At 39.5% G+C, this 110,338-nt stretch overlaps 2 protein-coding genes and 1 long non-coding RNA gene across 9 annotated transcripts in view; 1 reads left to right on the top strand and 2 right to left on the bottom strand.

Annotated features, from left to right (window-relative positions):
* Positions 1-4,999: 4,999 nt before the first annotated feature.
* Positions 5,000-62,191, bottom strand: trim71 (tripartite motif containing 71, E3 ubiquitin protein ligase). 3 transcript variants are annotated; one of them, XM_004915373.4, is made up of 5 exons: positions 60,543-62,191; positions 46,594-46,641; positions 21,118-21,285; positions 14,253-14,387; positions 5,000-12,234 (listed from the first exon to the last, which is right to left on the bottom strand). In XM_004915373.4, exons 1-5 carry the CDS (start codon positions 61,281-61,283, stop codon positions 10,783-10,785), a joined length of 2,544 nt encoding a protein of 847 aa, XP_004915430.1. In that variant the 5' UTR covers positions 61,284-62,191; the 3' UTR covers positions 5,000-10,782. The 3 variants fall into 3 exon arrangements, with proteins under 3 accessions (XP_004915430.1, XP_004915429.1, XP_002937892.1); XM_004915372.4 differs by having other exon boundaries at positions 46,576-46,641; XM_002937846.5 differs by lacking the exon at positions 46,594-46,641 and having other exon boundaries at positions 60,543-62,188.
* LOC116411494 lies at positions 10,154-14,440 on the top strand. Its single transcript, XR_004223137.1, has 2 exons — positions 10,154-10,240; positions 14,233-14,440. It is a non-coding gene; the product is annotated as an uncharacterized LOC116411494 (long non-coding RNA).
* Positions 62,192-106,185: 43,994 nt separating the features above from the next.
* tcaim (T cell activation inhibitor, mitochondrial) overlaps positions 106,186-110,338 on the bottom strand; it is a 20,534-nt gene continuing 16,381 nt past the window's right edge. For 2 of the 5 annotated variants that reach the window (XM_012964746.3, XM_012964749.3), the window contains exons 10-12: positions 109,414-109,646; positions 107,646-107,777; positions 106,318-107,046 (exon numbers count right to left, since the gene is read on the bottom strand). In XM_012964746.3, coding sequence (XP_012820200.1) covers positions 106,818-107,046; positions 107,646-107,777; positions 109,414-109,646 — 594 coding nt within the window. In that variant the 3' untranslated portion in view covers positions 106,318-106,817. 5 annotated transcript variants of the gene reach the window in all.

Below are 110,338 nucleotides of genomic sequence, written 5' to 3' on the forward strand. Positions count from 1 at the left end.
GAAGATACTAAGAGTTACCAATGACAATAGATGGATCCAGAGCTTGACCTCTGAACCAAGCCACGATGGTTTATGTATATTTCATAGTTAGTAAATGCCTACTGCCCTGAGGAAATCAATAGTTAACAGCTAAATGGTTCCAGGTCCTTGAGCACAAGTGCAGTGGCTAACATACAGATGGAGCACTGGTCTCCAGCCCAGACATTTTCTAAACTGGATTTCTATTTGCAGATTTAATATTGTGGAGAAATCACAAAATCCTAAGCTATCCTAATCAAATGAAAAGGTTTCCTGGGACAATAATCTGCAATTTATGGTTTTCCACTTACAGGAAAGATGTAAATCTACATTTATACAGGTTATCGGAAGCAGCCATAGAGCTTTCTCTGACAACAGATACCAATGCTACAGCACCTGCAAATGTGACACATAGGCAGGGCTGCCATTCGAAATAACAGGGCCCCGTACAACATAATTATCAGGGGCCCCTGCAAGTGATAGGCCAACCAAATGGGGAGAGTGCTCCTGGTGCAGGTGGCCATGTTGCATAGTGTGTACGAGTCTCCTGGCTATGCACATGAACTCCTGTAGGAGCGGTACATGCGCCTCCACACTTATGTCACACACATGTATATAATGAGCAAGTGTTGTCACTCTCACATTAAATGCATGTGTGTGCCTTAATATGGCCACCCACACCAGAAGCTGCCCCCCAGTAGAGGTGGTTTAGCACTGGTGAGGGGCATATTTAGTGAGGGTTCTATCAGCCTACACCTCTGGTGGGAGACAGTCTTGTATTGATAGTTGCCCTTTAAGGGGGGCCCTGCAGTGCTGCAATTACTTGGATTAGCTGGGCCCCCTGCTGTCAGCGAGCAGCAGACTTGGGAAGGGAAGGTGGGATCTCGGGTACCTGCATTTTTTCCCTTACCCAGCTTTCTGTACTGCTAGTTTGTCACAGAAGTTTAAGTCCCGGTAGAGCTGTACAGGGAGCTGTATAGAGTGAAGTTTGAACTATCCCTCAGCCCATCCAATCCCCATGTGGCTTTACCAGGACTTAACCTTCACTGACAAAAGAGCTTACAGAAAGAAAGAAGAAAGAGGCTCCTGCTCTCCATTCCAGGTCTGCAGCTCCAAATAAGTGCCTGGCCCCCCTAAGATCCTAAAAACCCACCAGGTCCAGGACAACTGTTGCCCCTGATGGCAGCTAAGCATCTGTTGATGTCAACTAAGCATCTGTGGAGGCAAGCCACAAGGTACAGAGAGAGGAGGAGGAGGAGAGAGACTGAACCATAACTATTGCTTTTACTTGTATGGTACAAGCAAAAATAAAGCTGTCACACTGGATTATCCTTCATAGATACATTCTTATCACTGCCAGAACTTATCCTATCCTCAATGGCTATTAACAAAAATGAACAGTCACACCAATGTAAAACCCACAGGAATCCCAACAAAGTTACACACTACAAAGTACACGACAGAGACATTATACATGGTTAGAGAGCCGCTCCCTGCATGCCTCCAGCTGCACATTACAATGCACATGGCCTAAACCAACACAGCGGGGGCTACACATATGGGAGTAGACACACAAACAAGGAGATTTCTACCTGAGTTTGCAGCAAGGAAAATGCAATCAATAATGGTCTATGACCATACAGATGCGCGCACACACTCACACTCACCTTTTTAGAACCATTAGCGGTTACCCCCCTCCTGCAGATTGATACAAACTCTAAAGGAATTTGCCAATCCATTATTTTAACCCGTAAATCTAATTACATCCCATCTGTAACTCTAACGTTATCAAATGGGATTTTTTTTTTTTTTTTATAACTTTGTTTCACCTTGACCACTAAAGCATTGATTACATGTCTATAAGGGGGGGCGGTAATGTTTTAAATCCTAATCCACTGCAAGGAGATATTAATACAAATTGCCCAAAGTACAACTGCTTTTTGTATATGTAAATCATTTACATCAGTGTATATGCTTAAAGGAACAGTAACACCAAAATATGAAAGTGCATCAAAGTAATTCAAATATAATACTGTATTGGTAAAAGCTGTGTGTTTGCTTCAGTAACCCTACTATAGTTTCATACACAAAGCTGCTGTGTAACCAAGGGGGTAGATATTGTAATTGTAATAGGGCTAAATGGCACCGATTACATGGCACATAACCGATAAATTCCATAAAACAGCATTGTATTCTGCAGAGTTTATCTGTTATCTGCTATGTAACCTGTGCATTTTCTCCCCTAGTCAGCATAAATGGCTGCCCCCATGGCTACCTAGAAGCTTTGATTTTATAAACTATAGAAGTCTTTCTGAAGCAAACACAAAACTTGTACCAGTACAGGGAAGAAGTACATTACATTTTAAATTACTTTAAAACACTCATTTTTTTTCTTTTTGCTGCTAAAGTCCTTTAATGTGGCCCAGGTATAAATTTATTTTAAAAAGTACATAAAAATATCAACTACAATCACAATGTCATTAACGTAATTACATTTATGTTGATCCCTTCACACGAGGCAAAGCCTTGTGGTTCTGTAACAAGATTATACCACTATTTGCCCCAACAGTTATTTTTAGAGCATGCAAGCTATATATAGAGTTTAGAAAAGAATTCTATTGCAGAGGAAAGAACTAGCGGCCTGCCAATGAAATCATCAGGTGCCAAACTCTAACAGCAGGTTTATAATACTGGATGCAGGTAAAAAAGAAATCCAAGCTGATTGATTACATAATAACAAACAGGCACAATGGCTCACAGTATAATCCTTATTAGTCTTATTTACAGAACATTCTTCATATGCATTCTTTAGCCAATTTTAATCACACTGTCAAACTACTAAAGCGTCTATGGGCACAAGCAGTGTGGCCTTTCTTCAGTGTATTGCTGAGCAACTGCTGATAAAATGCAGTAAGAGGCGCTGCAGTTCCCTCTCTTCCATCCAGATAACATAACCCCAAGTTGGCCCTTTCACAGGCACATTCAGAGGAACAGAAACAAGCATTACTCTTTATGAAACAGGCAATGCATGTGACCATATGAACCGAATAAATTGGGCTGACATATATTTAACCTTCTCTGTTTGGGATGAACAAACTGCTGTGGCTCTGAAGAGGTTTAAGGAAGAAGACTGAACATTGCTAAAGGTAAAGACACATGGAGCTACTAGTAGCAGCTACTCGTCATGGCTACAAAAATACAGTGCAAATAATCTACTGATAATTGTCTCTACATGTGTTTTAGTATGGCAGGGTATTTTCTGGCATTTAGTAGCCGTGACAAGTAGCTGCTACTAGGTAGCTTTGTGTCTTCCCCTAATAGAGGGTCTCATCTACCTGAAAGCACATTACAAACAGGGCAGTAATCTGCTGTAATGCTATTTTTACATTCTCTTACTAGAAGTGTTCCTGGTACTTTCCCTAGACTCCCTTTAGGCATTCAGTACCTATACTTACACTTACTGCGCCTGCATAATACCAAATCAAGAAACTGCTTTTCCTGACAGCTCATCAACTGCAATGCTATTTAAGAGATGTATTTAGGGTTATCATCTTATTTTTGGCACCTGTTTTAATGCCCTTTTTGGCAGAAAGGGAAAAAACCTTAAAGGAAAAGTAACACTAAAATTTTTTAAGTAAAAAATCTTTTCTACCCTGCTCCAATAATTGCCCTATCCTCACACTGTTTATTATTTTGAATGCTTTATTAGAAAATACCTTGTAAAACTTGGCTTCCAGTCATTTCAAAAACGGCGATATGGTGATCTTCCCTCTGCGCAGTTCACTATGTGACGATCCACATCTACTTCTAGCCCGACTCCAAAAATAGAAGTCAGTTGTTTGCCTGTACAGAAGGAAGGCTAGGAGGAGATGTGGATCATAACATAGTGGACTGCGCAGAGGGAAGATCACCATATCGCCGAATTTGAAATGACTGGAAGCCAAGTTTTAGCAGGTATTTTCTAATAAAGCATTCAAAATAATAAATGGTGTGCAGGATAGGGCAATTATTGGAGCAGGGTAGAATAGATTTTTTACTTAAAAAAATTTAGTGTTACTTTTTCTTTTAAGGACTTCAACCCCAAAAATATTTTTTTGCCTTATAAAAGAGAACATAATTCTAAGCAACTTTCCAAAATAAATTTATTAAAAATTATTAGTGCTTTAAAAGTTATTTGTAAACGTAACTGCTATAGAAAGCAGCATTTGATGAACTTCTGGTTGTTACTTTTTAAACAATGTTGCAAGTGCCAAGCTCCTCCAGCAAGGCAGGTCTGTCCGTCTGCTGCCTTGTGTTACATTGTTCAATCACCAGAGCCCCCAAGGGCAGGGAATAGAAAGGACAGGCAAACACTGCTTTTAAAAGCAGTTATATATACAAATAACTAATAAACCATTACAAACATGTGATGAATGTATATTGCCAAGTTGCTTAGGTTTAAATTTTCTTTTATTAGGCAATTATTTTTGGGGTTGACATGTTCTTTAAACAGAACCACTGGACCTGTGCAAATTACAGTTGTGCTGCACTGAGCCAAAGACTAAGCAAGTAGAGCCCAATGGTTTGCCCTAGTACAGATGTTTAACATAGAGAAAGAAACAACATTCCATTATTCTACAGAAGAGCTTGACATATTTTTACAGAGTAATGCCATGACATATATATAAATATATATATATAAATATATATATATATATATATATATATATATATATACATATATATATACATATATATATATATATATATATATATATTATATATATATATTATATATATATATATATATATTATATAGGCTTTTCTAAACCCCAGAGCAAGGAATAAGTGCCTGAAACATATTATCTGGAAATCGTGATCAGATGATAGGAGAGGATGCCCAGGTGTGAATATGAGCCCAACATAATCAGTTGCACCAGGGATAGGCACCCAAGTGCAGGCTGCCACAGCTGCTTTTTTTAAACTATTTTTCAGTTGTGCCCTTTAACATTTAGTATGGTGCAGACAATGGTATGCTATGAGAATTTGTAACTCATCTTCATTTATAACTTTTTCTTTGTTCTACAGCACTACATTTTGTAATGTTATTGCCTACATAGTTGCAGCAGTAACAGGTAGCAGTTTGGAAGTCAGAACCAAAGATGAAAGGGCATCAGGAAAAAAAATAAAAATTAACAGTAAAATTGAACAAAGTAACAATTGTTTGGTTGCAGTGTCAGTGGCTCAGACAACCAGACAGCATTTTGCAGTGCAAGCAGGAAAAAGGCAGAATATTTAAAAAACATAATCAGTTAAAACAATAGGGTCTGACCAAATGTTGAACCATATTGAAGGGTTTGAAGCCATTTACCTGAACAAGATTGATCTATAGAAATTCGTGCAGATAAACACATTTCTCTTCATGACAGCTTAAAGCCAGTAAGCCAATGTCATAGCAAACCCCAAATAGATCATGCAAGATTTAATCACACACGGATGGCCAAATTACACTAATTTGTTAATTTGGCCAGTGAGCGGAGTGAAAGAATTGCAAGCTAGCTGCAGGGTAATGCCAGCAATTTATCAATGTAAGAGAAAAAAAGCTCTTTTAAAGCTTTCGAGACAACTAAAAATGTTTTTGTTATTATTCTTTTAACACATATTCTGTAAAAGGCCCTTTCTATTTATCTTTTATTTTGACTTCCAAGCCACTGCCTGGCTGCAAATTAATTATATGGGAAAACACTCCATTTATGTCATTTTAAAGTTTACATTTCTTTTGTAGCAATAAATGCATAGAATTGCACTGGATATCAGTTGCATATGGAAGCACCCTTTGGGCAAGCATCCTTACCAACTGTCTTATCAATACCATACCTATATCCAAAATTGACTGTGGGACTTACAAGGAAACCAAAACTAATTATTAATATATTTGGGAACATATTTTAGGGTGAAGACACCCAGAGCTACTAGTAGCAGCTACTTGCCATTACTACTAAAATAGACAATGCTGATCATTTACTGATAACTGTCTCTATGTGTTTTAGCAGAGGCAATTCTCTAAGGCAGGGTATTTTCTGGAATTTAGTAGCCATGAAAAAGTACCTGCTACTAGTAGCTCTGTGTGTTTTTACCCTTAAAAGTCTTTCAGGCTCAGCACTTTGTAAAGAACTAAAAATACAGACTGAGTTCTCATGACTTCCAAGAACACATGGCATATGAGCATACACCCTGGAGTTGCCATGTCATTAGTAAGAATACACAGCACTGCAACATTATGTATACTTGCACTTGGGCCTAATTATTTCAAGGGAAAAAGCAAAGACTATACAAAATGGTACTTGGTGGCGCAGCCTACTGTAATGCGTCTCCCATCAATGTCAATAAAACTTCATGGGACGTCACCCACCACTTGTCTTAGGAAGTCAAACTGTCAAAATTACAGCGAAAACAGACCTGTCATAATTGCCCATCCAATGGGTAATCCACTTATTCTAATGTTAGATCTGTAAAAGTCACTGAGGACTAGGGCTAAAAGTTTAATATTCAAACATATTTAACCTGAAATTTATATTTTAAGCACAAGGATTACCTTGTAATCCTTGCCTTTGGCTTGTATAGGACTAAAATAAGACAAATCAAGGTACATAACATCAGCATTTAAAAGATTTTTAGTAATGGGGTCCCCCCCCCTTTCATCTATGAGAAATGTAGTATAGATGAGTTGTTTGTGCAATAGCGTTTCACTCTGCCCTGTTACAATGGCTGCCTACACTGTGAGGGATTTGAGGTGGAAGTAAGGCTTTTTAATTGGAAAATAAACTTTTTAAGCCTAAAGAAAATTAACTCTAAAGTCATCTTTGGTATCTCTATTTCTTGGGGAAAAACATACAAAATGTCCAATCTACAATTTTATGAATGGAAAAATATTCAATGAACTCATAAACAAGAACAAACATACATTCAATAACCTAGATGCAGTTTTCACTCACCTAGAAAGCTAAAATTAACCTGAAAAGCTGTAATCTGGTTAATAGTGAAATTACACCAAAGAATGCAGGGAAACCTGCAGCATGCCTATTTAGTGGCTTTATACAGTCACATCCAAATCTACTATTTACAAGTATCATTTGAATCTAAGAAAAGCTGTTGCATGATCTCCTGGCACTGGGAGGGTAAAGTAAATAGTACGGATTTGTCAGAAAGGAAGCTGTCATTGAGAAACTGCTGTGCCCAGTACAGGCTCTCGGCAACAAGTGAGCATTATCATTAATGTCAAGGTTCAGTCATTCTTCATGGACCACATGTGGGTGCGTACTTAGGTTGTGTGTCATTCATTGGATGAATTATTCTGACGCTGCTGAAGCCAAACAATAGGGGTATGCATACTAGTCAATGCCCCCCCTCACCCCCCAAACTAGCCTCAGGCTCATACCATGCATGCTTGCAGAATATCTTTACAGGAGCAGAAGTGGATCGATAAGTGAATAAATAATGCCAACAGATCAACCAGTGTTGTGGTATCATTATCCTGAAAACATGCACTGTGTGCTGAAAGAGAATGACAGGTATGGAAACCAATACAGCAAGCCCCAAGGAGGAAAACAAATCTGAAGCAGTCTGAAATAATGACAACATTTCAGTGATACCATCCCTTCTCCGCCAAAGATCTACCAGTTTGCAAGCTGTCAGCAAAGCATCACAGAACTGAACTAAACAGAAACAGTCTATGAATATTCCTTTTTTGCAAGCAGCTTGCTACTCAATGCACAGTTTTCTTAGACAAGTGTTTGACTTGCGTCAGACTACTATCTTCAAAGCACTGGTGAATAATATACACAGAATTCAAATTTGTTCATTGGTAAGAAATTTAGAAAAGGTGTATCATGCAAGGCCACAAGTTGAGCTATGAGAGTAAAATGAGAATGTACACAAGTGTGTATCTACATTATTATAATGCACACAAGACACACCAGACCATGCTTTTCTATGTCATTTGGTAATTAGCTCTGCTTTGGTCACTCCAGTTCAAAAGAAAACATTTGATGTAAAGCTGAGGCTGTACAATTATCACCATTTATGGAAAGCTGCATCATAGATTTCATTACTAAAAAAAAATTAAAGTATCTGGTATCAAAAAAAGGTGTATTGCCATTAGCAACGGCAAATCTTTTTTCAAGACATCATGAAACTGTACCTGGTAGTGACCGAGATAGCAAAGAGAAAGGAAAGCAAAGAAGTTGTTTAAAAGGAAAACAGACAAAATGTATAAATCAGGAGAGATATCACAACTCTTATTAGTCAGTTTCATTTTGAGCTATAAGGTGTCAGTGATATTCATTGCAGCATAGGAGTCTCATTCACTCTAGGAAGCACATATAAAACCCTCTCTAGATTTTAAGAAATAATTTTAAGAGATCTTTGAAAAGTTTATACAAACACTCCAGTCCATTTTCTTTTTTACCAGAAAAACTATAGTTCACTGCTGCACTGTTGGAGTATTGAATGGACTCTCCATTCTCTCCCTTGAATCTAACCTGCCCAGTATAGGAAGAACACCAGTCAATGTAAAATGTACACTTTTCTGCTCCTTAGCAAGAGGAGCTACAGCCCTGCTCAAGCAGTGTAAGTTAAGGACTATGGAGTAATACATCTCATTTTTGAGGGTTTTTTAAGAATTCAAGCAATTCATTAACACTGATTTATGCTCACTTAGCACCATGTACAATAGTACAAGGTAGAAGAATTATTTATTTAAACAGGGCACTGACACTAAAGGAAATTTCAGTGCTCTTGCTATGTGCCTTAAAGGAGAAGGGAAGATGCAATCAGTGGGGGATGCCAAATGTGAAGCACCCCCCAGTGATTGTAATGACTTGCCCGATATCCCGGGTCAGTACTTCTGTTAGAAGAAAACGGCACCAGCGAGCAATCCTCTTCCTGCTTCTGACTTTGCGTGGGAGCGCATGTGCAGCAGAGTGACAAGCTGAACTTTAACAAAAAAGACAGCTTTTTCACTCTACTGCACGTGCATCAGCCCTGGGATTTTGAGGAATGAAGAGAGAAGGAAAGTATGACTTGCTTGCATGTACCCCAGGTCGGTGCAGTTTTCTCCTAACAGGAGCACCAGCCCAGGGTATCAGGTACGGGATTATAATCACTGGGGGGTTTCTAACATTTGGTATCCCCCAGTAACATTTGGTACCAACCCTTTCTTCTCCTTTAAGTTTACAAATGGTGAGCTTTTTTTATAGTCAAAATCTAATTTTGATGATTATACATTTTTGACAATAGAAAAGATTTGTGTGTCTCCCACTTACTATAACGGGACAGAAATATATTAATGGAAATATAATTGAAATGGATTTAATGGAAACCATCACTTGTAAACAAGTGTTTTTTAAGATACGCATGCCATTGATTTGTGACATGAGACACCAGTGCAGAATGGCAAAAATAATGTCAAAGCTTGGGCATTAACTTCTGTATGAGTATCAACAAGTTAACTCAACTGCCCTTAATCAAAAAGGAAAAGAGAAAACAATTATTCCAGCAGCACTATTCATAAAGAACTGACTGAAATAGTGGCATAAATCCAGATGTGCAACCCCCTTCTTTTTGCAACTAGTGTTGCTTCAATTTCAGTGTTTTTAGATTGTAAAACCAAATACAAGTTGAGTGCTGGCTATGTTTTGGTTTCAACCATCCTTCTCATGCTGATGTGCTTGATAGGAATATAATGTCAGATGAGTGTCTCTGTAACAGTATGCCAACTAAATAATACATAAAAGGCAAAAAATATTTTTCAAGAAATCACTTCATAGTTCACTGCTCGTTACTGAGGTATAGATATAGCACTGACTCAAACAAATGCTACACAGAAGAATTGTGCTGTGGCTGGCCTTCTCCCTTTGGTCTGACTATTTTCATAAAATAACGACATCAGCTAGGTTACAATGTTGCAAGAGCCCCATTTACATTTCTCATATGTGAAGACTTGACTTGTACGCGCTGATTCTCACCTTTTCACACTCTTCACCCCCTAGAGGGTATTCCAGTGAAACAAGTAAAAACCATCCTGTGATGCTAACAAACATGTCCCGTACTGGATGGAATTTGTAAAATGAATGCAGACATGAGAGGAGAACAAGCAACTTTAACATCTGAAATTCGTCAAGCAACATGTTACTGTGCTTTAACAGCAAATAAACATAAAAGAATTACAGCTTCAACTACTGAGGTATGTGAAAATCTAGAAGGAAAACACTTTGTAAAGTATGCATGCCGAGGTATCTTTGTTTTGAAACAGACGGGGGTATTCGAAATACGCAAGGCGCCCTCTGTTGCAGCAGCACTGGTAAAGGAGAAATCCAACAATTTGGTTATAGAGGACACATTTGTTTTAAACAAACAATTCCCAGTACTTTTCTTTGTAGTTTATAGCCCTTTTGGCTTATTCACAAGAGATTTTTACGCAATCTCTGAGCAGGTGCAGTTCCATAACGTATCCTTTTTTTTCTTTGAATTTGAGGTATGAACTTAGTAATATGTTGTGCAGTTTCAGAGAAATAAAACAGGATAATTAACACCCCTCCTTCCAAGAGGTTTTGAGGTAGATATTTCCTGAATTTGTTTTACTCTTCACAGGCTGTATCTTTTTGTAGGTAACAGTATATGTGTTTGCTAGACAAAAATATGAGGTAGGTGCTCAGTAATGTGGTACAATTACAATATTTACTTCTTGAAATGGTTTCCCTGAGACAGTTTTGCGTTGAAAATAGATTAGAAGGCTAGAATGCGGTTATTTCCAAAATCCACCACAACAATTGTGCCATCGGGAGTTACAGCTATACCAGACGGGCGATCCATTTGACCAAAGCCACTTCCTTGAGTTCCAAACTTGCACAGGAAGCTGCCATTAGGCTCAAATATCTGGACTCTGTGATTTCTGGAGTCTGCCACAATGATGCGCCCTTCCTGGTCAACTGCTACACCCTGTGGACGCAAAAACTGCCCATTGCCTGTGCCCTCAGTGCCCAAGAAATGTGCCGACTGACAATCTGGCTTGATTATTAATAACCGATGATTATTGAAGTCAGTCACTACCAAATAGCCATCCTGGCTAAATGCTACACCTCGGGGAGAGTCAAAGTGCTTCCAGAGTGCACCCTCGAAGCCATACTTGTTAAGGAATGTCCCATCAGGACCAAACAGCTGGACACGGTGGTTTCGGGTGTCTGAAACTAGGATCTTTCCCTCAGAATTAACTGCCACATCCCAAGGGTAGTTGAATTGGCCATTCTTGGTCCCCTTTTCACCAAACTTTAGTAAGAATTGCCCTTCAAATGTAAATATCTGAACACGGTGGTTGTCTTTGTCTGCCACGACTATTCTGCGTGAATTGTCGCAAGCTACTCCAGCAGGTCGATCAAACTGTCCAGGTCTAGAGCCAAGGCTGCCAAATTTGTGATGGAAGGTTCCACATGGCTTAAAGATTTGCACACGGTTGTTGCTCCTATCAGCCACAATTATGTAACCTTCCCTGTCAACACAAACTCCCCAGGGGCGGCAAAGTTTTCCATCATGATCACCCTCCCCACCAAAAGAGAGGGTAGGAAGTCCAATACCCAGGTAGCAACGTCCAGATTTTACATTGACTTTAAAGGGACTGTTTTCTATGTGTTGGTTGCAAACCATAACTGAAATAAGATGCTCCCCTTCCAGTTGAGGCCGGTAGCTCACTAAGTAGGTACCATTTAGCTGATCACTGACCTCAGCAGCAAAGAGATTCCCATCTGGACCCATCACCAACACTGTTATGAGGTCCCCACCTGAGAGGCGGGCTTCTCCATCATGGTCATATCCTATAACAGTGAATGATGCAACTTTTCCCTGTAGGGCACGCTTTAGTCCTTCTCCAGTGGCTTTAGTCAAAGCTGCAAAAGCTCCACTGCTGACAAGACCCAAGGATTTGATGGCAAGGTATAAGGCTTGGTCAGGAGGAGTAAACATAATCCTGTCATCTTCTTGAAGTTGTAAAAGGCCTCTAGCATTCTTTACATCCTGCACCTGAGCCAAAACACGATCACGAGCTATTAGGATATCCATAGTACAACCTTCCTCCAAGACTTGCTGCACTGCATTTATTGTGCTGTCCAACTTATTAAGGGCCTGGTGGAGTTTTTCAACTTGGTGATAAAGTGATTTTGCTTTCACCTGACGTATCTTTTCAACCTGAGTAAAAAGTAGAAATCATTTAAACATGTTAATGTGTTCTTTAAAAGTAGAATATACTCTTGATATGCTATAATTTTTTCAAAATATGCTGTTTTTTGTGCCCTTTTAATATACATAGCCAAAGGCAGATTAAACCTGCAGTATACCACTTTTTCCACATTAGTTCAATAAATAGACCTTTTACTGAACATGCATTTCACCTGTTAAAGGACATGTCAACCCCCCAACCAAAAATTTTAGCAGTGAAAAGCCTCACAGCATTCTTTAAATACCTGCCACTCCGGTCCCTCAAAAGCAAACACTGAAGCTGCAGCGATTGCTTGATGTTTGTCTCACTGTAGAACTCAGTAACTCCCTCTCCCCCCTCCCTTCAGAATCCTTGTCTGCCTGGCGTGGTGCACATGCGTACTATCAATCCATTTTAATGAGCCTGCATGTTATGCAGGGCAACCGATCTGTTGTTTTTAATAAAGCTTGTTAAAAAAAAAAAATCCAGGCAGGAGGGGCTATACGCACATGCGCATTTGGAATATATACCGAGCTCTCGATGATGTCACCCGTCAAAATGGCCGCCGGGTGACAGGCAAAATGGCGAGAAAAAGAATGCAGCGGTACAGGCTGCAGGAAGAGCTTGAGGGAGTGAAAAGTTATGCGTTTGAGGTGGGGGTAAGGTGCCCTTGGCATTAGACCTGACATTAAAGTGAACGTTGACATCTCATTTTAATTAGGAAATATCTATGGTTATTGTTATTTATTGCACTAAATAAGACTAGACTAGAATAAGTCACATTCTACTTCCTGTCTGTACCAGCACAATCAAAACACTTCACTAGTCCACCCAAAAGCCCTCTATATAAACACACCCCTCCCTTCCCTTATCTACTGCCTCTGTCAGGTTGTTACATAAAGAGCAGCTCATTATACAGAGGACTTATCAGTGGATTGTCAATGTGATCTGATTGAAACAGAAAATAGAATGTGAGTAATTTTTAGATTTAGTTTAGTGCAAGGAATAATATACAGATATTTATTAATAGGCAAAGAGTATGTTCAGCACAAGCATTAAATTTGTTGAACTAATACCAAAAAAAAAAAAAAAAAAGAAGAAAAAGAAAGTAACTAAGCCACAGAGGAAGACAAATAGCCATCAGGAATATATGCTGTGTAAATAGCAAGAAGGCTGAAAAAAAAAAAGGATGTAATTTTTCTAAATCTGGTGTGCCATTATATAGTGAATAATGCACCCCCTAATGTAAAATATAAAATACAGGTATGGAACCTGTTATTCAGATTAACGGTTTTCTGGATAATGGATCCCATCCTGTAAAAGGATATCACCAATGTGTTCTATTATCATACATCGGTGTAGGAACGCCAAGGTGACTCAATACCCTCATAGTTTACAACAGGGTGTATATTATTTATTGTAATACACCAGCTTCATGTGACGGAAATTACATCACTGAGCACCAATGATAAAGGACAACATCATTAAGCGTTTATAAGGATTTAATGTACAGGATAGTAAAGGCCCTTGTTTATTATATTTCTATTCAGGATATATTTTTTGCGGGCGGTATTATTATTTCCACCAGCATCCATTTTTTTATGCTTTTACCAATGGCCCTTTTCAAAACATCTTGTAATACTCAGAATACATTTTTCAGTAACAGGATAGTTAACTTCCATTCTGGTCTGATTTTGCACGTTTCATATTTCTTTCCTAATTATTTGCTATTCTGTTTTGCCTTTCTTCAATCTGGAATTCAAACTCCCCTGGCTAAAAGGATCAGTAAACTAAGCAACCATCAAGTGAATTAATTAGGCTTCGTTTCTAATGTTATGCACTTCGGATCTGTCATTCTAACCACAGCTTGGATGCTAGGGTCACTAAATTTAAATACCAAACTGACGGTGCTTAATTTACATAAAAACTGAAACTGCTTATACTCTCTTAATTAGCACAATTATATTATTTCTTCTTCTTTTTTCAAGGTAATATCGCACCAACCAACCTTCCAGAGCAGCTCACACTCTCTCTCTTCCAATGCCTTCTTGTGTCTAGATGTGACTGCTTTGATCTCAGACTGCACCACTTTGGCTTTCATCTCAACTTGTTCTGCTAATGCTTGAGCTTGTTCTAGACTCAGCTGTAAAATGAAATGAGATACATTGATACAATTAAAAAGTGCATCCTACTGTATAATCATGGTAATTGTTTCAACTAAAGTCACAAAATATTTACAGTATATTATAGTTACAATAATATTTCAATCTAAAAAATAAAACAATAAGATTTGTTGAAACCAGTATGCTAGTTTAGTTATCATCAAGTAAAACTGACTTGTTTCCAGTTTCAGTCTTTCTAAGCTGCCACTGTCTCAGTCTGACTAGCTACCACCACGTATGTTACAATACCTGGTCTGGCATTGTACAAAGGTCTGGGTGCATGTCTCTATGCTTATTGAAAGCATTTTAAATGCACAAATTTGTGCAATACAAATTAACCTGAGTGTTTATGGAAAGGTCCAGGCCATAAACATTTCAGCCAATGGCGCAGCAGTTGTGATCTTTTTGTCACCTTCCTGCTCAACTGGAAATCAATCCAGATGCCTAATAAGTTGCTTTTATTAGCACAAACTATAATGATGCAGCAGGAAAAATAATGTCACATTTCTAATTAGCAGCATTCTCTCTCTGTATGTGCCATGTTCCATGTTCTGCTGCATAATGCCAGGATCTACGAATAAAGGTAAACTTTGGAGCAAGTGCTGCCCTTTCTATTTATTTTTTTTTTACAAAGATTTTGAGAGACACATTAGGGAGGACAAAAACACATCCACAAACCCTGCTGAAGCGGATGACATGTCAAGCTTCGACCCATCCCAGTAAGCTAACAAAGCCTGAAATGATGGAAACAATTCTGAGTGGGTGGTAGAAGATCTGGATTGAGACTGGAGAATTTACTGATCCAGTGATAGGAACTGCTTGAGCTAAAAGTAAGGGGATAATTAGGTTCTCCTCTGACAGAGCTACAATATTTGTCAAATATTTGGTTTTGGGTTTACAAATTCACTTCACATGGCTAAAGGGACACTATAACTTACATGCAAACAAATACTATATGAAAGATGTTTCAGAACTAGTGAAATTGGTTTTAAAAGACAATTTTTAAATCTTGTTGAAATACCAGGAAATGAATAAAATGCTTTGAAAGATATAATTTTTATTTTTGCACAAACACTCGTCTTTTTATCCTCCACTAATTTTAAGGGCAGTGGCACATGGGGCAATTAGTCCCCTGCGATAAATCTTTGCTATTGCGGGTGAGTAATCTCCCCAACAAGCCATCCCACCGGCAAGAATGTAAATCGCCGGTGGGATGACATACGCGTCGCTTCAGTTTCCTGAAGTTGCCTCACATTGATTCAGTGTAGTTTGCAGAGGAGATGAACTTACAATTAAATTATTAAATATATAAAAAACAAAAGCAATGCATTTGTGAAATAAAGTTATTAGGCATCCACTTCAGATTTCAAATAACCTTTCCTTCTGCAGAAAAGTAATATTGTCTTCTTTGATGAATCTTGTTGCCTTCTGTTTTCCCTCTCTGGCTTCATATCACATTTCCACTAAAGGCATGATTTTAAGCTCTCATGTTTCCTATACAACATATTCATACATTAAATTGCTATTATGCGTACAGTCTACATGGGTTTAAAAGGAAAACACAGCATATTACAAGCAACTAATACCTTATATTAAATTTCTCTTAAAGGGATAAAATAAATGTCAAAAACACCCTAGTGTCAGCTAGGTATATATGGTTCAACCCTGTGGCTGAACAGGCAGATCACTGATTAAGCCAAACTGGGTGACAAAGCACTGATATAAGTGCCTATTAGTCAAATGACAGGATTAAGCAGGTGGGCCCATTAATCCATTTAGTTTACAATTTCATAAGCATGATAACTTTATCATTAGACAACATCCTGCACACCATTTATTATTTTGAATGCTTTTTTAGAAAATACCTGCTAAACCTTGGCTTCAGGTCATTTGAATAGGGCGATACGGCGATGCAGGGCAGAATCCACTGTGCGATGATCGATCCTAGCTTTCCTTCTGTACAGGAAGGAGTCAGGTTAGGATTGATCAATCAATCGTCGCACAATGGATTCTTCCCTACATCGCCGTATCGCCCTATGACTGGAAGTCAAGTTTTAGCAGGTATTTTCTAATAAAGCATTCAAAATAATAAATAGTGTGCAGGATAGGGCAATTATTGCGGCAGGGTAGAATAGATTTTTTACTTAAAAATTTTTAGTGTTACTTTCCTCTCAACATTAAAGTTCAGATAGTGTTTATTTACCTCTGTTTTATAACCCCATCTGAATGAGCTCATGAAAAAGAGGGAGGCTATTTTTTTTCTCTTTAACATTAAAGGTGGCCATACACGCACTGATATTATCGTACGAAACCTCGTTTCGTACGATAATCGGTGCGTGTATGGCATGTCGGCGAGTCGACCGATATCGCAGGAAGCTGCTGATATCGGACGACTCGCCGATCGGACCAGTTTGAAAATTTTGATCGGGCGCCATAGAAGGCGCCTGACCAAAATTCTCCCTTCAGAGCTGAATCGGCAGAAGGAGGTAGAAATCCTATTGTTTCTACCTCCTTACCTGCCGATTCAGCCCTGAACGGTGTGTGGCGGATCTTACGATGTTTCGTGCGACCGATGGTCGTATGAAACATCGTCAGATCGCCACGTGTATGGCCACCTTTAGGCTCATGGCACACCAATTCTTTTCTCAAAAAAAATGCACGTGTCTGCCAGTGCTGCCGAGCACTAAACGGAATGGCAGGCAGATTTTCACTCCCCCAAAAATGCTGTGTGTACAATAACTTTTACTAATATCAACACCAAATTAGTTCAAACCCTAGTAAGGCACAAGGGATCCCTGGAAAAAAAGTGGAAGATGGCAGTTCAGCTTTTACATAGAAAGAACCACAGGCTTGTATTATGGAAAAAAAAATGCAACTGCTTTACTGGGCGAAGTCTAACAAATTAGCAGCCCCTAAGTATATTGGGTTTTTCTTGTCCTTTAGGTGCACAGATACAGCCATGAAGCAAAGTTATATACATCCAATTTGAATGCAATTACTTCAAAGATGTAGGACTTGGATACTAACAGAAAAGGAGGAGGTGGTCTTGATAAAACAAAGCATTGCTAAACGTATGAACTGTGCAGTGGAATATGTTGGGTATTCTACAATTGAAATGCAAAAATAACAGTGGGTGGTGGTTACAAATCAAGCAACAAAAGTAAACGGCAAATGTTACCACAATAAATTAAAAATTAGGTTAAAACAGTTGTCCATCCTATATGTTTGTTTTCTTTAACTATTGGAATGCAAGGCGATCCAAAGAACAACATCTCAAACCAGCAAAAGGAGGTTGATAAAAGGTTGCAGGATGGTTTAATTAAGAAACTGGCAGTCACTTGGGACATTTGGAGGCTTTAAAAAGGGGACCTACAGTAAATTTTTGCAAAAGAGTCCTGGGGCTTTAGTTACATTCCCACCAGCAGCTAAAGAGTCAAATGCTTTCTAAAATGTTGATGGCACTGTGGCTCTGGCTCTCCAGTTTGTATGCTTTCCCTGTGTCTGTAGGGGTTTCCTACCACAAAGATGTGAATGAAGAGCCATAAATGTAAAGCATTCTGTTAAACATGTTGGCTTTATATAAATTAATAATTATAATAAAGAGCTAACCCTGCCCTTGCCTCAAGAAACATCCTGCATCAGTTCTCTTCAGTGAAGCAGAGATTATAACAGCAAGGAATAGAATTAAAGAAAATGGAAGCAATTATTAGTCTACTTGTATTGAATTAATTCACTACCCTGTGTATGGCAGCCTTCTTATAAATTTCAAATCACTTGGACCGACACTAAGCAAACAACAACAAACAAAGACATTGATAAGTAGTGGTCATTATGGGCCCTAGGTATTGTAAGTCAATGAGATCAATATCTTTAAAGCATTTTTTCAATAATTTATAGAAAGGAGCCTGAAGAACAGATAATTGTATAACAGCCACAACTTAAAAAAATGTTAAGGATTACATAAAGTGGGGGGCCTTTTACAGGTCATTACCTATATGTAATCTGGATGTTTGATATGTACTCCCTCCTACTCTACAGACTTGCAGAATATGTTCCAGATTAAAGTAGAGGGTAATAAAAATAAAGATGATAAACGTAAATCATTTACCCAAAATTTAACCCAAAGCAGTCTTGTTATATTGAGGCCTTTGGTCCTGGGTGGCATTTTATTATAGCATCTCTGAAATGGCCACACAGCTTTGTCACCTCCCCCAATAGAGGCCTCTCAGAGTAGAATGAAAATGTTTCCAAATCTGTCCCCTTTCTGCTGCTTTTGTCTTGCATAACCCAAGAGCAGGACACAGCCCTCATTCCCTGCAGCTCATTCTCCCATTGCTTTGCAAACGTGACTGAGGTGAAGGCTCAATGAATTCATCAGCAGTGGAACAAAACATTTTTCCATGTGCCCTAATGACCCTTCTGTACAACTAACTCCCTGACCCTTTGATGTGGGGAGATAACAGAATTACTTCCTCTGTGTTCTGCTAATGAGCTGCCCCTTCAACAGCCTGCACTAAAACAGGATAAAAAAGCCACAAGCCCCTTTCCAGCAGGGGTGCCTTGGGGGTAGCGGACAGAAGGTGCCATATTACCTCATTTAATACTACCTTTTCAAATTCTTATTAAGTCTAAATGGATTTTCCTTGCCTTTAACTCTTCTACATATTCAATTACATTAAAGGTGGCCAGCAAAGTTCACACACTAGGCTCAACCTCTGTACACAAGGGATACATACTGGGATTACCAGGATGATGCTGAAGTGTAAGAAATCCTATTAATTTACACTCTGTACTTTCAGAACTTCCTTTCTTTTGTAGTGTAGCAAATGAGAAACAGCAACATAAAATAGACAACACTTGTCTAACGTGAGGTGTGTGACTGTATACACACACATATACAAACAACACTATAAGTAAGAATGGTATGAAAAAAATTCTATTTAGCTGCATAAACATATGGTGTGGGTCCAACACATACAGTGAAAGCAAACTTTGTTAAGAGGCAACATTTAGATCCCTCACACACAGGCATTCAATCTTTTGTTTCTATGCAGTGAATTGATAAATACCAAACCAAAAAATAAATCCCCCCCAAAAAAGCCAAAACTAATAAGTTAGTTAATGAATAATAAGGCAGCGCTAAAATATATTGAATCAAGTATAAAGGTTAGTCGTACCCAAGTGATCAAATGGCCCGGGTGTACAAACCCCGGGCCCGCCACCAATGAATACACAATCTCAATAAAGATAAGTACATCAATCAATTCTCACCAAAGCCGATGTATGGTCCGGGTGCTTAGGCCCCGAACCCGTAGCCCAAGGGAGCAATCCAATTCAAACGAAAACACAGCCTTCTAGTTAGCACGCCGGACAGCCACAGTCTCTAAAACTTTAGTCTTTATTCATTTCCTTAAAAGCATTTTGCCTCAAAATGCTTTTAAGGAAATGAATAAAGACTAAAGTTTTAGAGACTGTGGCTGTCCGGCGTGCTAACTAGAAGGCTGTGTTTTCGTTTGAAGTGAATTGATAAACACACATTTTTTTTTCTTTTATTATTCGTTCCACCACACAGGAATGCAATATCAATATTAAATACCCAGGTGTAAGAGCCCTTAAAGAATTATACCTAAAAACAGCATTTATTTCAACAGTTTTAAGGCACTTATGACATACCTTTTTTATTATTGCTACCAGATGGCAAATAGTTATAAATATTGACGATTGTAACCAGTTTAAATGAAAATTGATTTAAATTACGTATTTAGGGTTCAGTTAAGTATTTGGGTAAATCCTACGGTTCTATTAGCACGTTTCTTTTATATCTTGTTTGGGCCAAGGCTCCCATTGGGCAGTTTCTCTAATTACAATTTTGATCTCCCTGCTGGTCAATTTTTTTTTCTTTGCATTAATGAAAACTCATGAATTTTTACCAAAGACAAAAAAAAAAAAAATTACTTACTCATTGTTTTTTTTTCACCAAAAAGTATTCTTCAGTTTTAAGCTAATTAAATCTATTCTACCACCTAGGCCAAAACACGAATGTCTGCATAAAATTCTATGCGTTATTCTTTCAGTCCACCAAAGAGAAATGTTGACATGATACTATAGCAAGGCTGAAAACACCTCATTATTATACTCCTATGATACAATAAAAACATGTGGATTCAAACTAAAATCTCCATACAAAAAAAAAAAACTTTGTAATGTATTTGTACCTGGTTCTCTCAGCACAGCTTGGTAAAAAATACACATGCAACTGGAGAGCCAACAAGATGCTGAGCACTACCACACCACTGAGAATGAATCTTTTGACTGCTTAAAGCAGTTGAACATGTTCTGATGATTTGAAGTCATCGGCTTTGCTAAATATATTAATTCATTTTATTTTCCTGAAGTGTTAATAATAGTTAATAATATGCATTCTGGATTCTCCAATTTGATCTGTGCTATATCTGCCCCTATGTCTAGTACAGGCACTGCCATGCTGTGCAAAACTTAGCAAAATATATATTAGAATCTTGAAAGATTTTGGCAAAAATGAAAATATAACGAAATATAATGAAACGTCTACAATTTAATAGTGCAATGGATTTCACTAATCTAAGTATAAGAAACCCCAAATAGTAAGAGAGCCTCCTATATTTATTTTATAATTTACTCTTCTTAAAATAATCTTACACATTTTTAAATTGATTCAAAAGGCAAACAAACCTGAATTGCTTGACGGCCTTGTTGGGCATCTGCTAATAGCTGAATAGTTAGTGCCCTTGAGTCCTGAAGAGCTTCCTGGAGGTAGACAAAGCTGTGTCCAGCATGACGGCCCATAGTGCACTCACGACATATAGGAACAGAGCAGGAGTCACAGTAGAAATGCAGGACCTATAACAAAAAAAAAACACATTTTAAATATATATACTAACCACATATGCTACATGCAGGTCTTGAGGTTTCCAGTAGCTTGCAATCCATTCAACAGATGTGCATAAAATACCGCCCCTCCGTCTGACATCAAGCTTATTAGTTACCTTTTCCCACCTGACCAGTAACATTTGTTCCTAGTTAGTGAACAGGCTTCTTAAAACAAAAACCTCCACTTCTGAACAGCACTTAAGTTTTAATTACTGTTTCTCAAGAATTACATATGATCTTAACATTACTGCAGGAGATTCCTACTTAGTATGCATTAGTGATGGAGCAATATATGAATACATTCTTTGTATAAATATACAGTTATGATACAGTTGTAGAAAGCTTTATGTCTATCCTAGATATCATATTTGTAGTCTAATACATTTGGGTGATTAAAAAAAAAAAAAAAAAACCCAAAAGGGGGGTGGGGGTGGGCGTATATAAACTGTACTTACACAGCCTACCACTTATTTTCTGTATATGTTCACGGTTATTTAAAGGTGCTGTTGTATAGGGTTTTCTTATAGGCTAGGTAGTCAGATTGCACAGTAAAGCTGGCCATACACACACTTATATAATCGGACAAAACAAGAGATTTTCAGACTGTGCGTAGGCTCCAAATTATCATATTGATAATTTTTGTACCATGGTGATCAGTCATTAAGTCCATCAGACACGTTAGAAATTTTTGGTCGAATAACAATAAAATCTGCGCATGTGTATTGTGTATCTGGCGATATCCTTGGGGGACCTACAATGCATTTCCAAGAAGCCACCTTTGTACAATGGTGTCTGCCAACTATTTCATGATCAGAAAATCTTCATATTTGTTATTTTGAGGGCTTTAACCTACAATTTCAGTTTGAATGTTAGTTTCAGATCGCTGCATTTAAATGTACGATCGCTATTCAAACGTTTGTCGGAAGAACACTAAAATCTGAATGTGTATGGCCGCCATAATACCATGCCATGTCTTGAATAAATGTTGCTGTTTAGTAGACTAAATCAATGGCTTTTGGCAAATCCATCTAAACTTGATACAGAAAAAGCCTTCTCTCTCATATATATTATCTTTATGTTTGTGCATATTTTTTTTCCCAGAAATGCATCTATAATATACCACTAAATGATGCCTCTAAAATTTAACAAACAGGAAATGAAAGGTTTTATAGAATAAATGAAAAGACAAAGGAAATTCCTGGGTGGCATCAGCCTACTGCTACTCACTTGTCCATCTGCTCTCTCAGGAGGGGGGAGCTGATAGAAATGTCCCTTGAAACCTTGTGGCAATCAATCAACATGTGATGAATGGTCACTGAAGTTAAGCCCTGACCTGACGCTATGACCCTTCCTACATCACTGAAGTGTTTTAATCTACCCCTTCCTCTTCCAACATGAGGCAGATACTACCAGTCTAAAATAAACAGAGTAGAGGTGAAAGGTAAAATACTGACCACTGATATTACATGCAACACACAGCAAACATAGTGGGGCACCAGAAATCGTTTGGCATTTTTTTTAGATTTACATTTTTCTATTCCCAATATGAGTCAGATACTACATCTCTGGTATAAATGGAATATGCGGAAACCAACTGGCCACTCATGTTACATGTAAAAAAACAAAAATATATTGGGGCACAGATATAATTTGGCAAAACGTAATTGGTACTAGTCAAACACAGAACAAGTTATAAAAGGCAATCAAGAGTTGTTCAAGGGTTTCATTAATTGCATCAGTTACAATAGGTGCAGCCCAACAATTTAAAGAAGCATCCCTGATATTTCAAATTTTCTGATGACCTTAGTTCAATGCAGATGAAGATGAAGTCTGTGTTGACACTAAAATGTTACATATGATTTACAGTTCATCAATGGCAAATCTGAGGCAGAGTCTCCTGCTAACCCATTTAAGACAAAAAAAAATGACTGGAATTTACACACGGTATGCAATACGTTGTTTTTAATGTCATCTGGACTGAGGAACCGAATATAAGTCTTTGTACAATTTAAAAGAGTGAGGGCTGGAAATAATCACACGTTCACAGTGCACGTGTCAGAATCAGAACCTATGGCATACAATAAGCCCAGAATACAGGGACTGCAAAGTGCTTTATCTGCAGCTACCTCTCTGCAACAGTAAAATGTTTCTTGAAACCTTTATTTTAGAAACATAAAGGGATTTCCCCATCTGTCACCTGCAATTCTAGTTTTACAGGCAATGTATACAGGTCAGACTGCTGTGAACCTTGACCTCCCTACTCTTGTCAATCTCTATAAAATCATCAATGGCTCCAGCTGCTGCAGATGCATTAAAATAACCAGATCATGCAAGGATGAGGATTTGTTAATGCTTACTAATCTACACGATACCAGTAATGCAAGTATATATATATATATATATATATATATATTCCAGCACTAGTCCCTGTCCTACAGAGTATCTGGTGAGCCGAACCAATTTATTCTAATTATTTTACCCCCAGGACACAGCTAAATCACATGGGGGTATCTACATACCAGTAAAGAGAGGACCGCATACACAGCCTGGGGCAATATTTTTTAGCCTTCCCAACCGAATCACAATCAGAAGTCCGTGGGGGAGGTCATGTTTTCAGGACTATAATACTGGCCAAGAAGCTTGTGAAGAGGGCAGTTGGTGTTCAGTATTGGCCTATTTTGTGGTTGAAGCATAGTAAGATATGGAGGCTTGCACAAGGTTTAACTAGAAAGGGAAGTTTGAGAACAAACTTCATGTTGGGTTGAAAAACGTGAAGTCACTGAATGAAATCTGATCTGTTGTTGGCTCTGCCCACTTTTCTAACCTTGGACCACAGTTATATAGTAAAAACCACTGTGCAAAGTTTGGGGACCCTGGTTTTAATAGTGTCTGAATGGCAGCAATTTAAATTTCCCCACTGAAAGTCGACGAGTGACATCTGATTGGCGGTTGGTGGCTCCACCCCCTTTTTCTAACCTGGAACTGCAGTTACCCAGTAACTAACTCTGCAAAGTTTAGGGACCCTAGGATTAATAGTTAAAGAACGGCAGCAGTTTAAATTTAAACCAATAAAAGTCAATAGGTGAATTGTGATTGGTGGTTGGTGACCCCGCCCACTTTTTCTAACCTTGCGTCAAAGTCACTAGGTGACAAACAGTGGGCACCCTGGCATAAACAGTGTGAGAATGGCAGCATTTTAAATTTAAACCAATAAAATTCAATGGATGAAATCTGATTGGCCCAACCAACTTTTCCTATTTTTGAACTGCGGTCCCCCAGTGACCAACTTTGCAAATTTTGGGGACATAAAAATTGTGAGACTTACCGCATTTTACACTTCACCATTGAAAGTAAATAGGTGAAATGTAATTGGCTGTTGGTGGCCACGCCCACTTTTTTTCTAACTTTGAACGGCAAATACCCAGTGACTAACTTTGGAAAGTTTAACAATCCTGGAATTAATACTTAAATAATGGCATCAGTTTAAATATAAACCAATTAAATTTAATGGATGGAAATGGATTGGCTGTGCAAAGTTTGGGAACCCTGACATAAATAGTGTGAGAAAGGCAGCATTTTAAATTTTAACCAAACTAATTCAGTAGGTAAAGTCTGATAAGACTTTTAAAAACCTAAAAATGCAGTCCCCTAGTGACCTTGGTGTTAATACTGTGAGAATGGACACAGGTTGAATTTCCCCATAGAAAATCTGATTGGCTGTTGGTGGATCCACCCATTTTTTCTAACCAAAGTTTGGGGACCCTGACATTAAACTTGTGAGAATGGCAGCAGTTAAAATTTCCCCACTGAAAACAATGAAAGAAATGCGATTGGCTTTTGGCGGCCCTGCCAACTTTTCTAACCTTGAATACGTAGTCACCCAGTGACAGTGCAAAGTTTGGGAACCCTGGCGTCAAACCAATAAAATTCAATAGGTAAAATCTGATTGGCTGTTGGTGGCTCTGCAGTTACCTGGTGCCTAACTTAGCAAAGTTTCGGGACCCTGGTGTTATTACTGTGAGAAAGGTCACTACTCTTTTCATTTTTAACACAATACTAACGGGAGAGTCACATCAAAAACTGGATATACTTGATACTCATTTATAGATCATATCTGGCTCTCCAGAAACTGCAAATAAATACTTTATTGTCAGAAAACACTGCTTTTATGGGAAATTATTACATTCAATGCAAAAATAAAAACAGCGGAGAAACATCATAAAATCAATAAATAAGTACTTAGCATTGTGCAGAATTTGCATTTATGTTTGTGATTGAGGGGAGAGAGACGAATAAAATGGGTTGGGCTGGAAAAGGATGGTCGGGTGATTGAGATCAGGACCCTCGAACATGCTAGGGACCCAGTCTTTTACTTTAAAGAGATGTCAACTGAACATAACACTGGGATATATTAAACAAAAAAGCCTAAAATTGCCAGTGAAAATTCTCAAAAGACGAGTGATAATCTACTACATTTTAGGCTGTGAGTAATAAGGTTGTTAGTTAAGGTGCTTTGTGCCCTAACTACAGAGAAACAAAATGCTTAAAATTACTCTGTGCCAATAGCCTTAAATTCTTCTTACAGTGGATGTATGCTTTGGGTTGAGTGGGCAAATCTTGCAAGGTCAAAATGTGCCATGCTGATAGACTCATACCCAAAAAGACTGAGTGCTGTAATAAAATCAAAAGGTGCTTCAACAAAGTATTAGTTTAAGGGTGTGCACACTTATGCAACCACATTTCTTTTTTAGTTTTTTTGGTTTTCTTCCCTCCGCCTAAAATATTTCAGTTTGTTTTTCAATTGAGTGGTACAGTTTATAGGTCACATTAAAGGTGGAAAAAGTTCTGAAATGATTTATCTTTGTCTTATTTTTTGTACAGCAAAGGAACCTGACATTTTACCAGGGGTGTGTAGACTTTTTATATCCACTGTATCAATTGAGCTAAATCACTTTCACTTACATAATATATTTAAAGTATCAAAAATCACTCTTATTAGATCAAATACTGACTATTACATCTCTGTTAATTAGCCTTCCCTTAGGTACAGACCCCACTCACACACCAACTGCTCTTTCTCAGCCACAACTCAGTTCACAACCCTACCCAATACTATGGGGCACATTTACTAATCCACAAATGCTCTGAGCGTTCGATCAGCGTATTTTTGGCTACTTTTTCATACCTGCGTGACTTTTTCGTATTTTTCGCAACTTTTTCATACTTTGCGACAAAATTGTATTGTCGCGTCAAGTACAAAAGTTTCTGATTCATTCAAGCTTCGGTATCACGACTTTCCTTGGGCCAGGTTGGAGCTGCACAGTGCCATTGATTCTTAAGGGAGGCATCCAAAAACATGCACAGAAGGATCAAAGTCGGAAAGGTTTTCCTACATTTTACGATCATTCGGATACGAAAATTTCGTGACCTTCGGATTGCCAATACGATATTGTGACTAATATGATTTTTTCGTAAGCATATTCGTGATATTTGCGATCTTAAGAAATTATCATATTCAATTCGAATTTATTCCATTTGGGATTCAAACTCGCGTTTTCATGAATGTGCCCCTATATGTCTAAACTTATCTCCAAGTTCTCATCGAATCACTTATAACACTCTTCCAATGATCTACTCAACTCTTCAACACACACTCAAGTACACTGCACAAGCCCCCATGTTACTGTGCGATATGACTGTAGATCATACCCAAATGATGCCGATTTAGCCCAATGCAATGCACATTGTGCCCTGGAAAATGCATGTATGTTTCACTGGCTACATTTAAGGCCTGGTGGCCTTCATTGGTCTAGCAACATTAAGCATATAGGGAAGAGAGGACTAGGAAGCATACAGATTTGCAGAAATTGTAACTGACTACATAGGTTTGCCATTTATTTGTAAAGCAGCAATATGCATTCCTTTAAGGTGGCATTATATCCCGTTACTATTGATATTCAACAAACTGTTTAATGGTTTATTCTAATTGTCTTAGAAAATACCTTTCACATCTTATATGTAAAAACAATTCTTTGGTAAGGCCAAGTAAGCACATTACATATTTCAGTCTAACCTGTAAAAGGTATGGTTTTTTATTTCTCTCTCTTAGAGACGAGCAATAACAGTCAGGTTCAGATACAATGACCACACACAGCCACTTGCCCAATGTTCTTGATGGAGTCATTGCTGTTCTGTGACTCCGTGTGCTGATCTTCTTCAGAAATAAGTCAGCATTTAAGAAAAATTACAACTAGATGTTTTTCTCTTTAAAACCCTTATTATTTCTAAACATCAACAAGGTAATAATGCTCTCCAGAAACCACACCCAACGCATATGCTCCTGTTAGGCAAACAGTGTCAGGGAGCGATGGACCAGAAGCATCAAAACATAGAGGCACTGACCAGGCCAGCTCTGCTTTTTGATTTCAGGTACAGGGAAGCCAAGAACTTAGTAATATGTCAAAACCTGACAGTAGGCAGGTATAGATATGGGACCAGTTATCCAGAATGCTCAGGACCTGGGGTTTTCTGGATAAGGGATCTTTCCGTAATTTGGATCTCCATAACTTAAATCTGCTGAAAATCATTTAAATATTAAATAAACCCAATAGGATTGTTTTGCCTCCAATAAGGATTAATTATATATTAGTTGGGATCAAGTACAAGGTACTTTTTCATTATTACAGAGAAAAAGGATATAATTCTTAAAAATTAGAATTATTTGCTTATAATGGAGTCTATGGGTGATGGCCTTTCCGTAATTTGGAACTTTCTGGATACTGGGTTTCTAGATAAACAGAACATAAAAAAATTAAAAAAACAAACAAAAAACCCACAAAAGCGCATTAACTGCATAGGGAGCAGCTGTCTGTCTTATATTTACTGAGGTTTTCCCTAAGTAGAATGAGGTGATCAAGCTAGACATGTGCTATGAGCATTAAGGAAGCCATACAGCAACTATCCTCTATGGACTGACAAATGCTGCACTAGTAGACCTACACATCTGTGGCTCCCCTTCACTTCATCTTTTGACGCATCATGCACTCTTCCACATGGTGCATTAGCAGATGAAATTTTCAAACCGGTCAGATAATCTCCAATTTAAAGGACTGCAGGATGAACATAACAGCCCCCCAACCTGTCCTACTCAACCAGAAGATTGGGGTAAGATGGCTGAAATAAGGCAAACTGCACAACCAAATCTGGGCATTTATGGTCACCTAGAAGAAGGCTTGCTACACTTCCAGAATGTGTTCCTCAAGGCAGGAAACAGTCAACTTTCTGACTACATTTAAGCAAAAAAAAATTTTTTCTGTGAACTGGCTATTAAGATTAATGGTAGTAAAACTGTCACATGGCATGCAGCTGGAAGGCTTTTTCTAAGCAAGCCACTGTGGTGTAAAGAGAATCACTGTATTGTAATAAAGTGTAGAAGGCATTCTGTAAAAATGAATGTGATCCTAAAAATCCAAACAGGATAAGGAAATATTTTGCTGACACAAAATTCTTGGCATGAGGCATTAGAGTCATATCAAGAGCCTTGACATTTTATAGTTACACAAGCCAATTACTTAAGTAGTGATAAAATACACTTAATATTTAAATAATTCTCTGTATTTCTTCTTGTGTAATATGAAGTCTCTGGGGCAGATTTATCAAAACTCGAGTTCGAATCCCGAATGGGAAAAATTCGTATTGGAAACGAAAATTTCTGAAGATCACAAATATCACAAAAATGCTTAAGAAAAAATAATTTTAGTCACGATAATATCGTATTGGCGATCCGAAAGTCACAAAATTTTCATACCGAACGACTGTAGCAGCAGCAAAACCGTTCTGATTTTTTGCGCGCTAAAAATACGAAAAAGTCATGCAAGCATCAAAAAAGTCGCAAAAGCGCCGAAAAAGATGCGCAAGATACGAAAAAGGTCATGGAAAATACGATTGGACCGATCGAACGAACGCTCGGAGCGTTCGTGGATAAGTAAATGTGCCCCACTGTGTGGGTTAAACCTACATGCTATAGCTGCCTCTATTAGTGCTGTTCCCTAGCTGCTCAGTAATTAATGACTTATTGTGTGTAATGCTTAATCATTTAATTCAATGCATTTGTGGCACAGAAGTAAAAGAGACAGCTGCAAGAACTCATGTACTGTGTCTTTACCATTGAATATTATTAGTAGACAGTAGGAGGAGGTCTTTACAATTTTGGGTCCTTAAGACAGATTCGGCAGCTGATGTGCCCTTGTCTGGGCCCCTCTGACCGATACCTGGCCAAAAATTAGGCAGATGTTGATTGGACAAGTTTGATTTTTTTTAATTTTTTTTTTTTGCTGGATTGGGGACTGCATTGGCTTGTTGATGCAGTCCCTGCTCTGACTTTTCCTATGCCCTTAGTTGCAATGCGATCATTTGGCCCAAGGTGGGCATATTGGGGGAAAGATTTAAACAAGAAAATATTACCGTGTATGGCCACAACTCACAAGAGGTGCTTAAAAGGAGAAGGAAAAGCTTATAAAGAGTTAATCTCAAGCTACAGGCATACCATTTAGTTCTCTCAATAGTGCCCCTTAAGTCTCCCCATATATTCATCTGCTCAGATGATCAGAAGCCAAACAGGAAGAAAAAACACTGAGCTGTGTAAAGAAAGTTCCCATAATGTCTTGTTCCTGCACCGAGACCCAGACCAGTACATGCTCAGTTTGTAAGACTAGAGGAAGCTTCCTGCTGATTGGCTCAGATCCACGTTCCTAAGACCAGACCAGTGTAAATGCTCAGTTTATAAGACTAGAAGAAGCTTCCTGCTGATGGCTCAGATCCACATTCCTAAAGGGGGGAGTGAGTTCTTAGCATTCTTGAGGAAGGGGGAGCAGGAGAGGGGATAGAGCTGCTTGTGTCTGGCACAGGAAAACAGACACAACAAATCTTTTGACAGAGAACTCATGCAGCGTTTCTGTGAGTGCGTATGGCTGTATTTACATAGACCTTTCTGATAAAACTTACTTAGTTTTTACCTTTCTTTCTCCTTTAATTGACATAGATAGGATCTCCCAATATGGAGGTATTGTATCGGTTATAGGTTGTTTTGTATGTTTAATGTATAAACTCATTTATTGCAAATATTGCAGAATAGGTTGGCATCTTATAAATAAGTGTTAATAATAAAGATAATAAAAAGTCCTATGGCACATGGCTTTGGACCTGTTGGTGGAAATATTATGCAGTTGTATTTCCTATATGGGGAGATGTAGGCCCAAAAATACGAAATGAAGGCATGTTACAAGAAGATTAAAAGCGAAACCAAACAGGACATTTTGCAGATGTTCTAAAAGGCAACCAAGAAACAGGTTTTGGTTTTTTTTTGTGGGGGGGGGGGGGGGGGGGGGGGGGGGGGGCGGGGGGGGCTTCACCGAACAAGCAGTAACCCCCTTCAGTTATGACAAGGTTAAGCAATATTTTTCCCCTGGAAGCAAATTCCACAGTCAAGCTTACTCTTAGGGCAAAAGAATTTCTTGTTACCATTGGGAGCCCTCCTCTGACATCCTCTTGTCTGCATATTTAAGTCCTGGGCTAACAAACCTCCATTTGTTCCTGTATACGCTTCATTTATACTTGCACACCAGAATCCAGTCCCCTGCTCTCTACTGAAAACAATCATGGGTCCTTTGAAGAATACTTAGCTTCCATAACCAAAAAAACCTTTCCCCTTACTTCCTTGTACTTTATTTTGACCTTCTACATGCATTATTCACAGACACGGTGATTACGGTAGCTCAAATACGAAAAAAAATATGAAGTTGTTTTTAGTAGCCTCGTTATTCCAAAAACAGAATGTTATTAAAGGGGAGGTAAGTCCAATAAAACATTTTGCCTTATAAAATAATGTTATTCTAGGCAACATTGTTGTCCAGCCAAGGCTCCGTTTGCTCATGATGCCTTGCATGCATTTTTACAGGTCTGGCTTCTGCAACAAAATTTCGACAGTCAGAACCAGCAGAGCAGAATTTATATCTACATTACAGTGTGTAACATCACAGAGTGAAACATCTGGAATTAATGCAGACACTGAACAAGGGAACATTAAAAGAACCGTAACAAGTTACTATGCCTATCTAAGCCGCTCAGCAATAACTGCTTCTTTGTGTGATAGCCCCGACCCCACATCAGCCCCTGCTATTTTGTCCAATACCAATATAGCATCAAGTGAAGAAAGATGAGTGATCAGACTTGGGGACAGGGCAAAGTCCGGACTGGGGTAACTAAGTCAGATATCACTCACAACTGCTCTGCTTGAAGCAGCATTTGTGCTCAACACAGGTTAATAATGCGGTGTTCTAAAGGGGGGCGCCTTAAAAAAAAGCAATTAGCACTGAGCAGCTTTTTATGGATATAGTGCCAGTTACATTGGGCTAGATATTTAAAACACCTCAAATCCGGCAACTCAAAACAAAAATTTCAGTAGAGTAATAATCAATCAATAAATAAGGCTTCTAATTGGGCAGTACTGTGGCACAGTGGTCTGCATTGTTTACTTTCAGTGCTGGGATCCTGAGCTCAATTTCGATCTGGGAACCATCTGCATAGAGTTTGTAATTTGTGTTTTTTTTCTGGGTGGCCTCAGAAAGACAAATTAATTATAGCTTCTGAATAAATTGGTTTGGACCTTAAAAGCTTCACTTGTTTAGGGACTGATGTCACACTACCATCATCTTGGCACTATATTTTATTGGTTGCTATGGGTTTATGCCCATGTGTAAATTTGCCCAGTGTTTATAAATTAGCTCCAGTTGTTGTAAGCTCTACTTTCAGTTGAACTTCAAACTTCTGACAGATGGTCTCACATTATCCACAAGGAACCTCTGGTACAATAAAGAATTTATAGTTACATAGTTACATAGGGTTGAAAAAAGACCAGTGTCCATCAAGTTCAACCCATCCAAGTAAACCCAGCACACTTAACCCACACCTACCAATCTATACACTCACATATATACACTATATATACAACCACTAGTACTAACTGTAGATATTAGTATCACAATAGCCTTGGATATTCTGATTGATCAAGAACTCATCCAGGCCCCTCTTAAAGGCATTAACAGAATCTGCCATTACAACATCACTAGGAAGGGCATTCCATAACCTCACTGCCCTCACCGTGAAAAACCACCTACGCTGCTTCAAATGGAAGCTCCTTTCCTCTAATCTAAAGGGGTGACCTCTGGTGCGCTGATTGTTTTTATGGGAAAAAAGAACATCCCCCAACTGCCTATAATCCCCTCTAATGTACTTGTACAGAGTAATCATGTCCCCTCGCAAGCGCCTCTTTTCCAGAGAGAACAACCCCAACCTCGACAGTCTCACCTCATAGTTTAAATCTTCCATCCCCTTAACCAGTTTAGTTGCACGTCTCTGCACTTTCTCCAGCTCATTAATATCCTTCTTAAGGACTGGAGCCCAAAACTGCACTGCATACTCAAGGTGAGGCCTTACCAGGGACCTATAAAGGGGCAAAATTATGTTCTCATCCCTTATAGAAAAGTCTAAGGCAATAATGCAGCAAAGCATCACCATACTTTACAGCTGGTATCAGGCTTCTCTAGTGAAATGTTTTAAAGGACACTTAACACATAAATATTTGATTACCTTATTCACTACAAAATATCTCTAATATTAGGCCTACCCTTTTCCCCCTTGTCTTTTTTAAATGCTTCATTTAGAATTTTAGTCATAAACTGCTCCATAGCAGCACGGCAAAAAGGAGACAGGTGCTTAAATTCCTTTGTGCACTGACCCGGAAGTTGTATTCGCATTGGAGGACCTTCGGCACAAAAGCTTTTTATCAGCTTCTGCTGACATCCCAGTAGTGGAAACAGTCTATTTTTATTTGTATTTGAGCTAGGGATCCATGTAGGGGTGTACTTGGTTTTTCCATATGTAAAATTAGCTTGAATAATTAAATTATATCTGGTATATTATATAGCAAGATCTATTTTTTACATGGCCATAGTCATTGATAAAGTAGGCCTGCTTAATAGCCATCAGTTTAGCATTTGTGTTACTAATTTTTGGATGATTTTATGAACATTGTTTTAAGATGTCATACACTATAAGGTCCGCTTGTTTGGCAAGGTTGCTAAACAAGAGGATCTTTCCATCAATATGCTTACCCAAGGTGGGCGATATCGAATTACAACAACAGGTATAGGACCTGTTGGAGCGAGGACTGCATCAATGAGGTCTCCGATCTGACAGGGAAATCAAACCTGCCCAATCAACATCTGGACAATTTTAGGCCATGTCGGGGGTCCCCATACATGGGCAAACAACCTGTTGAATCGGTCTAAAGGACCCAAATTGGCAGCTTAAATCTGCCTGTGTATGACCACTTTTAGAGACATTCTTCACATATCATTTTGCCTTGCCATTTTCAGATCCATTTAACATTACACAGAGAGTTAAAACCACAATAATATGTCACCTATTATAAGTGAAAGTAAATAAAAAATGACTGCGAATGCCACCTTTTAAAGTCTTTAAAAAACTAGGGGTCATATTTAAAATGAAAAGCTCCAATAATGAGCACATATTTAGATTATATCTATATTAATGCTCTCTCACACAAAAAGGTATGAAAGTAGCAATTAAACCTAACCTTTCTGATTCATGTATCTGTTGTATAGGAGGTTTTAGGTTGCCGCACACACGTGACATTCAGGATATCTGACTCATTGGACAATATGAAGCATATTGTACAATATATACAGCCCACACAGTGATAGATCGAAACAGATCCATAGACAAGCAGGCCCATGCAGTTCTAGGTTAACTGATTATTCTCTACACATATACTGATGAAAGTCATAGGTCAGACTCTGCTTCCAGTTTGGCTGATCAACTGCAGAGCAACCACAACTGTTCACTTTAATTTGAGCAAATTAGTGATAAAAGATTTATAATTAACACAAGGCCTCACATATCCAAACTGCAAGGCTGCATCGAATAATGTTATATTGTATTATAATATATAAATTCATTTTTTTTTCTAAATGTCATATGCCAACTGTCACTGCTGATTTCCTTCCCTTATAGGGAACACATAGGTTATTGGCACACCAGGAGATTAGTTGCTCACAACAAATCTTTGCTACCATGGGCGACTAATTTCCTGCAAATGCTTTCCCACTGGCAATAAAGTGGGAAAAATTATGCGGCACTTCTTTTTTTCTGAGTCGTCCGAAGTTGCTGTTCGAGAAAACTTTGTTTATCCAAAGGCACCCAAAGTAACACATATGGTTTTCCACTTGCAATGAAATTATTGCCTATGGGAAAGATTAGCTGGCCATGGGGTAGCGACGATTTGTTGTGGGCAACTAATATTGCCATGTGCAAGTGTCCCAGCTTTTATTTCACAGAACAGCTATTCAGTACAAGATCTTGGTCTTGTTATTCCACTAATAGCTTTTAAAATCTGAGCAAATATGCAATTGTTTTTTTCTGCATAAACTCTGCATTGATCCTAAGGACATTATTGCATATGATAAGGGTGAACATTAAACGCAAATGTATCAACTCAAGGTTCAATAGCCAAAAAAAGTAGAGAAATTTTTAAAGATTTTCTAAATATTTTACAATTTGCACCACTTCAGCCTGCTCTGATAAACTGCAATGAACTGCATGCAAGTGCTAAATAAACACTGCAATGGATGCAATGGCGCCCTTGAAGTCACACCTGTACGTAGGTGGTACATCAAAGGTTCTCTTAGCATATTTTTCCTACATGTACAATTAACTTGCACCATAGATGCAAATTAATCACATGCTAATGCCAGAGAATCAGAGAGACCTTAGTTAAATATCTGCAGCCTTGGGAAGTTCTTTTCCTTTGCCTAAAAGTGGCCACACACATGTGGCGATTTACAATTGTCACACAAAAGATTGTTCCCACCCTCCACAGACGTTCAGGGCTGAATCGTCAGATACGGAGGTAGAAACAATAGAATTTCTACCTCCTTCTGCCAATTCGGCCCTGAAGGTAGATTTTGCTCAGGTGCCTTCAATGGTGCCCGATCAAAATCGTTTAACCTGCCCAATCGGCAAGTGGACCGATATCTGCAGTCTTCTGTGATATCGGTTGCCTCGCCGACTTGCCATACACGCACCAAATATCGATTTCATTGGTGGGTGTATGGCCAGCTTTAGGCATCAAACAGATTGTAACAGATGAGGCTAAACTGTGCACAACTTCTACATATCATCATCTGTTTTTTTTTTTTTTTTTTTTAAAGTTATCATTTTTACATTTTTCAATTTAACATAAAAATACAAACCTACAAAAAACAGGGGAAGTAGAGTGAAAGAGTAAGGAAGAGGGGCAGAGCATAGAGCTGGGGATATTGGAACCAGTTTGTCTTCATTGTTGTGGTATGCTGTCCGTGGAGTTTTCTGGGGTTTCATGGAAGGTCATCCAGGGGCCCCATATTGCATGAAATTTTTTAGGAAAACCCCGTGCAAGGTAGGTCAGGTTCTGGTTGGTAAGGGTGTTGTTGACTAGAGTTCTCAAGAATGGGAGGGATGGGGGGGCCAGGGATTTCCATTGTAAAAGAATGGCTTTTTTGGCATAGTAGAGAAGCTGGAGGTAGCAAAGTCTGGAGTGGTGTGTAAGACCCAAGTCCTTTGCCACTCCCAGTAAGCAAACAATTGGTGACAGGATCCAGGGGAAACTTAAGGCATCAGATTTAGTTAATTTTTCTCTCCAAAAGTCCTGCACAGCTGGACAGCTCCAGAACACATCCATATATGAGCCTGTAGCACAGTCACATTTTATACAGGTATGTGGGGTGTGGGGGAACATCTTGGAAAGCCGGTGTGGCGTAAGATACACCCGGTAAAGGAACTTCATTTGTATGTACCTGTCCGCTATTGATATTGTCAGGTCTGGAATTTGCTTTAAAGCATCAACACACATTTCTTCAGTTAAGCTAGGAATGTCACGCATGCATTTCTCATGTACCTTGGCCAGAGGGTCTGAGTTAGCCTGCCATAGGATGGTGTAGTACCAGGATAGGGGGCTTGATGAGGTTTTCCCTGTGTACGTATTTTTCTGGGGTGGTGTCTTTCATTTCCACCGGTCTGGTGGGAATTGGGAGTGAAAACATGTCTGAGTTGAAGGTAATTGAAGTGCATTGTTTGCGGGATTTGGTGGCTTTCTCTAAGTGCTTGGAATTGTTTAATGTCCCCATTCACTAGTATATCTTGCAGTTGTTTAACCCCATAGGAAGCCCATTGGGCAATGTTTGGTAGGGAGGTACAGTTGGGTAAGGACAGTTGCCTCATAATGGTGTCCAACGTGACCAAACTTGTTGTGGGCCTTGGACGCATTTGAGGGCCTTTTGAAAAGCAGTGATAACTGTGCGCATAGGGGTGGTGGTTGTGTAGTGTTGTGAGTTTCCTCTATATGGTAGGTTTGCTAGAGCTTCGAGTGAACCCAATATAATGGCTTCAAGTAGTGTGGATGTGTTGTCCTGATGTGGGGTTAACCACCAGTGGGCACAGATTAATTGGCTGGCCAGGTAATATAGTCTCATGTTGAGTAAGGCCAGGCCTCCCTAGGTAAAAAATTGTAAATAAAAAACGGAGCACAGGATAACTTCTTAATAAAAACATACATTTATTTCCATCTCTAAAAACAAGGCAAAGCCTCCTTACCCCACAGCTTAACGCGTTTCATGGTTATATGCCAGGCCTCCCTAGGTGACAGGGGCTTGCAGGGTTCTTAGGCTTATGCAAGGGTGTACAGAATGTACTACTTGTAATTGTCCTATCTGCTTTGAGGTGGGGGAAGTGGATCTATTGGAAAGATTAGTGATTGGTTCACTTGTAGTCCTGAGTAGATGCCAAATTCCTCTATCTGGGACAATGCATTAGATAGTGCTTCGTCCGGTTTGGCTACATATAGAAGCATATCATCCACGTATAGTGGTGCTTTTTCTATTAGTCTTCATCATCTGTTCTTAATAAGAAAAAAATCTTACAAGATTTCCACCCATCTTAACGTATGATTAAGTCATACCACAATTACCAGGCAGTAATTCCTTTGTTAGAGACAATACTTCCCTATGTTAGACCAGAAGAAACGGGTTAACAGACAAAGTTCCCATACCTACCAAATCTCTACAGCTATAGTAAAAAAATGTCAGTATGTAACTTCTCCCTGACATATGGTCATAATAGGAAAAGCATATGCATACAACTGCCCTCAATGCCAGGAACCTGATGCACCTTTAACCTTATAATATGGGAATATGGGAATGCCCCTAGCTACATTTATTAAAACAGTTGCATAGTAAGTTTCCTAAATAGCAGCCCTAGATGTCTTTGGCCTATGGTTCACAACACGTTTTCTCCTCTAGTGCCAGCGGGAAAAAAGTAATCCGCTGCCCTCCACCCATGTTTGAAAATGCACTGAGAGGCGTGCTACTGGCCTGTCAGTGCACACACCAGGCAAATTTTGATGTGAAAATATGAAATTATTTATTTAAGCTCCAAAATCTGCCAGGGGCAAAAAGCAGCAGATGCATTATCTACACCAATGGATGAAATGGCATACAAAATCCTGCTCACTTTATTCAACAATTAAGCCCTGTAACACAGGGCATTGATTAAAAACTACTCGCTATAACAGATAGAATCTACCTATGCCTAGTTAGCTTGGCTATTAAATTGAATTATGACAATATCTACTAATTTTCTCTCATCATTAATAAATTTTAAAGCACTGCTTATAGGCAAAATTACAATTGCTTTGTTTTCATGCATGGTCTACTTTGGAAAACAAGTATAGTTTCAGCAAGTTCTCCCCAAAAAGGGAAACATTCATAATCAAAAGGTTTCATGTGGGATTACGGGAAGCTTTCCCTAGACCTCCTCCCCCATGGCTTCCAGGAATCCAAGGCATGAGTCACTTTCCCGAGGGCTGAGGCACTAAAGCTGGGTGCTACTTATCTTCTCAACCTAGACACTAAACTAAGGTCCTTTTCAATGATTTCATTTTTTTTTATAAACCCAGTCTAGCTTCTTAGGAGCTGTAGGAACACTTGAGTCATCAGATGTCTATTTTATAAAATCTCACACATTCAATTTAAAGTGACATAAAAACAAAGAAATACATTTTAGAGAAAATTATACTATTGCATGGTGATTCAGAACTTAAAGGAGAAGGAAAGGCAAAGTCACTTGGGGGTGCCAAAATGTTAGGCATCCCCAAGTGACTTAAATCGCCTACCTTTTACCCCGGGCTGGTGCCCCTGTACGGAGAGAATAGCACCAGCCCGAGGTACCTGCAGTGCTTCCTCCTTGATGTTCGCTCGCGTGCGCATGCGCAGTAGAGTGAAAAGCCGAACTTTAACAGAGAAGTCAGCTTTTCACTCTACTGCGCATGCGCCTGTCGCGGGGTCCCGGCAAAATGAAGCAGGAAGGAGGAAGCGCTCGCTTGCAGGTACCCCGGGCTGGTGCTGTTTTCTCCTAACAGGGGCACCAGCCCGGGGTACAAGGTAAGAGATTAAAGTCACTTGGGGGTGCCTAACATTTTGGCACCCCCAAGTGACTTAGCCTTTCCTTGTCCTTTAAACTTCACCAGTCTTTATCTTTAACTTGATTTAGATTTAGTTTTATTGAAGAACTTCTAAAAATGTAATCAACATTTCAACAAAGAGGTATTTGGTTAGGAACAACCTTTGAGTGAATACTGAGATAAGTCAACAGGACTAAAATGAAGTGTTAAAGAGGTAGTTATATCCCCTTGTTCAACATGAGCTCAATAAATAGGGATTGTGCTTTTTGCCTATTTTTTTAATAACAGGTTTTTTTCTTGAACTTTGTTAATAGCAAGCATGAGTAGCTTCATTTTCTATGTTTGTCCAAAGTAGTAAATTGCCAAGCGTAAACCATGGCAATGGCTGGCCTCACCTGTGCTCAACATAAGTACAGGTATGGGATCCCTTATCCGGAAACCCATTATCCAGAAAGCTCCGAATTGCGGAAAGCCTGTCTCCCATAGACTCCATTTTAATCAAATAATTCAGAATTTTAAAACTGATTTCCTTTTTCTCTGTAGTAATAAAACAGTACCTTATAACTGATCCCAACTAAGATATAAATAATCTTTAATGGATGCAAAACAATCATATGGGGTTTAATTAATGTTTTATTGATTTTTTAGTAGACTTAAGGTATGGAGATCCAAATTACGGAAAGACCCCTTATCCGGAATACCCTTGGTCCCGAGCATTCTGGATAATGGGTCCTATACCTGTACAATAAATAGAACTGGCGCTGGAAATGTATTTTGCCTACGCCTTTAAAGCAAAAATAAATACATAAAAAGAACACAATTTACTAACTTATCTGCCATCATAAAGATCTATGTGATTTATTCCTGAACCCACTCCCTGAATAAATATGAGAATTTGTTTAAATTGAGCTCCAAAAAAACAACCCCTATTCCCTATGCTGCAGCCTTATTTATTTTTTGGGTATTTATAAACCACTAAGATTTTGCAGCACTACAAAACGATTACCCATCATTTTAGTAATGTAGCATTGTGCAGCCAGTACATGGGCATGAGCAGGATAAGGGCCACCATTCTGGCATACAAACAAGATTTTGGCATTAGGCAAAGCTTTCCTTACTAACAAAATGACAATTGCCTGCTTGCTGTCGTTGTGTAAATCCAAGACTGAAGGAAACAAGATTTAAATAATTTATATAGTGTAAGAAAAGTTTATTATGCTTGACAGGTCGCCCAGAAAAACAAGACACATTGAACAACAATGATGTCAATTACCATAGGTATAACTAAATGCAAACCAACACATAATATAATAATTGCAGCAGCTATGAACAGGTACTTAGCTTCTACACAGAACTACTTGCAAATAATGGGTTATCTACACCCCAACATGACTCCTACAGTTGCAGACAGGGTGGGAGGGTCAGTGCACAGCCACATTATCAAGCTACAGGTCTGTAATTAAATCAATATTTTAGTTCTAAGAAAGGGGTATATGTATACTCAATATTAAAGGGAAAATAGCTGCCATTTTTGCTTCTCTTTGAAGCCATGGTTTCTGTTATTTGTTAAAAAGGATGTACCTTTGTTGGAAAAAGAGCTTCCTCTGGAATACGGATTGCATGTATGTGAACAGAATGTTACTTTACAGCTTTATAGGGCTGCACTATATAAGTCATATCTAATGGCTTAATTCTGGGTGAGTAATTGTTTTCCAGAGTCCCACAACTGTACTGTAAATCCTGCTCAATGCATTTAGTAGGTTATGCTATATAGATCAAATGAAACCATATGTATTGGCAAAAAAATTCCCATTAACTTCTATTACAACAGCTGCTTCAGTCAGGATACAATAATCCCCTAAGAGAGATCTAGTTAGTTGCTATGTCCAAACCCATAATTCTGTCAGGTAATTCAAAATTATTACTAACTCATTGAAACCAGAGAAAGTACTTTTACTACTGATATTTCAATTTAAAAAAAAAATTATCCCCTCTTTGCCCAACCACATCTGACAGCTGTACCTGGTATCCTGCTGAAATCACTGGTCGTCAGCCATGCTCTCTTTTCTTTGCAGTGCGATCCAATTGGAAGAGATTACTGGTGGCTCTGATCTACGACATCACTCTCTGATGCCATTAGTACTGTTACCGCTTGGCTTGCACCACTGAGAAGAAACAGTGTGGCCAGTGACCTTTGATTTTATCAGGATGGCAGGATGGGCTGTAGGATGGGCTTAATCAACAGGGGATGATAACTCAAAGAGGTAAAATATAAAAGCATGTGCACTGGAAAGTTGTCAGAATCCACTTTATAGGTGGTCTTTACAATGCCTTAATAACAAGAGTTAAACATTATAAAGGTATAGTATAACCTATTTTAAAGTGAGGTTTACTTTTATTTTAATTTCCTATAAACTGCCAAAATATAATAAGGATGTATGAAGATCTCTTATTGTTTCCTCTGCAGAATCCAAATTAAACCTCATATGTCAACTTTAAAATCCTTCCACACAGCAGAGATATATAAAAGTCGTACTAGTGGTCCATTTGGCACACACAGACAGCAAAGGGCAGGCAGAGTATGGCACACACAGGCAGGGTAGGGCAGGCAGAGTATGGCACACACAGGCAGGGTAGGGCAGGCAGAGTATGGCACACACAGGCAGTAATCTGTTTGCCCTATACTGCCTGTGTGTGCCATACTCTGCCTGCCCTAAGATGCCTGTGGGAAGTGAACCTGGCAGGGGTTTGTTCTGGGAGTTTGTTAGCAGTTGAAAATAGCCATTAAATGGTCCCTAAGGTGTGTATTTATGTGCTGGTTGCTGTGCTATCCACAAGGGAGGAGGAAGCATATGGATTTAAGGGTGTCTAAATATGAATAATATGACATGATGGTTGATATCCCCGCAGTGAGGACCAAGCATTTGGGTTTTTGCTGTGCTACCACCATTGTGATAACATGGGTGTGATTTGAAGTGGGTGTGATTTAAAAAGGGGAGTGGCCAAACTGGCTTCCATTAGCGGCCCTCCACTATATATGCTAGAGAAATTCCAGCCCTCGGCATCACAGAAGTTGGACAGCACTGTTTTAGACCATTGTTAAGAGTTTGTATATCTACTCTGCTTGAAGGTCTACTCTTAAGGTGGCCATACACGAGCAGATCCGCTCGCTTGGCGATGTCGCCAAGCGAGCGGATCTTCCCCCGATATCCCCACCTACGAGTGGGCGATATCGGGGACCATTTAGGTAAAAAAAATAATAATCCGATCGTTTGGCCCTGGGGCCAGACGATCGGATTATGTGAGCGGCAATGGGGCAGTCGGATCGGGGACCGCATCAACGAGCCGATGCGGTCCCCGATCCGACCAGATTTTCTAACCTGGCCGATCGAGATCTGGCCAATTTCAGGCCAGATATCGGTCGGCCAGGCCGCTCTGCTCTCCCCATACACGGGCCGATTAGCTGCCGAATCGGTCCAAGGGACCGATATCGGCAGCTATAGTCGGCCCGTGTATGGCCACCTTTAAGCATATTATGAGATTAACTGATTGTTGCCAGACCTAGGCAGTTAAGGGGTCAAAATCTGCTATACTGTATATGTACATGTATGTGCTATAACAAGATCGGAGCCTTGGCATTCCCAGTAGTACTGATGTTCCTAACGTAATCCATTTAAACTTAATCGATTTAAACTCTGATATACTCGTCTCAAAATGCAAAATGAACTTAAATCTTAAAGCTTTCACAGGTATTTTGACATCAATTATGAGGCTACTAAAATAGGTCATAACATATATCCATAAATGCACTGTACAATAAATTATATTAATTTGGGGTGCGTCACAAGTTGAGATAACCATAAAATAAATGTATTATTAAATAAAAAGGTTTGAAATAAAAAGCTTATGTAAATTTAAATATTGCCCTGTTCAGTTTTTTTTTTTTTTTTTTTTTACTTTTCACGTATGCCGCATACCCCCATAATCAACATAAGTGTAATGAACAGTGTAATGAATAGGGCTTGTGCTGAACATTTTTTTTGCCATTTGCTAAATAAGAAAACATGTTTTTGTTATTTTTTCACTACTCAAATTGAACTTGAGTCAAATTCTACTTTGACCGATTTGACTCCGATAAATACACTGCTGCCTGCATTTAGCAGCACTGTATTCAAGAGGGGCAGGAAAAGAAAGACACGTAGATGTCCACCTCCCCCCCTTCTAAACCCTACCCCTCCCCTACTTAACTTCTGACTTGGGTGGCAAGTGGTAGAAGGCGCTGCCCTAATGATTAGAATTCGTACACTCTACTAGAAACAAAAGAATTTTACTACTAGCTTATAATTTAGCTCTAAACGTTAGCCAGTGAAGGCACCCAATTCAAATTTTCTGTCTGGACTGATTGATGAGAGGACCAATATCCAAGGCCTTTGCCAATAACGGTTTCTTGGTCTCCCACCATACACGTGTTGATTATGCTGCAGCATACACTTTGTTCAGCAATATATCAAGTCATAAGGGCTGCGTATGAAAAGTCAAACCATAAATCCATTTAAAGAATAAGTACGCACACAATTTTAAAACAAACTCAATATTTGGATCTTCATATTTTACTAAAAAAAATAATTTAAATATTACATCAACTCATTGGGATTATTTTTATAAGAATTAATTATATCTTGGTTAGGATCAAGTACATGGTACTGTTATTATAGAAAAAAGTAAATAATTTTCAAAAATGTGAATTGATTGAAATGGAGTCAATCATTTTACCACCAATATGAATCCATGCAGCTTAGTTACATCAGGGTACAAGGTACTGTTTTATTATTACAGATTAAAAGGAAACATAATATATTTATATTTTATATTTTAGTCTTTTTGGGCAGTGTGTCCATCAATGGGTATTTTTTTATTTAAAAATAATTTTAAAATATTATGTTAAAAATTGTTGTGCCACTTCCTCCTCTTCACACTTTCATTTTGTCTGTGTAACCAGCGGCATGCCTTCTATGTGATTAAATGTGGGAAGCCTTGAGGATGAGCTGGAGTGACACGGACACTACCCATAGACAGAGTACGGTAAGTATTACATGGTGCTAGCACAATATAACTAAAAATAGCTTTATACCATGCTTCTTATTACTAAGAAGGATGGGATAGCACAATATGTACATTTTGGAACTAAGGATCATTATATTCAAAGTTAGTAGGCAATTATTTTCTCATTTTCTTAATGTAATACTGTCATGGGAAAACATGTTTTTTTCAAAACGCATCAAACAGATATTTTTTAATATTTAAATATGACATGTGGCTAGATATGTTATTCACTTTCCAGGTTGCCACAGCCATGTGACTTGTGCTCTGATAAACTTCAGTCACATTTTACTCCTGTGCTGCAAGTTGGAGTGATATCACCCCCCTCCCAGCAGCCGATCAGCAGAACAATGGGAAGGTAGCAAGATAGCAGCTCCCAGTAGAGTGATATCACCCCCTCCCTTTATCCCCCAGCAGTCGATCAGTAGAAAAAAGGGAAGGTAACAAGATAGCAGTATCCCAGATATCAGAAAAGCACTCAATAGTAAGAAATCCAAGTCCAGCTTGGGACTCCTCCAGTTACATGGGAGTAGGAGAAACAATAGGTTACCTGAAAGCAGTTCTAATGTGTAGCGCTGGCTCCTGCTGAAAGCTCAGACTCAATGCACACAGGCACAATGCACTACAATGGCTGCCTACACACCAAGGGTGAAGACACACTGGGCTACTTGTAGCAGCTACTTTTTCAAAGCTACTAAACACCAGAAAATACCCTGCCATAGACAATACTAAGAATTGCCTCTGCTAAAACACACGTAGAGACAATTATCAGTAAATGATCAGCATTGTCTGCTTTAGTAGCTACAACAAGTAGCTGCTACTAGTAGCTCTCTGTGTCTTCGCCCTAATATTACAACTAAGAAAATACATTTGTTGGTTTAAGAACATATAAACACTGTAGTTTAGAAATAAAAAATGTACACCATAAAAATTATGACAGAATCCCTTTAAAAGAAAAAAAAAAGGCTAAAATATTACAGCAAAAAATACATGGGATTTATTTTTCTGTTTAAAATGTCCCATTCTGCGGAGATGATTTGCAGTATACAATACTTCCATGGCCTTGGGATTATTCATCAGTAAGTATACATTTATTCATTTTTGTAACATTCTACAGCAGAGGCCACACATACAGGCTGATTTGAAAATCAGCAGCCCTTTGCCTCTATACTGTAACTCCTTTGATCTCTATATTGCAGACATTAAATCCCTAAATGTTCTATTGGACCATCTCAGACGTCAACCTGACAAAGATAAGTATGATGACGACGCCAGCACTGGCTGCCCTGGAACCCTGGGATACATGGCCCCAGAGGTGAGATATGTAATTACAGCATATTTACAATAAAAGAAAGAAGTACAGGATGACAACAAGACAACAGAACAGAATAAAAATTCCACCTAATGACTTTCAGAGACATAGAGGATCCACTGTTAGACAGACGAGGAAAGATTAGTACAAGGTGGGGGTGGGGTAAGCCCCCCCAGTGTAATAAATTGCTAACTTTTTTCCCTGGACCAGTGCTACTGTTCAGAAAAAAAAATGCAGGAATCATTCTTTATAAGCGCCAGGCTGCCATGTTACCTATATTTCCCAAGTCTACCTGCTTTTTCAGACTCCCGGAGTTCATAAAGACAGGCCAATGACTGGATTATACATAGACTTATGTATAGGGCAATGGGTGCATAAAAATCATTATCCAGTGAATATTCAAACCTGTCTGATAGATACCTGGAAAATTTTTAGTCAGATATTGATTGGACAGGCCATCAAGGACCCCCAAAACATTGGCCTTCAATCTGTACCAGTAAGCAATATTGGCACTAATTGTTCATGTCACTGCTTGTTCAGCTACTGGAGGTGTTTGAAGTTGCAGTCTAACAGTTACACACAGAGATCACCTGCTTTTCTCTGCCAACGTTACCTACACAGGTTGAGAAAAACAGATCCACTCTCAATCACAGCACCATGTAGCTGCACTAAGAAGCACAGCATTGGCCAGAAAGAAGCTACATGGAGCTCAAAAACACGAAAAAGCAGGCATTTTCAAGCCAAACTCCACTCCATATAGCTGCACTCAGGCCAACACTTTGACTGTCAGTACAGCTACATGGAGTTGTAGCCAAGAGCAGTCCATCTTTTCTCAGTCTGCATAGGAAAATTAGGCTGAGAAAAGCAGATAATCCGCCATGTGCGACTTTGCCCAAACATTAGCTGGAATGGTATATGGTGATAAAAGATCTCATGATATGTAATCTTTAAAAGTATTTATCAAGTTTTATTTACTTTACTATATAAACCATGCTACTATCTACCAATCAAATTGGGCATATCAGCTTGATACTGGAATTGTATAAAATGTTCATGCAAAAAAACTTCCAGATACTAACTCTAGCATAAGTCAGATAATTATCAGTTGTATCTCTGAGAAATATATATATAAATATGAAGTAATTCTATATATAAAGTAATATAAAGTAATTCTGATTAACAGTAAAGCGCCCAAGTGTAAAGACTAATATTACACAAAAATTAAGAGAAACTAAACATTTTTTGTTCGTAAGAAAAAGACAGAGATTGAAATTACCCAATCCTTAATCCTCACCAGATCCGCCAGGGTATACACTCTCTTGCGTATTCCAAATTTGTAAATCTGTTAAAAAGGCACCCCACCAAAAAAAGAACACAGCGTCAGTTTTGCACATACACACACAAGCGTAATTCTTCTAACATGTAGCCTTTTATTGAATTCTTCTTAACTTATACTATAAACACTGTGTAAATCCAAGTAATTTCCCTAGAAACACCTATACTATAAGAACTTAAAAATGTTATCATCAGTGGTAAAAACTGGCTACTTAAACACTACAAAACACCGTAATTTATCAGATAATTGTATCTGTCATAAGTTAAAGCCTCAAATTATTGGATAATATTTGCAAATAAAAAAAAAAGCTCATACATGATTTCTTGCTAGGTGTGTGTGTGATATCATTTCTAAAAGGTTACCTCTTACATTAACCTGTACTGGACACCTAGCTAGAGCTCTTACTGCCTTCTTGCTCTCATAATGCATAACTCAATTATTTTTCAGTCTTTTTAGAAAACTCTAGACAAACAGACACAACAGAACAAGATCGTTAAGTTAAGAAGCACACCCAAAATTAAATTAATAATGTTATTTGTTTTTAGGAGTGGGCTCTTCATTAGAACCTAGTGTATACTAAGTACTGATAAAGGAGAAGGATTGGCTAGTGATCAATTGTTTTGGTAAAATTTAACCACGTCATACACCATGGCATACACATTTCCTGAAGTTGCCCAAAGTTTCCTTAAGAGGCAACGCAAGGCGTATGCCATCCCACTGGCAATTTACATTCTTGAGGTGGGATGGCATGTCAAGGAGATTAGCAGCCCGCAGTAACGTAGATTTATCACGGGCGACTTATCTCCAAGTGTGCCATGCCCTTACAGCCTGCCTTTCAGGTAAAGCACAAACGTTCATTTTTAGGTCTACTATTTTTGTTGGCTGGTGGTTTCCATTTATATAAATTAGGCAAAGGGAAGGGGGGTCAGTCATTTGTTCACTGACTGAAACACACCAGCAAAGTAATGTTACATGCCATAGCCATTTTTTTCTGTTACATTAAAGGTTAAGATCTCATTCATTTATATAATTTAAATGTACATTGCTTTACATTGCCGCTACTAAGCTTCCATTCACTCTTGCAGTTGCAATGGCAAACAAAGCAGTTTGTTGTGGGAAAAAAACACCTAAAATACCTTTGTCAATTGCTGCGGGTAAAACTGTCCTCTTACAGCGGAAAGCCAGAAGCATTACAAGTAGCATAATAAATGTTTCTGAGCTGTTCAGATAAATGGTTTTTGACTTGCTTTGTGCTGTGGGACAGTGACTCTGCTCCTTCAAGTATATTTTAAAATACCACAAAAGCAAAAGATCTGTTGCTTGCCAGAAAGGAAACAAATATCAGGATTACCAGAAATCCATTTTCTGGTACTCAAATGGCTAATTATAGTTATCAATATACTTATAATTGGGGCAATGAATAATCGACTGCCTGCTTGAAACAAACTGCAGAAATAAATGGATCAATTAAATGGATAAAGGCTTCTGCTGTCCACGAAAGCTACCAGCGTGCATAACCTGATGGTCCAGTGTCCTTGCTGTTTGGACATCAGATACCCAGGTCTGCACAATACTTAGCCAGTTTAGGCTTACTGACTTGAATGTTATGCAACATGCATCAACCAACATGGGCATGTGCATAGGGATACTGCATGCAAAACAAATAATTTTTTTTTATAATACACAAGAGCTGTTACTAACCTGCAAAATATATTCATATAAATTGTGCATAGTTAGCATTGGTTATGGTCAATGCTAAGTAATGTACTTGTGTCACATCACTTGTTAATTATTTTTAAATAAAAAAATGTAACCACCACCCCAATTTTTTAAAAATAAAATACAGAATATAAAAATACAAGGCACCTCAGAGTTCCTTAACCTGTATAAAAGCATTGTGTCTTTTTTATGCTCATAGAGTACATTTAGCTGTAATAAACTCATCATTAAAATAACTAGAAAAAAAAGCCATGAAAAATACATTTACAATGATAACATGTTATGCAACTAGCTCCATCATTTAATACAGATATCTTTAACCATGCAGCATGTAAAGTCATGAGAAAACCTGAATAGCGTAAACCCAAAGGCCAGCCCTGATTTCCAATTAACTCTACAAACAGGGAATGCTCTGTAAAGATAAGAGTTTAATTGGATTCTCCTCTACATTTCAAAGCTAACAGGCAGACAAAGCTTCCCACCCATGCAGACTGAAACAATCACGGTTAATTGAATTAAAACAGGGTAAACTAGCTGTTTATGACAAACATTTAAATGAACTAAAATTACAGTTTGTCACTACTCATCCCCCATACCACAACTCTCACAGCACTCTGCTTTGTAAGGTTTTATTGTAATCCTTTTGTTTCTTTTCAACTGCAAGATTTTGTTGTTCCTGCACAATGGCTCATTAACATACAAATATGCAATGCTAAATTATGGTACTGATGAGCTTCCATGTAGTGTAATTTGTTAAAATATTCCATAAAGTTAACTAAAGTTTTTTAAATCACAGTATTTTAAAATGAATTAAAAGAAACATGATTCTTCTTTATTTTTTAACAATATAACCTTGAAACTGTACACCCCCACCACCAAAATGCTATAACTTAGGGCGATTTCCTCCAAAAATGCCAAAATGTGTGTTTTTTATCCATAAGAGCTGAATCACCAGAACATATAAGGGGGAATGCCACACTGGGTGGATTCTTGGCCTGTGGATAACGGCAGGCTTTGAATCCACCCCTACACACTAAAAATCGTATGATCTGCCTGCACCCAGAGTCACTGGGTCAGCCTGGGTGCAGGCACATGGAGTGGATTTTAGTGCTAAGCTGCTTATGTATGCAGTTACCTGCTGAAATCGGCTTTGTGAACCTGCACCTGGGCTGACGCAATGGCTCTGTGTGCATGCACAACAGTAAGATTTTTAGAACATTGGGGCAGATTCTTGGCCTGTGTTCCCATAGAATTTGATGGTAAAACAACTTGAGTATTCTCTTGTGGAGCAACGGAGTTCCATTCAGATGTTATTGCGCCCATCGGCTTGAATGAATCTTAACAGCACGGAGTTCTAATATTTTCTTTGGCAAAAAAACACAGGTGAGAAGATGCAAGAAATATCTAAAATATTGATTAAGGATTTGTTTTCTGTCAAGATTAAAATTTTGATTGGTGGAAAAAATAAATGTTAAAGGGATGATTTGTCAGTTAAATTCAGAAAATAAAAAGTAGCTGTGCACTGTCACTTAAAGAACCTATTTATCGCGCACAATGTAACACAAAGTCATTTTTAGCACTTTACTCACTTGACGATACATTTTAAATAAAGCATTCATGAAAGAGGAAATGAAACAAACTGGCAATTACCAGTGAGATATCATAATGAGATTTGTACAAAAAAATCTAATACTGAAGATTACAGTCTAAACGTCTTTGAAGTTTGGTTCAAGCATCCCAAGAAAATAAATTCCTGTGAGGAATTTATTGACTATAGGACAATGGCATTTCAGCTCATTATTCTAAATGCAGAGAGGGTGCTTAGGGAATGTTTGGAAAACAGACACTCTGGTGCCTACTATCACAACAATGAAGGGCTATTACCAGCTATTTAGGGCCTTCCAATAGGTCCTGCAACACCAGAAAAAAATTAACCCTCTCCGGAAATGTTGAAAGAGCACAAAAGCATGCCACAAGCCATGTTGGTGTCTTTGCATCTTCAATAAGAGCAAAGAGGAAATAAAAGTACAGATTTCAGCATCAAAAGTAGCTTGTAATAAAAAGTAAATAAACAAAGGAAAAATACGATTTGTAAAGGGGATCTATGAATTAGTTGATAAATGCATTTAATTCAAACAACATTTTTAAAAATGCAATTTATTTATTATATGAAGAGAAAAAAATGGATAAAGAATTTTTCAGCTTAACTGAAAATGTGTATGCCATTCCTCTAGTTGCTGCCTTATACATATTTAAAACATTTCTAACCTGGACTGTTTTAAAGCAACTGTATAAACAAGCTGTTAATGATAAATATGCGGTAAATAAGTGGTATTTGTTTTCTTATATCCATATGACCCACACTTCATTACAAGGGTATACCTGGAATGGCACAGTGCTTAGAGGGTGAATCATGGTGGCCAATACACCCTTTCCCACCTGTAATTGCTTTACATCTAAAAGAATATGAAATCTCTACCTATGTCTGACTGACTGTGGCAAGCTAACACCACTTACCAACCTTTGCAACAATTATCACAACTGGATATAGTCTGTTACTGACAGCTTCAGGCATACACATATAATTTTCCATTTCTTTCAATGGTACGTGATGGCAAGTGTAAAAAGGCATTCTGACTTATAGTTCTCAGAGAAAATCACGGCAGGCAAAACCCCATAACAAAAGGGTTTAAACAAGAAAGTTCACTTTAACATTAACAATTACCAACATTTAGACAGATGCATTTTTTTGGTGTTTAGTTCTACAGTTATGTTTCATTTTGGGTGATCCTAAATATATCCTTGCTGTCTACCAACAAACAGCTCATGTAGTTTAATTAGAATTGGTAGTGCTATTATCACCAGACTGGACTAGCTCTGTAGCCATTAAAATGCAAAAGCAAGCCACATTTCCTTTAAATGAATATGTTTGAAGGTGAAAAGGTTTGTTTTTTTTGCATTTTAAAAAAACAACAAAAGGTGAAATCACTAGGGGTGCAAATTGGTTGGGCAACTCAAGCCTACTACCACAAGCCAGTGCACATCTTTTTGTTTTGCTCTGCATCCATATTTTTGCATTGCCTAGGAAGTTTTCCTGGACACATATGCAATATAGAAAATTCTACTACTACTATTGTTACTAAAGTCCCCTAGACACATCTTTTCTTACAAAGCGGCACACTGCGCTAGAATAAAAGGTTTGCAATTTGGCTCAATGGGTGGTGCCCAACAAATTGTCACTCTTCCAGTTATTTCTCCTTTTGCTGTTTTTTAAAGGTCTAACGTACGGTGCCTTTCAGCCTCTCAGAAAGGAAATGGCAGCACTAAAAAATCCCTCTATCATGGCTAGGGCTGCTTTAAGGTACCAGTGGGCCCAGGGCATAGGCCTCATTGTGGGTCTCCACAAATGCACCAATAAATTTCTAACACGACTACCTTCAAGCAGAGGAACACAATACAATAAGGCAGGAAGTACAGAAAAAAAAATCTGTGAATAGAAATGGTACATTCTGGTAAGTCTGGACAGCTGTACCTCATGTCTAACAGTGTTGGGAGTAGATAAAAAGCTGTCATTTGTGATCACAGTTTTTTTTAAAAACATAACCTTTAGAAACATGTGTTCTGCTATAAACAGTAAAAATGTTATATCAAGCTCTCCTAGCTGATTAAAATTAGTCTACCATTTCTGGGGTGGCTTCAGTCAAAGGTATAGCAAATGAAAGATCTGATGGTGGAACCCCAGTCCTGGTGGATCCTGGGCAATTGTGCATTTGCCCATTAATTAAAACAGCCCTACTCACAGCTCTCTATAGATATGTTTGAGGACCAATCTAGAGCATTTCTAAGGACAAGAGCACACAGGGCGTTATAAGATTCAAGTCATTATTACCCTAAAGCATGGTTGTTTGCCTTCCCCTTGCCTAGCATAATAACGAGCAAGAGAATTGGAAGAACTTCTTCTGCCCAGCTCACCTCCAGTTAACTGCTTGTAACATATATTGGTTAAAGTATATAATATAAATATATTTTTATGAATATACACAATTATGAAGACACATGATTTTATTAAAAACAAATACACATATGCAGAAATTGTTTTGTGCTAGAATTTTACATTTTAACAAGTGAAAAAATAAAACTATTGGCGAACCATGATTATGATCATCACCTCTTTAGACACATAGGGGCAGATTTATCAAAATGTCATATGAGAGTTCCCCACAGAAAACTGCACCCACTTTTATTCATTCCTATGGGATTTTTAGAAGCAGATTTACCAATGAGTGAAAAAGGTCACCATCTGATAAATACTCTTCTGAAAATCCCATATGAATAAATAGGAGGTGAGTCATTTTTTTCTGTGGTAGGCTCTAATCTCACCAAACGAGCAGATCTTTTCCCGATATGCCCACCTTGAAGGTGGGTGCTATCGTGTTAATTCAATCGTTAGGCCCTATGAAAAAACAATTAAATTACACTTGTGGGCATAGGCACTGTCGGACCGAGGACCGCATCAATGAGCCGATGCAGTCCATGATCCGAAAGAAAATCAAACCTGCCTGATCGAGATTTGGACAATTTGAGGCTAGATATCGGTTGTGTACGCCCGTCAGGAGTTCTCATATGGGTGTATAAGCAGGCAAATCGGTCTGAAGGACAAGAATCAGTAGCAGAAATCTGCCCATGTACGGCCACCTTAAGATTAGGGGCCCACAAAGAATACAAATGTCACAATATAAGGCTTATAAGCATAGGCTTATGAGCATGGTCATCTGTGGCAAAAAAACAAGCAGGAAGAGCAACAATACCCTAATGGCCCAAATGTAACATGAAAATAATATGTTTAAAATAAATGGAGCACAGGTATGGGACCCCTTATCCAGAATGCTTGGGACCTGGGGTTTTGCGGATAAGGGGTCTTTCCGTAATTTGGATCTCCTACCTTAAGTCTGCTAATAAAATTATTTAAACAGTAATTAAACCCAATAGGATTGTTTTGGCTCTAATAAGGATTAATTATATCTTAGTTGGGATCAAGTACAAGGTCCTGTTTTATTATTACAGAGAAAAAGGGAATCCTTTTTAAAAATGTGAATTATTTCATTAAAATGGAGTCTATGGGAGATGGGCTTTCCATAATTCGGAACTTTCTGGATAATGGGTTTTTATAAAACTCTTCTGTAATCCTATATGTAAACTGCCACAATTATAGTTGTATAAATTTTATTAAAAACCTAACCCCAAAAAATTATATTATTTTACCACACCGGATCTAACATAACCCACTGAACAAAAGGTCAGGCACAGAAGAATATCTGGCATGTGTAGTATATTTATAAGTATAAGCCATTATACCTTTATGAATAATATCCCAAATGTTATAAAGATAACATAACTCTAATATAACTCTCTGATTAATATAAGTATTTCTCTATACCCTGTACATTAAATAACCGTGCCACATTCAAAGTTTAGACATTCAGTTGTAAAGGCAATTACAGAGTGGTCGTTTTTGTTGCCCGTGCTAAAGTACTGGCAACAAAACATCCACAGTACCATGCTATTGTTGACAATTAAAAATTGCTGTAGGTACACATTGCAGAACCAAGCAAAAATGCTTGGTGATGTATTTTTGCATGATCACACAATTTGACTTTTTACCTGCAGCAATTTCAGCTGTTGACAATTACCCAAAAGGTACAGAGGTTAGCACTGCTGCATTACATCTCTTAAAGGAGAAGGAAAGGCAAAGTCACTTGGGGGTGCCAAAATCTTAGGCACCCCCAAGTGACTTTTAATCGCTTACCTCGTACCCCGGGCTGGTGCCCCTGTATGGAGAAAACAGCACCAGCCCGGGGTACCTGGAGCGCTTCCTCCTTCCGGCTTCCCTTTCCGAAAATGCCAGCGGTCGGCGCATGCGCAGTAGAGTGAAAAGCTGACTTCTCTGTTAAAGTTCGGCTTTTCCCCCTACTGCGCATGTGCGCACAGGGAACCAGGACGGAGGAAGCAATCACTGCTACCCCGGGCTGGTGCTGTTTTCTCCATACAGGGGCACCAGCCCGGGGTACAAGGTAAGCGATTAAAGTCACTTGGGGGTGCCTAACATTTTGGCACCCCCAAGTGAATTTGCCTTTCCTTCTCCTTTAAGTCTTTGGTTCTTTTCTAAACCATGGGTCTTTGTGAAGCCAGTATGTTTTCCCCATGATACCACAATTTTCTAGGTGACCCACTTTCCAAAACAACATACTGGCAGCTGAATCTCCTCTTTAAATAAATATGATGGTGCTATATAAGAAGAATTAACTAAACCCATACAGGATTGCAAGAAGATTAAAAAATAGAAATACAAGGAAAAAATGGTTTGTCTAACGTCATACTTTCTGACCCCAGTTGGATCAAGACCATTTACCTGCCCAACCATACACCACCTGTAAAAAACATTTTTGAGGGCTGTAATCTCCTACTGAAATGTCTGTTTTGTGTCCAGTTTCCCTTTAAACATATGCAATAGTAAGATAGTAGGTGTTGTGACTTGCTATTTTTCAGCATTACTAAAAATGCATTGCATTGTATGTAGCATGTTTTAGTACTACATAGTAACATAGTACATTAGGTTGAAAAAAGACCTACGTCAATCAAGTTCAACCATAGAAGTCGCCCCAAGTTTCTGTAATTCTATTTATGGTAGATTCTAGGTTTGTTACATAAGGGCAGTGACACACTGGGAGAGTAGTCGCCCGCTATTTCAGGCAACTAATCTTCCCAAAATGCCATGTAAATTGCTGGTGGGACACACATCATTTCAGTTACCTGAAGTTGCCTCTCAAGGAAACTTGTGGTGACTTCAGAAAACCGAAGCAACGTGTATGCCATCCCACTAGTGATTTACATTCTTGTCAGTGGGTTGGCATTTTGGGGAGACTAGTCACCTGCGGTAGTGAAGATTTATCGCGGGCGACTAATTTCCCTGTGTGCCACTGCCTAAAGTCATCAAAGCTCATAAACCCTGAGCAAGAGTGAAGACACACAAAGCTACTTAGTAGCAGCTACTTGTCACAGTTACTAAACACCAGAAAATACCCTGCCATAGACAATACTGAGAATAGCCTCTGCTAAAACACGCGTAGAGACAATTATCAGTAAATGATCAGCACTGTCTACTTCTGTACCCGTGACCGTGAAGTACCTGCTACTAGTAACCCCAAGTAGCTGCTACCAGTAGCAGCAAATGGCGGCGCCGCGTATGCCATCCCACTGGCGATTAACATTCTAGCCGGTGGGATGGCATTTCGGGGAGATTTTTCCCGTGTTTCACAGCCCTAAAAGTCACACATTAAGCTACTGTACTAACAAACTCCTTCCCTGTAAAGTAATTTAATTCTCTGTCCAACAAGTAATTACATAAAGCAAATAGGATAGACAGACTCAAATTCTGGTAATAAAGTGCATGCAAAGTTAAATAAAATGAACATTCCACCATTGTGTCCCATTCTGATGAACCTAGGTAGTATTAAATTACTCCTACCAACATTTTGGAAAAATATGACATTTTAAAATAGCAGATTCTGCCTTACCTGGAAGAATTAATAGGATTAGCATTACTCATGGTGTGATGTGTTGTGACAGTTACATTATGTGCATTTTATTTGTAGATCAGCATACTATCATTATCTTATCATTTTTTCATATAACAGCACGCAACAAATGAGTTTCCGATAATAAAGAGGGTTAACAGGACAAAAATAGGATTTCTATATTACATCTCTTCTCCACTATAAAAGTTCATAAAGTTAAAAGACAGATAGGATAGAGTCAAGAAAACTGTAGCTGAAGCTGCTCATTAAAAGACATGGAGGGAAAATTAAATTACTGTTACACTGTGTCAAGACAGAACCAGAAATACATTTTCTTGCCGCACCAGACATTTGGAAATAGAAGAAACAAAGGATTGAAGGCAGCATCAGTTTTGCTAAATTCAGTCATGAACTTTATAGTCATTCTTCCTGTGTGACTGCAATTCCTAACCTCTAGCCTGCCCAAATGGCTTGCAACTTCATTTTATGTTAGGTATATAGTTTTTCCAACAGTGGACAGTGTTTTTCAGAATCCAATATATCAGCGCTTTAAAAAGATCTTGACAATAAAGGAACAAAGGAGTGTTCAAAACAGAACACTGCTATATTAGAGCCACAAATTAAATATAACACAAACGACAAGCAATAAAACGTGACTTGGTAAGTGGGAAACTGCCCAGTCACTCGAAAATTAGTTACCATTACATTCTGAAGCAGAGCAACAACAGTGAGAAAAAACTGGCTAAAATGAATTGACAAAAAGCAGCTTACTAAAATTTAATTAACAAACAATGGCTTGATATATTAATTATAATTCAGTGTTTAAGCTAAAATAAATGCAACCTATACATTTAAAAGAGTACGGAATTCTTTAAACAGCCATATAAATGAACAGCTGGGATTTAATTATCAAAATGGGTTTAAAACAATTACATTATTGCAGGTTCATACATTGTCTACTCAAGCATGGTGTAGATATTCCCAAGACACTGCAAGTATGTTTATATAAATGCTCTCTTTGGAAATAAAAATTGTGACAAAAAGGAAAATTCTCATTGCATGTATTTGGTAAAGGGCCGAAGGGCCGAGTACCTGTTGTGTCTCACTGCCCTTCCCTTTTACTTATGACAAAGAATTTCTACAACATTCTCATTTGACTGTTATGCAGAAAGTAGCTACAAATATATCAACTGTGACAGAAACAGCCATACAGTAAATAGATGCTGTTATTAATGGGACAGCATAGCTCAGTATATAACATTATCTTTAAGGCTTTGTGTTTACAGTGTCAGTGTACAGCTTTCGGTTTTATCTTTGTTATTTATTCCTGCTCTATAGTAACATATATTTCTAGGGAAATACGCAAAGAAGTAACGGTTTAGTACATCTGCTATTTAAATACAGCAGCTTATGAGCAAAAATACATTTGCAGAAAAATAACAAATGTAAAGATTTCCTTTAAAAAACAAGAGCCAGTTTCTACATACATTTTTCTATATTGCCCACATATTTCATAACATGCAATTTGTTGAAAAACATACGAGCCTACTGCATGTTGTTTTATCCGTTCTGAATCAATGACCTTGGCATAGAAAAGATTGTTTCCCCACTCTGTGAAAAATAGCCAACGAAAAGTTAATTTATATTTTGTTTTCCAATGTTATATAAGCCTTTTTTTTGCACACAGTAAGCCCTTTCAGCTTTACAGTTTCTTTAAATGGATTTTCTATGCTATTATCCAGCAAACCATCACAAATGATGAGAAATGGGTGCACAAATTCAGTGGGTCCATCTGTACAATTATAGAACATGGAATGTTGAAGATATTGTGATTTAAATAATTGGTTAGTAAATATACGTTTATGCATCAAACAGATCCAGACATTTAATCCACATCCTTTATCACTCTATCCACTGCACGATACTGCATGCACATTACAGTTTCACCAACTGAAGCCTTGCATAACCTGATCCTGTATATAAATGTGCAAGCAATTCCCAAATAAAGGCTTTTTTCCCAGATAAATTTAAGAAAACACAAGGAGAATTCTAACCACAATGCAATGCAATACTGGAGAATACCAAAAAGTTGTGGAAATGTATAACTGGTATAAATATCGTGAAAATGTAGTGACATTGCCACTGCCGGTGCTATTTCTTCTAGACCAAACAAATGAGCTGTAAACCAAACATCATGCAATAGCAAATGACAAGAACACAAAGTAAGAAAGAAAAAAACAAAGAAACAAAAAAAAAAAAAAAATGGATGCAACTCAAAGCAGCTATATTAAGCAGTACAAAAATACATCTATCTATCCATATAAAGATTTTCCAGCAACAATAACACTGGCAAGCAATACAGTAATTGCACAAACACCACAGTGTGTACATTTGGATAATTATTGAATACGGGAAAAAAAAAATCAGAGCCTTCTCATTATGTTAAATTATGCATTGCTCCTACAACCAATTACTCTAGCAAAGCTACAGTACATTTGCATAAGGAGTGGGCTGAGTCAAACGAAAGCATTTTTTGGGAGGGATGTTTTGAAGATAAGCACGTGAGGCTGTTTCGGCAGTATGTTGTTTAAGTCTCGGCTAAACCCATTTCATTTGTGAGAAACATCCTGGGTTAATTGCTAATGCATCTTTCAACAGCTGTTTCCCGGTGCATAAACCTAAAAAAATGAAACTGGGATTTATGTGACAATAACGTCATTCTATTAGCGCCATATGCAATATATGTTGCAATAAATAAACAGCTTATTCCAGTTGTTGCTGGTGACAATTTATTGTGACCCTGGTTTTATATCCCTGGTCTCTTTTGCTCAGTAATTAGATTGTTAGCTGTATGTGCAATTCAATATGCTTGTGAACCTCCCCGTTCAGCCTAGCAATGACATTCTTTGCACTAAGTGAAAAGATGCATTAACCATGATTAAGAAAAGGGGGTGTGTGTTCATCTAACAATGTATGCCATTGTAAAGTGCTACAGAAGTTGATGGATCTCTATATGGAAAAAAGATAAAAAGAACCATTAATGCTTCTAAAGCAATATAAAATAATTGTTGCCGAAACAGCTCTTCCGATGTAAGCCAATACCAACATGTTTTCAGAGTGAGCTAAACTACAGTGCAATCTTTGCCCCTTTACCCTCTTACATTTGGGTTTATGTATGGCATGAAACAAGATACATGTTGATTTTTTTTCTACCTTTTAAAGGAACAGAAATAAAATAATAGTAAAGGCAGGTGTTACAGTGACTATTTTAAGAACTCAAAATAAAAGTAACAAAAGGATAACAAAGCAGGGACATTCAACCTGCAGCTCTTGAGCTTATACCAAACTACAGGTCTCAGTTAGAATCTGAAGCTTAACCAGAGCAAGAAGAAGTAAAAATTGTATGTTACCATGGAATAATTAATATTTACTATGAAAATAAGATAAGGAAGTAAGCATGCATAAATATACATTGCTTCATTAAATAGCCATACATGCACAGGTCAACATACTTTTAAAGTAGCAAGATATTCAGATAGCAGGGGGAAACCACATATCGGATAATCCACCAGCATAAACCCCAGATCTATTTACAATAAAGTAAAGCAATGGTTGGGTAGGTTTAAATGAAGCAGGAACGGGAAAGGCCAGCCATTCATATCAGGTTGCGCTACTAAATGGATTTGGCACTGTGGGAATATGACGCTGTTTCATATAATTGCTCTCATAACAGCAAGTAGTGTGCATTTCCCCAAACTTATTCAGCCAATAAAATAACATAAAACAAGATATATTTCAGCTTCTTATTAACAGCACTTCAGAGTCAATTAACACAAATAATTGCAATATAGGGGCGATCAGCTGCCAAAAACAACATACCAGTACTATTTATACATGCAAGCAACTACTATTTGTAGCCACTACTGTTGCTGGGTAACTAAAGGTAGCAAATTGTGAAAGCCCCCTTACAAATATGCATTCCTAATTAAATCGGTACATGAAGCCACACATCAATGCAGTCACTGCAATTTTAACCTGTGTCAGCAATGTAGTATGTTAAAACAATGGTAACATCAGTGTGGTTTATTTATAACCTATAATCTTGTATTTAAAGCGAATATTAATTACAAAAATTAAATGCATGTAACTATAGCTGCTATTGCAAGCAGTATCTGTCAGTCTATTTCTATTCTCTGCCCTGGTGGTTCTTTGCTCCTGAAACAATGAAGCAGAAGACAGTCTATTAAAAGACCTGTGAAGAAGCATGCAAGGCTGACCTGCTACATTGTTTCAAGAGTCAGAACCAGCAGTGCAGAAAAGGAAAGATAAACAGGGATTTGCAATTGCGATGACATTTACAAATAAAACAACTAAATTGATGATGAATTTTTATTGGAACCTTGCTTATACAAAACTTTATTGTTGGATCTAAAAATATACTATCCCAAAAAAAATGAGTTTCAAGCTCGGATCAGACCTGCTCTCAGTCTGTAATCAACTCCCATCCTCCTCAGCTGGCTAAAAGCGATGCTAGAAACCTGACAGGCAATGCTGGGGAACCTTACTAGGACACTAACAGCAGCCTGGGACCCCCTCGATATGGCGGAGACTCACCTCCTCATCGTGCTGCTGGCAGTAGAGCCTCTCCGGGTACACAGGCAGGAGGGAGAAGGCCGAGCTGGAAGAGGACGAGGTAGTGGCGGCACTGGAAGCCGCGGAGCTGCAGGGGGAGGCGGGGAAGCGCTCTATGAAGTGGTCCTTAGTAAGTCGGACCCGCTGGTGGGCCCTCAGGCAGTTGTCGCACAAGTTCTCCTGGCAGTCCAAGCAGTGCGAGCTGGCCCCGTTGCCATCGTCGCATGAGGAGCACCGCGGTTCGGACTGACTGGGGGGCGCCCTGCGGAGGAGGCCGGAGGAAGAACATGAAGCCGAACGCTGTCTGTTGGAAGCAGTCCGGCCACCGTTACTCTGTTGCTGCTCGTCGGCTGCGCCCACCACCGCGTCCAGCAGGTTGCTGAGGTGCAAGAAGGTAGAAGAGGGCAGCGCGTCCATGCCGGCCTCGGAGATGAGCACCTTGTGGTCACAGACCGGGCAGCGCAGCTGGAGAGAGTCCCCGGGGCTCCGGCGCCCCTCCAGGCACTGGCGACAGAAGGCGTGCAGGCACGGCAAGACGTGCAGCCTGCGGGGGGGAGCCGAGGCCAAGCCGGTGCCTCCTCCTGCACTGCCGGCGCTACTGCTGCTGGTGGACACCTGGGAGGAGGATGAGGAAGAGCTGGAGGAGGAGATGGGGGCAGAGGACACGCACATCTCCTTACACAGGGGGCACAGCTGGAAATCGGACTCCGGGAATGAAGCCATTTACATAGAGAGGCCGTGACAGAACAAGTTGGCTAGCTAATGGTGCGCCAAGGGGGAGCCCGCCGGCATGGGGTTCCTCTGTGGCAGCCGCGTAGGGTACATGAACACTACAAGCTCGGTGTGCCAGCAAGGCATGGGTACACACCCCCTTCCCCGTCCCGCTCCTGGCTGTAATGGCCTGACCAATGGCTATTTGGTCTCACCCTGTCCCGCTCTGTGGGTGCAGGGCTTAGAGTGACAGATACGGGGGGCTGGAAGGGCACGCTGGGGTAGTGCAGTTAAAGTGGGAGTCTGTAGCTGCCCTGCATGCCTACTACTAGTTCCCAGCTACCACCCTGCACTTCGCCGCTTGACTTGCACCATAGCGCTCCGAAGGGAAAGAGCAGCCCCTGTGCAGCCAGGTTCCCCTGTCACACCCCCCAGCATTAAAGCTCTGTGCCACTGAGCCCCCCTTACACTCTCATCCATAGGAGGCTGGCGCTCTCGCTTGCACGGGGAGTCCAAACCCCAGTCCAGGGGGTGCGCCTGTTCACATGAGGTAGTAGCTACTGCAAGCGGATCCCCTGGGGAGCTGTGAGTGCAGAGAGCAGCCCCCCATGCTCAGTGCGCTCCCTTGTTGCTCTTCCCAGCCCACGCTCCCTCACATGCTGTCAGTACAATGCATATCCTCAAGCGGCTGCTCTGGGCTCCTGCGAGCGGGCGGGGGTGTTTTCGCCCTATAGTAAGCCTGTCTCCGGACTCGTGTGCAATCACTGTTAGTCGCCCTCACAGGCTCTCTAGTGTGCAGAGCAGCAGCGCCCTCACTTCCGCCAGAGCCCTTAGGGGTGGGATAGTGGAGGAGAGGGAGGGGAGCCAACAGAAAAACAGGAAACACTAAATGAGCAGCAGCGATGCCATCTACGCCACATGACACTAGTTCAGGGAAAGTGCGTGATGGACACTGCGAGAAGAACATGCCTGGGGATCTCTCCTGCTGCACGGTGGAATGCTACTATTAACCCTAACAGTGCCACACCACCAAACACTTTAGTTGCATTTGAAATCATAGAGCTGTTCACTCAGCATTTGCACAAAAAATATCATGGGATCAACAGTCCTTCAGTAATGAGGATTTTATCTTATATGTCTGTAAGGAGTTATATCAGTGACGTTTGTGGGGCACTGAACCCCCTCAGTTTTACATAGTCTATCTGTTAAGAGCTACTTACCCCTGGTGCAAACTAACCCATTCATATTAACTATATTAAGCTGGCCATACACGCACCGATACTATCGTACGAAACCTCGTTTCGTACGATATTCGGTGCGTGTATGGCATGTCAGCGAGTCGACCGATATCGCAGGAAGCTGCTGAAATCGGTCGACTCGCCGATCGGCCAGGTTAGAAAATTTTGATTGGGCTCCATAGAAGGCGCCTGACCAAAATCTGCCGTCAGGGCTGAATCGGCAGGAGGTAGAAATCCTATTGTTTCTACCTCCTTATCTGCCGTTTCAGCCCTGACTGTGTGTGGCGGATCTGACGATGTTTTGTGCGACCGATGGTCGCACGAAACATCGTTAGATCGCCACGTGTATGGCCAGCTTTAGACTAATGGCAGCCTAGAAGGCACAGGTAGGTCTGCAAGTGTAGTGAACAAAATGCTATTTCCCATAATGCAGTGTTTTCCCATCTTTGTGGCATAAAGGGGTAGTGATTTTGCTGACCACAATTGCATCCCGTTAGCCAAAATTAAAGGAGAAAGAAAGGTAAAAACTAAGTAAGCTTTATCAGAAAGGGCTATGTAAATACAGCCATAAGCACTCACAGAAACACTGCACTGAGTTCTCTATCAAAAGAAACAGGATTTGTTGTCTATTTGTTTTCCTGTGAGACATGCAGCTCTACCCTCTCCTGCTCCCCACTCCCTCAAGAATGCTAAGAACTCCCTCCCCCCCCTTAGGAATGTGTGATCTGAGCCAATCAGCAGGAAGCTTCCTCATAGTCTTACTAACTGAGCATGTACACAGATCTTGGGCTTAGTGCAGGAGTGAGGCATTATGGGAACTTTCTTTACACAGCTCAGCGTTTTTTTTTCTATGAGGCTTCTGATCTTCTGAATGGGAGGAATATGGGGAGACTTAAGGGCACTACTGAGAGAACTGAAGGTATGCCTGCAGCTAGAGATTAACTATTAGCCTTTCCTTTTCCTTTAATTTAACTGTCTGCACTTCCTCGCAACTAGGGTACAGTTGTGCTGCAACTACGTTTGCAGGACATGAGCCCTTAGGATTTTTTGTGTGCAGGCTCAGTAAAGGTCAGTTTAGTTTGCAGTTGGTGTTTAAAGTAACCGTTCCATGGGTCAGAACTCACCCTCTTCATGAAGTTCACAAAAAGGTCAACAGGGTCAAGGAAGTCATATATGTGAAACAGCATCATCCAATCTATAAATTTAAAAAGCTTTTTGGTCAGCATGATAGGATATATTTTTGGATTCAAGTTAATGGGTTTCTGTTCGTTTTTTCAGAATGCTGAACTGCTGTACAAATAAAGGATCATCATTTTGACGTTAGCCCTTTTCCTGCCAGCAGTCTGGCCAGAAACAAGTTTTTTTCTGTAGTGATACGTTGAATATGCAAACATATGTACTATGTCAATAGTAGTATGTCAGTCCCCATGCCAACACCATCCTAGTACCTATGTCATTGTCAGGAAAAGGTTAAAGGCCATTTATCTTTAGGTACACATTGTCACTATAACTTAGTTTTTGCTTAAAATATAATAGCTCATTAATAAGTATGTCCAATAAAAATGGAATACAGGTATGGGACCTGTTATACAGAATGCTCGGGACCTGGGCATTTCCAGATAAGGGATCTTTCCTTAATTTGGATCTCCATAAGTTAGGTCTAGTAAAGATCATTTAAATATTGAATAAACCCAGTAGACATGTTTTGCCTCCAGTAAGGATTAATTATATCTTAGTTGAGATCAAGTACAAGGTTCTGTTTTATTATTACAGAGAAAAAGCAAATCATTTTTAAAGTTATAATTATTTGCTTATAATGCAGTCTATGGGAGATGGCCTTTCCGTAATTCGGAACTTAATAGATAACAGGTTTCCTGATAAGGGATCCCATATCTGTATATGATACTGTAGGTATGGCACTCTGTGCCCTCTTTTAGGCTAATGTCCCACAGATTAGCTTCTTCAGCTTTCTGAAGTCATACAAAATCACCTGCAGGAGGAAACATGGTGGGTTACTAATCTCCCCATGTGCGAGAGCCCTTAAGCTGCCCATACACATGGCGATCTGACTATGTTTCGTGTGACCATCGGTCGCACGAAACATCGTCAGATCCGCCACACACCATTCAGGGCTGAATCGGCAGGTAAGGAGGTAGAAACAATAGGATTTCTACCTCCTTCTGCCGATTCAGCGCTGAAGGGAGATTTTGGTCAGGCACCTTCTATGGCGCCCGATCAAAATTTTCAAACTGGTCCGATCGGCGAGTCGGCCGATATCAGCAGCTTCCTGCGATATTGGTCGACTCGCCGACATACCATACACGCACCGAATATCGTACGAAACGAGGTTTCGTACAATATTATCGGTGAGTGTATGGCCACCTTAAGTGTACTTCTTATCTGACACAAATGCACAAAGGACATTATATTAATGTCTGTGGTCAGAAAATCTCCTACTTTAGTACCGGTTGCAAGACAATAGCAACCTTGTTTTGTTTACAAAAGCCTTGCCAGACATCAGATTCCACCACTGTCGAGATTTAAAATACAACCAATTTGAAATCATCATTTCATCTTATCAGCGTAGTTATACCAAGATGCTCTAGTGATCAGTAAGAAGTGAATATTCTGTGTTCTGGCATGTGGATTATCATGGGTTTTCTACTTTAACTAGAAATTCTAGATGTCCTCTGACCCCACAAATGGCTTAAAAATGCATAGGAAACAGGGATTTGGGAAAGTCACTGTGATTATTTTCTGTGACAATCACGATTAACCTGTTCATGATTTTCTTCAATATGGTCAGGTTTGTGGAGGTTTTCTGTGATAAAAGTGTACTGTGATGCACCCAAAATGTCCCTGAAAATTATTTGTGAGCAAAGGCAGAGGCTTTGACAACCTTGCTGGTTGCTTTATAGCAACCCATTTGCCATTTGTGCAAGCTTCTGGCAGCCTTAGACAGTGCTCCAGATCTCTCAGGCTTTGGCATTGATTTTCAAATGGAGATTGTCTGCCCCTGATATAAAAATGCCATTCCCCTCCCCATACTAAAACTAGCCATATATGTTAAGATTTTTAAAAGATCTTTTCATTATCGCAGGATTAGGCATACCCTGAAACGATTGTTTAAAAATGCGATTTGTCTGGTAGAAATAAATTGGTCCACACTCTACTTCTATATTTGCCAGCTGGCCAACATTTTCATGGACCAATATTGTTTAAGGATTTAATAATTAAATAATTAATTATTTAATAATTATCCACTACAATTTAGCAGGGTTTTATTAATCTGGCAATGGGGTTAGGGGGTATCTGGTTGGCTGCAGAGAGACCTATAGCCCACATGTGGGTGGAAGTGATGAAAAACTCATGCACTTTTAAAATGCTAACTGAGGCCCTTAGGCATATGTCCTATGGGGAGAGTAGTCGCTGCGGTTTTTAAAAAGCGTTTTTTTTTTTAGATTTCACCCCAAAGAATAGGGGTGCCTTTAGATAGCTGTAGGGAACATATTTTTTGTTTTTTTACCCTTCCAAATCAGTTAGGGGTAAAGCTGGCCATACGCATGTAGATTTTAAAAACTGACACATTATTGCACGAAAAAGCTATCATGAAACAATTTTTTAAAAGTACGATTTGTCCATCAACTAAAGCAACCATTTCAGTTGATATCATCTAGTTGAAGCTTGGAAAAACTGTTGGTAGCTGCCTGTTTGGTCCTGCAAAAAATTGGACAATGGACAAATTTCATTGTTAACGAAAATTGTTAAACCTGCCCGATCGATTTTCTGACTGATGTCAGATTAAATATTGTTACATGTATGATCTTTTGGTGCACACATACCTTACGATAATTGTCGGATAACACTGAAATTGGTTGTTAAGTAAAAAAAAAATTGTTGGTGTATGGCCAGCTTAAGGCAGCACAACAAAATTAAGTGGAAGGGTTCCCTTAGGTTAGACTGGGGTGCACTATTTTGTTAATTAGGAGACCTACTTTTGGGGCAGAAATATCAAATCAACATAAAATTTATTTGAAGAGAGGTCTGCAGCTCTTTTTACTTTTATAGGTCTTTGCAGTTCTCTGGTGAATCACGGGCTTCATTAATATGCAATAGTCATCTTAAGTATAATCTTAAGTATAATTTCCACTCTCAAAAAAACTTCCGGGGGCAGGCCCAGAACTAGTGGAAGCAGGACACAATAAGTTCAGTGCCAGTTTGGAATCCCTGTCAACTGCTCATTAATAGGGCAGATTAATGCAAAATTGCAATACAGGCAAGATGTTGGCGATTAATCACACTTCTGAAACCCATGGCCAACACAAGAATTGCTCAGCGTGCACTGAGTTTTTTTTGGAAAGGTTGAACTCAAGGGATTTTGCCAACCCAAATTAACTATGAAGCTATATATGCAAGTACAAATTGTCCAGCTGTCCAATTAACCATATGTCAGCGCGTAGATTTTACAATTCTGGTTTGCACCATTCTGCATAATGTGTTTACTGGCAACATGGTAAGGCAAGATAAAAGTACTTGACACCTCTAGGGTCAATCACCTTACAAACCTCAAATGCCATGCATTATTTATTATGGGCTACATGTTGAGGGTAATTTTAAAATATGCTATATGTCTTCTTTAAAATGGCAAACCAGTCTAGCGCAGGTCAGTTACCAGTTTCTCAAATTCCCTGCTGTGTCATTGAATCCCCAAAAATAAATCTTCTAGCTGGTGTTGGCCCCCTTGCAGCAGAGGATCAATCAATACAGAACAGGGGCTGGAAACTCTCTATAACATAATCGACTATACCAATACCATAGTTTAAAATATAATCATTGCTCCACTGTTCCAGATCTCGGGGCTTACAGACCCATTAAAGGAGAAGAAAAGGTAAAAACTAAGTAAGATTTATCAGAAAGGTCAATGTAAATACAGCCATAAGCACTCCCAGAAACACTTTTTTTCAAAAGATACAGGATTTCTTGTCTGTTTTCCTCTGCCAGAGACACGCAGCTCTCTCCTCTCTCCTCTTTCCTGCTCCCCCCTCCCTCAAGAATGCTAAGAACTCCCCCCCCATGTGAATCTGAGCCAATCAGCAGGAAGCTTCCTCTTAGTCTTACTAACTGTGCATATATACCGGTCTTGGTGCAGGAGCGAGGCATTATGGGAATTTTCTTTCCTATGAGGCTTCTGATCATCTGAACGGGAGATATATGGGGAGACTTAAGGGCACTATTGGGAGAACTGAAGGTATGCCTGCAGCTTGAGATTAACTCTTTAGTAGCCTTTCCTTCTCCTTTAAGAAAAAATCTTGAAATAAATATGCAATGCAGGAACTCTTCAAAATGATTTCTCCCAACTTCCACTTGCAAATAGGAACAACACACACTGCTTCTTGAAGGGTTAACACCAAGGCGCACATTCATGAAAACGTGAGTTTGAATCCCGAATGGGATAAATTTGGATTGGATACGATAATTTCTTAAGTATTGGCGATCCGAAAGTCACAAAATTTTTGCATCCGAACTTTGATCCTTCTGTGCATGATTTTGGAAGCCTCCCATAGGAATCAATGGAACTGTGCAGCTCCAACCTGGCCCAAGGAAAGTCATGATACCGAAGCTTGAATGAATCCAAAACTTTCGTACTCGGTGCAACAATACGATTTTGTCGCACAAATTTTGACGCAAAGTACAAAAAAGTTGTGAAAAATCCGAAAAAGTCGTGCAAGGTACGAAAATGTCGCCCTTAATACACAGAACGAACGTAAATCTCCCCCCAAGTTTTATTTGGCCACAGAGGGTGCAACAGTAAGATAAGGTTTCGGGCAGTCAAGCCACTCTTTGTCAGTCGTTTAGTCGATCAGGTGCACAGTTTCTTTAAGAAACTTTCAACCCCTTTAATGCTTATGCCACAGACAGGCACTGGGTTGGCCTGTGTACAGCTACAATGGACTTTGGCCTGGAAAACACGAAAGAAAACAATTTTGTCCACAAATCCCCTCAGTGTAGCTGCACCCAGGCTGACCCAGTGTCTGTCTGTGGAACTACACCGAACTGCAGTTGGGAGTGGGTCCATTTTTCTCAGCCTACATACAAAACATAGGCTGAGGGAAGTGGATTGTGTGCTACGTGTGCCCCTATCTGAAGAGGGTGGCCTCTAGTTCTATGATCTTTTCCCCTGCTATCTGCCTATAATGTTCCATATTGTACTTGTAAAGAGTAAAGTGTTTGTTTTAGCCATACAGAACCTAGAGTATGTCCTGTTTGTGTATTTGCTTGGACATGCACATTTGTATACCAGTTCTTAAAACAACATTTTTATGCATACAGCCAACAAAACAAATATAAGATGACAACTACCATCTGATTTAGGCCAGCTCAATATCACCCAGCTCAGTGTATGCATATTGGCTAAAATATCCACTCGTTTGGCTGTTAGTGGAGACAAGCATTGATGCCCTCTTTTAGCTTTGTGGATCAGTGAATCAGATTCTTCAATGCCACTTAATTTTGTTAAAGGGATATTTTAAATTGTGAATGCTATATTTCACTCTTAAAACTTTAAAACTACATCTTTACAATCTTTACTGCACTTTTGGTGTATTAAAATTACACAGTAAACAATAACATATACACTCTCCTAAAGGTTTATTAGGAACACCTGTTCAATTTCTCATTAATGCAATTATCTAATCAATTAATCACATGGCAGTTGCTTCAATGCATTTAGGGGTGTGGTCCTGGTCAAGACAATCTCCTGAACTCCAAACTGAATGTCAGAATGGGAAAGAAAAGTGATTTAAGCAATTTTGAGTGTGGCATGGTTGTTGGTGCCAGACGGGCCGGTCTGAGTATTTCACAATCTGCTCAGTTACTGGGATTTTCACGCACAACCATTTCTAGGGTTTACAAAGAATGGTGTGAAAAGGGAAAAATATCCAGTATGCGGCAGTCCTGTGGGCGAAAATGCCTTGTTGATGCTAGAGGTCAGAGAAGGGTATTAGTATGGTATTCCTAATAATCCTTTAGGTGAGTGTATAAGTCCTTGACCTTGTTTTAGAATCTTCTTTCCCTGCTGAAGAATTCTCTTGGTCAGGTCCCCAACTTCTTTTACCCATGAGCCACATTCAAATGTAAAAAGAGTTGGGGAGCAACACAAACATAAAAAAAGATTCATGGGGTGTCAAATAAGGGCGGTGGTTGGCAATTTGGTAGCCCCTATACAGACTGTTAGCCTACAGAAGGCTCTTTTTTTGTCGTACAAATGGTTTCTATGCAACAAATACTTGCCCAAAGCCAGGAATTAAAAAATCAGCACCTGCTTTGAGGCACTGGGAGCAACATTCAAGGGTTTGGTGAGCAACATGTTGCCCCTGAGCCACTGGTTGGGGATCACTGGTCTAGATTATAGTGTCTATTAGGACTTCCTTCCACAGAAAATGTTGCACTTTCCGCCAAATTCACAGTCTCTATGGTTTCGTTGTAATATGTGAAATAAGGTTGAACCAAGCTTCAATTAACATAGCACAAATATTTTGTCAGTGTCGCTTTCAGGCAAAATTGCATCCATTTTCAAGTAGATAATTTGGCTCACTTGATGAATTGTGCGCAAGTGCATGCATTGCTTGGGAACCCTGGAATTATGACCAGTCAGGATGTGGTGGTATGTGGTGTTATTATTAAGTGATGCCATTTTAATGCAAATACACTACCACGCATCCATATTGGCCATCATGCATAAGTTGGGACAAAATAATATTTTGTGAAAATTGTGCAATTACAATTAGATCAGGGCTAAACTATTTGTCTGTGTGGCCTTATCTTATATATTGTGATCTAGTGAGGCATAAAACTACTAAGGTCAGTGGCACAATGAGGTGGCTGTTATGGATAAGGGGTGTGCTGGTAAGAACACGCCCTTGTCATGTCATAATGTCTTGCCCTTCTATAACATTTACATATAATCCTTGTTTTCAACTATAATTTGACTCTTTTTCCACTGGCAATTAAAAGCCACAGTAATGAAGCATTATTCTGGGAAGATATTTATCCTATGTATATATGAGCAAACTGGCAGCAGTCTTCAGAAGAATTGTTTATTAGATATGAAACAAGACAGAACAATAAAACACTTTATAGGACTTAAATGAAAAGAAAGTGATTTAATAATATACAGGTCCTTTTCAAAAAATTTGCATATTGTGATAAAGTTCATTATTTTCTGTAATGTACTGATAAACATTAGACTTTCATATATTTTAGATTCATTACACACAACTGAAGTAGTTCAAGCCTTTTCTTGTTTTAATATTGATGATTGTGGCATACAGCTCATGAAAACCCAAAATTTCTATCTCAAAAAATTAGCATATTTCATCTGCCCAATAAAAGAAAAGTGTTTTTAATACAAAAAAAAGTCAACCTTCAAATAATTATGTTCAGTTATGCACTCAATACTTGGTCGGGAATCCTTTTGCAGAAATGACTGCTTCAATGTGGCGTGGCATGGAGGCAATCAGCCTGTGGCACTGCTCAGGTGTTATGGAGGCCCAGGATGCTTCAATAGCGGCCTTAAGCTCATCCAGAGTGTTGGGTCTTGTGTCTCTCAACTTTCTCTTCACAATATCCCACAGATTCTCTATGGGGTTCAGGTCAGGAGAGTTGGCAGGCCAATTGAGCACAGTAATACCATGGTCAGTAAACCATTTACCAGTGGTTTTGGCACTGTGAGCAGGTGCCAGGTCATGCTGAAAAATGAAATCTTCATCTCCATAAAGCTTTTCAGCAGATGGAAGCATGAAGTGCTCCAAAATCTCCTGATAGCTAGCTGCATTGACCCTGCCCTTGATAAAACACAGTGGACCAACACCAGCAGCTGACATGGCACCCCAGACCATCACTGACTGTGGGTACTTGACACTGGACTTCAGGCATTTTGGCATTTCCCTCTCCCCAGTCTTCCTCCAGACTCTGGCACCTTGATTTCCGAATGACATACCTTGGACCACTGAGCAACAGTCCAGTGCTGCTTCTCTGTAGCCCAGGTCAGGCGCTTCTGCCGCTGTTTCTGGTTCAAAAGTGGCTTGACCTGGGGAATGCAGCACCTGTAGCCCATTTCCTGCACGCGCCTGTACACGGTGGCTCTGGATGTTTCTACTCCAGACTCAGTCCACTGCTTCCGCAGGTCCCCCAAGGTCAGGAATCGGTCCTTCTCCACAATCTTCCTCAGGGCCCAGTCACCTCTTCTCGTTGTGCAGCGTTTTCTGCCACACTTTTTCCTTCCCACAGACTTCCCACTGAGGTGCCTTGATACAGCACTCTGGGAACAGCCTATTTGTTCAGAAATTTCTTTTTGTGTCTTACCCTCTTGCTTGAGGGTGTCAATGATGGCCTTCTGGACAGCAGTCAGGTCGGCAGTCTTACCCATGATTGCGGTTTTGAGTAATGAACCAGGCTGGGAGTTTTTAAAAGCCTCAGGAATCTTTTGCAGGTTTTTAGAGTTAATTTGTTGATTCAGATGATTAGGTTAATAGCTCATTTAGAGAACCTTTTCATGATATGCTAATTTTTTGAGATAGGAATTTTGGGTTTTCATGAGCTGTATGCCACAATCATCAATATTAAAACAAGAAAAGGCTTGAACTACTTCAGTTGTGTGTAATGAATCTAAAATATATGAAAGTCTAATGTTTATCAGTACATTACAGAAAATAATGAACTTTATCACAATATGCTAATTTTTTGAAAAGGACCTGTATTATGTTGTTAGCTCTCTGGGGCTCTGAACACGTAGAACATAGCTGACAATAGTAGCTGAGATTGAAGAAGGCATCTATCAAGGTCAGACTTACACAAAAACATACGTAGAGCCTATTTATATTTATGCCAAGGAAGGCTAATAATAATCATCAGCAATAACTCATTTGGGGTGGGGGATTATATATTTGCATAGCTTCCATAATGGAGGGGGATTAGCATGGTTTAGCAACTGAAATAAAATACAAAGTAAGTGAGCTCCAATGTATTCTTTGAAAAATAGTGGATACATTTGGGATAAAGGGGAAATTAATTACTGCCTTACCCAACACTCTCTACACTCAAAATAGATTTTTAAAAAAAAAACAATTTTTCCTTTTCTTTTGAAGGATTCTAAATTGAATCCATGAGGGCTGCTCAGTGGTGGGCCAAACAGTCTAGGGCACCTTAGGAAACTCAGCCAACAACCACCCCCCCATCCCCCCGCAGGGCGACAACCAGATTTAGGTCCTGAACAAGGGGTAGGCAGAAAGATGAGCATCCCCACACTGTCGTGCCCTAAGCACATGCCTCCTCTGCCTACTCCTAGTTGTTCTAGCAATGGGGCTGCTCATGTCCCCTCCCAAAGAAATAAAGAAGGCCTTGTGATTAAATTAGTCTCCATATTAAATAACAACTTTGAATGGAAACTACCAGGTAGGATTTGTGGAGAGGCCACAAAGGCCTGGTCCTAGGGCGGCATGCGGCCCCGCCGCAATAAAATTTTTAAATTTTACTCCCATACAGAGCAATGGGGACCTCTCCCCACTGCTCCATATGGGAGTTTAAATGTATGTGCATGTGCACACGGGGGGGGGGGGGCGTGCACGGGTTCACGCATGCGCACTCGGCAGGGGATGGGGGGTCGACCAACCGGGGCGGCATCAGGGTGTCCCGGAAGACAAATCCGGCACTGGAAACTACCTAGGAATTATTAAGAATACTTAAACCACAAGTTCTTAAATCCAGATTTATATAGAATAAAAAGGAGCTGAGATTAGCAAATGCCCTTCCGAACCACAGATTTAATGAAAAATTGTTGATCTCTAATGTAAAGTTACTGTTCAACTATATTTTAGCCCAGTTCAGTCAGTGGTATCTCGTACATTCTGAGAGATGTCCTAAGCATTTACTAGACTACCATTTCTGGCAAGGAGGTAATAGAAGAATATGGGAAATTAAGCTGAGTTCACTATTTTCATACCAATTATGCCTATTGACTAACTAGAATTTAATGCAGGGATCCCCAACCTTTCTTACTCATAGTCAAATGTAAAAAGACTGGGAGAGCAACACAACATCATAAAAGTTTATGGAGGTGCCAAATAAGGGCTGAGATTGGCTATTAGGTAGCCTCTATGCAAACTATCAGCTTACAGGAGGCTTTATTTGGTAGCAAATCTTGTTTTTATTCAACCAAAACTTGCCACCAAGTCAGGAATTCAAAAATAACTACCTGGTTTGGGGGCACTGAGAGCAACATCCAAGGGGTTGGTGAGCAACATGTTGCCCCCGAGCCACTGGTTGGGGATCACTGATTTAAAGTATAGGTTCAAATATCAACTGGAGGGGGGCAGACAACCTTAACAGAGTCAGCAGGATCATTTAAATTGCTGCAAAGAGAGGCCATAGGCCAATGTGCACAATTTCATGAATTATTTAAATACCTAGAAATTAGGCACTTCCTATCTAAACCAAGTTATGAGAGATAAATCCATAACAGAAGTTCAATGGGGAAATGTAACTTGGATGAAGAACTGGAAAACACAGTTACACAAGCAGGAAAGAGGACATCGCAGGAAAGAACTAGGAGAACTAACCTCAACCAAGAAATTAAAATTTCAGGCAAATTTGTAATTAGGCAGTAACCCATAGCAACAATCAAATGTTTGCGGTTATTGTTTAGCCTCCAGCAGGCTGAAAAAGCTATTTAGTGGTTGATTGGTATGGGTTACAGCCCCTGGGCAAATTTGCTTAGTGTATAGAAATGAACTGCACTAAATTTGTACAGGTGCAATAACATATAGCAACTAACTGCATGTGGTGACCACTACCTGCTAAATTGTTGCTATGGATTATTGCACTTGGGGGTCATTTAAAATACACCATGAATTGGAAAAAAGGCTGCAATCAGCCTTTTTTTGCCCATTGTGGGGTGCATTGTGTAAGTAACCACAGGTTTCTCCACTTCATTTTGGAATTGAGCCTTGAATTAAGCTTGTTACAGCTGCTCCTGCCTTATGCGCCATTCAGAGATGCAAGGTAGGGAGCGGCAGCCCTCATCATGCCATACCTCCAAACATTTTGAAAATGGAAAGAGGGAAAATAATAAATTCTGCGTGGACCACGCCCATTTTTGTGCCCACACCCCGTAAATACCACTCCCATTTGGCAGGTTATTTAAAGTTTGAATACATTTCTGGAGGTTTTGGGGTCTCGTTTTATGTGTTATTATGTGTTTTGCTGAAAAAGGTGAAATTGCCGGTGGGATGGCATATGCAGCCGAAGTTTCCTCTCAAGGCAACTTTGGCGACTTCGTCAAATTGTGGCATCGCGTATGCCATCCCACCGGCGATTTACATTCTAGCTGGTGGGATGGCATTGCGGGGAGATTAGTCGGCCACGACAACAGTGATTTGTCGCGGCGCGACTAATCCCCCCTGTGTACCCCTGCCCTTAAGCTGCAAGTCTCAGTTCCCCCAAGAGACCTGTTTATCTTATTAGTTACAATTGTATCTCAGTGCAGGGGGGCTTTTTACCTTTCTGGGCTGTAGGGTGTAACTTCAATTTCTGATGATGCTCTCTGCAGGGAGCACTGGATTTTTTATCTGATCCCTGGATGCAAGTGCTACTTAGCTGAGAACTAACTTGCCCCCCTTAGTGCTGTTGCACTTGCGTCTAGGGCATTGTAAGATCATGGCTGCACAAACATTGGCTCAGCTGCTCTCAGCCAGCATTTTTTCTGCAAGCTGAGAGAAGCAGATCTGCTCACTTCTGCAGCTCAGTGTATCTACACTAAAAAGTACAGTTTGTATGAGCTTTTACTCCTCTGTGCTCCAAAGTGCCTTGGGGGTGTGTGGTGCTGCCAGAAGGTGAGCCCGGCCAGAGGCTGGTGAGCCAGTATCCCTGAAGTGGAGAGTTGGAAGGGCTTAGTGAGAGGCCCAGTGTGTGAAAGCCACCCTGAATGGTGAGAACCCCAGAAAGGGGAAAAATCTTGGATAGGTTTTGTTGAAACGCTGTTGAACTGTTTTCCTGTGACCTTTATGTTGGGAAGAGTTTGCCTAAAATAAACCTGTGTTTTGCCTGAATATGTGGTGTCCCTGTCTCTATGCTCCAGATCCTACACTAACCTGTCTACCATAGCTAATTTCCCCCGAAATCTGCGTGTACAGGCAGACAGCTTGTCACAATATATATGCATGTGTGTGTTTGTATACGTTAATTCTGTAACGTGAATGGAACTTAGAGTGTGCAAACAGAACTCCTCCAAAAAATCCAGTTCTCCAGGGCTAAACCTAACATTCACATATGTAGAGTCTAATGAGCTGGAAAGTAAGAACTTCCTCAAATGCTTTGTGTGAATTCAGAATACACAGTGGAAAGTAAAACATAGAAAATATATATACGGCATGTTAACAAGGACCAGTCCTACCACTAATATTTCATCTACTGCTACCTAACGATTGGCATAAATAAACATCATAAAGAGTCTGCACTGGGGTACAGATGCGTGAAAATTCAAAACTAGACCGCTAGTTGGTATACTGCAGCTGTTAATAAACTCTAGTAAGGCTAATGTCACTTGCTGAAAATAGCACCATACGCCTCCTACCTGTGCCTGCACACGAATGAATGAAATACTCTCGGGTGCAGGCACATGTAGCCGATATCTGCTGAAGATATGAAGTCTTACGTTTTTTGGCAGATATCAGCTGCATGTGCCTGCACCCGAATGTATTTCATTCATTCGGGTGCAGGCACAGGTAGGAGGCGTATGGTGCTATTTCTGCCTTTCCCATGATCCCTGTATTGCTTAAAGGTAAAAAAAAATAAAAATGTTATTAAATACTTTTTTTTCTACTTCTTCAAACTAAAGGTGGCCATACACGCACCGATATTATCGTACGAAACCTCGTTTCGTACGATAATCGGTGCGTGTATGGCATGTCAGCGAGCCGACCGATATCGCAGGAAGCTGCTGAAATCGGTCGGCTCGCCGATCGGCCAAGTTAGAAAATTTTGATCGGGCGCCATAGAAGGCGCCTGACCAAAATTCTCCCTTCAGAGCTGAATCGGCAGAAGGAGGTAGAAATCCTATTGTTTCTACCTCCTTACCTGCCGATTCAGCCCTGAATGGTGTGTGGCGGATCTGACAATGTTTCGTGCGACCGACGGTCGTACGAAACATCGTGAGATCGCCACGTGTATGGCCAGCTTTAGTTTAGTTGGGTTGTCCAATCTGAGAGAGACAAGAGGCTATAAAGGATTTCCTGCAGCCACTCCCAGCAATAGAAGATGTCCAGAAGTCCAGGGAGGGATCTGCCTATGCTAGCTCGCCCAGAAAGAGAGGCCTAGATATAGTTAAAAGCATGTGGACCTTGTGTGAGCCCCGGTCTGCCTTCACTTTGGGGAAGGTACTGCTACGTGTGATTGGGATTTTGTGCTAGTTAAATGTCCCAAAAAATTGGGTTGGCAGACAGTAAGTCAGCTTATACTGTTTTGCTGGTCAATGAGACAGACCCCCACATGTTTCTGATATACTCATTGTTCTTGTTGTTGCTAAATGTGTTTTAGTATTTGATTTGCACATGGTTCCCCTTGTGGTGTATTCCTTTAGGTGTTATGTAGCGTCACCAAGCAAGTCTAGATTTTCCACTAAAGGTGGGCATACAAGGGCAGGTTTAAGCTGCTAATTTGACTCCTTCAGACCAATTCACAGCTCACCTACCCCTGTATGGGTCCCTCTGACAGGCTTACCCAACAGATACCTGGCTGAAAATCATCCAGTTGTCAACAGGGCAGGATTGATTTCCCATCAAATCAAGGAACACTGGGCACTGACGCTGTCTCCAGTCCAGCTACCTGCATGGTGGCACTTATGATCCAATAGTTGGCCCAAGGACCAAAGCTTGGGTCAACCCCATATTGCTCATTTTAAGGTGGGCATATCAGTGAAAGATCTACTTGTTTGGTGGCTTGCAGGACCAGCTTAAGTGATGCTTAATAACATTATTGTTTAGTAATTCTATTTTCCATTTAGCAAGTGGAGGTATTACTTTGTTAGAAAGTATTTTTATTGTCAGAGAGATCACACATGGATTATTACAAATATGTAAAACATCAAGTTCCCTGGGCAGACTGAGCCATCACCATATGTGATTCTGAGGCAGTTTTTATTGTGACTGCTATAAAGTACTCAGGGAAACTGTGGCAGTTGCTTGCTATACAAATGAATGTTTTGTCATTTAGAATTTGTTTAAATATGCAAAATGGGCTCAAAACATTTGTACAAACTTATGACTGGTTATTATCACTAATATATAATGCATAATGCATTCCCCTGATTTTTCTGGTTCCCTGAAAAATGTAAAATGGAGGTTTATCTCAAGCTTGAACTGGCAATTTGTGGATTCTGGGAAATGCCAGAAGGGCTTCTGTAAAATGCCATAGATTCACTTTTTATTGGGCTGGTGGGGGCTGTTTGGGTCTTTGTGTACTTGAAATGCCAGGGTCTATTTTAAATCCTGTTCACACCTGGTACTACTACATTTTTTTAAAAAATATATATTTTTATTACTGACCCTAGTGTCCCAGCCATGAAAAACTGGTTGATCATCATCTTATTTGTCTGTGGGAAAAAGCAGTCTGTATTTTTCCATGACAATGGTTTATAACTGTATATTGAGGGTTCTACACTTGTATAGTATAAAAGTAATGTTTTAGTTGCTGGGGTTGGGTGTTCATATCCCTGCAACAAAGAGTGAATTGCCCTGTTAAAGTTAGGCAGTAAAATGTCAGCCTTTTGTATATGGCAGGGTAGCCATCTGTCCCTTGGGCTTATCCCCAAGGCATCTCTTTCATTGTTGACACTAATTTCTTAGGGTTAATAAGGCTATTTAGGGCTGTTAACACATCTAGGGGAATAGCTGTGGCTACATTGTGCCTATTTATTCGTTTTGTCTTTTGTCTTCAGCTGTAGATCTTTTATCCATATGACAAATCTTAGGGTTTTGGGTAATTTGAATTAATCTTTTTAGCTAAGTGATAACTGTAATGTAGTTGTTTTATGGTAGCTGCCAAAATGATCAGATTTATTAATGTGTTGATATGGTTTGTGATAAATTGGGTAGATTATGCTTATAGTCCACCCAGTATTTTCATGCTCATAAAAATTGTTTCAACATTCTAATTGCTTTTTTTAAATTTCAGTTGGATCTTTGACCTTTTTTATGCCTAGTGTATTGATTGTGTAGGTTCCTCCCTAGGGTATTAGTCTGAAGTTTGAGTAAGGTCTGAGAGGGGTTTTTTTAATAGTAATGAGCCAAAAAATTTAAGTAATGTGCTGCCATTTACTACACCATAGTCGTATTACGTAAGTATTATTTGGAGAGTCGAAACCATTCCTAATGTACATATTAAATGCTTAAAGCACCTTGAAACCAGTTATTTCAAAGTGATTTCAAGGTCAGTGACACCGTCCCCCCAATATATATATATATTTATATATCACGTGTTTATAAAGCAGGAGAATATTTTGATATTTTGTAGCACTGTACAAGAACTGGTGGTATATATCGAACATGTAGATCACATACAAAAAAAAATAAAAAATAATCAGTACGAAAGCTAAATATGGCAGTGCATGTTTTTTTGGGGGGTAGACATCAAAGGGTTGCTTTTTGAGCAATTCTTGTATCTTGAGCAGGTGCATAGTCTCAAGCAAACACAACTATAAATTTCACCCAGGGGCAGATTAACAGATTAAACATTAGGTATACCTAAACATACCTAGGCTATAGCCTAGGGACCCATGTGAACGGGGGGGGGGGGGGAATATAGCTTTTCCATATCTATTTTACTATTATTTGCACTGGTGTGTATACATGCAAGGCACTAAAGAATCTTGGCACTGTCATAAGGATCCATATTTCTGACACAACATACAGAAAGTTGTCCTGTGGGCAAGTATTTGCTGCCCCTGTCAGAGTACCTAAAGCAAACTTTTCACTTTGCCTCATGGCAGAAGATTTACCGTTTATAGGTGTCGCAAAGCCTTCCTATTACATTTCTGTTTCCATTATCTCTACAAAAAGACCTTTAAGAAGAATTAGGAATGCAACACATTGGTACTTTAGGCAGTGACACAGATTTCCAAAGTGGCCAAAGCTTCCTCACAAGGCAACTTTAGAAAGTAACAAATATGTTTTCCTACTGGCAATTTAAATTACCGTTGGTAGGAAAGCATTCAGAGGAGATTAGTCACCACCGCTAGAGGAGATTAAGTCACTGATCTTACATAGATTCTATGAAGTTTCCTTTTGCTTTAGATAATCAGCTCCATTTTAATCTGGTTGTCTTCTTACAATTGTACAGCTTCTTTGGGCCTTTCTGTAAGGGCTGTGGCACACGGGCAAATCTCCCTTGTCGCAGGCGACTAATCTACCGAAATGCCATCCCACCGGCTAAAATGTAAATCGGCGGTAGGGTGATATACGCAGCGCTGTGATTTGCCATCAAGAAGCAACTTCGGGCGATTACAGCGCCGCGTATTCCATCCCACTGGCGATTTACATTTTAGCTGGTGGGATGGCATTTCGGGGAGATTAGTCGTCAGCAACAAGGGAGATTTGTCACGCGGCAACTAATCTCTCCGTGTTCCACAGCCCTAACACACCCCTTTTCCATTGTAGTAAACAGTGTTCATTATAAGAGAAATATAGTGCCATTAAAAATGTTTTTATAATTTGAATCTGATACACCTGAAGGTATGCTCATTTGTTATTGACCTTGCTTTGCATGGTTAAGTGGTGTTATCTGTTATCCTTTCTAAAACCTTTCCCATTGCTGCTTAAAGGAAAAGGAAAGGTAAAAACTAAGGAAGTTTATCAGAAACGTCTATGTAGATACAGCCATAAGCACCGAGTCCTCTTTTAAGAGAAACAGAGAACATCCTTTCTTCTTTTGTGAAAACATGTTTTTTTCTGTATCAGACTTCCTTCTCTCAGAAAAATCCTTCAGGGCACGCACAAGTATGCACAACTCTCTCCCCCTCTCTTCTCCCCCTCCCAACTCAACTCGCTTCCCCTCCCAACTGTGCTGTGTAATCTGAGCTACCACCAGCTATAGCTGCAGCATGAAAGCTACTGTGACCAAGCTAAAATGGTAGCTGCTATATTAAACAGAGGGAGCTTCTAGGGTTGGATACTCAGATAAGGGAAATCTTTCTATAGCATTCTAGCTTGCACTATTGTGGCTAATCTGTTGGCAGTAAAATGTCAAAATGCCTTTTCTTTAGTGTGCTTGTTTCTAAAGCCAAGGTGCATATCTTTATATGTATTTCTGTTTATTTATCTACCCACTAAGGTTACAATCTGTCCCCATTTCATGAGGAACGACATCAAATTAGATTCCCTGTCCCTGGAGAGAATTGGCCTGCCTCAGAAAACTGTCCCCCTGGCAACAGAACTGCCACTCGGATATTTAGATGCCATTGCAAGACAAAAAGAAGAAGTGATTTTCTCTAACTCGTACCTTCTTCCCTTCTCTTTGGTTTTCCAAACGACTCCCATGCTTTTTATCCAACTGGGCCCACACAAAACTTTTCCCCATGGACGCTTATGTACTCCCAGGCCTGAGTCTGCATCTGGGCAGAAAGCAAGAAGAGGGGCCTTCTTCTCTTTCTGCCTTCTTCTATAGCATTAGGTAAACTTGCTACATAGAGTATTGACTATAACAGTGGACCTTAGCCTGTGACTCTTCAAATGAACATTTCTGCTTTGCATTTTCCATCACGTACACTTCTGTTTCTTAACCAGTATTTATGCTTGTAGATATTCTGTGGGCATTGAATTTGTAGTTGGCATTGCATTTATGTAGCTATCTGTTTAGAGGCATTCAGTGTGAGGTTGGCACTGCATTTATGTATACTGTGCTGTTTGTGAGGTCCATGGTCATTCAGCATGAAGATGGCATACCATTAATTCTATAGGGTTGATTTACTAAGGTGCGTTAAAACGAGTGCTATTTATAGCATGCATTAAAAATGTTATCGCGTCTTATTTTTCGCGTCTTAACGCACGATTCACTAAAAGGATACTTGCAATAATTTAGACGCAATGCTGTTTGCGCTATTTAAGTTGCGAAGAGTATTTTCGTGCGTTATTTGATGCAACAAGCGCTAATTAACTGTCACTGCATGTGAAAAACGCACACCATATTAGCCATACACGCCATTACTTTCGGAAAATCACTGTTCTGAAAATGCCCATTTCCCTGCAAACTGGAGGCTGCATCACTCTAGGGCCAACACAGACTTGAATAAATCACACTGCAAAGTCCATATTGTGTTGCCAAAAGCTCATGAACTGTACTTTGCTATAATTACCACCTGCCCCAAGTAGGTGTTAATTTTCGCACAGCCGAATGCTATATTTAGCGCGTCTAAGTGTTTGTGAATCATGGCTTAATATTATTTCTGCGCGAGAAGTAACGCAAATTAACGCACTCGTTTGCGCGCTATTTAACAGTCGTGATATGCAACTTAACACATGTGATACTTTAGCGAATCGCACAGGTTTTTTTGCGTCTATTTTAACGCAAAAAAAGCATGAGATAACGCTTATCGCACTTTAGTGAATCAACCCTCATGTGTTTTGAGAGCATATATAAAAAAATGTCATTTGTGGCTGTACTTGGGCATGGTTAGAGAGAGAGTGGTCAAAAAGAGGCGTAGTTTAAGACAAAAAATTGCGTACCGTACATGCTTTTTTTGTCCCTGGATTTTACTTTACTCAAAATCTGGTCACCTTACTACCCACTTTGTTGTGCTACCGTGTACTTCTATGATAAAACAATAGTTTGCAAAGCTTACAGTTGTCTGCAAATACGGAAACCTTACTTAAGAACCCTCTACTATACTTATTGTAAAAAGACTGACAAGAACTGAGAAAAGACTGAGTAGTAATAGCAACAAAAATAGCAATGGCATATCTACTGGGGGGACAGAGTGATTGTGTGATTGCACCCAGGTTCGCCCCCCTGGTGAGCCTCTGTGAAGATGGTCTACTGCACATGCTTGCTGCCTCTCCTCCAATGGAAATTAAACAGGCATGTAGACACCTCTTTGAGCTCAGCAAAGAAAAGTGGGCAGAGTTTCACTCTAGACTAAAGGTGGCAATACATGTAGCAATTCCGATCTCCACTGACGTTCAGGGCTGAATCATCAGATATGGAGGTAGAAACAATAGAAAATCTACCTCCACATGGGGATTCAGCCCTGAATGTAGATTTTGTTCAGGTGCCTTCAGTGGCACCCTATCAAAATCTTTTACCTGCAGCCTTCTGCAATATTGGTTGCCTTTTCGAGCCACCATACACGCACTGCATAACCTTGTACGAAACAAGGTGCATGTATGGCCAGCTTAAGAAGTAGCCGAGAGAGCTGAAGTCGAGCTGCTTGTGGTACAGAATCTGCATGGGGAAGGTATGTTATTCTGGGTGCTGTATAGAGTCATTTCAGAGATAGAAAAGAAAGGTTTACTTATTCTTTAACAGATATTTACAAATATTTATAAAGCAGCAACATATTTCACAGTGCTGTATAACAAAGGAGTAAATACATCAAACATATAAATTATCTACAAATACTATACTTATTGATCAGATAACCTTTATTAGGCCTGGACTGAGATTCAATATAGGCCCTGGCATTTCAAGTACACAAAGGCCCAAACACCTTCCAACAGGCCCAATTAAAGGAACAGTAACATCAAAATATGAAAGTGTTTTAAAGTCATTAAAATGTAATGTACTGTTGCCCTGCACTGGTAAAACTGGTGTATTTGCTACAGAACGCTCCTACAGGTTATATAAATAAGCTGCTGTGTAGCCATGGGGGCAGCCATTCAAGCTGGAAAAAAAGGAGAAAAGGCACAGGTTACATAGCAGATAAAAGATAAACTCTGTAGAATACAATGGTATTTTATCTGTTATCTGCTAAGTAACCTGTGCCTTTTCTCATTCAAATGGCTGCCCCCATGGCTACACAGTTGCTTTGTTTATATAAACTATAATAGTCTTTCTGAGGCAAATACACCAGTTATACCAGTGCAGGGTAACAGAGCATCATATTATATATATGTTATTTCTTTTATACACTTTCATATTTTGATGTTACTGTTCCTTTAATAATCACTGTCTATGGTATTTTACGGCAGTCCTCCTGGCATTTGCCAGAATCTACAGATTCCTAGTTGAGGCCTGAAACTCATTGTGTATAAAAACACAGCAGATTTAACTTTCCTTCCAGTTTGTCTGGTCTATATTTTTGGACTTTAGAACAGAATGTTCTACACTAGAGTCATGAGTGAGGGTTGCATTCCCTAATAGGCATACATTTGCTGTAGGTTCATGTGTCTGTCACACATATTAGCTAAGAATAGCATGGGAAGTTGCTCAACTGCTTTCCAGTAACCTTTATGTACAGCTTACATAGGGGTTTGTACTATTAGGAGGATTGCTCTATATTCATGGCACGATGGCATGTGGAGAAAACATATGAACCTCAGTCCATGCAGGAAGCAGATATGAAAGATCAGAGGGATGAAACTACCCCTGCCATGATTCTTGATGACAGTTGCTCTGATAGAAATGTCCTGGATGTTCCTTACACCTGACTGGACAGTTCACAGGAACATGAATGTATGATTTTTTTGTATGTGTATGCTGTTCCAATGATCATGACTGATATTTATATACCATAGTTGGTTTATCAGCAGGTCTGAACATTTAAAAGAAAGGGGTTTGATCAATGCACATTCCCAGCTCCCCTTCTTTATTAGTTATTTAGTATCTATGCAAGGGCGTATATTCCAAAAAACAACCCCATACCACAATAAGATAATTCCCATACGGTTGTCATAACTATTGACTTCTGGTCATTTTTTGTAGGCTGGCACTTCCCTGCAAGGTAACTTTTCTTGAGATATGTGTTTCCTGACCAAGGGACTGGTCTCACAGGGCTTTATCCCCTACATTAACTTTTAAAGGAGAGAGAGACTGCCAAGACCAAAACACAGGCTTAGTCCTCCCCCACTTGCGGCTTTTAAGAGAGAGAGATTGCCCAGAGCAACACCATAAGACATTATTAAATGGATGGGTATGGGGGTGCTACAACCTTCCTGCAGAGCGACTCTGACAAAGTACAAAAATACCCAAAAAGGGAGATTGTGGGAGCATGATTGAACATTTTATCTGCTGATGCACCTGTTGGACAGTGCATGGTGCATCAGAACATGATGTTATGTTCTAGATGTCAGCCAAAAAGAAGAAAGTAATATAAACGTGGCCATAACATGTATTGTCTATAGCAGAAAATCTCCTGTTACCTGTTTATCCAAATTTTTAGTCATCTTGCTCCCTGGTGGTCTGGTTAGGCATCACCATCAACTCTTTCTGGAGCAAACAAAAAAAAACAGTACTCATGCATTTAAGGCATTTAGCAAGTTCTGTTGAGCCACAAGCGGGCTAGTAATGAAATTCAGTGTTTCAGGGTAATAACCCAGCACAATACCCTGCACAAAGCCTGGTGCTTACCTTACAGAATTATTTAGCCAAGGGAGTTACTTACACTAACATTATTTGCGGGATGGTGTTAAAAAAACAACTCTTTATTTACGATACAGCATTTCTGGTAACCCAGCTCAGTAAGGAAAATTATATATGATGACATGATACCTGGCACATTGGAAAATAAAATGAAAATATTTACGCTCATAATGAAGAACAGCATATGGGATGATTGTTGCCCCATAGGGAAAATAAATCTCTTGTGGTCACTGATGAGTTTCTTCCCAATGATCACTATGGATTGCTGTGGGTTATTTGGTTATCATACCAGCCTAGAGAAAAGGAATCAATACTAACACAGTAGTGTGAAAAACAATGACATCTGAACATAACACCTACATGGACTTGTGGGTTCACCATACTTTTTTGCAGCTTTTACCACACATAAAACTGGCAGTGTGTTTATGAATTTGTGTAAATGTAAGCCATGCAATTAGTATGCACAGTAAATTTTGGGGCCACTACATGCCACATACTTAGGTAAACCTATACACACTGGGCATCAAACTGTTCAGTGGACCCCTGGCAATCATATTTAGGGTGTTTTATCTTGGTACCTTATATATGTGGGAGATAAGATGCTGCAAAGTGGAAGCTTTGAGGTGATTTTTAGAAATGTCATCAACATTGCTAACTTTAGGAAAGCTTTGTGATTTGGTACTTTGGAGTAGGAAGACATATTTACTTATTTTGAATTCATCAGAATCTGTTATTTCCAAAAATATATGATTTGCTAACCTACTGTTATTGAAATGTTTGTCCTTGAAACCTGAAGTATGCAGTGCTTTGAGAATGTGGTAGTGTACTGCTGGAAGTTTTTGACCTATAGAAACCTCCAAAAAACTATACATATTTGGTACTGGCACATTGAGGAGAAAAGTGACTTACCAAATCAGTTGTATTTTGTGCATACAACAAATTATGTTTCTATGTGTTTATATCAGGAAATGCCAACAACCAGAAGAAGAGGGATACTGATTCTATATTTTTTAATAATTCTCATAATTTCTTATTTTTCAGTTGAAATCTCTTCCTAGTTATCTATCCCTCTGTACATCAAACCACTGCATTGTTGCAAGAGTTAGGGGGAATCTAACAACTAGACAATTTAACTCTAAATTGTAGGAGTAGACATTAAAAAGTTAAACAATCCAGCAGCTAAAATAATATTGACTATTTGCAAACCAAATGCCATAGAATGCCCTTGTGTGCATCACACTAGTAAATGCAAACTTGGAGGTACTATGGGGTAGGCAACATTAGAGCCACAGTATGGCACATACATTACATTTTCCTGTGAATCTATTTTGGCACTTTGCAGATTATAAATTAGCAACCTCAACTTTTAGGGCTCTGGCACACGGGGGAGATTAGTCGCCCGCGATTAACTCCCTGTTCGCGGGCGACTAATCTCCCCGAGTTGCCTACCCCTGCCATCCCACCGGCGAACATGTAAGTCGCCGGCGGGATGGCAGACGCGGCGGCGCGATTTCGCGCAAATCGCCAAAAAAAGACTCGCAAGTCTTTTTCAGCGATTTCCGGAAATCGCCCCTTATGCAATCTGCTTAAGTCAGACAAGACGTGACAGCATTATCACACACACATAGCATTTTCATGAAAAAATTACATGTAATTTGTATTCAAGTTTTATTGAAATGTTTTGAAGATAAAGGATTTATTTTGTAGGTAAAGTTCTTGCCTGTTTGTCAGTGGTGAAGAGAGTGTGGAAGAAGAGGCTGATGGTGCTCATGGTGATAAAGCAGGGGATATTACTTGTTATACTGTATGTGTAATTGCTATGAAGTGGTAAGTGGGTAATTTTGCTTTGCTGGGTACCTTTCTGCCTCAAGAAGCTTATATTGTTTAACAAATAAAGATATGGGGGATGATTTGTACCTCTTTTACAGGTTTAGGTCTCATGGGCTTTTATACTTTTATCATTTAGTCAGTTGATAATTTGCCAGTTGTTATTGGCATCTAAGCAATATAATAGAAGTATGTTTAATTTTTATTAAAAGTGGATAATACCTCCGATATTACTGATTCAAGCGTCCAATCTTCCCAGGCTACGTCTAGCTATAGCCATCCACTCTGGGTAAGCCCTGCCACTTTTTGGGACCATCCTGATTTAATAAGGGCAGATTAAAGATATCAGAGACAGATTGGGTGAATATTTAGCCATTTGATTCTGAATCAAGTGGGTTTCACCCAAGGCCTTTGTCAACCTTTCTTCTTCTTTCTTGTGGCCCAGGGTAACTTACAAAATGTCTGTGCTCATTATATATCTCATGGAGAGATGGATTAAGACCAATTACGGTACTATTTGAGGCCCAACCTTTCCTTGCCACCCCTCTCAGAAACACTTATGTGTTGGCATTACTGCTACAATGTCCCGCTTCAAGGTCCCGGTCACAGCTCACACTTCTGCCTAAAACAGGCACTTTTGGCTTTGGGTAGAGCCCTCTGCTACTTGGGTGCCACCAGGACTTAAAGTGAGAGGACCAGGGCAAAGGTTCTGAGCAAGCAAGGGAACCAGATTGTTACAGGAGGACTAATGGAGCTTACAAGAATCAGAGTCAGGCAGACCGGGTCAAAACCAGAACTGCACCGCAGTACAGAATCAGGATCCAGAAGCAGAGTCAAACAGGCAAAGGGGTCAATCCAGGCAGAATTCACTCAAAGTCAGGATACAGGCAGGGGTCAGAAACAGATAGACAGGACAAAATGTGCACCCAGGAACTATGGTAGATAGACCTATAACAGGCGTGGGAGAAACTGGGAGGTAGGGATTTAAAGGCTAGATAATTAAAGATTCAAAACAGGTGTGTGTAAATAGAGAGCACCTGTAGACATCATTCAAAGCAAGCAGTTGGTTCCTGGTTCAAATCCAGGCAGAATGTTACATACAGTTCCAGTAAAGTAATGCCACGAAGATAAACCCCATATTACTTCATACCCTGCTATAACTGGGTCCTAGTACTTATGAGGCTCTTGGCAGCGCTAGTGAAAAACATACAAACAGGCAAGACGTGTATTTATTACTACAGACGTTATATGAAGTATATTTGTTAAGGGAGTTGCTGTAGAAATCTATAATCTGTTGGTTTCCAAACCGCACACTCAGCAGTGTGAAGCAGTGTCTGGATGCAGGCTAGACAAATCATTAAGGAGCATGTTTTGCCTCATAATTCAGAATTACAAAACAGCAAATAGTAAACTACAGCTCCTTATGGATAATACCACACTGGGCAGATTCTTGGCCTGTGGATAAATGGGTATGTCTGCGCCTGGGTTGATGCAAAGGCCCTGGGTGCAGGCAAAGGGAAAGGTTCATGCCAGCATAGGGGCTGATAAACGCAGGCCAAGAACCAGTCTGTGTGGCATTAGCCCAAATTTCATTTCTGCCTTACAATATTGTCACAACATACATTTACTGATAAAAAAAATCACTGGACTGAGATATAAAATACACTTTGGCATCCAAGTAAGCAGGAGCCCAAATAGCTTTTATTTTATTTTTATAAAAATAAGAGATAGGGTCTTACCAAAATAACTGATGTTACCCCCACTCTATGCACCACACAGTGACCTCCAATCCAATGCTGATATATATATACAAATTTACATCTATATTGATTTTGCTAAAAATCCAAATCCGACAATTCGCCAGCTAAAACTTGCCGAGATCATGTGTGAACTTTTGTTTGGATTTGTAAGTAAATGTCAGACATTCATGGAAATTAGTGTAGTCGAATTAAAAATAAAAAAAAAAGAAATATTAGAGTTTTAGCAAATCTGCCCCATAGTATGCAGACATTTGCTTTTATCATTCTATGTATGCTACACCAACAATAGCTTATTTCTGATTACCATTGTTTACTAGGCTGAGACAATTTGTGCCACACTTCTATCTAAAGGTGGCCATACACGTGGCGATCCGACGATGTTTCGTACGACCATCGGTCGCACGAAACATCGTAAGATCCGCCACACACCATTCAGGGCTGAATCGGCAGGTAAGGAGGTAGAAACAATAGGATTTCTACCTCCTTCTGCCGATTCAGCTCTGAAGGGAGAATTTTGGTCAGGCGCCTTCTATGGCGCCCGATCAAAATTTTCAAACTTGTCCGATCGGCGAGTCGTCCGATATCGGCAGCTTCCTGCGATATCGGTCGACTCGCCGACATGCCATACACGCACCGATTATCGTACGAAACGAGGTTTCGTACGATAATATCGGTGCGTGTATGGCCACCTTAAGCCTACAGTCAGTGACATATGACATACATTGCCAACCCATAATCCTGCCTCTGTAAAAAGGTTGGTTATGATCTATGAGACAGTCTAGATGCTGTCAGAGCCACTGTATTCCCAGAAGCTACAGGATCACCATGGGGGATGGCTGGGAACACACAATTACAAGATGTGACTCATTCTGTAGGTAAGGCTAATACTGATGAAAGTAGATCAGCACGCTGCATGTGCATGAATGTCAGATGTGTCAGTGAGACAGCTAATTGTTCTTAATGCAGGAGCCTCATTAGAAGGAATATCTTATGAGAGGAAGAACGCACCCAATCAATAGGGCCCAGGAAAACCTCCTGCCAACAATGCTATGAAACGTTAAACAGAGCAGGCTGGAGACAAATGGCATGGAGTTGGGTTTCCAGTATCTGTGGTGACTCAGAATGACTCAATAAGCACAGGGGCCTGTGAATCAGCCTCGCAGGAAGGCTACCAAGCCTGTCACCTGGAAATCAACTGCAGGATTTGGTTTTTATTGTCTTAATGTGACTTCCTTCTGTAGTCATTTATTTTGTGCTTCCATATTTGAAAGAGGGACATCAAACAGATGGATTGGGGTCTGACAAGCCTTTGGAGAAAAGCTAATAAATTTGTACTGGGAATAGGTTTTTTTTTAGATTTACCGTAAATGTTTAAATCCAGGGTGTAATTAAATCCAGTTATCTTATTAAGCTCACATCCTGATTCTGGGATATCTAATCCCTTTGATATAGTCAGTGTTTCTGTGGGAGACAGACAAGGCAGAGATAGATTTACACCGTGCAACAATTTCTTTCTAACTAACAATAGCCAGGCACTGGGAATAAACTACAGCTGCCTTTCCCTCGTTATTTATTTTATTACCTACAAGGTACAAACATCATAGATTTGTATAGATTTTCTAATTGTGAAATTTACACGTTTGATACAATACAAAAAAAAAAAAACTTCTGTATCAATGAAACTATGGACAGCTACACTGCAGGGTATTTATAGGAAACTAATTCTAGTCCAGAATTTAATTCTTATTCTTTAATTCTTGAGAGAGATTTCCTCTCATATTATACCCCACTACCACAAATGGTAGTGAGGGGCGCAACCCCCACATAAAACAGCCTGCTTCACCAAATGTATGACTCGAAGGACAGTTGTGACCATGGGCAGAGCTACTTTTACAGTTCCTATTACCTATTAAATTAGGCCAGCGTTTTTCAACCACTGTTCCGCGGCACACTAGTGTGCCGCGAGATGTTGCCTGGTGTGCCGTAGGCAGGGCACCAATGTACTAGGGGGGCACTGCTCTTGGCACCAATGTACTAGGGGGGCACTGATGCTGGGCACCAATGTACTAGGGGGGCACTGCTCTTGGCACCAATGTACTAGGGGGCACTGCTGCTGGGCACCAATGTACTAGGGGGGCACTGCTGCTGGGCACAGAGTTAAATTTTTTAACATTTTCTAATGGTGGTGTGCCTCGTGATTTTTTTCATGAAACAAGTGTGCCTTTGCCCAAAAAAGGTTGAAAAACACTGAATTAGGCCACAGCAAGTGTTCTTGTTCTACCTCATGCTTTCTACTGCTGCTATGGCAGGACACGTGCACTGTTGGCATCATGTAATCTTTATGCTGTTATATAATTTCTACTGGTCGGGTCCTGATGACGCACACAGCACAAAGAAATGTTCTGGCTACAGATAAAAGGAATTTACTAGGAACTATGAAATCTGTCCTGGGGCCTTCACAAGTGGGCAATTTCTGCATCTGATGAACCATGAACACCTTCCTGTAAGTTCTACTTATCGCTTATTTGTAAATCATTTTTTAATACACTTCTGATGTACTGTATGGAATAGGTTATTTCATGTGCTTTTCAGCATCCTTGGTTCTTACCATTTGTCACATTCTGCTGTAATGCATTAGCTTGAGCAACATTTTTATGCAAAAAAACATTTTATAGAATAAATAATTTTTTGGGATAAACCAACAAAAATGTGGATGGTTATAGTTTTTATTTTTTGATAATTTGGTGTAAAATGATTAATTCCTATTTTTGTGTTTAAGAGTACAATCAATTGGCATTTTCACTTTACAAATTAAAAATGTATTGCCCTAGCCATTTTTAGTTATGCCCAACTGCAGCCAACGTATGCACAAGTATCCCTAGGCTCCTCTCTGTGGCCCCTGCAGTGCAACAGTATAGGACTTAAGCGGGCCATACACTGAAAGATCCACTCGTTTGGGGATCTTTCCCCTCTATAGCCACATTAAGCTGGCCGGATATTGGTCAGGCAGACCTGCTGGTGGGCCCCATACATGGGCCAATAAGCTGCAGACTCGGTCAAGAATCAGCCCCTTTAGTCATGGCAGTGTGTTGCATAAATGATAGCTATGGTACTGATGCAGCAAAGAACAAATATATATTTCTTTGAGAGAAAGCAGTAAAAAGTTGGGGGCCCCAGTACACTACATTGCCTGGTACCTGGCCATTCATCTGCCTAAATTTGGCTTCGCTCCACACAGGAGATTTTACCCATTGTATACATTTCTCAGGAAAGTCTAACATTTTTGCCCCCTTTATTGCAGTAATGATAAAGCCGGATAGTTAGGGAATGCTGTAGGATAAGAATAACATCACTTGCTTCTTTCTCTGGATGTCTTCATTGTAGAGCTTCAGCCTATCACTATATATCTATCTATATGAGGTCCTTGGGATTTGTCGTCAGTATTCCCACAGCTGGCTTCCTCACATATGGCTTAATGCTGTTTTTCTCTACTTGTCATTGTATAAATTAACCACTAACCATTGCTTTTTTACTTTGGCTAGGGATACTAATTAACAAGATCATTTTCCATTTCTGTAAGTTTGGTTCCGATAACCTTTCCATCTGTTACCTGCCATTTGTTACAGACCTGATCAAACGTAGGACCCTAATGCTGCAGTTGCTAACCTATGTGCCACTACTGATTCTTCCTTAAATTTTCACATTAGATACAGGTAAAAAAAAAACCTCATGTTATAGAGTAGATGACATTGGGTTGACAGTGTCGAAATTGCGTTGCATTGCTAAATCTATAGCTCTGATCTATTATTATGCATTTTGTTGTGGTAAAAGGCAATGAGAATGATTTTATAATACAAGAAGTACAGCAAATATATTATTGCTCTTAAATTATACAGCACCAACATGCTACACAGCACTTACAGTATACAAACTGTAAATGATTCATTTCCCCTGCATATAATGCACGCTCAGTCACTAGAGCCGCCATTTCCATCAGGAGCCAATTACTCTGTTTGTATTTTTCTGTAGTGTGGGAGGAAATCAGAAAGTACCTAAAGGCTGAGGTAGAACATAAAACCCTGTAGACCTGGTCAGAATCTAGCCCCCCAACTCCAGTGCTGCAAAGTAGTAATAGTAACCACTCAAATAAACTTACCCCCTGCCCATTGCAGTTGAGGTGCAGAATGTAGGCACTCCTCTGGCATAATAGTTCAGTGCGTGAGCACTTAGGGGCGCGTTCTTGCATTTCTGTCTGGGGGCAGTATAAATGAACCCTTTGGTGTTTCAGGGTTTGTTTGTTTTTTAATTCTTTCTGAATTGAAATTTAAAATGTTACCTGGGTGCTGAAACAGCCATATGCCAACAACCAGAAGAAGAGGAATACTGATTCTATATTTTTGACTGTGATTCTCTTTATTTCTTATCTTTCAGTTGCAATCCCTTCCTATCTACCCCTCTGTACATCAAACCCACTGCATTGTTGCTAGAGTAAGGGGGAATCTAACAACTAGACAATTTAACTCTAGAGTAGACATAGAAAAGTTAAATAATCCAGCACCTAACATAATATTGACCATTTGCAAACCAAATAACATAGAATGCCCTTGTGTGCATCACAATAAAATTTCAATTTTACATTTTTTCAAATGAGAAAGCTTTGCAGCAACTGCTGCACAGCACAAAGACAGAATATGTCAATACCCTAAAAAAGAAGATCAAGCTAAATAAGGAATATAGTTTTATTAAACCAATACATGCAACTAATTTCACTCACTGGAGTAGGCTTTGCAGCTACTTAATTCTCAATTTCCAATCCGCATGTGTTTTTTTTTTATATCGCTCTGTTCTTTTTGCACTCAGTTGGGAAGGCTGTTCTTGAAAAGTGCAATTCAGCATTTTTTTGCACTTAGCACAAACCATCCTATGTCGTATAGAATTGCCACATCTCTGCGCTTCATTTTGTAGCTCAGAAGCCTAAAGCCCCCTATGAACACAGCTCTGGCTGTGCTTGGCACACTGGCACCCCACTCTTGTCCCTTTCAGTCCCCAACCTAGTAATTTGTGCATGTCAAGACAGGGAATTGTGATCGCTGCAGGCCACATCAGAGGACAGGCCTGCATCTGCGAAGATCTTGCACTGCATTGCAAAGCAGATTTTTTTTCTAGTGCTCTGTGCATGGGCACTAAATGGCACGCTATTATGGATAAATGGTAAATGACCCTTACAGTCATAAGTTCAATTTTTCTGTAAGCAGATACATATTGGTGTATCATAAACCTTTGCTTAGGAATCAGACAAGGGGCCATACAGCACCTCAGTGCTTTTGTACTGGGGCAGACAAGAGCCAAGTTGTAAAGTTTTAAGAGTTGTGTGTTAGATGGAAGGAATATACTGGGAACTAAGTCCAGCACAACTTTTTTTAACCATGTGATCTGGGCTGAAGTTAAAGAAGAGGATGTCGCTATCAATGAAGGAAAACTGAGGGAGAATATATATTAGTTAGGGTTGACTGATCTTTAGTCTGCAGGCAACTTTGCATGACTTCTGAAAGCCGAAGCAATATATAGGTCTTCCATCGGTGATGCCTCGTGTTACTGGTGGAAAGGCAATTTGGAGTGGTTGGGGTAGATTTTAGCCCAGCTGTGCATTTTGAACCAAAATCCCAAAAGGTAGATGCATGTGGTCATACTGAATAAATATCCAGCCCATTTTTCCAGCCTGTGAGTGGCTAAAGACATAGACAGGATAGGCCTCTAAAAGCTGCTGTTAGAGAAATGGAAGAGGAGGGTGTCACTGTGATGCAATGTCAGGATGCTGCAGTAAAATTACCTTGGACCATGAATCCACAAGTCCATAAGTACCATAATATCATACAGAACCCTGTAAAGTCATATTGTGTAACATACTGGCTAAGGCTGTTGATATCTGGGTTTCTCATATGGTATAATTCAAATTAGATTATGTCAGGTATGCCAGAAAGCAAAACTTTTGCCAAGGGAGAGTAGGATACTGGGCCACGTAAGTCCACTGATAACATTTTTTTACAGGGAAATGCAGTCCGTCCATTTATACTCTCCCAGCGCAGTAAGGCGTAAAGAGCGGCACAGACGGAATCATAAGAAATCTATTCACATACCACGTAGTCCCTAGGGGGTGCATCAGGATGGTGTGTCAATGTTAAATTAGCCCGGTCTCGATCAAGTGTAAAGAAAATGAGAGAAAAAAAAGATAAGAAGAAAGAAATGAGAAAAATGTAGAACAAAAATAGAAAAGAGGAGACTTGTGGGGACCCTTACCGCTAAGAAACAAAAAAGGGGGAACAACAAAAAACAGAAAAAAATATAACTAAAATAGTGACTGTATAATTAGGAAAAACCGATTCTCAACCGGGCAAGCAGGCAGAAACTGCATCATCAAAGCACAATAAATTCATCAAAATGTCAACAAACAAGTATAGCGTTGTCTCTCATTTAGAAAAAAAGATGCATAGGAAATAAGTTCAATAAGTCCTGGTGGGCAGATAGTGTCCAATCTGTGGATCCATTTCATTCAGTTTGTAAAAGAATTTTGTCTTGGTCGCCCCCATGTGGGGGGAGTGGGACATGGTTAATATTCATGCTTTTAAGGCAGGCCAGAGAGTGTTTTACTCTGTATGTCCCTAAATAAAACATACAATGTTTTAGTGGTACAAGTAGCTACCGGTAGGGAATTCAGAGCAAGTAACAGACACTCATTTTAATAGCAACAACAAAGAAGTTTTAAATCACTGAAAAGTGTTTAACAAATGTTAAAAATTTGCTTAAATGTAATTTTCTTTCATTATGCCCTCTTAACCTCTTATGTAATGCACCCATTTATATTATATTGCAATGGAATATGTTGGCACTTTATAAATATGTTCTAAAAATAATAATTATGTAAAAAATATTTATTTCCATTCTTTGGGTAAAGATTCTATTGTCCTATTTACATATTCTTTACATTTTTTTAAAAAAAATTGCATGCTCATCCAATCATACTAATGTCAGTTATTGCAAATTTTAGGGTTTTTATTAAAAACTTTACAAGAAAGAATTAACATGAATTAACTCAGACCGACATGCCGGCCAATAATTACAACTTACAACCAAAATTCACCCCCCCAGTCCACAGGCCAAATGTCCCGATGAAGAACATGACTTATGGACAAAAGCAGTCTGACTGGTTTAAAGGAGGGTAAAACAAGGTGACTCCCAAAGTATGTGTGAGCTGACATATCTGCCCTAGAGATCTGCTCCTCTGTTGCATCCAAATGTAGGAGGGGTAAGTAAGCAGGGGGAGACAGCCTTGGGAGGCAGAAGCACATGCCCTGTTCTGTTCAACAAAACTACATATCACTAGACCTCTTTTAATATTCTCCAGCTAACACACCCTTTGGAAGATGATAGGAAATATCCCCATCTAGTGGTGAGTTGTAGCATAATAAAAACATATGATTATACCAAATGTACAGTAATATGTTGAGATACAATGAACAATCTAACTAATATCCCAGTCATTTATTATGGAACTCCCTGGCACTGACTCCCTGACACAATGCAGACAACAATGGCCTTACTCAAATCTAACTACACAACCAGGTGCCTGGAATCAGATTTTACCAGAGAGGATCTTCTTCCTTTTGCCCCTTTGACACTTAGTTCTTTATCTTTAATGCAACTGTATTTTGTATTTATTTGTATTTATTATTGCATAGACCCCTGTTTGTTCTATTAATTGTTTTGCTGTACAGTGCTGCATACATTAGTAGCGCTGTAAACAAAAATATATACATACATACATACATACATACATGCAATACTCATATTCTGAATTTCCACCATAGAAAAAAATGTATGTTAATGTAAGTAGAGATACTATATTGGGTTGTAAAGAATATTATGTAAAATATTCCAGAAGCACTGCTTCATTCACTTGCTCCCATGTCTGATCATCACTATTGCTCCACTAGATACATGTAAGTGACTATATTGTGGCTCTCTGGCGCCATCATCTGGTGCATCTGGGAATGGCATGCTGAAAATACATCACGTTTTATTATATGTATTCAGTTTCTTTGTTGAATTTAGTAAATGGTCTCTTTTAGTCTTCTGATTTTAGGGTGCAGTCTGATTAAATAACTATGCATGTAAATCTGTCTTGCATGAGAGAAGGCTGGTTTTGAAGCTCATTTGGTCACTCTGTGAAAACCTGGAAATGTTTTGCTGTAGTCCATCAAGTAGAAATCAACAAGATAACAACAGCCAGCAAAATGTGACCAATCCAGGGTCAGACTGGGAGGTGCAGGGCCCACCGGGGCTGCCTCCCCATAGGCCCTGCAGGTGCCCCCACCCCCGCTAAACCTCTCTAACCCTTCCTCTCCAGGGTCCCCCACCCCATATCCTCCCCTAAGCGCGCGTAAGGGGAGGAATGATCAGCCGGGAGCGCCAGCAAGGGTCAGGTCTGGGCTGCTGGGGCCCACTGGGTTTTTTACCGGTGTCCCGGCTGCCCAGTCCCACCCTGGACCAATCAAGTGGCTTGCTGGAAAAGGGCAAAGTTTCTTAGAATACTGTTATACACTCATTTTATACACTTTTATACACCCATACTCTGTCCCCTCTAAAGTTGTTTTAAAGAAACAGTAACACCAAAAAATGAAAGAGCTTTAAAGTAATAAAAATATAATACACTGTTGCCCTGCACTGGTAAAACTGGTGTGTTTGCTACAGTAACACTACTATAGTTTATATAATAAGCTGCTGTGTAGCCACGGGGGCAGCCATTCAAGCTGGAAAAAAGGAGAAAAGGCACAGGTTACATAGCAGATAACAGATAAGTTCTGTAGAATACAATGGTGTTTTATCTGTTATCTGCAATGTGCCTGTGCCTTTTCTCCTTTGAATGGCTGCCTCCATGGCTACATAGCAGCTTATTTATATAAACTATAGTAGACTTTCTGAAGCAAACACACAACTTTTACCAGTGCAGGGCAGCAGCACATTATATTTTAGTTACTTTTATACACTTTCATTTTTTGGTGTTACTGTTCCTTTAAGTCAGTACTGCATTTCATTGGGCATAAGTATCAGAGTTTTCAAGCCTGCCGGAGTAACACACGGAACACTTTCCCATCCTGAGCCTGAAAGTTCTTATTTTCATGTCACAGGGTTCTTTTTAGCATCTAAAAGTTGTTTCTAATTCTGTTTGACTATTAAATCTAAACTAGACCGTCAATGTTTACAGTATTTAATTTTCCAACAAGATATGGCCCAGAAGCAAAAGAGCTATTAGTAGAAGAGTGCACTCATAGAAAGATACAGATACAAAGGCAGATTAAAATTACTTTGTACGATGTCCCTGTGATTGTGTGGATTTCCCCTCAGTACCTCCTCACCCCCACCTCTTATCTTTTTTGCCCACTAATACAGAGAGAGCAACTGAGTTTGCACTAAAAGACTCACATTTCCAATTTAATAAAGGAAAGTTCAGCAGCTCTTAAGTTTATCAGGGGCAGCTATTTGCCACCCCTGATTTAGTGCCACCGGAGGCAAGGTTTCTAATCTTGCTTTAAGATGAAAATACCCTGGGCCAAATGCCTGCAATCTCTACATGGGCCATTGCTTAAGTGGGTCAGCTGCACTCCTTAACTGTTGTAATAAATAAATAAAACGTGTAAGGGAACAAATGTTGTATAAATAAATAGCCCAGGGATATATAAAAAAGTATTCTAATTATAAAAATGTTCCTGCCCATCTGTGGGGATATGAGAAGCAAGAGAACTGCTTAATGCAAGAGAATCTTCAAGTGAAAATTCTGCTTGCTCTGTGTTATTGTACTTGTCCTTTAAAGATATACATAGCAATAATAGCAATAGTAGTCATGAATTAGAAATATTTCAAAAGGCAAAATAATTGTTAATATCCCCTGTCTAGAAACAGATTTTAGACATTTTATAGGTCAGCCATGATAACCCAGAAATATGAAAGGGTGCACCGATCACATGGATATTGAAAAGGAAAGAAAGCATTACACGTGCCAAAAGCATGAGAAATGAACAGGAAGAGGCGGATCAAATGGTGCTGAATACTGAAAGGCAAAGTGTCATGTATGTGGGAAGTGGATTTAACCACTGGCTACTTTGTATTCCTTTGCTTTAGGTTCAAGGGGATTCATGTATGATTCACACACACCGAATACTGGGAGAAAGCAAAAGCTGTGTTTAGGTCCTACAGCAACATGGGAGCAGCACAGGGATAAAAGGACTTTGTTAGAGGGTTGTTCTAGGTAATCAAATGTTACTCTGCTTCTTGAGTGTTGTTCGAGGATCTGGTGTAATAGATCAGTACTGTGTCTCTGTCCCAGCATCCCCTGGATTAGGTGCAACCATCACATTGGCACAGTCACTATGTGCATGGAGTATTAATAAGCAGATTTTTGATATATTATGCCCCCCATAATGTATTAGCATTGATTCTTTCTACAGCAGCCCCTGTAATCAATAAACCCAGCTCCTTTCCCCTATAATGCATCATCCCTAATTCTTCTTTCTAGGACCCCCGTAAGGTATCAGTTGTAATTTTCTCCCCAGCACCACGTTTAATACATTAGTATTCTCAGCAACCCCTTGCTAAACATTAGCTCATTCTCTCTTCCAACAATGGGCTCCAACAATCTTGTGATTATGCATCAGCGCAGCTTTTCTTCTTCCCTTACCCTATGGTGCAATAACATGGCTTTTTAATAGATACATTTTGAACAGTGACACCACTGCATCTCCACAGACCTGCTCCTGATCTACCTGTCTGCTCCCAGTCACTTGTCATCAATGTCAATGTGTGACCTATCAGGCCTATGCACATAACTACTGTCCAGTACACAGCAGTGAGTGTGTTTGGCACATAAAGTGTTGTTGTATGCTACATATTATACATGTCCTACATTGTTAGTGCCCAGTAGATAGAATGGTTGGGCAGCTGACTGCTTCATTTCATAATCAGTGCCCACTGGTGTATCAATTAAACCCACCAGAATTTTGATAGATCGCTCGCTTGCTACCATACTTTTGCTAAAGAATGCAAACACCCACAGTGTCTGTATCTCCCTCTAACCCTTTCACTGCCAGCAGATGTCGCACTTCATTTCTGTTTACTGTCAAATAATTTTTTGTGTTCTTTCACTATAATGGCATGTCCTGGAAAAGGCTACTAGTTTGGCTAGAAAAATATAAAGCTTTTTGCTGCCCCTGGTAACTTTGGGGGTGCTTCTCAGCTTGGCTCATGACAGCAGGGCCCATGACTGCAAATACCAATTAAAGCTGATCATGTTCTCTAATATTCCCAAAACTGGCTCTGTATTTTTTTACTTAAAACAAAATCAACATTATATGACATAAATGCAAAAGTCTTTGGAGGTGGTTTTCGTTATGGAAGTACCCACCTTTGTCTTCCAAAGTTAAGGGTCTCTTTGCCAGGTTATAGTGGTTCTACTATAGTAACATGAATATCATGCACAACAAATGAGTGCTGACCAGAAATCCTCCCTAATTAGCCTTCAGCTCCCCCGTACCCCCATTCACTGCATTGCGCCCTCCTGGCCAACAGTTTGGGAAACTCTGAAATACCTCTGAGTTATTTGCACTGATCTGACACTACTTGTGGCATTTACAGGCAGTATGCACTCATTCTGGCATATACTGTATGTCCAAAATGCATGGAGCCATTGGTGGATGTCAGGATGTCATTCATATCTTGTTACTTGTTACTGAACAAAACCTGTAGCATAGAAAACAAATGAGCTGGAAACTGAGTTTAAGTCAATTTGTTCCCATTCTTTTAAATGCCAATTATAATTATTGACCCAATATGCTACTTAGTGCTTCACAGAGGTTGTTCGACTCAACTCACAGGGGCACATTTATCACGTCCGAATACTAAAAATTAGAGTTTTTCGAAGTTTTAGAACTGTGCGTATTTTCTGTGATTTTTTCGTTAATTTGCACGACTTTTTCTTACTTTGCGACAATTTGTGCGACAAAATCGTATTTGTTGCAACAAGTACAAAAGTTTCGGATTCATTAAAGCTTTGTTATCGTGACTTTCCTTGGGCCAGGTTGGAGCTGCAGAGTGCCATTGAGCCCTATGGGAGACTTTCCTTGGGCCAGGTTGGAGCTGCAGAGTGCCATTGAACCCTATGGGAGACTTTCCTTGGGCCAGGTTGGAGCTGCAGAGTGCCATTGAGCCCTATGGGAGACTTTCCTTGGGCCAGGTTGGAGCTGCAGAGTGCCATTGAGCCCTATGGGAGACTTTCCTTGGGCCAGGTTGGAGCTGCAGAGTGCCATTGAGTCCTATGGGAGACTCTCCTTGGGCCGGGTTGGAGCTGCAGAGTGCCATTGAGCCCTATGGGAGACTTTCCTTGGGCCAGGTTGGAGCTGCAGAGTGCCATTGAGTCCTATGGGAGGCTTCCAAAATCATGCACAGAAGGATCAAAATCAGAAAGGTTTTGCGCTGTTCACGATCGTTCAGATATGAAAATTTCAGAACTTCCGGATTGTACCACAATATTTTCGTACAAGCATGATGCGACTTTTTGCAAACTTAACGCACCTCAGATATTTTCATATTTAATGCAAATTGTCACAAATTGTACTCACACTTTAATGAATCCATAGTCTGTTGTGTTTGCTTTTATTAAATATTTATACAAACATAACATTTGCAGCAAATTTGCACTACCTTAATTATCATGTATACTGATTCTTGATTCAGGACCAGTGCATACATAGAACGGTAAAACCAACTTCATTTTCCTGCACATGTGTCAGGCCTAAATAAGTGCAATATGCGGTGCTCACATAGGCACCCCGGCCTAGTGCATTTTTTTTTTTTATTAAGTGCCAACCCAGATATATATATATATATACAGGTCCTTTTCAAAAAATTAGCATATTGTGATAAAGTTCATTATTTTCTGTAATGTACTGATAAACATTAGACTTTCATATATTTTAGATTCATTACACACAACTGAAGTAGTTCAAGCCTTTTCTTGTTTTAATATTGATGATTGTGGCATGCAGCTCATGAAAACCCAAAATTCCTATTTCAAAAAATTAGCATATTTCATCCGACCAATAAAAGAAAAGTGTTTTTAATACAAAAAAAGTCAAACTTCAAATAATTATGTTCAGTTATGCACTCAATACTTGGTCGGGAATCCTTTTGCAGAAATGACTGCTTCAATGTGGCGTGGCATGGAGGCAATCAGCCTGTGGCACTGCTCAGGTGTTATGGAGGCCCAGGATGCTTCAATAGCGGCCTTAAGCTCATCCAGAGTGTTGGGTCTTGTGTCTCTCAACTTTCTCTTCACAATATCCCACAGATTCTCTATGGGGTTCAGGTCAGGAGAGTTGGCAGGCCAATTGAGCACAGTAATACCATGGTCAGTAAACCATTTACCAGTGGTTTTGGCACTGTGAGCAGGTGCCAGGTCATGCTGAAAAATGAAATCTTCATCTCCATAAAGCTTTTCAGCAGATGGAAGCATGAAGTGCTCCAAAATCTCCTGATAGCTAGCTGCATTGACCCTGCCCTTGATAAAACACAGTGGACCAACACCAGCAGCTGACATGGCACCCCAGACCATCACTGACTGTGGGTACTTGACACTGGACTTCAGGCATTTTGGCATTTCCCTCTCCCCAGTCTTCCTCCAGACTCTGGCACCTTGATTTCCGAATGACATACTTTGGACCACTGAGCAACAGTCCAGTGCTGCTTCTCTGTAGCCCAGGTCAGGCGCTTCTGCCGCTGTTTCTGGTTCAAAAGTGGCTTGACCTGGGGAATGCGGCACCTGTAGCCCATTTCCTGCACGCGCCTGTACACGGTGGCTCTGGATGTTTCTACTCCAGACTCAGTCCACTGCTTCCGCAGGTCCCCCAAGGTCAGGAATCGGTCCTTCTCCACAATCTTCCTCAGGGCCCAGTCACCTCTTCTCGTTGTGCAGCGTTTTCTGCCACACTTTTTCCTTCCCACAGACTTCCCACTGAGGTGCCTTGATACAGCACTCTGGGAACAGCCTATTTGTTCAGAAATTTCTTTTTGTGTCTTACCCTCTTGCTTGAGGGTGTCAATGATGGCCTTCTGGACAGCAGTCAGGTCGGCAGTCTTACCCATGATTGCGGTTTTGAGTAATGAACCAGGCTGGGAGTTTTTAAAAGCCTCAGGAATCTTTTGCAGGTTTTTAGAGTTAATTTGTTGATTCAGATGATTAGGTTAATAGCTCGTTTAGAGAACCTTTTCATGATATGCTAATTTTTTGAGATAGGAATTTTGGGTTTTCATGAGCTGTATGCCACAATCATCAATATTAAAACAAGAAAAGGCTTGAACTACTTCAGTTGTGTGTAATGAATCTAAAATATATGAAAGTCTAATGTTTATCAGTACATTACAGAAAATAATGAACTTTATCACAATATGCTAATTTGTTGAAAAGGACCTGTATATATATATATATATATATATATATATATATAAAGCCTAACAAATTAGCACCCCATGTCCTTTAAATTATAAATAGATTGTACCATACTGACTCATGATACAGTAGCAACCACCACAGATTCTACGTTCATTTCTGGGTTCCTGTACTTTTAGTGAATGTGGGAGAATCCGCTGGCACAAAAAAACAATGTAGTGTTAGGCCTCTCCTTTGGATATATAGGGCTAGCATGTTTATGCAGTGAGATCTTTCATCATTCACATCTTTCCCTGCCCCAGCGGAGCTTACAATATAAAGTCCCTGTCACATTCACAAAACAGGATCATATTCATTGAGAGCCAATTAATCTGCCTGTAAGTTTTTGAAGTATAGAAGGAAACCTGAGTACATGGAGGAAATATACTCAGACAAGGGGAGACTTTACAAACTTCTTGCAAACAGTGATCAGGCCAGAACAGAACTGATTAACCCAGCACTGCAAGGCAGCAATGCTAACCAACTATATAAAGGCAATATCAAGATCCTTTAACTTGTAGTACAATTGTACATTTTCCAATGTTCATAAATTAAAATTTGGAGAGAAGCATGGCGTTGCCTATAAATGCAGAGGTCCAAAGTAAGTAACCACAATAAAAATATTTTTAGAATACTCAGAATAATCTATAAAGAACAGCACAAAATAAATATGGGTCAAATCTACTTTGCATAGCCCTATTGTACTGCATGGAGCAAGGCTCAAATTGGCATTTCAGAACCAATATATCCAACATCAGGAGCAATAATTTTAGTACTGGAGACAGTTTTTCTATTTGGCAGTAAGAAAGAGAAAAAAGGAAATGTTGTGCTCACCATGAAATTATTATTAACCATTAGTGGGGGTGCAATGAAGCTGTGACCATCCCAGTGGGGCCAATAAAAGGGCAACCTTGAAAGCAAGCGAGTTGCAGGTAAAACTCAGTCCCTTTGTAAAATGTAGAATAATACTTTTATCTGATTCATTATGAATTCTACTGTAAGTGTTGAACTGGCCAAACTGGGGATGACATAGTTGGCCAACCTGAATATATTGCAATATATGGACAAACCTTCTGTTTTGCTGGAAGGGAAGGGCATTTCTTAGTAGCTTAATGCACAGATGTCCTATATATATATTATACTATTATAATGGGTGAGTGCAGAGGATCTCGTCTCTGTAGTAAAAAACAGAAACTGAAAATGAAATATACTCTAAAGAACATTGAAGCAATATCAATACTGATAAGACTGCCTTTCAGCATGATTTTACAAAAAACAGTATATGTGTTGAAACGTTATATATGGAGTAGTCATGTAATAAGCATGCATTCCCTTTAAAACTGTACTCGGGCCTGATCTACCTGTGCTGCGCCCCTAGCCCACTCGCACCCTGCCTGCCCACAAATCCGGACCCGACTGTACTTGGGAGATTAGAAAATCCCTATGGTGAAGTCAGGAGTCAGCAGTACATTCTAAAATGTAGCAAGTTAGAATTTTTAAGGCATCTTTAATAATGATCTGCAGATAAATGGAAAAGGTAGGAATCTCTTTGAGTTCTAAGAGCACTAACCCACAGGAACATGAGTCAAGCTGTAAATGTGGGGAGGAATGTGGAGCTAAGAGACATAAGAAACCAAATGTTGCTATCCAGATGTGCAACTCAATCAATCTAATTAATACCCGCTGCCAGACTAAGATAATAATTGCAATTGTAAATTATACAGGATGACTCTTACCTAGGTGATTAATTCTGCTTTATATGTATAAATTCTATTTATACATTTACACATGATTAAATATGTTTTAGACAGCATTTTTTATTGTACAGGTATCGGACCCCTTATCTGGAAACCCATTATCCAGAAAGTTCCAAATTACAGGAAGGCCACCTACCATAGACTGCATTTTAATAAAATAATTCACGTTTTTAAAAATGATTTCCTTTTTCTCTGTAATAATAAAACAATACCTTGTCCTTGATCCCAACTAAGATATAATGAATCCTTACTGGAGGCAAAACAATCCTATTGGGTTTAATTACTGTTTAAGTAATTTTTTAATAGACTTAAGGTAGGAGATCCGCATTACGGAAAGACCCCTTATCTGGAATACCCCAGGTCCTAAACATTCTGTATAATGGGTCCTATACCTGTATATGTAACTAAAGGAATGTGACTGAGGATACAACAAGCATAAAATACAGAGATTTCCATACCCTCAAACCATGACTTATTTTGAACAGTTTTTTCTAGTTTTTCTTTATGGAACTCTTTTACTGTAAATTAGAATTTATTTTAGTAGGGGCGAGGGGGGTCTGAAGAATAAATATATAATCCAATATCTGCACCCAGCTTTTTGATGGCCATTGTGCTTTAAACACAGACTTTAATGTAGTGGTTCTTAATTTTTAGGGGAGCCAATTTATGTTTCAGAATCAGTGTAGCACTCCAAACATTGGTTTAGAACTACTTATTTGTTTTGCATTCATTAACTGTTGGAAAAGAATTATTTAGGGGGATCATGGAGACCACACAGCATGGGAACCTATCCTTGTGTCTCGTTCCTTAGGCTAAAAATCCCTGGTTTAAGGGGGACCTATTGTGAAAACAAAAACTTCCAATTTCATTTCCATGAGATGAAAAAATTTAAGCTAAAATAATGGAAATAAGATATATTTAATGTATATATACATACAATATAATCAATTAAAACTGCTGTACCCTTTCTGAAATAATCATATTAATTTTCAGTTCCCCCTAAAGATTGACATAGCGAATACATTGGCATATGCTCACTTTGCCCAGACAATGTATTAGAGCTAACTGTCAATATAACTTGCCCTGACACATTGCTGCATATAGAGAGACAGACTGCTAAAAGGGTGATAGCAAAGAGTAACTTAATTAATTTATAAATGATATTACATTTAAACCAAATTGTAATTAGATTGTTCTCGTTTAATGGAAGGGTTGGTCAGAGAATCAGCTACATTTTGACAGCCTAGTATTTTCATTATGCTATTAAAATATAGCTAGAGTGCCCAGTGAAATTATTTCCTATTTCCTGGCCTAGAGACATATTCACACACATATTAGATCTATCAGAACTTTACAAAAGCTGTCCTTTAAGAAGAGCTTTTTCACATCACATTGAATTTTATTTACAAAAATTCCAAGCAGAAGGCAGCTCTACAGGGCAAGTGAGTAACAGTACCATTAACCATGTGCTCCCAGTGTCAAAAATAAACACTTACACCCCTACGAATCTCAGATTTTCCACCATCTCTACACTTCTTGATTCAATACAGGATATCCAGTAAAGAGGCAAGAATTTTCCGTTAGATTGTAGTAAACACCCAGAATTTGTCACATGTATCTTCCTCCTTACGACCGCTGAATGGAGCCTTCTTTAAAAATCCAGACCATACTCAAATTTTCAGATGAAAAATTCTAGGTTCCACTGTTATTCCACTATATTGATACCTGAAATTTGCTAAATCCTACATTTCTGAACAATAAACAGAGCTTGTGCTTTTGTAAATCACAGTGGTAGAAGAATGCTTTGTGCTTCACCTTTTAAAGTTCCAGGGAATACACAAGTCCCCATCCTGCAGAACAGAGTAGTAATGTGAGATGCACAGATGCATGCCTTTCAAGTACGGGAATGGTTCCAATGGTGCCAACCTTTTGCAACAATCGATCATCTGCACACAAGAAATACTGGGCTCCTTGTACAATCTGCTCAGGGATGACCTGTCTTTACATACTGTGGTTAGTTCTTGTTCCACAAATGTTAACCTGTGTATGAAGCAACCGAAAGAATCACATAGAAGTCCATCAAAAGAAGAATATTGGATCAATTTAAAGTTGGCTAGAATGGGGTGTGAAAATTGCCCTATGGTTTGGTTCACATCAGAAAGAACTCTCTGTAAATTAAGGCATAAATTTGGCTTATTTAAATAGGTATAAATCAGATGTTCCAGTACTTTTTTTGTTTACTTAAAGCAGCTGAACATACAGATCTATAAATGTGTAGCATAGAGAATCTCACACCTATACATAAAGAGTATTCATCTAGATAGACTTAATCTAGAGGGTTTAACACCTTGGGGAGACTGGAGAACTATCTGGGGGGTACAGCCTGAAGATTTATGGAAAATGTCTATTTGTTCTCCCAAATACACCCAAAAGCTGCCTTGAAGGTCAATTAGGGGTGATATTTGAGGTAAAAACATATTAGCTGGAGTCCTGACCTAAGGTTAGACCTCCAAGGTGGCATAAAAAGAAAAATTCCCACAACCACTGATCTAGACTTAAAAAACAGGATACTTTTTGAGTATTCCTAATCCAAAGATGCAAAATAAATGTTTACCCTGTAAATTTTAAGGAACACTTACTCCTCTTTTCTTTTCAGATTGTCCCTTGCTTGCTGCGTGTGGGCCAAAAGAAACCACTGTAATGAAGCTGGATCACACAGAGTCGGTATGATATAATGTCCCATCTCATGCAATCGGGGCGCAAACCGATCACTACAAAGGCAGGGATATGGAACACAATCATGAGTCTAAATAAAATGTAAAAAGAAAATGTAGATGCGTTTATCAATGCTCACTGCTTGAAAAGCTACACTTGATGGAGAATTATTTTTTTTTTATTACATATTAAACAATTATCCAGGGAGCACAAACTTTAAAAGTGTATCTAAGAGTATATAACTTTTGAAATCCACCTCAATGGCACTTATCTACATTGGCTATTTGGCAGCTGCCATGTTGGATAGGCCAGGTGCGGGTGCTTTGCTATATATTTACAGGTATGGGACCAGTTATCCAGAATGCTGGGGAACTGGGGTTTTCCAAATAAGGGGTCTTTCTGTAATTGGGATTACCATGACTTAATCTACTCAAAAATCATTTTAACATAATATAAACCAAATAGGATTATTTTTCCTATAGTGACCTATAGTGTATGTCGTAATGAGTATACAGTCTGCATGCAACTGAGAAGCTTCAATATCTATGCCACTGTTAAAAAGTGTCAGCCCTAAGATGTGATAAAGACCCCTTTATTGGAGATTGTATATGATCTTGCTGAAGTAATGTACCTCTTATAACACTCGCCCTACTCACTTAAAGCAATTATGTGTAATGTTTTTATTATTTTGATAAAGAGACAGAATGATCAGATTTGTATGTTGAATGCTGTATTCAAAAATGAATTAAAAATGTAAACAAATTTCACTTTGATACCACTTAAGGCTAATTGTATTGCACTCCTGCATCTGATGAAGATGCAAAATACTTGCTAAATGAATTCACCTTATTGCTATATTGCTAATTTGTAAAAGGTAGAGTTGGAAAGAACACCTGAGCTTCATTGCAAGACACTGTGGGAACAACAAAGGGTAATCTGCCTCTCTGACCTTAAAAGGACCATTTGGGAATCACACTTCATTAAGAAGCACACAGTGTATTTAAAGCAAGAGTCACAGCAATCTCCAGGGCCCAAGAAAAACAATGTCATGCCAAGAATTGCTGCAAGAATTATTGCTGTAGTGTCATGCTGCAGGAATTATGTGCAAAACACTGCATTTAGGCAAATGATGAGATGAGAAGGGAAGCATGCAGGATATATGTGCCTCATGATGGGGTAAATAAAGCAGCATCTCATTGAATACACACTGAGGTATACAATAAGAAACCGTTGAACCACATTAGTCAATACTTGCGAGATCCACCTAGCTGAAGCCATTTGGGATTATATCCCTACTAGCTTTGTACATATGGATCCTTCAGCATTTGCCTATTGTTCTGATAGGTTGAATGGGCACAGTTGGCAAACAGCAATCTTCAAGTCATGCTGTGAATTTTCAGACAAAATGAGATTTGGGCTTTGACTGCACCATTTAGGTTCTTGTCTTTTAAACCACTGCAGTGTGACATTGGCTGTGAGTTTTGGGTCATTTGAGTCCTGCGGGAATGTGAATTTCTGCCCCAGTTCTAGGTCTGATTTCCCTGCGTTTGTCTTTATTCATCTTGCCCTCAGCCCTAAACAGTCTCCCGGCCACTGCTAATAAAAAGTATCCCCACAATATGATGCTTCCATGCTTCACTGTTGGCATGATGCTTTTAAGCATAGGGAATAGGGAAACTGCTCATCACTTACCTCTGCAGTATCATCTTCAGGCAGCGAAGGCTGCGGGGATGGATGGGCATTCTGTTATTCAACAGTTTATTGTAAAATGTTTCTAGCATTCGGTAGTATTCTTCTATTGTCAAGAGTGGCTGCTGCTCCTCAATATGCACTATTTCAATTCCCCCCAGTAGATGGCTGATCCTTTCCTGAAGGTGCAACAGCTTCCTCTCAAGGTAGGTATAGCTGGGCAATCTTTCAAAAAGCTTAAACAAGAAAATAAATGTTTGTGGTGGTTAGTGGTACCCTACTTACTAGGGAATGATAAGTATGCCAGCACTCCTCATTGAGTCAGATCTACAAGTCTGGATGACTGTACAACCAAAGAGTGGTTAAAAATGGTCATGCCAGAAAATTAGTTTCTGGAAATTAGATTTTGCATTTCTTAAAAAAGGTACTACTAGTTCTTTAAGGTATAAAATGACAGTTTATCTTAAACAAACAGAGGGAGATTCTAGGGCTGTTTACTCAGTTATGGTAAAGCATTCTGCAGAATAAATAAAGCATTCTAGCTGGCACTATTGTGGCTAATCTATTTGCAATACACTGCAGAGATTTGTTGCATGTGACTATTCTCCCCCTGGGACATTAGCCTAAATTGTTTGATGTATGTATGTATTTTTCCATTACAATTTCATTACAAATTTCCATTGAGTTCAAAGTTATATGTAAAAATAATCTCAACTGAAAGCCTTATTTGTCAGTCCATTTCTATTCTCTGCGCTCACTGCTGCTTCTGACTATTGAAACAATAAAGAAAAATCCAGTGTCTACTAGTCAACAATTAACACAGTGCCTACCATTCTTATTAATGGGTGTGTTGCTCTTTGTTTCACAAATTCAGCTGTGCAAAGAACAGCAAAAGACAAATATATTGTTTTCATTTGTAATTGTTGGG

This window comes from Xenopus tropicalis, chromosome 6, assembly GCF_000004195.4.
Source record: "Xenopus tropicalis strain Nigerian chromosome 6, UCB_Xtro_10.0, whole genome shotgun sequence".
NCBI classification, from domain to species: Eukaryota; Metazoa; Chordata; class Amphibia; order Anura; family Pipidae; genus Xenopus; species Xenopus tropicalis.

Excerpts from the sequence above, each read along its gene's own strand:
- trim71 (XM_004915372.4), bottom strand. The coding sequence starts at position 61,283 with ATGGCTTCATTCCCGGAGTCCGATTTCCAGCTGTGCCCCCTGTGTAAG. Across the intron at positions 21,286-46,575 it reads TGGTGAGGATTAAGGATTGG|GTCCTGCATTTCTACTGTGA; the intron begins GTAATTTCAATC and ends TTTTTGTTATAG. Across the intron at positions 14,388-21,117 it reads AAGGCCGTCAAGCAATTCAG|CTGAGTCTAGAACAAGCTCA; the intron begins GTTTGTTTGCCT and ends TTCATTTTACAG.